This window comes from Corylus avellana, chromosome 4 (genome assembly GCF_965113065.1).
Source record: "Corylus avellana chromosome 4, dhCorAvel1.hap1.2, whole genome shotgun sequence".
NCBI lineage: Eukaryota > Viridiplantae > Streptophyta > Magnoliopsida > Fagales > Betulaceae > Corylus > Corylus avellana.
Genome location: NC_142493.1, coordinates 3,746,975 through 3,859,199, shown reverse-complemented (window position 1 = coordinate 3,859,199; position 112,225 = coordinate 3,746,975). Strand labels below are relative to the sequence as shown.

General features: G+C 35.9%; 13 protein-coding genes and 1 long non-coding RNA gene across 19 annotated transcripts; 8 read left to right on the top strand and 6 right to left on the bottom strand.

The window, feature by feature from the left end:
- The first annotated feature begins 351 nt into the window (after positions 1-351).
- Positions 352-3,262, top strand: LOC132177472 (uncharacterized protein At2g23090). The gene is made up of 3 exons (XM_059589809.2): positions 352-539; positions 714-754; positions 2,988-3,262. The coding sequence occupies exons 1-3, from the start codon at positions 464-466 to the stop codon at positions 3,105-3,107; spliced, it is 237 nt and encodes a 78-aa protein (XP_059445792.1). The 5' UTR covers positions 352-463; the 3' UTR covers positions 3,108-3,262.
- Positions 3,263-6,127: 2,865 nt separating this feature from the next.
- Positions 6,128-8,357, top strand: LOC132178597 (leucine-rich repeat protein 2). The gene is made up of 7 exons (XM_059591054.2): positions 6,128-6,491; positions 6,737-6,869; positions 7,021-7,092; positions 7,364-7,507; positions 7,616-7,687; positions 7,774-7,845; positions 8,126-8,357. The coding sequence occupies exons 1-7, from the start codon at positions 6,413-6,415 to the stop codon at positions 8,190-8,192; spliced, it is 639 nt and encodes a 212-aa protein (XP_059447037.1). The 5' UTR covers positions 6,128-6,412; the 3' UTR covers positions 8,193-8,357.
- A 14,784-nt stretch (positions 8,358-23,141) lies between these two features.
- On the top strand, positions 23,142-26,810 carry LOC132178247 (Peroxisomal membrane 22 kDa (Mpv17/PMP22) family protein). The gene is made up of 4 exons (XM_059590696.2): positions 23,142-23,568; positions 25,081-25,309; positions 26,144-26,268; positions 26,463-26,810. Exons 1-4 carry the CDS (start codon positions 23,239-23,241, stop codon positions 26,562-26,564), a joined length of 786 nt encoding a protein of 261 aa, XP_059446679.2. The 5' UTR covers positions 23,142-23,238; the 3' UTR covers positions 26,565-26,810.
- Positions 26,811-28,000: 1,190 nt separating this feature from the next.
- LOC132178615 (uncharacterized) lies at positions 28,001-30,280 on the bottom strand. 2 transcript variants are annotated; one of them, XM_059591077.2, is made up of 2 exons: positions 30,068-30,280; positions 28,001-29,722 (listed from the first exon to the last, which is right to left on the bottom strand). In XM_059591077.2, exon 2 carries the CDS (start codon positions 29,582-29,584, stop codon positions 28,508-28,510), a length of 1,077 nt encoding a protein of 358 aa, XP_059447060.2. In that variant the 5' UTR covers positions 29,585-29,722; positions 30,068-30,280; the 3' UTR covers positions 28,001-28,507. The 2 variants fall into 2 exon arrangements, with proteins under 2 accessions (XP_059447060.2, XP_059447061.2); XM_059591078.2 differs by having other exon boundaries at positions 28,001-29,610.
- A 2,234-nt stretch (positions 30,281-32,514) lies between these two features.
- On the bottom strand, positions 32,515-36,075 carry PUT5 (Amino acid permease family protein). The gene is made up of 2 exons (XM_059592663.2): positions 34,594-36,075; positions 32,515-33,252 (listed from the first exon to the last, which is right to left on the bottom strand). The coding sequence occupies exons 1-2, from the start codon at positions 35,565-35,567 to the stop codon at positions 32,706-32,708; spliced, it is 1,521 nt and encodes a 506-aa protein (XP_059448646.2). The 5' UTR covers positions 35,568-36,075; the 3' UTR covers positions 32,515-32,705.
- Positions 36,076-38,109: 2,034 nt separating this feature from the next.
- On the top strand, positions 38,110-44,702 carry ERV1 (Erv1/Alr family protein). Its single transcript, XM_059591560.2, has 6 exons — positions 38,110-38,363; positions 39,188-39,265; positions 40,001-40,048; positions 41,682-41,746; positions 43,494-43,571; positions 44,324-44,702. Exons 1-6 carry the CDS (start codon positions 38,154-38,156, stop codon positions 44,442-44,444), a joined length of 600 nt encoding a protein of 199 aa, XP_059447543.1. The 5' UTR covers positions 38,110-38,153; the 3' UTR covers positions 44,445-44,702.
- A 1,305-nt stretch (positions 44,703-46,007) lies between these two features.
- Positions 46,008-46,744, top strand: LOC132179388 (large ribosomal subunit protein eL38z/eL38y). Its single transcript, XM_059592111.2, has 3 exons — positions 46,008-46,081; positions 46,198-46,381; positions 46,538-46,744. The coding sequence occupies exons 1-3, from the start codon at positions 46,079-46,081 to the stop codon at positions 46,558-46,560; spliced, it is 210 nt and encodes a 69-aa protein (XP_059448094.1). The 5' UTR covers positions 46,008-46,078; the 3' UTR covers positions 46,561-46,744.
- Positions 46,745-47,456: 712 nt separating this feature from the next.
- LOC132176914 (uncharacterized) lies at positions 47,457-51,832 on the bottom strand. The gene is made up of 3 exons (XR_009439683.2): positions 51,748-51,832; positions 48,284-48,466; positions 47,457-47,651 (listed from the first exon to the last, which is right to left on the bottom strand). It is a non-coding gene; the product is annotated as an uncharacterized LOC132176914 (long non-coding RNA).
- LOC132176913 (protein TRIGALACTOSYLDIACYLGLYCEROL 2, chloroplastic-like) lies at positions 50,689-52,528 on the top strand. Its single transcript, XM_059589073.2, has 4 exons — positions 50,689-51,223; positions 51,723-52,168; positions 52,248-52,338; positions 52,436-52,528. The coding sequence occupies exons 1-4, from the start codon at positions 50,780-50,782 to the stop codon at positions 52,526-52,528; spliced, it is 1,074 nt and encodes a 357-aa protein (XP_059445056.2). The 5' UTR covers positions 50,689-50,779.
- On the bottom strand, positions 52,154-55,001 carry LOC132176912 (histone deacetylase-like protein). Of its 2 annotated transcripts, none has more exons than XM_059589071.2 (4): positions 54,915-55,001; positions 54,684-54,817; positions 53,696-53,821; positions 52,154-52,475 (listed from the first exon to the last, which is right to left on the bottom strand). In XM_059589071.2, exons 1-4 carry the CDS (start codon positions 54,960-54,962, stop codon positions 52,397-52,399), a joined length of 387 nt encoding a protein of 128 aa, XP_059445054.2. In that variant the 5' UTR covers positions 54,963-55,001; the 3' UTR covers positions 52,154-52,396. The 2 variants fall into 2 exon arrangements, with proteins under 2 accessions (XP_059445054.2, XP_059445053.2); XM_059589070.2 differs by lacking the exon at positions 52,154-52,475 and adding an exon at positions 53,228-53,565.
- Positions 55,002-55,978: 977 nt separating this feature from the next.
- On the top strand, positions 55,979-57,214 carry LOC148586157 (small ribosomal subunit protein uS14z/uS14y/uS14x). Its single transcript, XM_088515897.1, has 3 exons — positions 55,979-56,127; positions 56,784-56,883; positions 56,992-57,214. Exons 1-3 carry the CDS (start codon positions 56,066-56,068, stop codon positions 56,998-57,000), a joined length of 171 nt encoding a protein of 56 aa, XP_088372023.1. The 5' UTR covers positions 55,979-56,065; the 3' UTR covers positions 57,001-57,214.
- Positions 57,215-67,992: 10,778 nt separating this feature from the next.
- On the top strand, positions 67,993-81,362 carry QWRF2 (QWRF motif protein (DUF566)). Its single transcript, XM_059591582.2, has 6 exons — positions 67,993-69,892; positions 71,423-71,542; positions 77,070-77,186; positions 77,297-77,386; positions 80,341-80,448; positions 80,972-81,362. Exons 1-6 carry the CDS (start codon positions 68,354-68,356, stop codon positions 81,050-81,052), a joined length of 2,055 nt encoding a protein of 684 aa, XP_059447565.1. The 5' UTR covers positions 67,993-68,353; the 3' UTR covers positions 81,053-81,362.
- A 3,833-nt stretch (positions 81,363-85,195) lies between these two features.
- LOC132179491 (LOB domain-containing protein 38-like) lies at positions 85,196-86,208 on the bottom strand. Its single transcript, XM_059592225.2, has 2 exons — positions 85,965-86,208; positions 85,196-85,869 (listed from the first exon to the last, which is right to left on the bottom strand). The coding sequence occupies exons 1-2, from the start codon at positions 86,146-86,148 to the stop codon at positions 85,457-85,459; spliced, it is 597 nt and encodes a 198-aa protein (XP_059448208.2). The 5' UTR covers positions 86,149-86,208; the 3' UTR covers positions 85,196-85,456.
- Positions 86,209-91,913: 5,705 nt separating this feature from the next.
- On the bottom strand, positions 91,914-98,696 carry NPY2 (Phototropic-responsive NPH3 family protein). Of its 4 annotated transcripts, none has more exons than XM_059591394.2 (5): positions 98,478-98,696; positions 96,764-97,563; positions 95,000-95,069; positions 92,830-94,008; positions 91,914-92,607 (listed from the first exon to the last, which is right to left on the bottom strand). In XM_059591394.2, exons 2-5 carry the CDS (start codon positions 96,823-96,825, stop codon positions 92,041-92,043), a joined length of 1,878 nt encoding a protein of 625 aa, XP_059447377.1. In that variant the 5' UTR covers positions 96,826-97,563; positions 98,478-98,696; the 3' UTR covers positions 91,914-92,040. The 4 variants fall into 4 exon arrangements, with proteins under 4 accessions (XP_059447377.1, XP_059447378.1, XP_088372089.1 ...); XM_059591395.2 differs by having other exon boundaries at positions 98,555-98,696; XM_088515963.1 differs by lacking the exon at positions 98,478-98,696 and adding an exon at positions 98,091-98,389.
- Positions 98,697-112,225: the final 13,529 nt, after the last annotated feature.

Genomic DNA, 112,225 nt, shown 5'->3' with positions numbered 1-112,225 from the left:
AATGCGGCACAGGAAATATAGAGAGATTAGATTTATTTAATTTGATTGTGTTGAAGCTTAAAAATGACGTGGAAAAGCTTATTTGTTATTTTTAAAAACATAAACAAAAAAGAATACGTGTCTTATTTTTATTGGATGTGATGTGACAATGTAACGATTTCTGTTAAGCCATTTAACGAAAAATGAGTTCAGTGAGTAAAATGTTATTTTGACCTACCCTAAGGACCAATAAATTATTTTTTAAATCACATGAAGTGATTTATAAATTAGGCCAACCGACCAATTTTACATTTATCCATAGTTATTATTTACCTTCTTACTAGCACCTACCCACCCACCCACCTTGGTTCTGTTCTCCCTTCTAGGCTCTTCTTTTCTGTAATTCACTCTCAAGAATATAGATCAAAAGCCTCATACGTAAAGAAGGGTTCTTTTGCTGCTTTCTCTTCCATTCAGATCAGCCATGGGAGGAGGCAATGGTCAGAAGGCCAAGATGGCACGTGAGAAGAACCTGGAGAAGCAAAAAGCCGCCGGCAAGGGTATTCTTCTATTTCTTCCTCTCTCGCTATTTCTCTCACTTTATTCGTGGGTTTCCTTCTTTCTTAAAGAAAAATAAAAAAAGCATAATTTTTTTTTTCCTTTTTTTTTCTTTAAAATCTTAGCCTCCTTTGATCTGTGCTGGGTTATCTTGATTTTCAACTGTTGCTTTGCAGGAAGCCAACTTGACTCTAACAAGAAGGCCATGACCATCCAGGTAGTCTCTTTGCATGTTTTGGGCTTCGATTTCTTATTCTTTTTCCCTATTCATCAAAAAAAAAAAAAAATCTTAATTCTTTTTTCCTGGTATTTATTATTTTAGTTTTTTTTTTTTTTTTTCTTTGGATCTGTTATATTAGTTATGTGACTTGTGGGTACTTTGACTTAATCTACCAAAAAGCAAAGGTTTTAGCAATATTCATTTTTATTTACCCGATTATAATTGGAGGAAATAGAAATACTCGTTTGCATCTAGATCGAAGTGTTTATGTGTTTGTGTTCTATGATCTATGATCGTGTTTAGTCTTTTGGGTCGGTAAAATGTTGGTTCTTTTTAGATTGTAAATAAACGTGTGTGAGGCTCTGTACTGTTTATTTGCCAATGATGTTAGGGTGGGGGGGTTGAAAATTAGTTTGCTATGGTTTGGTATTGGTAAAATTAAATATATGAAAGACAATCTAAAGTTAATGGAATTTGTTTCTGCTGGAGGGTCTAAACGATCTCAACGGTTTCATTGCACTGTACTGTCTTTACACTTTTTCTCTTCTATTTAATATGTAAGTTTGATAGTTTGTTTGCTAGTAATCACTCATCTTTAGGCTTTGATTGAGGAAATTTAGCCTTATCAACTTTACAAGTAAATGGTGTCTGTCTTCTTTGAGTCATTTAATCATCACTTTGGTGATGATTTTGATTTGGATATTCTTCAATGATGATATTGTCATTCGATTTATTTGTATTTCGTCATGCTATTTGGCTTGTATGATAGTTCTTTTTTTTTTTCTTTTTTTTTTTTTAATATGATCAATCTTAGGAGATGCTATATGTGCTTTATTGTGTTTCATGAAAGATGTGATTTCAGTGTATTCTTTAATACTATAATTTTTGCTTGGGTACTTACTAGAGAGAAAGACTAAGGAGCCTTTTTGAATACCATGGAATAAGGTCGGATCCTTTTTCACACTATTTCCGTGTGACTTAGTCTCTTTTAAAACAATTTCTTTACATATCTAAAATGGAAAGAGAAAAAAGTTTGATCCCTTTTATAGGAATCCCTTTGTCTAGGCTCAAGCATGGGTGAGGTTTCATCTTGCCAAAAGGCCAGAGGCATAGCTGAGAATCCAGGCAATATATGGCCTTTTAGCCTTTAGGCAATGATGATCGTAGCCTATGGTCTCCATTGGGCTGAGAGCCTCATGAACAGTGCATTGGACCCATTTCCACTGGCATGTTGTTATTATATCACAGGCAAGCTTTGCTATGCATGATGCAGTGTCAGCTGACATGGCACATATTTGATCCCATCATCTGGGGTTGTATAGCTTTAGTCTCGGTTACTGCTCACATGAAGGAACCTCTGTACATAAAAATAGATATAGCATATTTTGTGCTAATGGATCCATATGCCCCGCACTTGTGCACACACATCTGTTTGGGCTCACTCTCATTAGTAGTCTTAGGTCTGGTAGCCAAATGTTGATCTTTAGGGGATTTTAGGTTAGGTGATGTTCAGGTGTGCAATATGATAAATTTAATAGAATTGGTAAACGCACCCCCCCCCCCCTCCCCCCCCCCCTTAAAAAAAAAAAAAAAAACCTTTTCCCCATCCGTCTGTGTATGTGTGTGTGATGCAACATGACGTGCTTGTTTAACGGCAAGCTTATGAAATAGAACCTAGACCTAGACAAGAAGAAGCATTTGAACAATAAATTGAAATGGGGTTATTGAATTATGCAATATGAAATGTGGATGTTAATTGTGTTCAGTAAAACATAAAATTTGTTGAAGGTGCACTTGCATGTCAGTGCTGCAAATGAGTCTGATCTCAGATACTACCTGTCAATCCTTAATAAACGTGAAGGTGATAGTGTCGTATCTATATGAGTAGGGGGAAATGTAGGATTTTGAATCTTCATTCCTAATTTCACCTTTTGTTTCAAGTTTTGGAACTGCATTGGCATATGAGCTATCTGGGACTCATTTTTTGTTGCACATGACGACCATATTCTTTCATACAGAATTTCTGTAGTTTGAGGTTTGAGTTTCGGATTTCGGCATTCTTGAGTTCTTGTTGGATCCTTTGTCATTGTAGTTATTTTATATTCAAAAATTGAAATATGTTAGAGACAATTCATATCTTAACCTATGCACAAAGTTTGTGACTTGATTTTTGTTGCTGTCATCACCGGTGGTGTTGCCATGGGCGGATCGTGTGTACTACTAAATGCAGTGCAAGGTTTGCATGCAGACATTCATATGTACCACATCAGAGGTGAAGTGCAGGGAACACGCGGAAGCAAAGCACCCAAAGGCTGATCTTTTTACTTGTTTCCCACATCTTAAAAAATGACAATTAAACTGCAGATTCAGACTGTTTGTTGAATATTATCACTATTATGTATTTTGCTGCTCTGTGACCAACTTCTTCATTGAAGAAGCTAATATGTTCCAGATGACTTTGGCAATAAATTCTGCTAAGAAAATGATATTTAGCATCTGACTTTATGATTGAAGGCTGAAGCAAATTGTTGGTATTGTCAAGAAGTTTCCTTCAGATTTCTTAATGGTCTGAGTTATTTGATATATCTGATTCTCAGCAATAATGTTATACTAAATGATCCATAAGTTCTTGGCGTGATATCAAAATATCACTCAGAAAAATGACGGGAGAAGAAAAAAGTTTACAAATTCGAATTTGAGCAAGATCAAAATACGTGAATCACCCCAAAACCAGTAAAAGCTCCTCCTCCTTCCCTCTTCTTTTCCCTCCCTTTCTCCTCATTTTCTTTCCCTTTCTGTTCTTTTCTTTCCTTTTCTTTTTATCTCCAACTTGAAAGTCAAATACACCGTGCCTTCATTCTCTGCCACCCCTTTGTGCACGTCTAACGCTGCCATGGTGCACATGTGCTGCATGTGCCGCCACTATCACTAATATTTGGCTCATGCGTTTTTCTCAGTAGATCTCCATAGATGATACTGTCTTTTTGTCTTTGGAGTATGTCTGCCAAGCCTACTTCCTCGGGTACCTTCCTCACCGGACATTGCGGTGAAGCTACTCTTTGACGGCTTCTGGTTTGCCGGTACCTGTGCTCGTCTTTTGTGGTTGTCAACAGTGACAGAACTACATAAGGACCCACAATGGTCATGGCCCCTTCCCTTCCTCCGAAAACTACTATAGTTATAGTTAATGTGCCAAAAAAATTATGTTTGGCCCCTGGCACAAAATTAACTTAAGTCTTTAGCCCCATAAATAACTAAAAAAAATGAAGTATCCATATGATCAGTTTTCTATTTCTCAGCTCAAAGATCGTCATATAGTTTTTCTCAATCTAAATGATCTAAGGGTTTGTTTTTTTGGTGAGGTTGCAATTTTCCAGATAAAGCATGATTATGTTGACGATATGTTTATATTTTCTTAACAATGACTAGATACTAATTTTATTTTCTATTCATTAATTTAATCTTAAATCTTAATATATTTTTAATTAATGTTTTGGCCCTCCTCGATAAAAGTTTATGGTTTCGTCCCTGATTATCAAGTTTGCTTATTGCTGCAGTAGGTGTTGATTTATACAAATTTACCACTGGATTGCCTCTACAAATCTCATTTTAGACTGTCTCTTTCTTGGCTAGTGGGCCAAGCCATTTATTTGGCCAATTTTTTTGAGTAGATTTTATGTTTTCGTTGAAGCATGTCAAATATTCAAATTATTTTTATTAATTGTCTACGTGGAATTTATCATGACTAGTTTACCACTAAATAATTAAATTTATAGATCGATTATTTTTTTGTTATTTTAATTAGTTAGTAATTGACATGCATATGCTCATGAGTTATGCATATTTGTAAGATGGATGTTTGTCGATATGTTTTGATATATGTTTTGTTTTTGTCTTAAAAAGTGTTCTCATGTGATATACATGTGAAAAATATTTTTATTTTTTTATAAATTTTTTGTGTTCGAATTATTTGTTTTGAGAAATATTAAACAAACTGAGAGCCATTGCACGCCAAGCATTTTTCTTATTATAAATGATTATATGAAGAACTTGTGGGGATAAATCCATTTTCTATCGTTGAATTAAAAAAAGAAAAATTCAAAGAAAGAAAGAAATGGGTTGCCTCCATGTCCAATCTAATTATGGTCGCCGCCAATGTTGAGGTCAAACTTTGAATATTCTTCACAAAAGATTTCCATATTACAATTAACTAATACATGTGATGTGGATTCTTGCACTTTACCTAAAATGCCCCCCACTCCCACGCTGCCTTTCTTTGACAATTACTACAAATAATTTTGCACACATCTTTCTTCATCACTTTCATCTTTCTTCCTCTTGTGCTTAGTGGAATCAAAATCATGTGGAATTCACCCCAATTTTGCCTACAAATTTGTGTTAATAGAATTAATGGCTTATTCTCACCAACAGTATCACCTTATAATCAAAAGTCTATATATATATATATATATATATATATATATATATATACAAAGCAAAATGTTACAGTGTTTAATTAAACATGTGATACAACATATATCACATAACTCCTTTAATAAATAAATCATGTTGAGTTGACACAAATACAATTTATTTTGACATTGCAGATAAAGCAGTGTCATATGAATTTGATCTCTTAAATACTCGTGTCCGGCTAACTCCATCTTTTTTCATCTAGCCCCTTTTATACCAAACTTTAACTTTCTATTATTAAGAAGGGGAAACTTTAGTTTAGCCTCTTGAACTTTCATGCGATTTAATAAACTCTCTCAAAACTTTTAAATCTTTTAATTTTGACCCCTGAACTTTCAATTGCTCTCAATGTGGACCCTTCTATCAATTTTAGCCGTTAAAAATATCAAAAAAGATCAGAATATCCCTGATTTTAAAAAATAAAAAATAAAAAAAGTTTTGGAATTAAGGGTAAAGTTGAAATTTTATACAAAAGTCAGGGGTATAAACGTCATGTAATGTTTAAAATCTGACGGATGGGTTTACATTTAGAGCAATTGAAAGTTCAGAGATCCAAAGTGAGAGATTTAAAAGTTTGAGAAGTTTATCAAATCGCATGAAAGTTTAAAGGGCTAAACTAAAATTTTTTATTTATTTTATTTTATAAAATTTGTGAGCAATTCTAAGAAATAATTCAATCCGCTAAAAAAAAAAAAAGGCCTTAAAAGAACAAAAGAATTGTTGGAATCCCCTTTTCCCTCTCTTTTATTGGTCATATTTATTAAAAAAAGGTTGAAGAAAAAAGAAATCATTGCGGTTGGTAAAATACACTCATTTCCAAAGAACTTTCCCATGAAAGAGTAGTCCTAACAACAAGCAAAAGGTTTCCAGTTTCCAGTTTGCAGTCCAGCGGTTCCCCAAAAAAAGTCGTAGCAGTTTTCCACATGTGGGCCGGGGTAGCCCACGCCCACGCCAACGCGGCAGCGTGCTACTCACTCACGACCGACGCGTGACTTTCGCCTCCACTTCTTCCTATTGGCCTGCACTGCACCCTCTGAAACACAAACATCATATGCATTTGACTTGACTCCCCACAAACTCAAAGAAAGCACTTCACAAACACAAACAAAAACAAGAACACATATTTTGTTTCTTCACAAGCATTCCCACAAACACATAACCCTCTCTCTTTCTGTGTCTGAAATGGCTCCTCTTCCCCTTTTCTCTCTCCTTTTTACCTTTCTTCTCTCTCTCACGCCCACCTTCTCAACCAACTCTGAAGGTGCTTTTAATCCCCTTTTAACACTTTTTTCTTCCTTTTTAGGGTTTTAAGCTTCCTTCTTGATTCCTGTTTGGTTGCTTGGAAACCCCAGGAAAAAAATAGAAGAAAAATCCTTTGAAATCTTCAGCTGGGTTTCCCAGTTGAAATCTATGCTGAGCTTCAAATTTCAATTTTTCTATTATTTTTTCTTGGGTTGTGTTTCATAGTTTGATTTTTATTAACCCTTTCTGTTGCTTTTGGTTCAGGAAATGCTTTGCATGCTTTGAGAAGCAGGCTTTCTGACCCCACCAACGTGTTGCAGAGCTGGGACCCAACGCTGGTTAATCCCTGCACCTGGTTTCATGTCACCTGTGACTCCAACAATCATGTGATTCGCCTGTAAGATTCCCTCTTTTTAACTTAATATTGAGTTCTACAAATTATTTATTTACATGTTTTTGGGGGTCTTTATTTCTTTTCTTGTGATTTTTCTTGATTTAATGTTTTGTGCTTCATGCCTGCAATTAATTTCGTTTGCTTTGAATTTCAGGGATTTGGGCAATTCTAATATCTCTGGGAGTTTAGGTTCTGAACTTGGCGAGCTCAAGCATCTGCAGTACTTGTATTGCTCTTTAATTTCTCTCATAGTTTACACAATTTGTTTTAAATTTTCCGTTTCTGCTGTGTTTGGTCACTGAGAAAAACTAAGAAAAACAGAAGAAATTCATTTTTTTTTTAGAAATTCTGGTTCCAACTTCACTGATTAGTTTAAGATTGTTGGAATCAGATTAGCAAAAAGAACATATTTAGAATATCATACCAATTTTTCCTTGGCTTAATATAATTATGAAGTGATTGACTAATTGGGTGTGAAATTCTTTAATGGGTTGCAGGGAGCTTTATAGGAATGACATAACAGGGAAAATCCCAAAAGAGCTGGGTAATTTGAAAAACCTTGTTAGCATGGATTTGTATGAAAACAGATTTGAAGGAGAAATCCCAAAATCTTTGGCCAAATTGAAGTCAATCAGATTTCTGTAAGTATTATTAGTATCTTCTCATTGACTAGATGGAAGATTTTGAACTTCCCCAATTTACATTTGGTGTGGAATTTTGCATTTGATGTGGTCCAATCTATGATGCAGACGGCTAAACAACAACAAGCTAACAGGATCAATCCCAAGGGAACTCACCCGCCTTTCTAACCTCAAAGTTTTGTAAGTTTGATTCTGGAGAAAGATTGAAGAAAATAGTTTATTTTCATTCTTGAAGATTTGTTTCTGATTGTATTGTAAACTTGCAGTGATGTCTCGAACAATGACCTCTGTGGAACAATTCCGGTCGACGGTCCTTTCGCGACCTTCCCAATGGAAAGGTACCTGCCATCACTCCCTTTCTTTGGCCCTGTCAGTTATATTTACCAAATTTGGAACCAATTATAGACTTTGCAAAAGAAATTTGAAAATTTTATGCATCCCAACAATCTCTACTTTCTTTTGCTGTCATTTGAAGTTTTACCAGTTTTACTCAACAGAAGATCATGCAAGAAATATTACTGGCAAAAGCATGTCATAGTCCAGAATCTAAAGTTGGATACACATTAATCTTCTGTGAATGATTCTTTTAACTGTGTTTGCCTCCTGGTATTGTTACAGTTTTGAGCACAACAGACTCAGCGGCCCGGAGCTGCAAGGACTGGTGCCGTATGACTTCGGATGCTGAAGCAAGCTAGCACTCGCGATCCTCTGAAGAACGTAATTCTAGAACTTTATTGTATTATGAAGTAGCTGCATACAATGCTTTACTATATCATGTATTTGAGAACGGCACACAGTTAATGTGTTGGTTGAAGAGTAATGAAAGCAAGCAAATAAGATGATTGTGCAATTGAAAGACTCAACAGAAACACAAGGAACAATCTTCTTCTGAGGCATTAGAAAATAAACATGATTTTCTCAGGCATGGGTCTTTGGTTTCTAACATAGATGAAAAGAGCAATGATTAAGAGTTTGTTTGAGATTGTATTTGAAAAATAAAGTTTTTAAGTCAAAAAATGATTTTTGGCAAAAGCTTCATTTTTAAGCTTTTGCTAAAAGTGTGTTTTTTTTATCATTTTTAGGTTTTTTGGATCCTTAAAAGCACTTTTAATTTTTTTACTAAATAAGTATATATATTTTTTTTAAATAGACTTTTTGAGTGTTAAAAGTACTTTTATACCCTTCAAACGTAATTTCAAACAAGTCTTAGCTATTTTTGTAGCTATGATCAAGCAGGTTTTGATGAAGAAACTGAAATTAGTGGCAGCTAGGTTGCCTTTTTTCTTGTGATTCTTTACTGTCTTTGATCCTTTTTGCTGAAGTAGGAATGGAGATGTGGCTTGCCTGAGCACCTAATGATGTGCCCAATCCTCTATTATGCTTCTGAGCCATAAAGTTGCCATTTTGCTAAAACACCATCTAACCCAATTGCTGCCAGAGCAGCAATATTTGCTTTTGTGCGTTCCAGATCATCTTCCACCCTTATAGCCCATTATAGCCATGTCAAAACAACACTAATAGCTAGTATAATTTATTCTAACTAGATTCCTTAACAGTTCTTTCAGAAATTGGATTGCCTCTATATATTTCTGACCAGATTGAAACTAACGTGCTTCCTTGATAAGCATCAACATAAATAAACGTAAGATATGTCTCTCTCTCTCTCTCTCTCTCTCTCTCTCTCTCTATATATATATATATATATATATATGAATTAAAATGAGCTGGTTGGATCATAATGCCCATATTTTTCTCACTTCTATGAATTTGCAAAGCTTTACTTCTTCAGTCTGTTCCTTCTCCCAATCCTCATCGAGTTTCAAATTCATCACTGAGATCTGATGCTGAATATCTGGAGTAACAACAGTCTGGTGCTTTGTCTTTTCAAAATCAATCCTCTACAGAAGATGGAGTGAGAATCAAGTAAGAAACATCATACTTCCTATCAATCCCTGCATTCTTGCCTCCACTGCCTGAAGATTCAATTTCAAAGAAACTCAGCAGACATGACAGCTTGAGGAGCAACAAACTATAAAAGCTAAGAGTCACACCAATGACAAGAAACACTCCACGTCTTTGCTTACTCTTTCAAGTCCACATTTGGAAACTGTCAGACAGTAAAAACAAACTCTTTCTTCTCAAAATTCAAGAGTTATCTCGAGGAGAGAATAGCAAGGTTTTTACTGATTCGTGCCAATTTTTTTCTGCAGAAGAGGCAACTTCTGCAAAATCAGCTTATTCTCTTCTTTTAATTGTGCAACCTTTCTTGGTGTTTTTACGCCTTGACTTTCCACCTTGCTTTGAGAAAACTGCTGCTTTTCCTCTTCCTGATTGAAATCAGCTTGATTTAGCTAATGGCTATTGAACTTCCTGGAACAAAGATTGATTTCTTGTAAATAAACAGCTAGAAACTGAAGTTACATAATCACATATAAAACTGGACTTTAAGTAAGGTGTACATAAGAGAAAAATATAGAAGAATGATTACTAAAGGAGAAAATACATTTGCATACAAATCTTTCGGAATGCTTCATAAGTAAAAAGATTCTCCGAAAAATAAATAATAGATAAATAGAGTTTCTTGGTGTCATTCTCTTTCTTGTCAGAAAAAAGGAAACATTCATCGCCCCCATGAGTATCTTTATAGACCACACATTCTATGTAAGTTACTCATTCTTCCAATGTGGGACTGAAGCATTAAAAATTTACAATCAGTCCTAGCCATTCTGATAGACACGAACCAAGTAGCAAATGAATTAAGCCCTATTGATTCGACCAACTCCTCTAAACCAATGATGCTCATAAGTCGTAATCGTACCAGTATTTCACAACGATAAACGGCTTAGCAACATCGATTGCAATAACTAAACAAAGTATATATTCAAAAATCACAAATTCTTTTGCATGTATAATGAATTTAACAATGCAACATTCAAAAATATCAGAGGGTTGTGGAACTACGAATTGTGCAAATGAACAAGGTCATGGAAATTATCGACCTTGGTTTCTTGGAGTTGGAGGAGTTACTTGATTTGAAATTTTGAATGCTTCAATCACAGAAAATTAGGGCAAAAGAAGGTTCATGGGACAAAGAGTTTTTTCTGAATTGCGCCCCTGAAATTCAAAATGCGTTGTGGCCCCAACTAGATGACGAATGGGATTGTGGCTATCACAGTAAAGTGCGTGAGGGAGTGGGTAGCGCGTGAGGAAATCAAAGGTCTCTTCTCTGATTTATTTATTTTATGATGGGTTACATGGGTTATTTTTATGTGGAATTAAAATCATACGAGCTACGTTCAGGCGATCGGAATCAGAATATCAAGTTGACTGAATGGGGAAGGGTGAGTTTAAGTACGGTTATCATGGGAGTCACAAGATTGGTATGGTTACTCAAGATGATGAATGAGTTGGTGCTGGAAGCAATGGGGAAAGATGCATGCAGAGATCATCGAATGGGCGATTCAGTCATGTTTTTGCAGAAAAGGATGAACAAGTATGGGAAATTCATGGAGATAACTAAATATGGATGTGGAGGGAGACTCAGTTTCGTTGTAATACCGGAGGGGTGCAAAGGTCAGGGTTGGAAGCATTATATCTCGCAAATTGGGCGGCTTTTGAAACATCTGAATCACGTGAGGGATGCAAATGTGACGAAGATTGTTACGCTAGTACAGACACGAGTAGTGGTTCTTGGGCGGACGTTTCCCAATGTGGTGGAAGGGAAGAAACCGTTAGTCCAGACGAGTGGGGTGCATAAGGTGAAGCCACCGGTGAAGGTACAACCTGGGGGATCGTATGTAAAGGAGGTGGTAGGTTCGCTAGATTTCATGGCCGACGATGGAACCAAAGCAGCCGGTGAGGGGACTTCAAAACTTGCTATGGAAGGTGCACAGTCCACGGCGATCATGTCCGGGGATCATGCCATGCAACAAATGAAGATTCTGGAGCCTCAATCTAAGGAAGATTTTATGCGTGGTTTAAAGGAGATTTTTATTTCCTTTCAAAAGGAAATAGCCAGCTATTTGTATAAGTTGGAGATGGGCTAGGGGAATAAGGGGAAGGAGGATGGGCCAGGCCACTTTCAGCCCAATCAAATGATGGACCTAGTTGATCGTGTGGATTTTATAAGTGAGAAGGGTGGGGCTATAAGTCAAGTGGGCCCAGTAAAGAAGCATGATACAATTCTTCGGATCCAGGAGGGGTCTAGTGATAGTGGGCCTTCTTACAGGTAGTCAATCAAATATTACAAGAAAACATATTATCGAAGGAAGCTCGAGACAGGGGCAAGATGGCGAGTGAAGCAGAGGGTGCAACTTGACCAACTGGTGACTGAGAAATCACTGGAGACCAACCGGAGCAGTGAGCTGGGGATTTTCCCAAGGGCAGATAGATTGATTGAGCCAATCAAAGCCGCACATGCCATGGGAAACGACAATAGGAAAGTTCTGGTGAATACAGAGCGGGTGCGCCTTGGCCAACCGGTGACTGATAAATCATAAGAGACCAACCAGAGAAGTGTGCCGAAGATTTTCCCAGGGGCAGATAGATCGATTGAGCAAGACAAAGCTGCACATGCCATGGGAAACGACGATAGGGAAGTTTCGATGGGTACAGAGCGGGTACGTCTTGGCCAGTCAGGGACTGAGAAATCACCGAAGGCCAATCGGAGCTGTGCACCAGAGTTTTTCCCAGGGGCAAACAGATCAACTAAGCTAGACAAAGCCGCACATGCCATGGGAAACGACGATAGGGAAGTTTCGATGAGTACTAACCTTCTGGTAGGTAGCTCGGAGGTGGCTTTGGTGACAAATATGGGTGGGTTCAGCATAGAAGGGGTCGAAACAGAGCAAGAAAAAGCTGCACAGGTCGGAGAAGTGGTTCTGACTAGGTTGGTCATAGAAGATTCAGTCAAAGCCGTACAGGCCACTGGGAAAACGCAGAAGCACAAGAATGGAGATCCGTGGACTATAGAGATCGCTAATGGTAGATCGGAGATGGAGGAAAAGTTAGGATTAGGCCGAATAGAGACAGAGTTGGACGACAAGCAGTTTGGGCAAGAAATTGCGAGGAAGGTTGCGCAGGGGAGCAATGCACCAAACTGGGCACTGACGGCAATTGGGGTAGGGGTTGTTCTGTGATGCAACCAGGCAGTGAGGATAAGAGGGAAAAGCTGACAAGGGTAGCTCTGGAGCCTACAAGACGTTGGTGGACCCCAATGGACAGTGAGCCAATTTTTTTTTATCACGGTCAGTGTTTTTCGCTAAAGGGGAAAACATCCGGCAAGATGATGAAATGGATGCAAACAGGGGGAGCTTTTGTGTGACAAGGCAGCAAACAGATGATGTGTGTGTCCCTAGTATGAAATTAATACATTTTGAAGATGCAAAAGTGGTGGATTGTGAGCTTTTGGTAGTACAAATGGGGGACATGATGAGGGGCGAGGAGTTGAATAAGAAAAAGGCTTGTGAATGGGTCATGGAAAGAGTGAAAGGTTTTTGCCATGTTGTCGGATTGTCACTTGAAGGGCATGAGGAAGAGATGATGGCGATGTTTAAAGCTATTGAAGTTGATCGAAAGAACAAAACAAGTCCTCATGTGGTTGACATAGTAGTGGAACCTACAACAACAAGTTCCAAAGGTAAACGAGAGTTACAACGTTTGTTATATTCTATTAATTATGATAAAAAGAAAGGAATTGCAACCAAGGTCAATGGAAAAGGGCGGGGCTCAACAGTGGTTTAATGAAGCCGAAAATTTTATCTTGGAATGTAAGGGGGTTGAACTTGGAAGAAAAATGAATGAAGATTAAGGGTCTCATAGGGGAATGGAAAGCAGATATTGCGTGCTTACAAGAGACTAAATTGCAACATGTAATTAGGGAGATAGCCAGGAGCATGTGGGGTTGTGCACATATGGATTGGTGCTATTTAGGGTCTCAAGGAGCTTCCAAAGGTATTTTGCTTATGTGGGATAAAAGGGTGGTGAAAAAGTTGGAGGTTTGTGTGGGGGGTTATATCATTGCATGTTCTTTTCAAAGTGTTAGTGATAACTTCGAATGGGCTTTCGCAGGTGTGTATAGTCCCAATGATGATAATGATTGGCAACTATTGTGAGATGAATTGGTGGGCATCATGAGTTTGTGGGAAGTGTCTTAGTGCATTGGTGGAGACTTTAACGCCATTAGATATCCAAATGAAACAGTAGGTGCTGCTAGGTCTTCTAGTCTTATGGGGGAATTCTCTAGCTTCATTTTTTATCAAGGCCTAATGGACATCCCTTTGGTGGGTGGACAATATACTTGGTCAAATAATCATTGCTGGTCTAGGCTTGACATATTTCTTTTATCTCCTAGATAGGAAGAAAGATTTCCTGATGTGGTTCAGAGACAACTACCTTGTCTATTGTCGGATCACTCTCCTATTTTGCTTGACTGTGGAGAAAGGAAGAGAAGATGAGGATACTTCAAGTTTGAGAATATGTTGTCGAAATTTGAGGGGTTTGTGGATCAGGTGAAAACCTGGTGGCAATTGTATTAATTTAATAGGAGTCCCAGCTATGTGCTATCATACAAATTGAAAGCTTTGAAAGGTGACTTGCGACGATGGAATAATGAAGTATTTAGGCATGTCGGTAAACGGAAGAAGGTGTTATTGGATGGTATAAGGGAGCTTGACATCTGTGAGGAAGGTCGAGGGTTGAACGAGGAGGAAAGGAGGCGCAAAGATGAGTTATCTTCGGAGTTGGAGAGATTGTTATTGTGTGAGGAGATAAGTAGGCGTCAAAAATCTCGGGCTCTATGGTTAAGGGAGGGAGACAAGAATACCAAATTCTTTCACAGAGTGGCAAAATCAAACAAGAGAAACAATGTCATTGAGTCTTTAATTATCGATGGGTCTTTGTCGTCGGAAGCCGCTGATATCAAGGCGCACATTGTTCAGTTCTATACACAATTGTTCACTGAAAGTTGTAGTCAGAGGCCTATACCAGATGGTTTATCGTTTCAATCTATTGGAAGTAAGGAATGTTTGTGGTTAGAAAGGAATTTTGAAGAAAGTGAGGTGCTAGAGGTGGTAAAGGAGTTATAAGGAGACAAATCCTAGGCCCCAATGGTTTCTCATTGGGTTTTGTGCAAACATGTTGGGAAGTAATTAAAGAATATGTAATGGCTATTTTCAGAGATTTCCACAACAATGGGAGGTTTCAAAAAAGTCTTAATGCAACATTTATAACACTTATTCCAAAAAAAGCAGGGGCGGAGGAGTTAGGACTTTCGACCTATTCGTTTGGTGGGCATTGTGTATAAATTGATTTCCAAAGTGCTAGCAAATCAACTGAAAAATGTGTTAGAGAAGATAATATCAAAGTCTCAAAATGCGTATATCAAGGGGAGACAGATTCTAGATTCGGTTCTGATAGCTAATGAATATATTGATGGCCGGCTTAGATCTAGTGAACCCGGTTTGTTATGCAAATTGGACTTAGAGATGGCGTATGATCAAGTGAATTGGGAGTTTTTGCTATTCATATTGCAATGAAGTGGGTTTGGGGAGAAATCGAAGAATTGGATAGCGTTCTATATTTTCACAGTTCAATATTCAGTTTTGATTAATGGAGGGGAAAATTACACTTTACCCCCCCAAAGTTTGGGGTCATTTTCAATTCGACCTCTTATGTTTCAATTTTTTCAATCCACCCCCCAAACTTGCCAAACTTTTGCAATTCGGCCATTCCGTTAGTTAAAGTTGCTTTGACTGACGGAACAGTGATCACGTGCGATGCACATGATCACTTCTAGCCTGTTTCTACCCAAAATGCCCCCCCTGAGGCACTTCTCGAGAAAATCTCGTATCGGTGAAGATGCTTGTAAAAATGGAGGTGTTCCTAGCGGCCAAGGAAGTCACGTGGATGGGTTTGGTAGAACTGCATGTGAAGTAGATGGCCTAATTCTTGGTGGTGGTGAAGAAATTCAAAATGCGTATGGTGAGGGTCTTGATGATGGTAAAGCTGTTCAGCTTTGGAACAGTGGAAATGGTTATCCGAACAGTAACGGTCAAGGAATTCAGGCGGGTGGTTCAATCGAGAGTGCTTTTAAAAATGATTGTCTAGGTTTTGATAGTGAAGGATTTCAAGACTTCTTTAGTAAAGTTAATGATCAAAACTGTAATACCCCGAAATTTATACCTAGAATAAAGGTGATCTTAATATCAAGGATAAGAAGGATTTGCAATTTTATTAAGAGTTAGGTGAATAGAGTTAATGTGAAAGATGATGGAAAATTGCTAGTTATAATTTTAGTGGGTTATTGAAAGAAAAGTCACATTGTTTTGGACTCCGAAAATTCAATGAGTGACCTTAAATAAAACTGTTTTAAGTTCTTATAGAATGATGAGAAATGAAGATTTTAAAAGTGATTTCATGATTTTTGGATGCCTGTAGAAGGAGTTATGATTTTTAGAAGATGCAAGTATCAAAACAGGAATTTCAGTCAAACAGAGGCACCGAATTTCGTGGGACTTTTGAGGTACCAAAAAGTTATGGGTTACTATGATTTTTGGATATGTTGTGCATCTTTGAATGAGGAAAATTTCAAGCCAAAGTTTGTGTCATTTGGAGTTAAATTGAAAGAGTTATGATTTTTCCAAATTTAATAGGTCAAGCTGCAGAATAGTTGAAATACCTGTGATTTGGGAAATTAATTGGATGGGTTAATAATATCTGTAAGCCACGATTTTTTTGGTGTATGTTAGTCAAAAGGTTTAGGTTTATTGAGGATTAATTGTAGATTTTTTATGATCAGTTTTAATGTAAATGCTTGAGGAGTTTGTTTGACAAGTCATCAAAGCTCAAGATGACACATGCCTTACATGATAAGTTGCATGGAGACCAACTTTAGTTACTTTGTTGACACCTATAGCTACAGGTGTTATACAGCATGTCTGTATCGTTTCCTTGGTTGACACTTAAAGTAACATGTGCTTCTATGGCTTTCTTGGTGGACACTTGGTGGACACTTGTCTTGTGGTTAAGAAGGAATTGGATGCATGTGGGACAAACATGTGGCAAGCTCTCAAGGGAAAATGTCCCACATACGGTGGGTATCTAAGGAGAGCAAACCCTCTCAATTGCTCACAGCTCAAGTGAGCGTGAGATGAGGGAGAGAACCGGAAGAAGAGAAGAAAGAAAGAGGAAGAAAAGAAAGGAAAGAGAGGAGAAAGAGAAAAGAAAAGAGAGGAAAGAGAGAAGAAAGAAAGAGGAAGAAGAGAAAGAAAGAGGAGGAAGAAGGAAAATAAAATAAAATAAAAAATATGAGAATTCTCTAAGGTAATATTTTCATATCTTTTATAGTATTTTTAGTATGTAGCTAAATTCTTAATATTAAGTTGATGCTTATTGGGTTTAGATGCTAGTACGTCTTATGATAATTAGAGTAATTGTTGTAAATGTTTCTAAGCTTTTGATATTGGGAGTAAGTTACTAAATTAAATGACTTAGGAAGATAGCGATATTATGGCTAGATAGACTTCTTAAGCTGTTAATTGTAGTCGGATGATTTTAAAGTAATAAGAATGTTATAACCTTGGTATTTTAGTGTAAAACAATTGGTTAAATTAAGGCCTTAGTGGAGTTGATTATTAGAATTCTATGTGAGGCATATAAATCAAGCATGGTAGGGTTGATGTCACTATAATGTTTTTGGCTAAGGATAGACGATGGTAGGATAAAGATTAGAGTTAAGATCCTTAACATCTAAAGTGATGCATGATTGAGACTTGAAAACGAATTAATGACTAAGGTAATTTTTACCTCCGTTGTAGGAATTGTGAGTTGGATGCAGATTCAAAATAAGGGCATGCAATGCCAGGTAAGGGGACACAACACCAAAAAACCCAACAAATTTTTATTATAAATCTTTTGAAAAATGTTGGGGATTTTATGAAGAATCCACTTACATGATTTTCAATTGCACTTCCTTCCATATTTTAATGACAAGTTTTATTTATTCATATGTCATTGTTTAAGAATTTTGATACAGTTACCATATTTCATGATTTATACATGACTGCAATTATGAATGAAAATAGTTCTCAAAGTTCATGGCACGGATGAGTTTACAGATCATATAAAATGTTATATGTGCATTCATGGCACAGTTTACAGTTACAGATGAGTTTACAGATCATATGAAATGTTATATGTGCATTCATGATTAAAAATGTTTAACCCGAGACACGATTATAGTGACGATCGGTACCATATAGGGTAGCATGGCAAGCACACCGAAGGACGGTTACGAGAAGGTGTGTGCTACCGGCCAGGTGGCCTTCACCTAGGGAAGTTCCCAACCTGGTAGCTCTCCCCTGTGACGACAGGATGAGCATATAGGTCCTTCGGGACACGCCAACGTGCGCTGCTCACGGTAAAATTGTGGCGTCGGGTCAAAGGGTAAAACAATAATTTTAAAAGAAAAGCAAAATGAAGTGTTTGCATATCTCATAACTTACTTGCGATTCTTGTATTAATTGTCAATTACTCATTTTGCAACTATCATGCTTATTTTGTTAATTATGTTATTCTGCCTAAATTGTTATTGTGCATAACTGAGATTCTGACATAGAAATATGTATAGCATGTTTTATAGTATCTTGGTTTTGTGGCTACTTACTGAGTTGTCGAACTCACCCCTTCTCCCTATACATCTTTTTCAGATGGCTCTATATGTATATCGTAATATTGAAGACATGGGTACCAGTGGGCCTCTTAGTTGTTAAAAAAAATCCTATCGCTGCTTTATGGTCTAGCAGGAGCAGTAGCAGTAGAAGTGTCTGGGACTTCAATCTATAGACGGCTTGGGCTAAGCATAGACGGTGTAATTTTATTGCTTATTGAATACTAGCACATTATGTGTTTGTGATTTTATAAATGAAAAAATTGCAGTACTCTGGTAACGTTATGATCTTATATTAGGAGAATTATTTTTTATTTTGTTTAAATATGAATATGTTACAATTGCTCCCAATCGCTCTACCTCTAGAACTTAGGGCGTTACAAAAACCTTGTTGATGTAAGAATTCAAGCCCTTTCTGGTGAAGGTAGTGTTGGAAATAGTGGTATGAGTTTTGGTGGCGAAGGCATCCAATTTTGGTTCGGGGAAGTTGCGCAAACAAATCTTGATGGTAAAGGAGTCCAGGGTCATTTTGGTGATAATATTAATGTATGTGGAAATGGAGGCAAAACTCTTGGAGTTGAAGCTATTCAATGTGAGTCTGGTGAACAAAAGGCTGGTGAACATATCCTTTGTTGCAGGTGTAAAGGCTGGTGGGGGCATTTTGGGGAAGAAAGCTACAAAAGTGATCACGTGAGGTGCACGTGATCACTGTTCCGTTAGTCAAAGCGGTTTTGACTGACAGAATGGCCGAATTGCAAGACTTTGGCAAATTTGGGGTGGTGAATTGCAAAAATTGAAACATTAGAGGTCGAATTAAAAAAGCCCCAAACTTGGGGGGGGGGGGGGTAAAGTGTAATTTTTCCTAAATGGAGAACCCTCAGGTTTTTTTAGTAGCTCTCGGGGTATAAGACAAGGGGATCCACTATCTCTTTTTCTGTTTGTTATTGTGATAGAGGCGCTAAGTAGAATGATGCAGGCTACTAAAGCTAGTGGTCTTGTGGCTGGTTTTTCAGTGGGATCAAGGAACAATCCTGGTCTCAGTGTCTCACATTTGCTGTTTGCTGATGACACATTGATTCTTTGTGGGGCCGATGAGGAACATCTAAAAAATCTGCGGTGTCTTTTTCTGTGTTTTGAAGCGGTCTCGGGGATAAAAATTAACTTGTCAAAGTCTGAGATTGTTCCAATTGGTGAGGTAGAGGATATTGATAGGCTGGCTAACATTTTTGGGTGTAGGGTGGCAGGATTACCTATGAAGTATTTAGGTCTTCCTTTGGGGGCGCCTTATAGGTCTACCACCATTTGGAATGATATTATTGAGAAGATGGGAAGGAAATTGGTAGGTTGGAAGAAAATGTATCTATAACACTTATCAAAAGTACTTTGTCCAACCTCCATACGTATTTCTTGTCTTTATTTCCTATTCTTGTGAGTGTGGCGAATAGATTGGAGAAGCTACAAAGAGACTTCCTGTGGGGTGGTCTAAATGAGGAGCACAAGTTCCATCTAGTGAATGGGCTCAAATTTGTTCTCCCATGCAAGATGGTGGTTTAGGAATTCGAAACTTGCGCACTTTCAATCTCGCTTTATTGGGTAAATGATTATGGCAATATGTAACGGAAAGGGAAACGTATTGGAGGTTGGTAGTAGAAGTTAAGTATGGGTGTATGAACGGTTGATAGTGTACCAAGGTGGTGGAGGTCCCTTATGGAGTTGGGGTGTGGAAACATATTTGGAGAGGGTGGGACATTTTCTCGAAATTTATTACCTTTGGAGTAGGAGATGGCTCCCACATTAAATTTTGGCACCATATTTGGTGTGGGGATCAATCCTTAAAGGAAGCATTTCCTGCATTATTTCGAATTGCGAGTAATAAAGAGGCATGGGTTAGGGATCATATGCAACTGGTCAATGGTGTTATACAGTGTAATGTTCCTTTTTCACGGGTGATACAGGATTGGAGGTAGAGGGGCCTTTTTTGGGAAGTTATATGCTTTCCGTAATCACATGGGGTGTCGGATTGCATGCGGTGGACTCCTTCTAAACGGCATATCTTTGAGGTCAGGTCTTTTTTCCGTAAGCTCTCTTCATTGGGGACATCCTTTTTTCCCGTGGAGGAGTATATGGAAAGTAAAAGTTCCATTGAGAGTTAGTTTCTTTGTGTGGACGACGACTTTTGGAAAGATTTTGACCTTGGATAATTTGCATAAAAGAGGTATCATTATGGTGGGATAGTGTTGTATGTGCAAGCACAGTGGCGAGTCTGTAAACCATCTTCTCCTTTAATGTGAAGTGGCCCGAGCTTTATGGAGTCTGGTTTTCTCTCTTTTTGTTGTTACTTGGGTCATGCCTAGAGGAGCGGTAGATTTGTTAGCTTGTTGGCGCGATCAGCAAGACAATATTTCAGCTAAGAAGGTGTGGCGAATTGCACCATTGTGCGTCATGTGGATTATTTGGCGAGAGCGAAATGGAAGATGTTTTGAAGATCAAGAAAGGTTAGTGGAAGAGCTCAAAAAGTTGTTTATTCAAACTCTATTCCATTAGGCCGACGCTTTTAGTGTGCTTCAATTTTCTACTGTCTCAATTTTTATCTTTATGTTCTTCTTTCTGCCTTTAGTGGGGCCATTTTTTGTATACTTCCTGTGTACTAGGGTTGCTCCTCTATGCGCTTTTCAATGAATCACTTATTTATAAAAAATAAAAAAAATAAAAAAAATTCAAAATGCTTTGGGCTCCCATATACATATATATATATAGGGACGATATTTGTATACGGTGTATGGTCTTTGTTAAGGGTCTGTTTGGCGCGCGGGTTTGATTTGACTCGGTCTTGGATTAGGATTGCCTTGTTATTAAGCTAACCATGTTTTATTCCAAAACAAGTTAAGAATTTATTTGTTTGGATGCATCATTAGAGGTGATCAAGTCTTTCTTGCTTATTTTAGCATGCCATTAGTCAAGTAGATCTATTGAGAATTTCGTTCATTTGATTTTGAATAGAGATTTTTAGCAATTTTATTATTTCAATTGCTAACAATATAGATAGTAAATATAAGAGAGCTCTTATAAAGTATGCACGTTTGAACAAATGATCGTGCAACTCAAAACTTTTCCAGACATATGGACTCATGTGAACAGTCTCATATTTGCTAACTGAATTATTAACATTTCAAACAACAAATTAATGGAGATTCAAATCTTCCGACTTTTGCGTTGAAACCTTTAATTTTCTATTGTGTTCATGTATGGTTCATGAGTCGTGTTAAGTTTTGTTGGACTTTGAAGAAAAATAGATTGGGTTAGTGAGAAAGAGCACTACTATTTGTCTTTCTAATGTCATTCTCCTATCTATCATTAAATTTGTAGGACTCTCACACAATCATCCACGTGGATTCTACAAATTTAATAACCGGAAAAAAAATGATAGGCTAATGACATTTATATTTCTCTAAGAAGAATTTTAGAAAACGATGAAACTAAAATATAAAGTTGAAATTAAAAAATGTGAAAATCAGTGCAAATACTAGTTTCCATTTAGGGAAAATGTAATTTCATGATAACTCTAACATATTGTGTATAAATTAATAATTGTATGGAGTATACGGACCCAATTGAAATAACATTTTCTCTCCTACCATTTAGGTATTTAGAGTCACGAAACATGTAGAAAAAGTGCACGTGGCGTGAAAAGGAAGGTCCTGCCAAACACGTGTAAAGAATGCGACGCTGGAGCTGAACTCTTGGGCAATATTTGATGTCATTGGCCCATTGGGCATGGGGAGGCAACTCGCCAAGCCGGCCAAGGACTTTCAAAAATGGACGCCACGTACGAGACGCTACGTGTACTCGTACTCGCTGCATTACCAAAAATAAAATACTCGCTTGCTGCTGCTTCCACGTGTTTCCTTCTTTTTCTTTTACTTATCATTTTTCATTTCCTCTACATGAGTATAATATGGAATAAGATCCGCCGACGGCAGTATATCCATCTTTCTGTTCATAAGCCTTTTTTCTAGGTCAGATTAATAGAAAAATGTTTGAAATACTATAGCTTTTACTCCAACGTCACTACAACAATTTACATTTTATTAAAAAAGTATGTGTTCCTTTACATTTTAGTAGTTACTAGCTAGTGAGATAAATGTCATGTGAATTTTTACGATAATTTTTTAAATATGGTAAAAGCCATGTAGACTGACAATCCACATTTTAATAACTAATGTGTGGATTATCACGTCCATTTGTAAATGATTTGTAATAAATTTTGTAATACACTTAAAATCAATAATTAATTAATTTTTAGTTTAAGTTCAATGATAATCTACATTTTAGGCCTCGTTTGGTTCGCAAAATGTCTAGTCCATTGAAAAATGAATAACTACTATTAGGAATAGAAAAATGTGAAATAAAATAGCTATTTATATTCCTTAGTTTAGTAACAACACAAATGCAAAAATTTGAATCGAATCAAAATTACGAACAAACCATATATATATATATTGCAAACTTATATTAAGAAAAAAAAAAACCTAAAATAAAATTGGTGGCCGTGAAAAAAAAATAAAAAATAAAAATCATATGAGTATTTTTGAAAAATGTATTACATTCTTTAAGCATTGGCTAAGCCACTCATTTTAGTTACACTAATCATGTGTGTATGGGATTAGTAGTCTAATGGAAATAAACTATTCCCAAGAATAGTACGTAACCAAACAAAAAAATAACTATATTATAGGATTTACTATTTTTTTCTAAGAATTTATTCTGCGAACCAAACGAAACCTTAGTAATGTATCGTTAACGTGATAAGCGCTACATGTATAGTAAAAATTGTTTAGTTAATATATATATATTAACTAAAAGCAAAAACCACCAAAATTTTCAAGAGTGGGAGAGCGAGTAGCATGTCCATTTCATACTCTCGAGGAACACTTTAACAAATTTCCCACCATTACCAAGCGCGTATGTGTATGAACAACTCATGCTTCTCCCATGAATTCCTTTCCTCTTAAAACCCCCCGAACTCTCTCGCAAAAACCCCACTCCGCGCCATTGACCCACCAAAATGAGTGCCGCTTTCCGGAGAAACGCTAGCATTCCCCGCCTGTTACAGAGGCACCCGACCACCCACATCGCCGACCCGATCCGGGCTCCGATCTTGCGCACCAAAACGGCGCCGTGCAGAGCATATTTCCGGCTACCCGATATCATAAGGAAAGTGCGAGAGTACGAGATCTCGCCGTCTTTGTTTTCGTCGCCTTTCTCTTCTTCGACGTCGTCGTTTTCGAAGGTCGGGTTCGTGGGGTGGTACTTGGGGATGGTGAAGACCTGGCCGGTTTTGACGAAGAGTGTAACCTCGGGGCTTATTTACGCAGCCGCTGACCTCTCCTCTCAGGTAGTTAACGGAAATACCGTGGGTATTTTTTTTTTGTTCTGTTTGTTTTGGGAAGTTTAGTATCTGTTTGCTTGTTGAGAAAATGGAAGGAAAATGAAAGAAAATACTTTTCGGTCAGTTTGTTGGCGTGACTGGAAAATGTGTTGAAGGGGAAAGCATGTTGGTCAGAGTGTTTCTTGTAATTTCACGTTATAGAAAATGTGGGATTTGAGCATCAGAATGAACCTTAAAGAGTGTTTATTTTATTTTATTGAGATTGTTTTCGTTTCTTGAATGGATTATTCGCCAAGGAGGTCAAAGCCTTGAAAATTGCAAAGATTTGAACTTGACTAGCCAAATATCTGTTCCTTTGGGCAATTCGTGTTTCTACCATACCTAAATTCTGAGAATTTGAGTCGTAAATTCTTAATTTCTCTCATTTTTCTCACCTTGGAGCACTGCTGCTTCTGGTTCTTTGTATTTGTCGCCTGATTTTCACTTGTGAAATGAAAGGAAAAAAGGGTAGAAGTAATGTGTGGATTGTGTAATGTCAGTTGGGTTTCTTTGCATGAAACTTTTAAGCACCTGGAGATGTTTTATATACAACTTCTATTCTGATTTTTTACTAGAGAAATTTTCTAAGGTTCTGATCTAGCAAACTTGGAGGCAGGTTCTCTATCATAGGGGATGCGCTGATCTTTAACTATTTTATGCATACATACTATACAAATACACACACACACACATACATTATTTATATTTTAATACCCTAGCAGCTTGCTTTGTTTCTCCATGTGGATCTCCTTGGCAGTTGTAGGTTGGTTCCAAATATCTCTTTCTTAATAATGTAAATAGCATGCATGTTTTGCTGGCATCTAAGTGAATTTGGGTTATTAGGTTTAGGTCTCTGCCATCTCTGTCTTTGTGTCTCTGTCTATCTCTCGTCAAGATCGACCTTGGAAAACTGTTGTCTAGCTCTTGGCCATTAGCTCTGAGCATCAAGCTTCTCTTTTCAGCAGGTCTTATGAAAAATTTTAAATTTTTGTTTGTTTGGTTTTTTTCTTTAGTTAGAATTGTGGTTTTTTTGAGTTGATTGTCTTTCAATTTTGTCAAGCTTTGTCAAGCTTTGGCATTCCTGCTTCTCTTGACCAGTATCATCTTGCTTTAAGTAAAATGCAAAATAGGCTCTATTGCTATACAGCCAATATTAATTAGATATTGCTGGTTGAAATGAATTCCTATCTCGGCTGTTTCAAGCTTCTATTTCTTTTCCATTATCTTTACTTAAATGTTTCTTGGGTGAATTTATTTTCTTTATATGTTTGATTCATCCATTTGTTCACATAATGTAGTATCATCTCTTTTAGTCCGAATTGGTGAGTGCTCGTATGTATTTGTACCAGGTCTATTATATGTGTGCGTATACTTGGTTGAGTGTCTATTATGTGGAGTTAAATGATTTTATGAGTCTTTTTTTTTTTTTTTTTACTTCTATTACCCTTATATGGTGTTTTCCTATCAACTTTTCTTTAGACGATTGCACTGCCATCTTCAGAATCTTATGATTTTGTAAGGACATTACGCATGGCTGGATATGGGATGCTAATTTTAGGACCATCGCTGCATTTTTGGTTCAATTTCGTGTCAAAGCTCTTTCCAAAGCGAGATCTATTCTCAACATTGAAGAAAATGGTCATGGGGCAGACATTATATGGACCTGCAATGACTGTTGTTTTCTTCTCTACAAATGCGTTTTTACAAGGTATACTTGATTCTTTACTTACTAAAATTTTTCCGATGAATATTGCTTTTCATAATTGTATGTGCACTATTCTCATGATTTCCATCGTATTACCTCATTGTTTATATGGCTTTATGTTCCAAAGTTGATATAAACTATCTGATTAGCAAAGAACAAAAATCAGTTGAACTCAAGACCCACTCCTCGGAGTATGGGGAGATTTCTCTTGGCAATAGAGGTCAGGGGTCAATTTTTTGTCCGAAGATTAAAAAATGTTGGATGATATGATTATAATTTTTTAATAGACATGTCATTCAACTTATAATACATATTCTGAAGCATGAGATTGGATATGCAACTAGACTAGTCAATGAATTGGTGATAAATAATTTTCTTTTAAATGATGATTGGGTGTGTTATATCAGTGTGATATGAATTTATGCTATATACACATGGATTAGTGGCGTCCTTCAAACCTCTGTGAACCTTGAAGATTTGACTTATTTATCAGCAATGGAAATGGTTAAACTAATTTTGATGAAGTTTTAATATGAGTGAAACTTGATTAGATGAAGTTGATGGTGGAAATATCAAGTTTAGTTATGTGGAATTTTGATGTTTGGGTTAAAACTTTTGAGACTGCAATGTATTCTGTTTGTAATAAGACTTTTTACATATAAGTTTGTCTTATTCAAGAAAATTCTTCACTCCTGAGATAAAGACCTATCATTTTTTGGACTAACAGTTGATATTGTGCCCAAAATTTTCATGTATCAACATCATATGCTTTTTTTTTATTTTTTTTATTTAAGAGCATGAAGTGTCTTAAGTGGTTTCTGGGATGACCAAACGCAGGTGAAAACACGACAGAGGTTGCTGCCCGACTAAAGCGAGACTTGCTGCCTACAATGATCAATGGCATCATGTATTGGCCCATATGTGATTTTATCACATTCAGATTCACCCCCGTCCATTTACAAGTACGTGTTTCTTTTCCATTTCTTCTTTTTTCTTTTCCCCCTTGTGTGTGTTTGCCTGTATGTCTGCCTACAACATCAATGGCCTCACCTAGGTTAGATTTGCTGACTTCTAATCTGATCATTGCACATGTGATACTATCACATACATCTGATTATTAACTTGTGAATGTGGTCCTTGGTGTTTTAATTGACAGCCATTGGTGAGCAATTCGTTTTCGTATCTGTGGACCGTCTATATGACATACATGGCAAGCCTAGAGAAAGCAAGCCCAAATCCTAGCAGATTGACTCAATAGTGTCGATTCATTTTTTGCATCCAAAGATACAGTTCTTACTTTTGACTGCACAGCCTTTAGGTAGAGGTTGGAAACTGGTAAACCAAACTGTCTGGGTGAAGCAGAATATAAGCTTCCACTCCACTTATCAATGAAATTGCGGCAACCATGTTTGGTTCACGTTTTGTAGTACTTTTAAATCATTTATAAAGGAATGATGTAATAATATATTCTTTTACAGACTTTGAAGATAATATCATTTCGTTATATCCCTTGTTTGTAAGTATTCTATCAAAGATCTTAAGAAATGAAATGTGGAATCAATGATGCGTATCTTAGTGAAAGAAGGTGTTCAGAAAAAACAAAAAAGAAAAGCAATTCTGTGAATTTTCCTTGCTTTCTTTGTGAAGATCTCATCTGTGAGACTAGAAAATATTGTTTGCAAAGCTCGTCTGGACAAGGTTCGCAAACGAATGATTCTGCTTCCAAAATTTATCAGCAGATTTGCTCGGACGAACCTCGTTCGGACGGAATTGCAACCAAGTAAATCTACCTTCTATTCTCATATTGGGATTGTGCTACATCATACACAATAATGGAAAACCAATAGAATTTATATGAACATTGCCAACAGAAGAGAAAATTGGCAAATATTTGACAAGCATGACTGGCTTATTATAATCTATAAACTGTTGTCGAACATGACATTAAGTGTGATATTTATGCGCGCAGGAGCCACTCTGCCCTTTTAATCACACAAAAAACACAATTATCCATAAGAGGCTGTATTTTTTTATTTTTTTATTTTGGGTTTGTATAACACTAAGTTTCAAACTTGAAATTAGTATTAACATTTACTTGAAGTGAAGATGTGTTATTGTCCAAAGTAATGGGGACACAAATTTCTTCTAAATTGGGTTGAAGGAATTTTGTGCAATCCAGTTTAGAAGAAAACACCGTTCCAAAATGATTTTTTTAAAAAAAAGAAAAATTGAATACTCTGTTGCACATACAATGCCCCCTCCCGTACACGTGTTTCCTCACTATTTCCAATGCTAAAATGGTCTATAATCAATCCTGCATTAGTTCTCCAATTTTAGATCCCATGCAAGGAGTCAATTATGAAAAAAAAAAAAATCAATCAGATGAAAAACTAAAATTAAAAAGAGATTTCTGTTTTAGGTGTGGTTTAATCGATGAAATATTTGTCAAAGGTGAAAAATAGGGAACCCCATCTCAATCACAGCACTGGTTTTCTGAATAAGAATATTACTGATTTTACTTGTATGTCAATCCACCAAGTTCCTTTCTGGTAGATATCAAACTTATTTATCACACTGACTCATCAGCCTAAATTATTATACAACATTAGTGAAAGGTGCATCACCAAATAGGCAAATACAGAATCTGTAGAAATGTAACTCACAAGGGTGGGTCATGGGATGAGCATACAGATGTGATTACAAGGGAGGAATGATATATTTGAATCAGATACTGTCCATAAAAAAACTGATTCCAGATTAAGTTCTTAACTTAGTAAAAACTTTAACGGTAAACTGAAATTACAGTGACCATTCTGAACAAAATAATGCTTTCTTAAATGCTTAACTTGGTACATCAACAAAAGAGATATCGATTGAAAAATGGTGTTACACTTCAAAAGTGAGACTCTTAATTGTGTCTAGAAGTTAACATTAAATGTATGAACAACCCCTCCCCTACAATCATTAATGCCTATATCTAAGTGTAACCTAACCAACTTGATTCAAAACTTCCCATAAAAATCCAGAACTTATTCGTTTTGGTGTGCCTGTAAAATTCCATAACAGTCTAGACCAACATCATATAAGACTATAATCAACTCAAAATACTGAATCTTCAAAAGAATATGGATATGAACTCATGTCCATGATCTCATCCACTGCTGAATTTCTAATCCATGTGCTAAGATAAGAAGGCTTTGTTCATTCTTCATAATCACGCAAACAAATCTTCTCACGCTGTATTGCCCAATCCGGTCCAAGTATTTGGGGATTCAATTCCATAGCGACACGAAAATCAAACATGGAAATGTTAGTAGATCTTGCTGCTCTTTGTGCGTATCTACCAGACAACATCTGACCAATACCAGGTCGGAATTGATGGCTCAGTGGTTTAAAGTGATCATTTCCACACCTTGACCCAGCTAAACCCATACAGGGCTCAATCAATCTCTTCAAGTACACATCCAATGCATTATTCAACAGGTTAACACAGTCCACTGAGACACTGATGCCCTCCTCCATCTCCAACTTCCTCACCAGACGACTTCTTAAAGATCTTGTATCAGGTAGCTCACCACTGTTCTGACAGGTCTCTGGATGATAATCACTGGATACGGATACATTCGAAAGAGATTTACGAGCCCCAGTCAAATTCATGCATATACCAAGTGGAGCTGTTACAGGGCTTCTACTTTGAACACCTGGGCTTCCTGCCATTTGCTCAACCTCTTCGCCATCTTCAACAGATACAACTTCAACTGGGGGTCTGCTATCAAGAGAAACCAACTCTGTTGCACTTTGCTGCTCTTCTGCCTTAGAAACCAATTCGTCACACACAACACTTTCGGGTTTCCCGTGTGGCCCCAAAGGACTTGGGCGGTCCCTAAACTTGCGATCCCTACTACCCGGAGACCTTCCCTTGCGAGGGGAAGGAGGAAAGGCATCCCCATAAAGTGAATGGAGACTATTTCTCTGAAATCCATTTGAAATCTTAACATTAAGAGTATTTTCCACTTTCCTATTACCTTTCAATGGTGGAACTTTGGCTACGCAAGCATTCTTGATAATCGCTTTTATAAGCTGGTTGTGAAGAGGGATATTTTCTCTCCCAATAATCCGAATGCAGAACTTATCAAACTGACATTTGCTAATCTTGCAACTGAATAACCTTCTAAGCTGATCAAAGTATTTCTTAGCCCTCTCAGGCCCAATCTTTCTGGAAACCAGAGCTTTAAGCTCTAAAGTGTTGATTCGAGAATGGTTTTCATTGGGCGACATTTTCACACCCAAAATTCCTCACAGCCCTAAAACACAAATTCTCATCAAAATCTTGAATTCTCCAGCAAAACCCAGGTGATAAAACACACGATCTTCAATTTGAAACCCAAAACCCTAATTCCCCAACGATGTTTCTATCTGTATATTGACCAAAAACGCGTAAGAAAACAACCAAAACACATATTTTTATTAAATTTCTAAAACAAAAAACGAAAAAAAATAAAATAAGAAATTGGGATGTCCTACGGATCAAAAATCACAAACTAAATATCGCTTACAACAAGAAATTACCCAAACAATCAAATTATTACGTAACTCAATTATCTGAAAAACAAAGTAAGAGATACGGAAAGCGAAACAAAAAAATGATATATTTTAGCAGCAATTTTCAGAACCGAAAGAACCCCATTTGAGACTTCAACGAGTATCGAAAACCCAACAACCGAATTGAGCATTGAAACAAGGTAGAGTGAGATCACGCACCTAAATTGGGACGACGCCGAGGTTGAATTGGGTATGGAATTTGATTTCTCTTTTTTCTTTCGCTCCAATAAGCAATAGTTTCTTTCCTGGTGATCGATGTTTTGTCTGGGAGAGACCAAACAGGGATTAAGATTCAAGGGCTTATTGGCCTTTTCGAAGTTCGAATACGGAATACTCTTCCTGTTACAAAACACACACGTCTCTTGAGCTTGATATTTGTGAACTCTGTAAGGGCCCGTTTGTTTGGGACAGTTTTATCTGACAGGAGTTTGAGGAATTTCTTTTTAAGTTTTTACCACATTATTAAGGTGACGTGTGTTCAAATGAAAAGTTTGTAATAAATCTCTAATTCAACCGCTAAAATAATAATAATATTAATAATAAATATTTTTTTTTTAATTTTTAATCCTTGAGTCAATCGTAAGCCATTCCGTTACATTTTCTTCAAAATGTAAAAATGAATTTTTAGTCCTTGAGTCATAAGCTATTCCGTTACATTTTTTTCAAAATGTCTAACAATTGTCATTCAATCTCAAAACTCATAGTTTGTTCGGTCAACTTTTTTTCACATCACTTTAAAATATTAATTTATTTAAAAAATCAATTCTAAAAAATAACAATGAAGGGGTGGCCAGCGGTGAAGTTGCCACCCCTGGCCACCTCCAAACTTAGCCAACCCAAGAGGTTAGGGTTAGAGGACCATATCACACAACAATAGGTCTTAAAGGTACACATGCTAAGAAAGCTCAAGACCATGCCCAAGACCAATAGATGGATGCACCTCGATCTCTATGGTATGTATGTACCACAAGCGGTTCCCTATATGGCCTAAGGCTTCAGGCATTCTCCTATATATCCCTTACTACCACGCCCAACGCATTCTCTTACATTTTCTACTAATTTTACACCCCCTCTTTCAATTTGAGCTTTATTGATAGAGTCAAGATTTGATTCTAAGATCTTTGGTTCTGATACCATGCTAAATTTTCTCTTTTAATAGATTCAATTTTAAGACATTTGACTCTAATATCATGTTAAATTACCAGTTATCTCGAAAACTTAAACTAATAGAAATATGTAATTTTAATCATTTAATCATTACTTTAACAATGAATCCTATATATACTGTAAGCATTATGTCCACTCCGGTTGATCTCTAGTGATCAATGTTTTACAATGCCATGAGCCCCCCTCCCCAAATAAATATCCTAATTCTATCATTCGTTAAACTAGACAGAAAGAAATTCTTACAATTCCGTTTGAAAGAAAACTTTATCCATTTAATTACAACTTCTTTTAATTGTGTTGGGCTTTCTTTTTCTTTTTTCTTATCTTTTTAAGGGAACACAAATATGTTATGAAATTCGGTTATAAATGTTTTGAAAAATGATATTGTAAATCCATTGTGAATGGTCACTTCAATGAGGTTTTTTTTTTTTTTTTTTTTTTTTTTTTTTGAATAGGGTTGCTAAAGAGTTTGGATCTGTTTGAGATTGTCTTGATCAACTTTAAGCTACAATTCAGCTTAAAAATTCATGTTTGAAATTCAGGTTGTTTCCCTTAACAAATGATTTCTCTTTCAATAACCAAAGGAAAATATTACCACTATGGGCCTCCAACCTGCATGAGAATAAAACTCAAATTTCCCTTCAATATGCAGTTGAAGAATTAATCTAGTGTTGTGAATGTGAATGTCCAAACATCATTAAGTCATTGGTTTTTTAGACTTTTGAGTTAAAATAGTGTCTCGATATCTTATATCAAGGATACAAGCATTTTGTTACATCTAATGGGATACATAGTGATTACATATACAACATTAAATATATGAAATTTAATTTGAACCATAAAATAAAATTCTCTCTATTTTACTACAAGCAAAGAGGATCCTAACGAAGATCTTACTTAGATTTATCTCAATAACAATAAAAAAAAAAATGGAAAACTTTACTTTAGACCCTTAAAATACCACGAGTTTTGAGAAGACCTCCCAAATTTTAAAAACTCTCAATTTACCTCCCTGAACTTTCAATTTGATTCAATTGACACCCTTCTGTTAGATTCAGCCGTTAACCCCTAACGAAAATGATTAAAAAGACCAAATTACCCTTCAATTTTTGTTTGATTTTTTAATTTGAAATTAAGGATAAATTTGAAATTTTATAAAAAAAAAAACAAGGGTATAAAAGACATTTTATCACTTCTAACGTTTAAAATCTAGCAAAATGGTACATTGCATCAAATTGAAAATTTAGGGAGTGAAATTGAGAGTTTATGAAATTTGACAAAATTTTCTCAAAATGCGTAGTAGTTCGTTCAAGGGTCTTAAGTGAAGGGTTTTTTTTTAAAAAAAAAAAAATAAATAAATAAAAAATAAAAAATAAAAAAATAAAACAACAACATATTTTAACCAACCTTAATCTTTATAAGATAGTTATATATACAATTAAACTTTTTGCCTCAAAAAAAAAAAATCTAATTTAAACAACTTATCTTGTTATTTCGCTTCCTTTCAACACAAACTTAATTTTACAAGACAGAAAATTTTCAATTTCAGGTACATATTGTTGAGTATAAAAGAAAAATGGTGCCCCAACAAAAAGAGCATGCTACCTATCCCAATAGTAAAGAAGTCCCCTTACTCCGATTTCAAGTCTTCTTCTTCTTCCAACAACATTTCAGAAGATTTTTGTCTTGTAGATGAGGAGCTCGAAAGAAGACCAACAATGGCCTCATCCTGAACTTCTTGATGCTGCTGTGACACACCTGAAAGGCCTTCCACAGGTGTGTTATTGGGAGGCAAAGGAGGTTGTTCTGCATCAAATCGTGCCCATTTCCTATTCTTTGCATGAAGTAAAGTAGGATAAAGTAAACCCCCAGTGACTATTACTGCACCACTAACTATGAATGTCTTCACAGAAGCCAAGCACATAACAAGAACAAGCATCAATGAAGGAGGCAAGCAAAGCATCATCACCCCAAATGTTTGCAATGGAACTCTATAAGGTCTATGAAGATCTGGCTTCTTTATTCTCAGTTTTATAAAAGCAGCAAACTCTAGAAGCATTCCTATAGCATATAAGAAGTTGAGAAATTCCAAGATTTCCTGAAAACTCATCCATGACAAGAAGACAACTCCAGTGGCAGAGCACAAAATGCTGATGGTTGGTGTCCCATACCTCGATCTGCAAGGAAATTTTGGAGATGATTGTCACACCAAAGTGTTTTCTTTCTTTTCATCCAAACTTTATTCAAATTCATGTAACAGCCAATTATTTTGGAGATTGGAAGCAAAATATTGAAGAAGACTTGAATAAGATTCCCACTGGAAAATTATGTCAGGGATAATAATGTAAATTCTTTGGTAATGTCTCATCAAGTAATTTGTAATTTGAATAGTGCTTAAAAGAAGCATGAATCATATGGGCCCCATTTGATAACAGGTTTTACCTTCAACACTCTTCACTTTTTCCTTCAACACTATTCATCTTACTTTTTCACTTTTTCAATACTCTTATTTTTTACATCACATCAATTACTTTTTATTACTATTCAAATAAAAAAATCACTACCAAACAAATTTTTTTCATTTTTCCATACCAAACATTCTTACTTCTACACTTTTTTTTTTTTTTTTTTTTTTTTTTTTTTTTAATTCTTACTTTTTTTTTTTACATCAATCAATTTTTGCTATAGTATCGAATCAAAACCTTCTATCAAACACACCCATGGTTATTGGGGATTTTGGCCCATGTCGGCCCCTTTTTGGATTTTGGCCCAAGTTGGCCCTGCATTCACCAACCAGCCACTTGTCGCTGTCGTTTGCCGCCCGCCAGCCTATGTTCCTCTAGCAGTGTTCATCGTGAATCTTCACCATCGCCCTTGGCCCGTTTCCCGGCCTCCACCGCTTGTTACTGATTTTAAACTCAAGGTTTAGAATCTACCACCTTGAGTTTGAAGGGTTGTTAGAATATACGGAAAATACTCAAGGTTTCAGAATCTACCACCTTGAGTTTGAAGGGATGTTAGAATATACGAAAAATATACAATATTTTCCTTATATTCCGTATTTAGTTGATATCAAATATTCTCTATTTAAAGGATTGGGATTTAATTACCCTATTTGTATTTACTCGTTACCTTATAAATAGAAACATTTGTATTGTAGACAAATTAAGTTAATTAGTACTATGTAGTCCTTGGGGGCTATTCAGGTAGTGAATGTAAGTGTCTAACACAGAACCACCCGTAAGTTCTGTGTTCTTTCTCTCTGTTATTTCCGCCTCATCACTATTTCAACAAGGGAGAATAAGTCCATTTTGAATACTGAAATAGTATTATGTTGAAAAGGGCAGGAGATGAGCACCATACTGTTAGTTTCTTCCTCAGAAGTAATTTAATAGGCAATGAGAGGTCATTTCCAAAAAGTTGCTTCCAAAATCTTAAACTACAAATAAAAAAGGGAAATAGAAAAGTGTCTCAAAGAAATAAATCAGTAAGGAAGCAAACCAGGCAAAATGACTGACCTTGAAGCAAATATAGCTGGAAGCATTCCCATCTCACTCATCCCAAGAAGCTGAAAGGCATCAGCACTCATTTCTGCTTCAAACAAACCCATGTTAGACATTGCAGCAGCTGCTTGAATCCACCACTTAAGCCAATAGCCACCTATCAACATCCCAACTTCTGCAAAATAGCCATCACTCCACATGCCAGGTGCAGAATTTGTAGCACCTGTTCCTGCAAGTAGTGGAATCAAATATGATGAAACCACCAAAACCACAGCCCCAAAAAGCGCCTTTGGAAATGTCTTGCTCGGATTTTCAACCTCACCCGCAAGAGTACTTGCCTTATCCCAATAATTCAAATTCCAAAACATACTATTGAAGTATCCCCTCCAATCCACCTTTTTGAAATCAACAACTAGCCACTGCTTAGGCCTTATTCGGGGAATCGAAAGAATACCCATCACCAGAAATGGGAAAAGTGAGAAAGCTGCAAGGGTAACTGCAGAAAACCCAACAATATGCAGGCCTCGATAATTCAAATAAGTCAATGAAAATGTAATTCCTAATAGAGCTGGTATTCGTGCAGCCAAATGGTTGAAGATTGGAAACGAATGCTTCAAGTAATCAAGGAACAAAACTGGGTAAAGAGCATTGTCCATAACCCCACTAAACCATTTCCAGAACCCTTCCTGGAATCCCCAGAAAGGCCCAAAAGCAGATGATATCCAAATAACATATCCACCATTTTCAGGGAAGCTTGTGGCAAGCTCAGCTGTCACTAAAGCTTCAGGAATGCTCCAAACTAAAGGGAATATCAAGAAACCAAGCAAAGACAAAAGAGGGCCTCCTCCAGCCCTGACTGAATCCTCCACTCCAAAAGGACCCCCAGAAACCTCATAGAAAATTAGAGCTATAAGAGGCAGTAGTGTTAATTTTGGACTTTTTTTCACAGTAGTACTCTTTTCATCACTTACCATTCCCTCTTCACCCATCCACAGACAAGAGAGAGATGGAAAGATCAAAACTTTGAACTACAACTAGTTTATAGGATTTAGTCAGCTAGGATATGCTTTAAATATCAGATCTTTTTCTGGGTTATGAAGCAAAAACCCATCAACCTAAATCTAATATGAAGCAGTAGATTCAGAAACTACCTGTTTTGAGGGATTACACAAGTGGGTATAGCCTGAAATCATAGAGAGAGATTTGATATGTCTTTAACTGAAAGACTCATGCTTGGTTTCTATCTGATTCTTCGCCACAACATCTCTCTCTCTCTCTCTTATCCTACTCCTTTCAGAATGTGGAATACTGGGACAAAAGCATTTGGCTCCGCACAGAAATGTGAGATCCATTGGGATCACATTGAGAAGAAAAATCAATCCCTTGACTTATGGGTTTTGCGTTATTGAACGCGCTGTCAGATGCACGTGGGAATAGATGGAGCCTCCGAAGGAATAGGCGAAAAGCCATTTTCATGGGTTGCGTGACAGATTCGCACGTTGAAAATGAGCCAATTGGAAATTTGCAGTTGCCAGTTAGAACCTAAAAAAAGTGGTCAGCCACACGATCATGATGATGTTCTTCTAGAAACCTTTTCAACTCTTCCTGTGTCCTGTTTTATTATTATTATTATTATTATTATTATTTGGGAATGAACCATGCTGAATGTTCATGCTATCTAAAAATTTAGTCCATTTTTATTTGATTTTTATTTAGTTTTAAATCATTAATTACATATAGATGAATCATCAATATTATTTTACAAACTTATTTGCCTTGTGATTATTATTATTATTTTTTCAAAATAATTATAAAATTCTTACAATAGCTTAATACTAGCTACTAGATAGAGCTCGAATTGGAACTTATAATTTAATATTAATTAATATTTTTTATTATTTTGTAAGTTAGGGGTATATTTCATGTATATAAATATATTATATTTATCAACCAACAAGAAAATAGCACAACTTTTTTTATTTTAAAAGTGAAATCTCATTCCTTTAAAAGCGTCAAAGGTTACAACTTTTAACCTTAATAATATTAGGGGAAACTTCACTAAGGCCCCCTGAACTTTCGGCCATTTTTGCAGACCCCCCCTGAACTTCAAAAACTCTCATTTTGGACCCTTAAACTTCTATTTTCTCTCACTTTGGACCCTTTTAACATTAAACTACGTCGTTTTGGATGTTTTATACCCATTTTACCCTTCCCCAAAACTACGTCGTTTTGTGTCCTAAAATTACAACACCTACCCAGCCCAAAACGACGTCGTTTTATGCATTAATTTTTTTTATTTTTTATTTTTTAAAAAAGAAAAGCAAAATAAATAAATTAAAAAAAAAAAGAAAAAAAGAAAAAGAAATCGGGGGTGGCTCCAGCCGATCTGGGGGTGGTTCGACCACCCCCATGGCCAAGGGGGTGGTTCGGCCACCCCCGTGGCCCAAAAAAGAAAAAAAAGAAAAGGGGATCGGGGTGCTTTGGGGGTGGCCGGACCACCCCCAAGGGGCTGGGGTGGTTTCGGCCACCCCATACCGGCCGTATGAGGTGGCCGAAACCACCCCCAGCCCCTTGGGGGTGGTCCGGCCACCCCCACGATCCCCCCCCCCCCCCCCCCCCCCCCCGCGTTTTTTTTTTTGGGCCTTTTGGGGGTGGCCGGACCACCCCCATGGCCAAGGGGGTGGTCCGGCCACCCCCAGACCAGCCAGGGGTGGCTGAGCGACCCCCTTGGCCAAAAATGGGGTGGTCCGGCCACCCCATTTTGGCCAAGCCACCCCCCCGATTTCTTTTTCTTTTTTTTTTTTCTTTTTTTTTTAAATTATTTTTTTTAATTTATTTTTTTAATATTAATGACCAAAACGACGTCGTTTTGGGTTGGGTGGTGATGTAGTTCTAAAGCTCAAAACGATGTAGTTTTGGAGTAAAAACGACGTAGTTTTGTTTAAGTCCAAAACGGCGTAGTTTTAGTCGAGGGTAAAATGGGTATAAAAAGTTAAAAGGGTCCAAAGTGAGAGAAAATAGAAGTTTAAGGGTCCAAAATGAGAGTTTTTGAAGTTCAGGGGGTATGCAAAAACGGCCGAAAGTTCAGGGGGCCTTAGTGAAGTTTCCCCATAATATTATGAATACACATTTGGAACCGCTTTCCACCTTGGGAGAACAGTCCGTTGTTCTCTTGCCTTCTTATTCTTATCTTTTTGTACCACAGTATAATAATTCTTAACAACCTCCTTCGCAAGTTTTACAAGTTGTGCAAATTGTAAAAAAATTCCCCCAAATACTATTATATTTCTACGTAACCATATTCTACGAGCAAAGGTGGAAAATGGCATGACTTAAAAGCAAGTAAACTATATATGTAAAATATTAAAATGCATTTTGTTTACTCTATATTTTGTTTTATTTAAACTGAAAAAGTATTTTACAGCAATAATAATTTATAAAAAAAACAGAAACTATGTTAGGAATGTAGGAGTAAATAAAATATATCATAAACATATATTTTGGGACGTTAATTTGCCGTTATTTTAGAGAAACAAATGTAAAGCTATTTGCCGCTCTCTCTTTCACTTTCTAGAATGTCTGAAAATCCATTGCAGGCTCTCTTCCAAACCTTTGAGAAAGTGTCAAGCTCCGTTCAAACCCATCTCTTCAATCTCATAGGCCAACCTCACCACCCATCACCCACAAGAAAAAAGCCTCTCTTGTCTCTCCCTTCCCCATCCAGAGTAAACCCATCAAGCACTGACTATGCTACCCCTCTCCAACCCAATGACATTCTCAACAAGGTACCCATTTGTCCTCTCGTCCTCCATGACAACTTATTCACATTGTATCTGTATTTGTATTCCATATTTCTGTGTGTTTCTTTTTTAATTGTTTGTTTTTATATGCCATTGAGTAGAAGCTTAGTAACTGTTTGACAAAAGTCCGAAGTGAATAGTGCACTCCGATTTTTGTATGGTATTGCATGGAGGTCTTTATCTTCTAATTGCAAAAGAACTTTCACTTTAGTATTGCTGTGTTCTATCTTTTACTTATTTGGTGTGTCTTAAAATTGTGAAGATTGGGTATTGTTTTATGTGTTGTAAGTGCGCTGATATTAATGGGTTTCTTGGTCTTCATTGGGTTCTCTAAGCCAATGATATCTGTTATTTTAGAAATTTTCAGCTGGGGACGCGGTTAGTGGTGAATACCTGTCGTAATAGTGTCCTTGTTTTGAGCAATATAAGTGGTTTATGTGTCCATTGCATGCCAGTCTGGTGCCAAGTGTTGAATTGATCCATTTAAATTGCACGGAAGGATTTTTTTCTGCCCTTGTTTTTCTCATCAACCTAACACTGCCTATTTAAATGGGTGACAAAAGAGGGATTTGCATTTAGGGTTTTAACTGAAGTCACCATGTGTGTATAGAAGGTGATCCAGTGAGGTCCACCAGTTTTTTCGTTTCTTTCCTTTCCTAAAAATTTAAAAAAGAAATGTGGTTACTTATTCATAAGTTGTGTTTCCACTACCTAGTTTTGGATTAATTACCAACTCATTGAATCATAATTTTCATAGCAATTTATGTGAAAAATTGCATTATGACTCAAAATTATTCCCTTCTCTTTAGGGAAAATCTGCTTCACCTATAACTAAAGAAGAGCTTGGAACGGCCACTTGGACTTTTCTTCACACCCTTGCTGCTCAGGTTTTCTCATTTCCATTGCTTTGATGGTTTTGTATCCCCTTCTTCCTGCCCTGGTTGATTATGCACTTATACTATTTGAATTCACAACTCTAATACATGTTTTTCATTTTTTGCTACTTATTTTTTTATGTTGGTTAACATGACCTGTTGGATGAAAAATGAATCTTCTTTGGATGAGAGAAGCAAAAATCTATGTCAATTTATCATCTCTTTTTCTTATTTTGTTTTATGCAACAATGTATTGAATGTTAATCTTTGATCTGTTGAGTCTTTTCTACAGTAACTTGTTTATATCACCTGAAACCTTTCCTAGACGTGTTTCTTAAACGCCAGTATTTTTTTTATTACATAGAGCATGGTTGTCCTCTAGCTCCTTTATAAGATATCTCTGCCTGTATTTCATAACACTCTCAGAGTAATTTTTTCTCATAAGATTCCTAATTTTTCTCCCCCATAGACTCCTAGAAGCATTCCCCTGATGCATTCTACTTTCATTCTTGGGCCACTGTAGCAAAGAATTGTCTAAGGATTTGTTCAGTTCCAGATTGAGGCTTAAAAAAAAAAAGGAAAGAGAATAATAGGAAAGAAAGTAAAGTATATATGAAGTTCAAAACAGAGCTTCAACCTTCTTATGCAGTTAAACCACGACATAAATATTTTTTTGTTACTAATGTAACCTGCTCTTGATCATTGAAAGTACACTGCATTATTGAAAGACCTTTTTGATCTTCTCAGTATCCAGATAATCCAACAAGGCAACAGAAGAGGGATGTAAAAGAATTGGTATGCTAGTCTATCTCTCTGTGTGTGGTCTCTTTTCATATTTGCATCCATTTGTCACAGTTGGCTATTTATTTTGATAATGAAAGTCACCTATTATTTCTCTTCAAACCCATTTTTACTGTTCATTTTTAACTTTCAACTTCACGGTTAATGATGGGAAGATAAGTTGGAAGTAACTTTTACTATAATGACAAATCAGAAGTGGTGCTAGGTAACAATGTTGATGAGAATTTAATGGACTTTCTTGGAGGATTTCAGGCAAAGCAATATTCATAAGGAATATTTATTTTAATGATAAAGGTATAGGGACATGATATGTGAACTAAACAGTTACTCAAGTCATTAGTGTGGTTTAAGTAGGATCAGTTGGCTTAAACTGAATGTCATAGAGGTCATGAAAAAGACTGATCCATTTTTTTGATACACTAAATTAATCAAATATACTAAATATCGCTATTGCTGTGCTGAAATTGATGATAACAGTTCATTTTGTAGATCAGTTGGTCTAAGAAAGGTATCAGTTATGATGGTAGTATTAGTTTTGGTAGTGAGAAGATGATAATTGATATGATGCTGGGACGAAGTGTCTGGAAAGAATTATTGCTCATTTATGAAGCTCAATTTTGTTGTCTATTAATTAATGTACTCCAAAAGGCAGAGCCACAGCTCGAGCAGCTTTAAGAGTAGAGGCTATAACCCCAAGGGGTTGGCCCAAGTGGTGAAGGCCTTGGTCTTGAGGGTTTGTTTCCTTCAAGGTTCACGGTTCAACACCTCATGGGTGCAAACAATTCCTTGGGGCTACACCCCCTGGTGAAAAGCCAGCGATTTAACTAGTTCTGTGTAAGAAAACTTCTGAGGGTACGGTGTACAGGATTGGGGTTTACTCTACAGGGATGGGTCCGAAGGGCCCTGCCTTGGAGAGGTTCCCCGACATAAAAAAAAAAAAAAAGAGTATGAAAATTTAACCTAACCCTGTATCATTGGCTTAACCTAACCCTGTATCAGCCTTCGGCCACTGGCCTTGATGTTGATCTCTAATTTTTTTAAGCTTCATTTGTTTTGAAAGTGATTACTTATCAAAAATTTGTTTTGAAAGTGATTTCACATTCACTTATGAAAATTTATACACTAAGATTCTTGTTCCTTGACCACAAAAAGTTCAGTGCAGTGTGGATGTTTCGGGTTGTTTCATGATGTGCTGTATTCATAATATCAGTATGCTTAATTGGAAAAGCACGCTAGATTATCTAGTACCGGTAAATTTTATCTCTAGTAGAAACGTAGATGCCTACAGAGAGTGAAGCAACACCTAAATTTGGACCTCTTGAGTGGCTGTATTAAATATGATTAACTAACTACAAACCCACTTTGAAAGATTGTTTTATCTTTCATAAAGAAAAAAATGTTTTTCATACACTAACTCTAAAAAGTTCATTATGTCACTCTTTCTGAATTGAAAATACGATCACAATCTTTTTAGCTCAGAAAGTTATAGCCCTATTTTTTTTTGGCAATGACTGTTTATACTTGAAACCTGTATACACATGGAGTGAGAACAGCTGGATATTACCATCGTACCAATTGCCCTTATTAGCTATTGTGAGCAACTAACAGGATTGCTTTCATCTTGCAGATGGCAATATTGTCTCGAATGTACCCTTGCAAGGAGTGTGCAGATCACTTTAAAGAAGTTCTGAGGTATATTATTCTCTTCTTCAGATATTCATAAAAAATTATTCTCCTCATCAGACCCTGCACCTGTGATTAATTTTGGATTACGAATCTCTGGGTTTTTTTTTAATTGTATTATTTTTAGTTAAACTCATGACTGATGTATACCTGATTCATATTCAATTATTAGTATGTTCATAGTCATCAATTCATCTTTCCTACCTTGCCAATCCTTTCTGGTGCCGAGACTGCATATCGTCAAACTGCTATTGCTTGTCAACAGGAGCTTCTATCTTTCTGTTGGCAGCTATTATATAATTTGGTCTACCACCATGCTTAATCTGAGGCATCTGCTGTAGACTAACTGAAATAAGTTTAATGAGGCGCTTTGGGTGGCCCATAAAAGGGATGTTGCTCCTTTATGTTCCCCGTAGTGTATTGGGATACAATGGAGTTGCAACATTGCAAAGAAGAATGGAGTTATATCTAGGGTGATAATCAAGAGACACATCCTTGCACCTGTCATTTGTCCAAATCTTGAAGTAATCCTCTGTTAATGGGTATGTATGTTTATAGATATATAAATGCTATGCAAAAGATAAATGATATAATTTAATTATAATGTCATTCATGCTTACGGTGCTTCATGGGCCAAAATCACTCTCCTTCGGAGTGATCTCTTTGACTATGCCCTTGTTGGCTTTGTTATCCATTTCCAGCCTCATGTAGGACCAGTGACCTAGGTATTTTGGGAAAGAGCAAACAATGGGAATCAAGGTCAATCACGTGGAAATCAGCACCTTCTCTCCTTGGTTGTGGTGGGAGCAAGACTCAAGGATATTTGATTTGGTTAGGTGAGAGTGATTTGAATGTTATTTCCTTGTTTAGCCAGCCTAAAGCGCTATAAGTGTGATTCTACGACCTCTAGATCCTCATGCTTATTTTGAATTATTAATAAAAAAAATTCAGAATTTCTCTCTTCACCTAATGGATTCAAGATTGTTCCTAGTGGATTCTAGGGCCCCTGTTGGATTCTAAGGTAATTATTGGTTGTAGAAGTTGACTACCATCCCTTTCCACTGCTTCAGTCCTGTGTCACAGCCTATGTGGAAGTTGTCCATTTTATGGAGAAAAAACAAGGAAAATAGAGAGGGAGAGACAGATGATCGGCATGTCTCCCATTTCCTTTTTGGATCAAAGATTTTGGGACCACTTTGAGACCAATTGGAATGCAATTTAGTCTGCATGCTGCTTAAATTGAAATAAACTTTTTTTTTTAGTACTTAAATGAGCCATTCCTTAGCTATAATATTACAGTTTGTATTTTATGAAGAGAGGTAATCTCAAATTTGCTCATCATCTTTTATTTTGTTTCCCACTTTATGGATAGCTCCACTGTGTGTTAAGGGGTTTTGTGCTTTTTAATTCTATACACAGAGGGACTCACACATCATCCTTCATGTGTGGTTGCCATATTTACATAATTCCTAACACAAACTCACAGAGTAAGGGCATCATAATGAGATCCTAATTTTAAAACAACAAAACAAAAAATGGGGGATATGGCGAAATTGGTAGACTCTATGGACTTAATTGGATTGAGCCTGGGTATGGAAACCTACCAAGTGACAACTTTCAATTTCAGAAGAAACCTGGAATTAAAAATGGGCAATCCTGAGCCAAATCTTGTTTTCCAAAAAATCCCTTTGTGATGGAGATGCTACGTTTATATAATATCTAACTTGTGGGCGCATCTTTGGTTCATTTTTGACAGAGCAAATCCTGTACAGGCTGGATCTCATGCTGAGTTCTCCCAATGGCTATGTCATGTGCATAATGTTGTTAACAGAAGGTAACTTTTCAAATTTAAAGTCAAGTATCTACTCCCACCACTTCCATTATTTGTCAGCAAACTGCTCATAGTTTGACAGTGTCAGTGGGCCTCCTTGAATAATTGCAGTCCTTGACAGGGATGTGGATCAGTTGGAACTAGTACAACGTTGGTCAGATTAGTTGACTGAAGAGTCTTTCTCTGATGCTTATATTACTCCAAATAGCACATATATTGATAGGTTGGAAGTGGAAATCTAGAGCCAGTTAGTTTGTTCTTAGAACTTGGATGCCCCATTTACATGTTCTATAGAATATGATGGATGTATTTATCATCTGGAATGAGTTAATCTTAAAAAGTTGGAAGTCTCATAATAAATGCAATAGAATCAATTGGAGTTTACAAAATGACATGGTTTCCTTTTTTTTTTTCAATGATGATTGCGTTATATATGTACACACAAGCACACACATAAATACTCTACAAAATACAAATGGGACCATTTCTTATTCCATGGACAACCAAGTTGGCATATTGTTAAAATTAGATGACCAGTCATTCCAAGTTGCCTGGCATGCAACAGATCGTGATATGTTTTCAGATGACCCATAATGGGTCTGAAGGATCACTATGGAATTTGCTGGTTGTTTGACCAGTTCACCTGTCCTTGTCATCTGTTAGATACTATTTGACCTAAGCTTGGAAAACCTTAATTTAACTATCTTGGTATTCTTCTTAATCTTGTTAATGCTAATATAAGGGTGTTACTGCAGCCTTGGCAAACTTATATTCCCATGCGAACGAGTTGATGCAAGGTGGGGCAAGCTGGAGTGTGAGCAGCGTGCATGCGATCTTCTTGGAAATATTACAGAATTTGGGGATGAAACACGTTAAGAAGTGTAGTTATCAATTGCACTAGCATATAACTATTCTTTTAAATAGAATTTTCAATTGGTTTTTTATTTTTATTTTAATATATATTATTAATGATGTTTTTCCTAACTTAGCAAAGGGGGAAAATGATACTATCTACATGTTTAACATATTTGATATTTGTAATTATCAGGTATCGTGTTGATGACATATATTCGGTTGGAGATCACAATTTATATAGCGGAGCATATTAACTCGAATATCTCCTTCTTCCTTCCATTGGAAGAATCAATTGTTTATATATATATAGCTCTCTGGAAGCATTAACTCCTTTGATTTTTCGGGCCTTAATGCATGCACCATTTGGTTGATGCATTTAAATTATCCATTCTTTATAAATTAAATGAGTAGTTATACTCATCACACATATTTATCACATTCATTTCACACCAGTTAATGTGACATGTTTTAAGTAGCTTTTTTTTTTTTAGGTGACTAATATGGGAAGCCATTTAAATCACGTAACCTTAGTCAATCTGAAATAAGTGTAATAAATGGGTATAAAGAGTTGTACCACTCAAATTAAATACACGAAAGACAATCAAATTAAAATATGAAAAACAATCTAAAGTTAATGAACTTTGTGATACAAACTAATATTGACTTCCTGTTGATATTCCCACAGTGAAAGGAACTACATTTTCTTTCCTTTTTTGTCTACAGCGACTCCACTAGGAGGATTATCCAGGCCAAATCCCCTTTCAACCCAAATACATGGGAAGCACTAGCTTCTCTGTTTGTAGATCGAATGGAATTTTTCTAAGCACCAACAATTTCATTATAGAGGGCGAGTCTCTCAATGTCATTCGACCCTCACAAAGGGAAGGATCCCTAATAATGTCTCCCGGTGTTAGAAAAGAGTCATGCAAACAAAAAATCTCCTTAACAAGGGCCTTTGTTTTGGGTAAAAAATGACAGATCAATTAACATCCGGGAGGATCTATCGATCCCAAACCCCGGATTGAAATATAGCTCCTATTATTTCTAACACCATCCTTGCTTCCTCTTAAAAGGTTAAAAAAATTTATGAAAGTGCAAACATTTACGTTCACAATACAACAAAATAGTCTGCCTCCGCATCTTTTTCTTGTAGTATTTCCATATCCTTCCCTTTTGCCTATCTATTTGGTTTGATGACCCCTCCCCAATTGTTTGCACTCGTCTTACTTACAAAAGAAACATCATTTTTTTTTTTAATAAGTGCCTCATTAGAAAGCGTAAAGACACAACTCAAGTACACAGAAACAGTCTAAAACCATTAATCTTATAGATGACAATAGACCGACAGCAAGACAAGACCAATTTAACCAGGCCCAACAGCCTATGTACAATCTAGTAATGCTAAACGTCTTATTTGTATTCCCTCAAAATTAATATAACTTTTAAAATTACTATTAAATTTTAATCCAATAAAATCTACCACAAATCTAATTATAAGTTCAAGAAACACAAGCTCTCCAAAACCCATTGAAAAAGCCCATGGGCCATTTGGGTTTAAAACCCAGATAACCCACTTTATATATCCTCGTCTTCGCTAGGGTTTTGGGTCTCCCCGCCACACTGAAAGAACTCTCCTTTTCTCCATCAACGACAACATGGTACTCTCGATCTCTCTCTTTTTACTCGGCATTGTCTGGTTTTTCGCTTTCTTCTTCTTCTTCTTTTGTTGTCGTGTTTTGGGTTTTTCTTGTTTTGACAAGAGTTTCTGTCACAGCCTAAGCAAATCCACGAGATCAAAGATTTCATTGTCACCGCAAGAAGGAAAGATGCGCGGTCTGTGAGAATCAAGAAGAGCAAAGGAGTCGTCAAGTTCAAGGTCCGTTGCTCCAAGTACCTCTACACCCTCTGCGTCTTTGACGAAGAGAAGGCTAACAAGTTGAAGCAATCTCTCCCTCCTGGTCAGTATCAAAATATAATAAATAAATAAAAATGCTTTTTTTATTGTTTTTTTTTTTTGGCTGAGATCCATCTTTTTCGTGTTTTGTTCCAATGGGGGTGGTGCGTTTGTTCTTGTTGACAATTAGATGGGGTTTTCCTGGCTTTCATGTTTGCAGGTTTGAACGTGCAAGAGCTGTGAAAATTGTCAAGTGATTACTAGGAGAAAAAGGAAGAGGTTTTTGCTTTATTTTATGGCCCTTTCACATTGATTCAATTACTTTGATTTGTAATGGATCTGAAGTAGTAGCAGAGCAGGATATGACCCTTTAAACGCTTTTTGAAATTGGAATTTTGGGTTAATTATTGCAGTTTTCTTTTCGACAGATTTTGGTTATTTTGTCTGTTAAATTTCTGAATGGTTGAATTGGATTCTTGAGCCATTTGATTCTTCTTCTTCGCTTCAACTTGTTTTAAATTGTTTGCAACTATGAGTTGTGTGATGCTTCCTGGCTTGAAATTTGAAATACAGTGATGGATCAGCAGCAGACGTGCCTTTTTATATATACATTTGGCATGTTGTTGATGCCTGTCGCATGACAAATTAGCTATGTATCATACATCAAGGAGGGGTCTAAGGTTTTCCTTAATTGCACCAATGCCCACATATGAGGAATGGAGCCGGAAATGAGTTCAAAAACGAAAATATGAGGTCTTAACTCTTTAGTAGAGTAATTCTAAAAGTCACCCTTATATCATTCTTGTGTAACTTTAAGAATAAGGTGGTTTTTAAAATCATCATTTGATTAAAATTCAATAGTAATCAATCATAAGGCGGATGGTTATTTTAGGCGCTATATCATTTTACAAGAGTAACTTCTAGTACTACTCATTTAAGCTTAGGTGATGGTTTTACACTAGCCGAGTTCTATCAATGCCCCCAATAGTGGGGGCATATTATAAAATGATGAACATGGGTCCCAATAACCAAATCACTTAAATCTCCGAGATCTAAACAAGCATAACAAAATATTTGACATAGTCCTTGTCAACCCACATATAGCTCAATAACATAGAAAACTCCAAAATAACACACTCTTGGGGTTGGGTCGATCATGCCCACAACATTCAAACACAAAATCAAGTAAAAGTGTCTCTACAACAATATTCTTATAACTTAAGAGATACATAGATAAAGCAAGTCATAAAACTAGGAGTTCTTATCCATGTATACAATCCAACTATTCAAGTTTGTGCTCACCAACCGACGGCGCCATCTTAGTCACCCTTAAACTACAATACAAAGTTACAAACTCAAGAAGTGAGACAGTCTTGGTGCATATAAATTCAATAACAAGGGAATGGGCAACAAGTAGTTAATGTAAACCACCATTTGTTGCTATTTACACCCTCTTTTAGATTGTAAAAAGCATTAAAATGGATGGAAAGTTCATCACAAGATGGGCGCGCACAAAATTTTAACTTGGAATGCTCAAATTATCCTTTTGTTAAAAAGAAAAAGAAAACGAAAGAAAGCAAAATAGATAACGGTGAGAGAAGGGTAATTTAGGTGTTTTAAGTCAAATCACATTTGCAACATTTCATCCACTTCAATACAATACAAAGTAGGTAAATTGCAATGAAATGGTGGTATGAGAGAGCTAAGTACCATAAATGATAATTTGGTCATTTGAAAAAAATAAAATAGGTGTCAGTTTATGGAGATTAAATAAAATTTTGTAAAGAAAAAAAAAATTTGAGAATGAACCTTCTATCGTTATCCTGAAAATGTAATAAAATGTTGAAAGTATTTTTTTACAATATAAAATAATTTATTCACAAATATTGTAGAACGATCTCTTCTTCGTAATTGTATGTATTCATGCATGTGAAGTGAGAAGTGGAGAAGTACTTGGAAACCTTACCAAACTTGGAGCTCGACGATTCTAGAGATAGATATTCAGGGCTTCTTCTTATTCTTTTCATAGCAGCCTACAATACAGTCTGCATGATCACTTCCAAAATTCAATGCCCCGATACAAGAACTATAGCACTTTATTTTAAGAACTTCAAGGCTGATGGGATAGTCTTTAGGATGCATTGGGTCCCTAAAAATGCATTCAAGAAGCTTTTTAGCAACACAAAACTCCCCACCAATTGTTTCCCCACACTTTTTAACTGCCCTAAGCTCACAACAACGACATATATGATTTATACCCTTATTATCAAGTTCGAAAGGATGAAGGTTCTTTGGCAATAAAGTGGAAGCAGAAGACAAAAGGGTAGGGTCATTAGCATGCACTTCTAGTATTATGAGGATAATCTTCATCATCACCAACATAAGTGTTATCGTATACTTGCTAGTCATCATATTTCTCCCACTCTAGAAATTATCCTTTTTGAACATCAAATTTATAAGCTATTTATTGGGATTAAGTCCTTGAATCACCATCACAATTGAATAGCTTGAGACCCTTAAAATACAAACTTTTTATTCAAAAAGAGAATTTTTTTTTTTTTTTTTTTAATAAGAATTGTAGCTTTTGAAAATCTGAAAATGTCCTAGTAAAATAACTCTTGGTCCAAGTAATGTATTTGGTTAGGAGCATGAGGTTTTATAATATTTTTTATGCAATTAACTTGTGACTCTTGGCAAAAGTCAACTATATTAAAAAAATTACGTAAACAAGTGAAGATGTATCATCATCCAAGCTCAAGGAAATTAAATAAAATATAAAAGAAGAGGTATCATTCAATATTCATAACATATTAGATCAAAGCTTCCATTTAAATAGTATTTAAAAGAAAATATTGGATTTTTTTTTTTTAAAAAAAAAAAAAAAAAAAAAAAAAAAAAACTAGTAAATATGCAGTATTGGAGTGCCTAGAGGGCAAAACAGCATACTATTCATTTATGCATAGGCATTATAAATAGTGAAAGTTACAAATGCAAGTGACTTGTTCAAATGTCGCATCTATAATAAAAAAGAAACAAACAAATAAATAATTACAATATGAGGAGACATTTAAAAAAATGAATCTAAATGACTCCTTGTAAAGACAAAAGTTTGTGGAACAAGAAAGCTACAACTAAGCTAGTCATGCAAAATAAAATTTATTATTTTTACATAAACTTTCGAAGTACCTTAGTAACCTCTATTCATTTGAAATTCCAAAGATCATGATCATAGTATATAATTCATAATATTTTTTGAAATAAAAGTGGCGACCTATTTTTCAACTGTATTTTCCTAAAACCCTAAACAACGGGAAATATTTTTCCATTGACAGAAAATTCTTCTTTAATTTTAGGAAAATGGTTTACGGTTTTCAAAACCGTAAACTATTTTCCGACTTTGAGCATTTCATTCTTGAATCGACGAATCATGCCAAGACCCGCCTAGGACCTCGCAGGGACTTGACCGGAACCCGTTCGGGACCTGCCTAGGACTTTATCGGGACTTGACCGGGACACATTCGAGACTTTATTGGGACCCGCACAGGACCCGACCAGACCTGCCCGGGACTCGCTCAGGACCTGGCCTGGACTCACCCGGGACCTGCCTGGGACTTGGGACCTACCCAAGACCTGATTGAACCTGCATGGGACTTGCCCGGGTGGGGCTTGGGTTGGTCCGAGCAGGTCCAGGGCAAGTCCAGGGTGGGTCCTGACCAGGTCCGATCAGGTCCTGGTCAAGTCCCAGTGAGGTCTCGGTCAAGTTCCAGGCAGCTCCCGGCGAGGTCCCAGGCGGGTATTTTTATATTTTATTTTTAAATTATTTTATATTAGTATTTTTATGTTGTGAATATAAGAAATATTTGTGATTTTCCATGCGCGCTAAATGTCGGAAAATGTTTTCATCGTAAAATATTTTCCTGTAAAAAGATTTTCCTAAAGATATTTTACGGCGGAAATATTTTACTTCGAAACAAAGAGAGCCTTAGTTTTTATGTTATTCGAAATAATGTTCTTAAAATTAAAAATTAAAAAATAAAATAAAATAAAAAAAAGGAAGAGAAAGAAAGAAACGTCTTGTTCTTCACTTTCCCATGTCAGAAACTTCAGCGTCACGTGAGAAATTTCTCAGATTCGTTAACTCCTAACTGAAGGCAAATGTGAGAAATCTTGCCGAGCAATTCATGCATCTTTCTTTTCCTTTTTAAAAGAAAACCAAATTGATTATATGTTATTCATTTATTTGTTTTTGTTAAGCAAATTGCATGTAAGTTAACTAAGTAGGGAGGAGGAACAAAATTTACACCATAAGACTATAAAATTTCCTTCAAATTATAGCAACTTTGCACCTCTAGAGACTCATAAAACCCACTTTTATTTGCCCTTTTGATATACCCCATTGGAGCTCTTGCCATTGTTGATAGGCTATTGGTGCAAAGATTTTCCATCTGGGTTTGAGTGCAAAATGGTTGGAAATCCGATGGCCCAAGTGTTTTCATCGTCACTTACTACTTTCCCTTGTACTTCTTCAAATTGCTTGCCTACTTTTCCATTGAAATCAAGAAGGAAACCTGCCCGGGTAAGAGCTGCATCCGCTGACGCAGAAAGAAAGAACAATATTTGGAGTCAAACATTGCGGCCATTGAGGGATTTTGGGTTCGGTCGGAGGAGCATTTGGGAGGGTGGGGTTGGGTTGTTTCTTGTTTCCGGCACCGTTCTGTTAGCGGTCGGTTTGTCTCGGTTGAGGGGGTTCCAGATGCGGTCTAAATTTAGGAAATATTTGGCTGTGTTTGAGTTTGCTCAGGCTTGTGGTATTTGCAGGGGAACGCCTGTGAGGATCAGAGGAGTGACCGTTGGCAATGTTATCCGCATTAATCCTTCATTGACAGGCATTGATGCAGTTGTGGAGGTGAGCTTGATGCCATCATCTTTGTGTACCTAATTTTGTTCTATGTTTCTATTTGACAACATCTCCGACAATTTTGTCACTCGAATTGTTAGCAATTTGAACAGCAAATATGAGAAAACTCTTACAAGGTTACTTAGTTAGGAGTGACAATTCGTGTTCGCCTGTCGAGTTTAGATTGTGTCGATATATGTGTATAAGATTATATAGTTCAATTATAATCCGACCTATTTTATTAAACCGGACATGTCAATTCTAATCCGACCAATTTAATTAAACGGATCAGACTTTTCAATCTTACCCGTTTAATTTCGTGTCGGGTTTGTGGGTTATGTCAAAAATTGCTGGCCCTATACCCACCCCAAGAATGTCTCGGGCAAACCGGCCTTCATACTATGACAAGTGAGCTCTCACATTTTTTATCCGTATTACCAACAATCGAGCCAAAAAAAAAAAAACTAATGGGGATCTGTTTCAATCAAGGAAGAATTCTTGGTTGTAGGTGGAAGATGAAAAAATGATCATACCTCGAAACTCAGTTATCGAGGTGAACCAGTCGGGTCTTCTGATGGAAACTTTGATCGATATCACACCGGTGGATCCAATTCCAACGCCTTCAGTGGGACCGCTGGAGCCAGAATGTGTTGAAGAAGGTGTAATTGTGTGCGATGGGCAAAAGATGAAGGGAAATCAAGGGGTGAGTTTGGATGCAATGGTGGCGATATTCACCCGCCTGGGACGTGAAGTGGAGGGCATTGGTGTTGCACAGGCCTTCTCACTGGCTCAACGAGTTTCCTCAGTGATTGAAGAGGCAAAGCCATTGCTGGCAAAGATCAAAGCACTGGCTGAAGATGTTCAACCTTTACTGGCTGAAGCTCATGATGGTGGTGTGCTAAGGGAAGTTGAGAAATTAACCAGAAGCCTCACTGAAGCCTCTGAGGAATTGAGGTGAATTTTCCAACCCTTTTTTCTTTCTTTTTTCTCATTGTGAGGTTTTTGTATCTCTCTCTTATTTTTTATGATGCAGAAGGGTCCATTCATCTATCATGACCCCTGAGAACACAGAACTCATCCAGAAATCCATTCAAACTCTGGTTTTGGCATTGAAGAACGTTGAGGTGAGATGCTAAGCTGATTACAAGTCATGAGCTGTCTTTCTTTTCTTTTTCTTTTTTCTCAATTTGTCTCCTCTTTTGCATCCTCCCACCATTGCAGAATATAAGCTCTGATATTCAGGGATTCACGGGCGATGAGGCTGCAAGGAAGAATTTGAAATCACTTGTCAAGTCCCTCAGCAGGCTATTGTGAAAAGGTGGAAACATAATAGGAGGATAATTGGATGGTTAACAAGCCTCCTCCCTTATCAATGAAGGAAAATGCTTGAGGTGTTACAATTTTTACCACATTCTTCTTATAAACTCACATAATCACATTTTATGCAAATGAGTGTCACATGAATTATCATGTGAATTTGTAAACGTAATAAGTGTTTTGAAGATTACCATGTTAAAGAATAGTAAACGTTGTACCCCTAAGAGCACTAGACATCACTAATTTTCTTTTTCCCAGTTGACAAAGCTGTCAAAGCATATAACAATAGAAATTGTTTTTTTTTTCTTCTCAATTTGTCTCCTCTTTTTGGTTGCACTTGTATTGAAGGGCTTTGATGCTAGAGGTACATGTTGCATTCCTTTTACTGGGGGGTTATCTTCAAATCCAATTCTAATGTCACTTGATGATACCCATGGTTAATTAAGAGCAAAGATAACATGTAAAAGCCACATTATATGGCCAAAAGCATAGACACCATCCTCAGTTGCTCTTATAACATCAGTGGAGAAATTTTCTTTAATCCCTCCGCTTAAACTAATATTTGTCTTTAGATCACGTGATTCTTATATGCATTTTTAAAAATGCATATAAAAATCATGTGCTCTAAAAATATATGTTAGTTTAATAGACTGGATTGAAATAATTTCTTCCAACCAAATTTGGATAAAAACTTCCTTGACATAAAAGAAGACACAGATTTTAAGCTTTATAATCAATTCACTTAATAGTTAATCCAGCTTGCTACATATTTGGTCTACAGTCGGTTAAAACTGCACTCCCCTCCTTTGCACCAAAGCAAACCTCAAAGTCTAAAATGAAAAAACTTCAACTGCATGACCACAAACCCTCCAACCCTCAGCTTGATTATCACAAATTTTATACATTAAACCGTCCGAAACGGCGGCGCCTCACCAAATTTCAGTATGTAGGCTGTCTCATAAACAGGCCGCAGTTGCAGAATCACTTGAGCATCTAAATATGCATCACAGGAGAAACACCAAACCGACAGATCACTGTTTCCCAAAGTAAACACCACATAAGCATTGAGCAAAGACAACTTCGTAATGCATTGCCGAGAAAGTTAAATGTAATAATCAAAGAAGACCCAGTTTGAAGAAAACAATTGCTAATACATAATAATACCTGTAGCTGAGTGCCAGACAATGATTCGACTGCTGATAATGCTCGAGCATATGCTTGTTAGCAAAACGGCTGCAGAGCACGTCCTTGCAGCATAAACATAACCAATTCTCATCCGGGTGTTGGCACCTTTGCACATGTCAATGATTTCACACATGAGCAGATAAATTCAATGTCTTTTATAAGTAAAGGAAATTAATTAGCCGTGCAATGGGGGCAACCCACGTACACAAGAAGTATAAAAAGAAACACGGGATAAAAGGGTAGCAAAGTTCCGCTCAAATAAGGTTTTGAAGAGACATGTCTGTATATCCGTGCTTGTTCTCTCTTGATTATATACTTCAATAACTTAATTATCATGTTAAAGTATTAATTAAATGTTAAAATTCACTATTTTCTATCCGTTTATGATTTTAAGATAAATGATAATTTAACTTGGTATCGTAATAGATGTTTTGAATTTGACCCACAATCCCACATTTTACCCTATTTTAGTTAAATATTCCAAGCTTCATTTGTTAACATATTATCTTAACACTTTTCTTATTGTAAGTGGGACTAAACCAGTGATGCACCATGCACGCTTATTAAATGTAACAAAATAAAATCTAGATCGGGCAGGAAAACGGAGAAGATTCTATTCCACCAGCAATATTTTTCTTTTAAAAAAAAAAAAAGTAGAACTCAAAACCACCATGATAAATTACTGAATAATCTAAAAACATAACAAAAACTAAAGAATTTAATCATCTAATTATTAATTTGCCAGATAAAAAATTCATATATGATTCGCTCAAAATAGAAAAGCTCTAAAAACCTTCATTAAAGATATCTTTAGAATTGATAGCATTTAAGGACTAATAAGATGGAATATAGAGATACGTTTTGAGTGTGAGTGCCAAAATCAATAGCGTTCAGTAACAACAACACAAATGAGTGTAAATTTTGGTAAGATTAGAAGGTGAAATGGAGCATGGATCTAAGAAGCAACCTGTGGCAAGGAGTATCGGGGGTGGGGATGTGAGCGAGATCCGACAACAGGGAAGCCAGATGATCGCACCGAGTCCGAGCCTCAACCCAACCCGACTCCGCCCCGGATAAAAACAACAAGTCTTCCTCTTCTTTCTGAATCAATCATTAAAAAACTCCCATTAGAACCCTAACCTAACAAACAAATACTCAAAAGAGAAGAAGAAGAATAAGAGCCGTCCGATTGATTTACCGGTGGAGCAGAGGAAGAAGACGAAGACGGAGCAGCTTCACTCGCCATTGAAAGAGGGACGGTCAATAGGACTAGACTTTTGATTAGACTAAAACTGTTCGACTAAATAGTGTTTGGCTGAAAACGACATCGTTAAGAATATTTAACTCACCATAAATTTATGAAAAAAATTCATATTTAATTACTATTTTTTTGTTTTTTATTTCAATTTAATCTTTTAAGTTTTTAATTTCAAAAATTAAATTTTAAATAGGCATTTTTATCACTTTATTGTCACTATAAAAATACAATATCATATGATTTTGAGAAAGAGATTTGAAGATGTCAATTGACCGTATATCAAGCTCCGACTGGCCACTTCATTTTCTTTTTTGTAATCTTTCTATGTGGATTACCTTTTCAAATCGATTAAAATGATTATTTAGTAGCATAACGGAAAGTCACTTTAATTCTTAAGTCAATGATAGACTTCGAGAAAGAAAGTAAACAAAAAACACAAGTATTTGGCAAGAATAAAGTGAGCATACCCACAATAATTTGAGTATGTCACCCCTACCCTCTTAACTTATGCTTCCGTCAATTTTTTTGTTTAATGAAATGCTAGTAATCGTAGTGGCGGGGGTTCATATGACATCTATCCGGCAAGTGTGTCTTGTTGCTAATAAGCCTCCTTTAAGGTCATGTCAAAGATGTACCAATTAAGCAACCAGACAATGCCTACTTCAAAAGAAGTTTATTATATGGTACCCAAAGATCTATGATTTTTTTTTTTTTTTTTTTTTCACACCGGAGATATTTCTAAAATGTAATTTGTTATTATATATATATATATATATATATAGAAGCAAAGTTGTGTGAATTACTCTTTAGGAATAAGTGATTCAAGATTTCACTGATTTATGGGGAAAAAAGAGAGTATAATTTATCCAAATACTAAGTGGGCTGGATACTGGGCTTGATTTGGGTGAACCTGCCCCGAACTATTTCCGACCCGACTAAGCACTTGAGCGAAGCTAGGGTTTTGGAGTCTGTCCTGTATAAATACCAACTTTCCTTCACTTTCTCGTCATAGAGCTGTGATTTCTTGGGTTTTGGGTTGACCTCTTGCGCTGCTCGGTTCTCTGCGATCTCGCGAAAGCAGCGAAGAAATCATGGGGCATTCGAACGTGTGGAATTCTCACCCTAAGAGCTACGGCCCTGGCTCCCGCGCCTGGTACGTGACATCGATTTTCTCCCTTAGCTGTTTGGTTCCCGAGAAAATTTTAGTCAAAAGTCGTTTGTTATTTGGTTTGTCGCTGTAATGATTGTTTCTTTTTTCTGTTTAATCTTATCTTGCTGGGTTAATTGTTGTTCGGATCTTGTGCCAAATACTCATATTATTGCGTTTAGACTTTGCTTAAACATCATGATTTTTCGTTCATCGTGCTTGTTTATCTGTTTAATTAGTAGGTTAATTTCTCTGTTTAAAAAAAGAATTTGATCGTGCTTGTTTATGAGCAAATTGGAAGATAAGGTTTTGAACAAAATAATGTTGAAAACATTACGTTAAAGGAAAATGCGGGCTTAAAAGTGAAAGACCATGAAGAGGAAATCATTGCATTATAGTATATGGAATAGATTTGTGGCCATGAGTAGATATATAAGCAAGTGACCATTTTTCGTTTCTCTTGGAAGATTTAATTGCTTGGAATTGTTGGAAGTGCAACGATTTCAAAAATATTTCAGGCAGGGTATTGTGTTGTGGACTGAGGTTTTAGAGTTCATGCCTTGTAGTAGCGATTTTGTACATGGTTTGAGGACTTGCACATTTGGGAAAAGTAACGAAGTTATTGATTTGGGATTTTGTGTTGTGCTTCTTTTGTTTGGCAGTCGTGTGTGCGGGAATCCCCATGGGCTGATTCGGAAGTATGGCCTCATGTGTTGCAGACAATGCTTCCGTAGCAACGCCAAGGAAATTGGCTTCATCAAGGTAATGATCTTTCTTCCGTGGATAATTATGCTTTATTGAGTGATCTGGTTTGAATTGGTTTTTTTAATCTGATCTCATTTTGGCAATTTTTTTCCTTCTTTCTTGCAGTACCGCTAAAGGTTGTAATCATCTGTGCCACAAAGCACTCTTTTCGGCTCCAGTGGCTGCCATTGTGTTCTCTGTGATGCCAACGAAAGTAGTTGTTTTAAGTTTCAAGGAACTTTTGATTTTCTGTTGTAGTTAATCTAATGTTAAACTTGAGTTGATTGTGGGTTTATGAACATTTTTGCATTACATTATCGAAGCTATATTAAAACTCATTATCTTCTAATTGCTGCTGCCATTACTAGCTTTTAGATATGGTGATATTACTTGTTGAGATTCTATTCTATTTCTCAAGTTAATGAGACTGAATCTTTGAAACTGACAACTAGTTCTCCCCAATGGCATTGTAGTAGAGAAGCTATAAATTCTATTCTTTTGCAAAACCCTATTTAGTTGCATCGTTAGAGTCTGTGCCTCTGGTTATTCCCCCTCTGTTGTATCTTCATTTCTCACTTCCTAGACACCATCTTCATTCTTCATTTGGAAGTCATTGATAGATCCTAGTCTGATTGACTTGGACTCCTTGATTCTGATGTTGGATCAGAAATTACCTTCTGTCAAAGGCGGTCTTCAATGTTTCGAAGAGGTTCTCTGCAAGCTGACTCCCATGATTGTTGACAAAGATGAAGGTTAGTGAAATTCTGGCCGGTGGTTGTTGCTGTTGGCCGTGGCAGCCTTCATGTTCCCAACCCAATGTTATGGGTTTTCCCTGCCGTTCATTTTGCTCTTGCATTCTCCCATTTACAGTCAAGATTGTACCACATCGGTTAGATTTACTGTTGGGGTCCAAGTAAACCGGCTCATTTTATTTCAATCTCCCTCAACTCGATTTTACTTCCTTTCTCTTCTTCCACACCTAACTCCCAACTACTATAGTAGCTGCCACAACTAGTACTAACTTTTCATCATATACAAATTTCGGACTTTCTTCTGCAACCCTAAAACTTAATTTTAGGTATTTCTCCTCCAAGGTGTTTTTTTCAGAGAAGGGTTCAACACCAAACATCAAGAGAAGCAACAAGAAAGAAATACAGTGCACTTCAGGACTTAAACCAACCTTGGATTTGTGTCATTTTGGTCTGTGAAATTGATGGACGAGAAGAGTCTTGTGGGTTGGTTTGTGGTACGGCTCATTGGATCTGTAGGTTATATATTGGAATAAACTATCTCAGCCTTTGAATTTGCTTTCCTGGTGATGGTGTAGATGAATTCAATCCGGTCTACACAAAATCTTGAGCGGATCTAGATCTAATTCAGTTTTGGGGTGGGGCCTTAGTTTTCTCATCCTTCCATGGTTAAAATTTATGTGGTGATAATAACAAACAAGCGCACAAGCACACACCCAATGCTCAGAATTAGACTAATTCTTTTGATATAGAAAGTAATGGAAAAAGGTTAAAAAAATAATAATAATAATAAAGGCCAATATTAGTTATGAAAGTTGGTATAAGAGAATTAGGGGTATTATAATTTTTACTACGAGTTTCTTGTGAACACTTATCAAGTTATAATTATGCCATTTTGTAAGTTTACTTGGCACTTACCACGTTAACTACTAAACAATTTTTTTTAAAAAAAATGTTACACATACTCTTATTATCACATTCTCAAATGCATATTCCTTAAAATTGTGTTAAAAACCAATATTGGATTTTGAATCTAATAGTGATTTGCGAGTGTGATCATTTCTCAACAATTAAATTTGATGGAGTAATGATATACATCAATCCATTATTCTTTCACATTAAAGTTGATGTGGTGTGATCTCTAAAGTATTTATTGCATGAGGATTGTTTTTTTTTTTTTTTTTGGACATGTCCTCACAAAGAGAGGGGAAAGAGAAATTCGAATTAAGTGACATCTGCTTTATGAGACGTAGTCTTCAACTGATTGAACTACCTATTAGGAATGAGAATTGAATTTTTGGTTGGGAGGATCACACCCCATCAGCTTGGATGGATGGGAGTATTATGTATAATGGGGTGATTAATAGAATTACTCAATTTTATTGTGGTCAACAGGGAGTGCCACGTCAGCTTATAAGGAGATTATAATAAAAAAATTGTAGTGCCTCAAACATTTTGTTTAAAATAAAATAGAAAATCTTGATACTACCTTGCATTTACACCTAAATCTCACACTAGAAAGTTTTTCTTTAATTTTATTTTTCTTAAGGATGAGTAACACCTAAAAGGTCTTACAAACAATATAATATGACACTTGGCAACGGCGTATTGCTTAAGGTTGACTACTTGATAGTCTTACTAATAAGAAATTAGTGTCAACTACTGTTGATTATAATAATCATATAATTAACAACTTTTTTTTTTTTAAAAAAAAAAAACTAAGTCATGCTTAAGTGCTTAATTAACATTTAACTAGTCTAAAATCTTGAACAATGCAAGTGGTCGCTAGGGTGGGTTTGCCAAGCGACAAAAAGAAAAAAGTGTCAATAATTGTTGGGTTCCAATGTTTGATTCGCAAGCAAAGTGGTCTAGTCTAGACATGACTCAATGAACTGCTTCTACGGAGAGAAGTAACGTTGTTGTAACTTAAGGAACAAACGATGTAATTTGTACTCCTTTATCACATTTCCAGTACTACTAAATGCTTTGTTGGACTCACTACTCTTATCTTATTTGAGCTCATATATATATATATATATATATTGTCGTTGGAAATACTATAACTTTTACTATAAATTTCTTAAATTGATATGATGAACGACGTGACATTTATTACGCCAATCATTAAAATGTAAATATCGTATGGTAGTTTACGTAGAACTAATTTCCATAAAATATATATAGATTGTATGGTGAATTCATAAAGGGATTGTAGTCAATGTTGTAATACCCCGTTCATTTTCCTTTATGTTGGGAGTTATATATTGGGCAACTCAGATCTCAAGCTGTTGTTTAAAACCTAACGAAAATCTAGCATCTATTCTTTGGTTACAATAGTAGTAGAGGAACATATTATTAACTTCTTTTTTTTTTTTTTTTTTAATGACAAGGAATCTATGTAGGGTCACTTCATGTACTCACTATTGTTGGTTAAACCTTGGACACGTACAAAGCGCTTCATCCACATGGATTGGATAAGATTCTAGCTTCATTGACTGGCATGACCCCAAAGAATTGTTTGCATCCAAAAAAATTCGAACGTTAGACCTAATAAAAATGACATTAAAACTAACTGGTTTACCACTTGAACCAAACCTTTAAGGTTTGTAATAATAACTTTTGCAAAGCACAGGCAGCCTTAGCTTTGCTTGGAATATGTTTATATACTCTTCTTCACTCTAGAATTTTTGTGGGCCATCACTTGTGAACATAGCTGAATATTCTGCAACTTTTCTTTGGAACCATTCAGATGACCATTTTACACCTAGACACCTAGTGGCTTGCGTTAAATGGTGTTCAAATCCTGAGCTTCTTTTCCTAATAATTTTGTCTTCAAGTTAAAGTCTACATTTTGGTGGCTTGCCATAGTGTTTTAAACCTGATCAGTTGTTAAACCAAAGAAATTTTACAAGAAAAACAACGATCCAACATCATCTCTAAAACCCTAAAAGTCGTTGACCAAATGGTTGCGTTTGTTCCATCGACTTTTAGAGTCGTCGTGGATATTTACTTTTAGCGACGCCAACAAAGGTCGTCGCTGAAAATCGATGAAAGTTTCTCACGAGAACCGATCTGCCGTCGCAGATATCATCTTTTCAGCGACGACACTGGTAGTTATTGCGGTTATTATAAGTATGAAACAGTTAGAAATATGATTCTGCAGAACCAAAATTCTCTTGGCCTTTGCTTTAGACATGAAAATGAAAGGCTTATAATGAGTCAGTGTCAGCTGATATGATGCAGCCTAACAAATCAAACAACTGGCGTGCCCAGAAAACAAGCTTACATCTTCACTGACAGAGAAAATTGTCTACAAATAAGGAAAGCATATTTCACCAACCTTCTTGACTAAATTTTTCTCCTCATTTTTAAGGCATTTAATTTCTTCTAGGTTTCTTCTTAAACAAACAAATAAACAATCTCTTCTCTGGATCATTCAAGTAAAATTCTTGTAGCCTTATTACTGCCCCCATTGCAGCAATTTTACCTTTAATCAATTTTTTTTTTTTTTTCTGTGGGAAATAATATGTGGCATCTAGATCTTGTCTATGTTATGTGTCAATTATTGGGAAGGATGTTTGGCCCAGTGACACAGGCATGGCATTTGAAAAAAATGGTTGTACCATAAATGAGTGACAAGTATATACTATTTTCCATTTGATTGGTTGCTGACATATTCAGTTCAACCAAATATCTATAACACATAAATTCAAAAAAAAAAAAAACAAATATTATACATATATATTTTATTCTGTTTCTTGTCAATCATTGTAAAATGATCTTTTATTAAGATCCCTTGCAAGTTAATATGTTAGTGTATATATGTATATAATTAATCGTTTATTAACGTGTTTCTCTGTTTCAGATATCTCTCGGCACACTCTCTTCTATAGTTCGAAAAATTCAATACTTGACTCGAACGACTTAGCTCGGCTCGATTACGGCGCTAATTGGTACACAAATAAATATCTAATGTGGGGATGAAGTGGAAAGGAGAAGCAATGTATAAGAAATGCTAGAGGGTGCAGACAAAATCATTTATCCTAAGCTTATAACCATGCGCAAAGCAACTAACTATTGCCGAATAAACAAACATCACTTAGTGGTTGTGTTACTTTTAAACCAATTATTCTATGGAGTGTAGCTTAAGTCACATGTGGCTTCAAAAATTCCAAAGCCAACATCATTTCATAATATAACTAAACATTATTATTTTACATATTTTTGCTCCCCTCGTGTTCAAAAATAGTAGGTGATCGAATTTGTAAGGTGACTCAACTTGGATGGGGTTTCTCAACAGCTCCATGAATGTCGGTCAGTAGTATAATCATTAATTTTGATTGGTTAAAGTAAAGTTATTATAATTCTGGATATTGTAATTATTATTTAGGTCTAAACAATTAAAAGTGCTAATTAAGCTCTATGATTGTGTCATCGTGTGTGGATAACATATGTTGGGGTTATCCCACATCGGTTGTGGAAGGGGTTGGTAGTTAGTTTATAAGTGTGAGGGAAAGCCTCACCTCTTAAACTAGTTTTTGGGGGTTGAGAAAGATCCAAGACCACCCAACACTGATATCAGAACCCAGGTTTACCAACAAGTCTCGGTCCAACAGTCCACAAGAAAAACGGATTGTCGTTATTCCGACTCAGGGGGAGATTGGTGTGTGTGATGCATTTTTTTCTTTTCTTTTGTCCCTAAGCTTGTGTTTGATGCATCTCATAAAGGAAATTTTTTTAACTAAATGACAAAAATTTCCTCAAAACCAATCTAAAGAAAATATCCTCAAACCCATTTAAAATAGTGCCAAATGTCTATTAACATTTTTGTCCTATAGTAAATATAGACATATAGTAAACTGATTTATGTCTTTAGAGTGGTACTCATATCATGTAGGATGCTTTTTTTCTTTTTTCCTATTTACGAATAAGATCAATTTGGCTAAATAATCATCACCTTTTTATATGGATAAATGTTAAATATTAAATCCACATTTTATTGGACTGATCATGTGGCAGTTCCTATCATCTCTATTTTTTTTTTTTTTAACAAATATTGATTCAGGAGCTAATAGGTGATCAAATTTGTAAGGTGACTCAACTTGGATGGGGTTTCTCAACAGCTTCATGAATGTCGGTTAGTAATATAATCATTAATTTTGATTGGTTAAAGTAAAGTTATTATAATTCTGGATATTATAATTATTATTTAGGTCTAAACAATTAAAAGTGCTAATTAAGCTCTATGATTGTGTCATCGTGTGTAGATAACATATGTTGGGGTTATTCCATATCGGTTATGAAAATAGCTAGTGGTCAGTTTATAAGTGTGAGGGAAAGCCTCACCTCTTGAACTAGTTTTTGGGCGTTGAGAAAGGTCCAAGACCATTCAACACTAATATTAGAGCCTAGGTTTACCAACAAATCTTGGTCCAATAGTCCACGAGAAAAATGGATTGTCGATGTTCCGACTCAGGGGGAGATTGGTGTGTGTGATACATTTTTTTTCTTTTCTTTTGTCCCTAAGCTTGTGTTTGATGCATCTCATAGTAGCAAATGTCTATAAACATTTTTGTCCTATAGTAAATATAGGTATGTCTTTAGAGCGGTACTCATATCATGTAGGATGCTTTTTTCTTTTTTTTTTCCTATTTACGAATAAGATCAATTCGGCTAAATAATCATTACCTTTTTGTATGGATAAATGTTAAATATTAAATCCACATTTTATTGGACTGTTCATGTGGCAGTGCCTATCAACCTTTTTTTTTTTTTTTTTAACAAATATTGATTCAGGAGCTAATAGGTGATCAAATTTGTAAGGTGACTCAACTTGGATGGGGTTTCTCAACAGCTTCATGAATGTCGGTTAGTAATATAATCATTAATTTTGTTTGGTTAAAGTAAAGTTATTATGATTCTGGATCTTGTAATTATTATTTAGGTCTAAACAATTAAAAGTGTTAATTAAGCTCTATGATTGTGTCATTGTGTGTGGATAACATATGTTGGAGTTATCCCACATCGATTGTGAATGGGGCTGGTGGTCAGTTTATAAGTGTGAGGGAAAGTTTTACCTCTTTAACTAGTTTTTGGGAGTTGAGAAAGGACCAAGACCACCCAACACTGGTATCATAGCTCAAGTTTACCAACAAGTCTTGGTCCAACAGTTCACAGGAGAAATGGGTTGTCGCTGTTCTGAATCAAGGGGAGATTGGTGTGTGTGATGCATTTTTTTTTTGTTTTTCTTTTACCCCTAAGCTTGTGTTTGATGCATCTCATAAAGGAAAATTTTTGAACTAAAGGACAAAAATTTTCTTCAAATCAGTCTGAAGAAAATATCCTCCAACCCATTTAAAATAGTGCCAAGTGTCTATAAACATTTTTGTTTGATAGTAAATATAGTAAATTGATGTATGTCTCTAGAGCGGTACTCATATCATGTAGGATCCTTTTTCTTTTTTCTTTTTTCCGAATAAAATCAATTCAGCTAAATAATCATAACCTTTTTGTATGCATAAATGTTAAATATTAAATCCACATTTTATTGGACTGATATGCCAATGCCTATCATTTTTTTTTTTTTTAACAAATATTGGTACTTTAGTCCAATAAAATAAATGTATAGTATGTAGCATTACTCTTTTGCGTGATATCTCCAATTTTCTTTCAACTAAGTTTATTAAATTAACATTTTTCCTTAAAAAAATATATCCGATTAATATACTGAATTTGGGAAATTTTATCCAACTTAATTTACAAGAAAAACTTTACCCCATTCAAAGTTAATAAAAGATATACTATTAGATTCATAATTCAATCAATGTAGTTTTGTCAATACCTTTTTTCTTGTCCATGCTTTGGATGTCTTAAAACAATGGATGAAATATTAACTTATTACACATTATAAAACAAAACAATTTTGTCCATATTACGTTGGGATATCCAAAAGTATGTTTTGTTTAATCATTGGTTTTCTCACTAGGCATAGACAAGTATTAAGGAAAAAACTTTATGGGAGGGAAATGGAATGGATTAATTTTGTTTGAATATAAGGATTAGAATAATCTAACACTAACATGCCTCTTTTATTTTATTTTTTGGGCTTTTATTTTAGTATTATTCAGAGCAGTCTATTTGCAACAAAGACCTACCCATCACCTATCTATAATACTAGACCTTCACCCTCTCCCACTTCTGGACAAACTGATCACTACCATTCAACAATGTTAGAGATGGGACTCCAATGATTTTTAAAAAGAAAATATCTGGCATAATAACAAGAGTAATACTATATACCGCACAAATATTTATACCATTAGCTTTGTTGTTGAGGTGCCCGCTTTTTTTTGTTGTTGATCCATTGTAACACGCTTTCTCTTATTTGAATAAAAAAATAAAAAAAATAAAAAACTATTTACACCATTATCCCATTATATTGACATAGTATTGCCAACCTAACAATGCTAATATAAAGATGAATTGATAATGTCATGTCAGCATAGTAGGATGGTGATATGATATATAGTACGAGAAATGTTACATATATTCATAAGTTCACACTCGTTAACATGACAATAAAAATTATCATTGAATTTTATATTTATCCTAATAATAATAATCAAAGCCCTGTACATGAACAACAAAGATAAGTGAAATCAGGATATTTTTTTATTTATCCCAAAAAACAAAAGAAAATGACAATGAATGGGACAGATAATTGGTGAAAGCTTGTGATGAGAAGTTAATAAAAATAATAGTTTAATGGGGTTTCCATAAAAGAAATGGAAAGTCCACACTCCACAGGACTTTGGCTGAAGATTGTCAACGAAGTTCCATGTGGACAAGGTTGAGAGGCTGTGAGAGAGACTGCAAAGGCCAAAAAAAAGTTAGAGCAGTGTTTTCATGAAGAAAAACTGCGTTGAAAGCAAAGGGATTCAGTACATTGATTGATGGAGACCTGAAAGAGATAGGGCATCTTAATTAATTATTAATAATTTAATTAATTAAATAATGGGATTATACAGCTTGGCTTGGCTTGCAAAAAATCATTTTTAATTTAAATTAAATTTGGTTAAGGTTGTCGCAAGTCATTGATCCCATCAACCACCATTTTGCTTAAGAGCTCTTTTCAAGTAGGTTTGCTCATTCATGTCCGATCTCCCTCTAACATCCCATAACTGTATTATTTTTATTTTTATTTTTCTAATCAAAGGGAGAAAGGATTATATAAGGGGTCTCTCCGACTCTAAATCCGAAGGGGGGAGAGAAAATGAGAACAAGCGGGAATGCTTCTAAACACATTGTGAAAAGCAGTTCCATTTATTAATCGAGTGTGCTCTCGAGTTAGCAGATCTTGAGACAACCCCATAACTGTATTTAGATGCTAATCAATTACTCTCACTAATTTATTTACCAAAAAATAAAAGACCCCTCACTCTTATTTTTTCAATTGGTTAAAGAAATTCAGAATTTTTTTTCTTCTAAAAAATAAATAAATAAAAATATGCCAATTTAATTAAAATTCACATGTATATGCACTTCCATAACATCGATGACCTAGAGTGCTGGTATTTAATGTGGTTTTTTTTTTTTTTTTTAGTGTATTGATTGAGTAACAACAGGGCAAATTGGAAGTTCTTGACAGCTCTCCCTACGACCAAATGAACAGGAGACAAGATGTCAATTGAAACAGCCAACTCTTTTATTGTTTTGTTGGATTTCAGTAAACTTAATTTCAGATTCATTTTATGGATCGAAGATTAAAATGAATCCGAACCATCTCATTCTCTTACACATGAATATATATATTAATTGTTGGATTTACAAAATTTCAGTAAAAAATTCCAATTGATACATGTAACAGATTTCTAGTTATGAAAAGCAATTACTGAGTAAATGCTTTTGTAAACTAGATTGAAAAGTGGAAAAGCAATTTGGGTAATCAAGGTTAATGAATATCTACCATGAAAATTTCTAGTCACTCATACAATTTTATCGACGGCGAATTCAGTGCTAATGTGGCATTATTACGTTAACTAATAAATAAAATTTCACACATCTAGGTTGGTCGTGATCACTTTTAGAGCTTTTGAAGGTAGTCACAACTATCCCCGTGCGAGATCTGGTCTAGTGTACTTAATAGAATAATTATAGTGACTAACTTGTTAATCATGCATTTTTAATTATTCTACCAATTTGTTGTAGCCGGCCCTAGAGAGAGAACCTCAGACCTCTCTCTAATTTTTCCTCTCCGGTAAGTTCCTTTAGGGAGGAGGGACGGAACCCCCCTCCCTATCCCCCTTCCCTCCCCGCTCCCACCCTTCTTATGCTTTTATGCACTTGTTTTTTCTGTTTTGTATCCTGTTTTGGTCCCCATCACCGATTTTAGCAGTAGCCACGCCACCCCCTCCACCTTGTCAACTAGTTGTCTCATCCGATCGTCAACTTGGAGGTTTTAGATTTGGTCTGATCTAAGTTAGATATGTTCCTTACGGGCTTGCTAGGCCAACGACGCGCCTCTCTCCCACCTTCTCCAGCCTCTCTGCCACCTGTCGCCGCCCTCCTCGTTGCAACACTACCACCACGCGCTAGTGCGTGGTCTACACGTGCCGACGTGGGAGCTTCACTCTCATGCGCATGCTCCACATGTGCGGTTGTTGCTTCACCTCCACCGATGTTGTTGTCTACAAGTTTTATGTTTTATGTTTTTTTTTTTTTTTTTTTTTTTTGTATTTTAATTTGTTTTTTACAGTTTCTTTGTAACTTGTTTGAATAAGTATTGTCCAGACCCTTGGGTTATGGATGTGAACAGTTTCCTGGCTTTTAAGTTAAGGAGGATAAGTTTTGGCACTGGGTTTTCTGCTCGAATATGAGTTACCTATGCATTGAGTTAAGTCTGTCTAGAACATATCTATTGTTACAACTGAAGATTAGTCATGGATTAGCGGATATTGATGTTATAGATAGGTCTTGAATGTCAGATTGTTATGTGTATATTTATGACTTGTAACTTCAACTATGATTTTTTAAGAGCTTTTGCTATGTGATGTATCATTCATCAATTAATGAGATTGGAATGATTTCCTTTAAATATATATATATATATATATATATATATATATAACTCAACCAATTTTGAATTGTCATCAACATAATTTTGAAAGTACAAACCCAACTAGTTTTACATTAATGGAAAAATCCTTATAATTAGGAAATTATTTTTGAAAAAGTTTTTTTATTTTTTTAATATATTTTTGAAAAAGGTTTTATAATTAGGAAATCATAAAAAATAAAAAAGAAAAAAAGAAAAAAAGTGAGCTTAATTTGTTGAAACCAAATTAGATTAACGTAACGTCCCTCCAAAGATTCACGAAGACCCAAACGCAAACCCAAAAAGCACAAACCTGGCTCCGACCACTCCCAAATCTCACCCTCACCCCTCACCTACTCTCTCTCTCGCTCTCTCTCAAAACCCAGAAGATATCACACTGCTGCAGTGCTTCTTCGTCGTCTTCTTCTTGTTCCAGTGGTTGGTCCCTCTCCAGAAATGCTGAATCCTCCGCAAACCCATTTCTCCATTTGTGTTTCTTCCAAATTCCTTGATCTGCAGCCATGAGAACCACTGAGGTTTGGGTTTCGGGTTGAGACCAAAACCCTTTCTTTTGAGAGGCAATGTGAGAGTGAGAGTGAGAGTGAGAGTGAGAGAGAGAGAGAAAAATTCCCAGAATAGTCCTATAATGGTGGCTGCTATTTCTGAAGCAGCTGCTTCTACAAACCCCAAGACCACTTCCCAACAACAAACGCATCTCCAAAGACCCCCTCTGCTACCTTCGGAGAAAGACAATGGCCACAACAATGGCCTTGGAAATCAGCCCAGAAGGCCCAGAGGCAGACAGGTCTCTTCCAGGTACATGTCTCCCTCTACTTCTACTTCTACTTCTACTTCTACTTCCACAACAACAACCACAACCACAACCACCACTTCTTCTTCGTCTTCGAGTTCTAGGAGATTCGCATCTCCTTTGCTGTCCCGTCCGAACAATTCCACACATTTATCGGCCACGTTAAGCACTTCCACGGCCACAAAACGGTCCCAATCGGTGGACCGGAGGCGACCCACTACGCCTCGGCCGATGCCGGCGATGCCTGACTCGAAACACGCCAATGGCGCCGAAGTATCGGCGGCTACGAAGCTCTTGGTCACTTCCACTCGGAGTTTATCGGTGTCGTTTCAGGGTGAGGCGTTTTCGCTTCCGATTAGCAAGACGAAGGCTCAAACGCCGAGCTTGAGCAATGCGAGGAAGGGTACGCCGGAGCGGCGGAGGGGGACCCCGGTTAGAGGAGGAGATCAGGCGGAGAACTCTAGGCCAGTGGAGCAGCATCGGTGGCCTGGTAGAACCCGGCAACTTGATTCGACAAATTCAGGTTCGAATAATCCGTTGTTGTCGAGGAGTTTGGATTGTGGGAATGGTGGTGCTGTTGATAGGAAGATAGTTGGAATGGGATCTGGGAAGCTCGTTCGAGCATTGCATAGTTCGATGATGATTGGTGACGGTAGGAGGGCCTCGTTTGATGGGAGGGTGAGCTTGGATTTGGGCAACGCTGCTGAGTTGTTGAAAGGTGGTCAGCAAAACCCAGATGCGAATTCAGTGAATGAGTCTTCTGTGCCTTCTGATCTCACTGCATCTGATACAGATAGTGTGTCCTCTGGTAGCACTTCAGGAGTGCAAGATTGTGGTGGGATTGTTGCCAAGGGAAGAGGTGGGGGGCCTCGAGGGATTGCTGTGTCGGCTAGGTTCTGGCAAGAGACAAATAGTCGGTTGCGCCGCCTGCAGGATCCAGGGTCGCCACTATCCACGAGCCCCGGGTCGAGAATGGCTGTGCCGGCAAAGTTAGTTCAGTCGAAAAAGTATGCTAGTGATGGGCCATTGTCTTCTCCACGAACAATGTCTTCGCCTATTAGGGGAGCCATGCGGCCCGCATCGCCAAGTAAGCTTTGGACATCTTCAGCTTCCTCTCCTTCGAGAGGGGTTTCTCCTTCGAGAGGGATTTCTAGTCCATCTCGGGTCAGGAATTCTGTTACTGGCTCATTGAGTAGTAATTCAAGTACGCCTTCGATTCTCAGTTTCTCTGTTGATATTCGGAGAGGGAAGATGGGGGAGGATCGCATTCTTGATGCACACTTGTTGAGGCTTCTGTATAACCGCTACTTGCAATGGCGGTTTGTTAATGCAAGGGCAGATGTTACCTTCTTGGTGCAGACACTGAGTGCTGAGGTATGGCTATTAGGCTGTACATTGCATTGTTTTCAATATATTTATTTTGGTATCTTTGCTACATTGCATTGTTTTCAATATATTGATTTTGGTATCTTCTCCTTATTCTTCTAATTCTATTAATGTTAGTATGGACATGATTTCCTTTACTCAGAAAGTGTCATCTTGAACGCTCTTCTTCATTACAGTAGCACATCTAAAGCAACAATTACAATGCTTCACTGTGCTAAATTTTGTCCATTGAATGAATTGAATGGTTAGTCTGAAAGCTTAGTAGCACCTAAATGTGTTTGTTCTTTCCTGGTGAATTCCACTAGTTTTATCTTAATGAGCACTGCAGTGTCTTTGGTCAATTTAATTTGAATTTGGCATTTACATAATTCATTTATGGCCTTTAACATCAAACGCTGGTTTGAGAAATTGGGAAGTTTCAGATTCACTATATAGAATTATGATTTGAAAAGAATGATAACATACTGAGAGCTGCATATCATTTGACAGAAATGGATCAGGTAAATGTTCATAATACAAAAGGTATGTAGCTGTTTATATGAGAATTTTAGACTGGAAAGATTAGGGAAGAAGGATCTTAAGCAATTTGCAATGCTACTTTTAGGATGTACAAGTCTTTAAAGTGATTTGGAGACTTGACTAATTGCCAGAGATAGAGCTTGGCCTAAATGATGTTGAAGGATGCTGCATGGTCATTTGGAAGGGTGTTATGAATGTTATTAACGTTTTTTATTTAAGCCATCATTTTTGTGGAGGACTTAATTGCACCTTTTAAATGTCTTGAACTTCCGGGAGTGAAAATGGAAAATTTTGAATTTCTCAGTTTTGTGGGTGTTTAGATGGTTTATCACATTCTGAAAAAGATTGGGTATCATGAATGTTAATGCACGAGTATTCTAAGTGCTTTTAGTGGTTTAAGGAAAGTAGGAAAGAATTTAGTTTGGCCTTGGAAAAACATCTATTCTATATTATAACGTTCCACATTGCCTGGGTGTAGAAAATATGATGTGTTTGTATGGAATATGCTCTCTCTAAATGGTATGAGGCATTTTGGGGTAAACCCAATAATAAAACTGTGCAGGATTGGCCCAAAGTGTGCACAAGCCCATGAGGATGGCCAATGAGGATGCTGGGTCCCAAGAGATTATAACGTCCCACATTGCCTGGGTGTAGAAAAGATGATGTATGGCAATTGTAAGATGTTTTATGTTGTCTTCAGTCAGTAGCATAACTTTTATGCGTTTCAAATGAAACAAAACAAAATTTCATTCATTTGAAATTTCTGGAGTTTTTAGTTGTTGCAGTGATTTCAACAAATGCATTAATACTTTCTGTTTGGCTTTGCATTTTCTTGACAATTTTGACTTGTTTAAACCATGCTAGGCCATTGTTTTTAATTTTAGAACTTGCTGTCACTTCCCAGTTAAAACATTTGTCCATGGTGCCACCGCGGGCTGCATATTATGTAATGAAATATTTAGTCCACTGGTCTTATCAGAATGTTATTCTTTGCATCAGAAAAATCTGTGGAATGCATGGGTAACAATCTCAGAATTACGGCACACTGTCACACTTAAAAGAATCAAGTTGCTATTGCTGAGGCAAAAATTGAAGCTAACTTCCATCCTCAGGGGACAAGTAAGATTCAGAGCTTTACTATATTGAAATCAGTTCTATGTTTATTATGTACTTGGTTATTAAATACCCAGTGACTTTGGATATGGGACATACTTGGAAAAACTATCTAGTTGTCCACGTATTTAAGCTGTAGAGGAAAGCTGATCAATCATCCGCATCTATTGTCACTTGGAAAAACTATCTCGTTGTCCACTTATTTAAACTGTAGAGGAAAGCGGATCAATCATCTACATCTATTGTCACTATTGATGTAGAAACATTCAGAGAGCTATGCATTTCTGTCAATTTTTTTGTGGAGACGTTCATGGAAGTGAAAGAAATTAGTGGTTTCTTTCTTCTTATTAGCACTGTTATTTGGTTAAACTTGGACAAGTGCCTTAACATATCGTGAAACAGGAAGCTCATAAAAATATGATTTCAATAACTCAAACTTAAAATTGTCTGCTGCTAGTGGAACACAGATAAAAGATAGAACTTTGTTACAAATGCCTACCCCCACCCATCAAGGTTTGATATTATATGATAATTTGACCTGGGTTCAGGGTGGGAGCAGGTTTAACGTGTCCCCACGTAGATCATCTTTAATGCTCTGCCTCTATTCTATATTTACAAAAATTAATTATTCTATCCCGTGTTTTAAGGCCCGTTACTTTTAGATCACTTCTCACCTCCTCACTTGTGTGGGGCAGCCTCTCATCCTCTCTTTCTGAGATCTGAAGGAGGCAAGAACTACAGGAACACTGATGGAACAAGCAACAATCATAACTACCTTAGGCAATGCCCTTTCTTGACCCTTTGAATTGTACATTGTAACATCTAGGGGAATGTTTCTATACTCCCGGTGTACTTGATTTTTCTCCTTTTTTCTTAATAAGGTGAACAGCAACAAGACAGACAAACAACATAAATATTGCCATATTGGCATTTTAGATCTTCAATTCCACTCCCTAGGCCAAATCATACTGTTGCTAGGCCACTAGAAGGTTTACCAACATCAGGTTATTTCCTGTCATTAAGGAGCAGTCAAGCATCATTTGGTGCTTTCCACCTGGCTGTTGCAACTCTTTATTTACTCTGCATTCAGGCTTTTTGACATGCAACAAAAGAAATCATGTTGGAAAGAAATGCGCATCTTCTCTCTCTCTCTCTCTCAAATGATTGGGCATTTGTGCATCTCCCAAGCTCCAATTTTCAGAACTCAAGTAACCAAAAGTTCTACACTTCTGCATCTCCATCTCTCTCTCTCTTGGCCATAAGACTGGCCATTTGTGCATATCCGAAGCTACAGTTTTCAGAATTCAAGCTACCAACCATAAGATAAGCCAATGAGCTTTAGTTCAAGTGGAACCTCCTCTTGTAAGAACACTGTATAGGATGAGGTCGTGGGTTCAAGACCCACATATAACTTACCAATCAAAAGCATTGAGAAGTTTATAATTTGATACTAAAAGCAGAGCCAGAACCATTTGAAATTTGCTAATTACAATCATTCTAGGTGCTGTAGAGCTTGCTACAAGTTGGGTTGGTTAGGAAGATGATCTTAGTTTTGTTAGTATTTGGGATAATACGTTGCAAACTCTTTTTTTTTTTGATAAGTAAAGTTGTATAAATCAAAAGCATAGAGGGGCGCAACCCTAATACACATGGAGTATACAAGAGAGTAACTAAGAAGAAGAAAAAGAAGAAGAGAACATAAAAAAAAAATCAGGGAAGTTGATCACTAAGGGCGCTAGCCAGCCAGCAGTCTAAGTGAAAAGGGTGTACAAGAAGAAGTGAATAAGGTCCTCAATGTTCCTAGATGAGTCCTCAAAACATCTAGCATTTCTCTCATTCCAGATGCTCCGCATGAGGCAAAGAGGAACCATCTTCCACACAACAGCACTACGGGATTTGCCACCCGCCCACCTAGTAGCATACAACTCCTTGACGCTACCAGGCATAACCCAACACAAGCCGAACCGAGTGAAAATGGCATTCCACAAGATTCGCACAACCCCACAATGAAGAAAGAGATGATCAATTGACTCCTCATTTGATTGACACATGCAACAACGGTTTATCACAACAATACCTCTCTTCCGAAAATTATCCAAGGTTAGAGACTTCCCAAGCGCAAAAAGGCCACTCTCGAAGGAACCTTGGTGCGCCAAATACTTTTCTAAGGGAAATGGATGAATTCTTTAGAGGCAAGGACCCTATAAAAAGATCTTACCTCGAATTTTCCTTTGCGTGAAGAGATCCACCACATCCTATCCTCCCCTTCCCCACGCATCGTATACGAGTACAAGAGCGTGTAAAAAGAGGCCAAGACCTCCACTTCCCAATCATGAACCCTGCGAATGAAGGTAACATTCTATTGTACAGAACCATTTAAACACTCCCTATTATCTGCAATAGACGCATCCTTATTGGTGGCGATATTAAAAAGTCTAGGAAAAGCAGCCTTGAGAGGCATGTCACCGCACCAGATATCCTCCCAAAACCTGATATTGGACCCAAGACCAGGGTCAAATCTAATATGGCATTGGAACAATCTCCACCCCCTATAAATGAGCTTCCATAACCCCACCCCATGCGATCCACTGGGTTCCCTAGAACACCAACCACCCCAAACCGCACCATACTTTGCCACCAGGATCTTTCTCCACCACACCTCTTTCTCATGAGCAAATCTCCACAACCATTTCCCCAACAGAGCTTGATTTATCAAACGCAAATTCTGGATTCCTAAACCTCCCTTAGAGATTGGAGAACAGACCTTGTTCCAACTGACCAGATGGAACTTAAACTCTTCATTAATTCCACCCCATAAGAAATCATGTTGAATCTTCTCAATACGCTTTGCCACGGATGCAGGGATAGGAAACAGAGACAAAAAATAAGTGGGAAGCTTGGATAAGGTGCTCTTGATGAGAGTAATCCTCCCCTCCTTGGACAAATACAAACGTTTCCATGGGGCCAGTCTTCTAGCATATTTCTCCAACATGTCCTCCAAAATGGCCTTGACCTTGAACGGGCCCCCAACGGGAGACCTAAATACTTCAAAGGCATAGAAGCTGTTCCACATCCCAGAATTCCAGCCAGATTGCCCGCATTATCCATACTACCGACAAGGACCAAGACAGATTTAGCTAGATTCACCTTTAACCCAGAAACAGCTTCAAAGCAAACAAGTAAGGCGCAAATGGCCCCGTTTGCCAACAGCGCGGAACGGCACTGTAGCTGGAACGGTACTGTTCCAGCTACAGTACCATTTTGATATGTGCAGCAAAAAGTGTACTTTTCAATATTAATTTTAAATTTTAAATTTTAATTTTTTTTTTTTTTTTTTAAAAAAGCAAAATATTAAAAAAAAATTAAAAAAAATAAAAGAAAAAAGGAGGAGAAAGATCGGGGTGGTTCCAGCCACCCCTGGCCGATCTGGGGGTGGTCAAACCACCCCCATGGCCAAGGGGGTGGTCCGGCCACCCCCTTGGCCAAAACAAAACAAAGAAAGGGATCGGGTGCATTTGGGGGTGGCCGGACCACCCCCAAATGCACCCGATCCCCCACCGCCCCATTTTTTTTTTTTTTGTGGCCTTTTGGGGGTGGCCGGACCACCCCCTTGGCCACGAACCACCCCCAAATCGGCCAAGGGGTGGCTCCAGCCACCCGGCCAAGGGGTGGCTAGAACCACCCCGATCTTTCTCCTCCTTTTTTTTTTTTTTTTTAATATTTTGCTTTAAAAAAAAAAAATTAATATTGAAAAGTACACTTTTTGCTGCACATATCAGAATGGTCCTGTAGCTGAAACAGTACCGTTCCAGCTACAGTGCTGTTCCGCGCTGTTGGCAAACGGGGCCAATATTTCTTACTTGATTAGGATCTGCTCTACAAAAAACCAGAGTGTCATCAACAAAGAGAAGGTGAGAAACAATACCCGATCCGATTCTCTAACTCCCACAAAGAAACCAGAGATGAGTCCCCTGTTTATCGAGGCATTGATTATCCTACTAAATGCCTCCATGACCATTACAAATAAGACGAGAGAGAGAGGGTCTTCTTGCCTCACTCCACGCGAGCTATCAAAGAAACCGGAAGAAGATCCATTGATCAAAACTGAGAATCGCACAGACGGGATGCAATGTTCAATCTAGGAACACCATTTCTCTCCAAACCCGCACTTTCTCAGTAAGTAGAGCAGAAACTTTCAATTCATATGATCATAGGCCTTTTTCATATCCAATTTGCACAACAAGCCGGGTTCCCCTGATCTGATTCGACTATCCAAACATTTATTGGCGATGAGAACTGAGTCCAAGATTTGCCTACCTTTAACAAAAGCATTATGGGGTTTAGAGATGACCCTATCCATCACTCTCTTCTTTCTATTGGCTAAGACCTTGGCAACAATCTTATATGTCCCGCCTACAAGGCTAATCGGACGAAAATCCTTTATTTCATAAGCTCCATGTGTCTTCGGAATAAGAGAGATAAACGTAGCATTAAGGCTTTTTTCAAATTTACCTCGATCAAGGAACTCCGCAAAGACCGCCATAATGTCCACCTTAATCACATTCCAGCAATCTTGGAAAAAAGCCATAGAAAAGCCATCCGGGCCTGGAGCCCTGTCCCTATTCATACTTTTCACCGTTTCCCACACCTCCCTTTCCTCGAAAGAAGCTTCCAACCTAGAGGCCTCACCAACATTCAACATATCAAAATCAAGGTCATCCAACCTTGGTCTCCAATTGAGACTCTCTATGAAAAGAGACTCGTAAAAACGGGTAACATGGTTACTAATGACCTCTTGATCTGAAGTAGTAGAGCCATCCACTGTCAAAGACTCAATAGAATTATGTCTACTATTAGCATTAGCAATCCGATGGAAAAATTTCGTACATTTATCTCCCTCTTTCAACCATCCTAGATTTTTGCCTCCAGCTAATTTCCTCTTGTAGGAGAGAAATCTCCCACTCTCTAGCTAGCAACCTCTTCCTCCCTCTCTCTCTCTCTCTCTCTCTCTATATATATATATATATATATATATATATATTCCAATCTGTTGACATAATAGAATGTATGCAGAAGTCGCATGAACTTGTTTTGTTGATTTCTTCATTCTGCCTAACAACGGCTGTTATTCGTCAGTAGTAGTGGTGATAATAATAGCTTAACTCTACTTAAACTATTTCCAGAAGGGAAAGATTTTTATCCAAGTTTTCTGTGATACATCTTCCAGGGAGGCATATCTTACTTGTTTACTGAAGATGAAAGAAAACCAATGTAAAATATGAAACTCGGACACTCATTTGGATGATTGAATAATGGTTTCTAAATTTCTAGAACTTATTTGTTATATGTTGGGAATCATTGCTTAAGGAAGTACTAGATTATTGTTTTTTTTTTTAATAAGTAATGGAGGAAGTAGTAGTACTGGATTATTACATAGACAAAGCCAAAAGTATCATGGGTTTGATAGCTGTGTTTGTTTTATTCTAATATCTTCTTCATCATAAATGAAGTTTGTTGTACTTGGTGAATGTAGATAAATTATTTAGAAGAATGGGCCCTTTTGGATAGAGACCACTCCAGTTCTTTGCAAGGAGCAACTGAAGCTTTGAGGGCCAGTACTCTTCGTCTTCCAATTGTTGGAAAAGCAGTAGTAAGTACTATATCCTTTTGTCTTAATTTTTGTAGACAATTATCAGTTTATCGAAGGCTCAAACATTGGTGTTGTTGAGATTGCTAAGGATCTTTGCTTTATGTTATCAGGCTGATATTCAAAATCTCAAAGATGCTGTGGGTTCAGCAGTTGATGTGATGCAGGCAATGGCATCCTCAATGTGCTCGCTTCTGTCCAAGGTAATCTCATTCTTTGTCTTCTGAATTTGTTTTTCCATTAAAGCAATAGGCTCAGTTAATGGCATTATACTTGCAAACATTCTGAGACAAATGGCTACTGTTAGAAGGAATTCATCTAACTTGTGTCCTAGCTGTTATAATGTTATGAGTAACAAACTCCACCCTTATTAGTGCTTAGTGTTCTAATTTTTTTACACGACCAGTCTCAAACCAGAGAAAGAAAGGGCTTTGGCATAAGTTGATGACCAGCATAAAACTTGGTCACAATGTATGAATATGAATATATGAGTTCGAAAGTGCAAGGTGGAGTCACCTTCCCTGAATGTGTACCCAGAAACCAGCATGGTAGTCATAATGTATACAAAGTCATGTGAAACTGCAATACTCCAGAGATTTTTTATTTTATTTCAAGCCATTCAACTTATTCCATGTATATTCTTTTCTTCATTTTTTTAAAAGCAACAAGTTATTGTGCAAAACCTTTCAGAATAAAGTGACCCTCAGCTGCCTTGTCGTTTTAGGTATTAGCATCCCATGCTTAACCCAATCAGAGTTTTTTCCAGAAAGACTCTATACCTCTTAAGCAATATCCAATGCCTGTGAAGCTTAGCATATTTGATGTGGTTGGGATATAAATTATTAAGAAGAAAATTGAAGAATTATGGACATGATTGAATTTTTATAAAGTCGGAGATGTGGCCTAAAATTGTTAATAACATTGATAACTAAAATCAATGAACGAATTGTTTCATATTTGCTTTAAACAACTTTGCTTCCTCAAGACCTTTTTACTTTAATATTCTAAATGAAAGTCAAACTTTCGTTATTGTGACCATGGAGGGTTCATGAATCACTAAAGCATATATCATGAAAGCTACAAGTACTAAACTTATTGGCAGCTCATATCATCTTAAAAGTTGTAGAAGGAACTCAATGTACAACAATCACTTGGGCTATGTTTGTTACAACTTTCAAAACAAAACACATTTCTCAAAACATTTAACAAAGATTCACTTTTCAAAACACAAAACACTTATTCAAAAACAAAACACAAAATACTTTTAATAAAACAATACACAACATACTTTTTAGAAAACTTTTCACACCTTCCTATAAGAATATTTTGAGAAAACAAGTGCTTATTTTGTAGGGATGGAGGCTGACTTATTATTACTAAAAAAAAAAAGAAAGAGGCGGCCGTGCAGCGACTCCAACAAGACAAAGGTGACCGTGTGGCCACCTCAGCAGGACAGAGGTGGCCACATGGCCACCCCCTTTGCTAAGGGTGGCCACGCGACCACCTTTCTATTATTATAATTTTTTGGGGAAAATTTGGTTTAGCTCCTTTAACTATCACCACATTATCATTTACATGTCCAAACTTTATAAAGTGGAATCGGGGCACCATAAACTACTATAGCATGTCAAATGAGACACTTATGCATTTTTCTACCCAAAAATACCCTTAAAGTTATTAAAAAAAAAAATACAATTTTAAAAAAAAAATTAAAGGAAATATTATTAAAAAAGCCACCCCCTTTTGTTTAATTTTTTAATAATTTTAATTTTTTCAAATAGTAAATTTTTAATAACTTCGAGGGCATTTTAAGGAGAAAAATGACAAAGTGTCTAATTTAACACACGGTGGTAGTTCTAGGGGCCCCAATGTCACTTTTAAAGCTTGGAGGTGTAAATGAAAATATGGTCATAGTTTAGAGGGTAAAGTATATTTTTCTCTAATTTTTTTATATACGTAAAAAAATCAGGCTCTACACCTGAAAAAGAAAAAGCATGTGTTGTCTCAAAATAAACATGTTTAGTGTTTGTTTCTTTGAAAACACAACTTTTCAAAAGGTTTGACAAAAAATTTTCTTCTGTGGACCCGACATAAAACATTTTCAAATGTGAATCGCGCCAAAAACTCTTCACTTCTCTAACCTTCTGTCACCTCAAAAAGGATTTCAAATCAAAATGCAAAAAACGTTTTTCATACATTTAACAAACATAGCCAGTTTTCTGTCCTTGTTATTTATTGACTCTAGTGTATTGTCATATATAATTACAGAATATATGTAGCTGTACTCGGTAAATTTTTTCTTCTTGCCCATTATATGTTGTGGTTGTAACTTGTTTAAAAATAACTTTTGATAAGGCTTGTGAAACCCAACCTGCAAATTTCTGAATTTTGACTTTATTTCATTTCAATATATTTTTGTTCTTTTTTTATTGTTGGAGCAAAATATATTGATTGAAACCAGGATCCTAGCTAGACCGGGAGTTATTCTTTGGTTCTTTTACTCTCTTTTTTATGATCATAGCAAGATATATAGATTGAAACCAAGATCATAACTAGACTACGAGAATCGACAACATTGGAAGACATCATTGCTCCCTCAATTTGTAAGGGTGACTATTTGCCTCTAGTGCTGAATCATATATCTTCCAATTTATCTCACTGAAATATGGGTATGCTGCAATTCCTTCTCCCTTAATGTGTCTTCATAAGTTTGCTACATGTCAATCCAGTACCAAAATGTTATTTACATTTCACTCCTCACTAACCTTTGTTGTCCCTAAATGTTTGATCAAGTTTCATAGTATAGCTTTTTAAGTTTATGCGCACAGACAATAGCTTGAGTCAGTTGGAATTCTTCCAAAATATTGTTCCTCAAACCTGGACCTAAAAGCACCTACTGCAAAACATGTTTTGCTTGTGTGGCTTCCATTGTCAAAAGCTGTCAAGGACTTGGTTTTTAGTTCTTTGCTACAGTTCTCCACCTTAACGGTGGGAAATAGACTTTCAAATCTTATCGCAGTCTTGGCTAAATACTGAAAAACTGGATATTGAAGAAATGCTTATTTCAAATAGGTTGGCTGAAAAGCCAGTTGCATATGCTTTCCTTCACCTCTTCTTGGCAAATCTAATGACATATTTAAAACCATGTCATTCACAGGTGGAGGAAATGAACTCCTTGGTGACCGAACTCATGAATGTGACTGCAAAAGAAAAGGTTTTGCTTGAACAATCCAAAGATTTTTTGTCCACTTTGGCAGCCATGAAGGTAAATTTAATTTTTGAGGAAACTCACTTACCTCATTGAACTCTCACACAATTTTCAATATCCTCCCTAAACTTAAAAATTTGTAACATTCCAGCTCCTTTCAATTACCCCTACTATTTAATTTTTTCATTAACTTAAATGGCTAGTGTGTAAAATGTCCGTTCTAACCCCATAAATTTTTTAGAAAAAAAAAATTGAAAAGAAAGTAGAAAAATTGAAAAAAAGGACAATCCACAGCGTGGCCGTGGTTCATCTTTTTCACTTTTTTTTTATTTTTATTATTATTATTTTTTTATAAAGGGGTTTGGTCATTTTTGTTTCTTACTTTAGGATTTAACGGAAAAACCAAATGAAGGGGGTAATTGAAAGGGGCTGAAAGATTTGAACTCCACATTGCAGATTTTTAAGTTTAGAAAAAAAAAAAATTGAAGATTAGGGGGGTAAATGCAGTTTTTCCTAATTATTTTGTGTAGTACTTCTCATTTTATAATCTTATCAAATACTTGTGAAAATCTTGTAACAGGTCAAGGACTGTAGCTTGAGAACACATTTAATACAACTTAACCGTGTACCAACTACCGGCAGCCTGACAACACGAGTGTAGAAACTGATGTTATCTGACAATTCACTCTTTGATGCTAACATTACACCAATCTTTTCTTTTCCTACTGGGTGGAGGCGGCGGCATTGGCTTCTCATTTGGCTTTTTGGAAACCTAGTTGGGTCTTCTCTGCCATCTATCTCTGTGTATCTCTTTTTGTATCTGAAGATTACAGAAAAATTGATTCTTACTAATTAGAGCTGTGTACACAAGCACTCATCTACCTTCAGCCAAAAAGGAAATGTATATGTATATATGTGATGTTCTTCTCATCAGTGTTCAATAGTCCATCGCCATATTCTTCATTTTGTCTTCTGAATTTGCTCTTCTGTTGGATAAATGCAGTTGTTCAGGGATACAGCTACAGCCAAATGTTTAAATATTACATACCTGATTATTGAGGATTCAGATAGGTATTGGTTCCAAATAAATTGCAAATAAAAATAGTATGGACAGAATAACTTGGCCTTGAGTTCTCCAAGATTGCTGGATATGTTTCCCATTGGGTGTTGTCTGGCACGGATACTAAAAGTTAAGTCAATATTAGGGCTGTGCAGGTTTCCAGTCTTCCGACCACCAACCTGCAGGTGTCGGCTTCCAATGGCAGGTGGACGGTGGAGGTAGGGCGGCTGGAATTTCCTTTTGGTTTCAGATGAAAGGTGGAGGCGGGGATGGAGGTTCATTTTGGTTTCCGACAAAATTTTGACCCGCCCGACGTAGGGAAATTGTGGGTGATTTTTCTATTACATTTCTGTCGAATATATATATATATATACAAAGTTTCAGAAATTCATTATCGGAAGCTGTGGGTTCTCCATTTTGTTGAACTTATTATGGTGAATAATCATTTGCTCTTATGATGATTCATATTGAAGAATGAGAAGAGCCTGGCAGTAACATCCAAGCAAAATACAGACAAAATCCAAAGGAATCTTCACCACAGGAAGTCAAACTAGGGATTTCCGCCCAGTGTTGGCTTTGGATGTACTCAGCTCTGCATGTCCATTCTTTTTTGTTTTTTTGTAAGATGGCGAAAGATTTTACCAATCAGTTCTAAAGGGGTAGGGCCGGCGCGATGAGGGAGAAAACTTTATAAAACTCTTTGGATAAAGTCCACTCCAAACGACAATCTACCATCTAAATTATTAATTGCGACAATTTATTCTCTAAACTATCAAAACAATGATAATGTACCCTCAATTTTAATAAAATGACAAAATTACCCTTACTAAAACAAAAATAAAAATACTAAAATTTATTTATTTATTTTCAAAATTTTAAGGGTATTTTTGTCTTATTAAAGATTTTATAGAGGTAATTTCGTCATTTTGCTAACATTGGGAGGTACATTGTTATTGTTTTGGTAGTTTGAGAGTAAATTGTCGTAATTGATAATTTGGGGAATAGATTGTCATTGGAGTGGTAATTTGAGGGGGTTAAGTGGACTTTACTCAAACTCTTATGAACTTTCACTCGTTTTGAATTTTTGATATTACTTTCAAAGGATATCAAATTTTTAATTACTTATTTTCATCAAGATTTTTCGTTAAATTTAGTCAAAAATTTTGAAATATAAAGATTTTTTAAAAAAAAAACTTATGAAAAATAGACATTTATATTTATTAAAAGGTTTTAAAAAAGAGACAAATACATTGAATTTAAAACGGACACCCACAATAAATTCGGAATTAATTATCTCACATAAAAAAATAAAAAATAAAAAAAAAGATTTGTAGAAGACGAGAAGCCAGACAATTTTGACGAGTTTGACTGGTTTGGTTAGCGACAGGTCACGTTAGAGCTCCGGCGCATGCGGAGGTAAGTACTAAAGGAACCCACCACTAACATGCGGTGCTGGGAACATTGAACCCTCGAAGAAAACACAAAAACATTTACCACGTGCCGACAAACAAAATCCTTTTCTTTAGCCGCCTAAACACAAGTTGTCGGTTCGGTTGTAATTGCAATTGTATGATATATTTTAAATAAATTCATGAAAAATATTAAAAAAATCATTCATGTTTTTAATGCGCTTATAATTAAGAGAGAATGTGCTTTAATTAAAGGACAAATCGCAATTTTATCAAACACCTGCCTCCGTTTTGAAATCGTTATTTTTCAAACTCCGGCCACGTTTTGAAAAGATGAATGATTCACGTCAATATGTTCATCATTTCATCCTACAAATTCAATATATTAATTATTATATTTGTCACGTGGACTCATGTAGACCTTACACAAATTTAATGGTGGATTCATTCGTTCACTATGAAAATAGTTAACAATAGAATAAATTCTATCATTTTTGTTTTGAAAATTTCTAAATCAAACGGATGCTAAATAAAAAAAAAAGGTCTAACAGAAGGATTAGATAGCTAGAAAATCCTTTAAATTTCTCAGATAATTTTCCAGTAGGGTTTTCAAAATCTTAGTAGTTGTTTTTGGTTAAATAATTCAGATTTTATTATCTCAACATTATATTTATTTTTCTCTTGTATCTCATTCAATGACATGCAATTTTAAGAATTTCATGCATGATTTATTTTATTTATTTATTTATTTATTTTAATTTATATATTTTCCCTTTAATTATATGCATCAGTTGTGACAGCAGTACTCAACAAAGAGAGTTGACCCCCCTACTCAAAACAAGGCCAGAAAATCAACAAAAATCAAATAAAGAGAAAAGGCCAAACCCTAGTGGTGAAAATTATGTGGAGATCAGCAAAAGAAAAAAGGCAATGGAGTTTGATTTCATGAGAGGTCCATTATTCACCATTGCGATGCGGCGATGGACTTTATATAATTATTGCTATTAGATTACCAATTTGCAACAAAATTAAAAAAAAAAAAAAAATTAGAAAAAAAAAGGTGTCACATTGACCCCACTCTCCAATCCTAAGATTATGCTTTGGAAGCCCAATATTGCTACCATTCTTCTTCGTGTTCTCTTGATCTTATGTGGATATTGTTTTCTAAAAAAACAAAAGTAAAAAAAAAAAAAAAAAAAAAAAAACCTTACCCTATCGGACCGGTCTCTCATATTATTTTTAGAAAATAACAACTACATAGAACACCCAGAAGAACTGTGGCATTTCTCTCTCTCTCTCTCTCTATATATATATATATAAAGAATAAAGAAATGGATAACTAAAATAGAGGGTGTGACGTAGGTACTTTTGAAAAATTAGATAGTTAAAAAAAATAATAATAATAAAACAAAAAAAGCTAATATATTATTATTTATTCTAAAAATTTAAGGCCATAAAAAATGATAAACGGAATTATTTAAATTTATATTCTATGGGATTTTGCAAGCGATGTTGTTTTTCCTTGTGTTTCTTCTTTTTATATGCTAGATATTTGATGGCTCTTTTATTTATTTATTTATTTATTTATTTGAGTGCATGCCCCTTTAAAGCACTCAAAGGCCAAATTAGCAGTATTCCATTCTGGTGTGTGCGCGCACCTATTCTATCTTGTTGTAATGTACATGAAAGTGTCTCATCCTATTCCTATGGAACATCTTCGATTCTAATTTAGTCTATTACTTCTAGGATACCACCTTAGCTAACCAATTTCAAGATTAATTATATATTTAAAATGAATAGTCTTGACCTTTGAACTTTGGGAATTAATCAATTAATTAATTAATTAATTAGCCTACCCAACTTGAATAACTTAATTATTTATATCATATCATATCATATGTACAACCAATGAAGGTACACAAAGATGCTTCATCCAGAAGGCAACTTGTGATTGCACCTGACCTCAATCCATATTATACCTTAATCTAATAAACAACTATTTTTCAAATGGGATTTAATTTTCATTTCAATTAAAATTGAGACGATCCTTATCCCTTGAAAACTACATCTAGTTAACCGTTATCTATCACAAAAACTAATTTTCAAATGTGATCAATCTTCATTTCACTTGAAATGAAGAGGATCCTGATCCTGATCTCAATCCCAATCCCTCATAAACTGCAATCTATAATCGTATATGCATCCCCTTTTCTAATCAAAACGAGTTTACAAATGAGATTTTCGTTTCACTTGAAAATGGAGAGGATCCCAATCGATCATCGTAAACTAAATATCTTCCCCACTGCAATCTATCATAACAAGTTGAAGTACTCAAATTAAAGAAAGAAGCTGACATTTTCTTTCTTTTCTTTTTTCATTATCCATTAACAACTTATGATCATAATCTCTCTCCTTGGGACAAAAAAAAAGAAAAAAAGAAGAAGTGAGAAATCTGTGCCTAAATCCCGAAACTTGCCGGACCTTGATACAAGGAAAGTCCAATTAATCATGCACAAAGACTATAATCCTGTTAGCTAAACCTAATTAGAGAGAGAGAGAGAGAAGAAATGCATAGAAAAAGAAAATACATTTGCTCTCAAGAAAGGAATAATTTCAGAGTAGTCTTTCTTCCACCAGTACCAGAAGAATAATGACTTCCCAACGTCATCGTTTCAGACTCCTCCGACGGCGTCGTTTCTCTTGCAGTACTACTAGTACTCCTCCTCCTCTTCCTTATTCCACCACCCACTTCTTCCATTCTCGTAATATTCAATCTGGGTGTTAAGCAAAGATCAAGATCCACTGGACTAACACACAATTGCTGGTCATGATCACCATGATGAATATCTGACGTCTTCTCCGCCACGTTACAAACTTCGCCGCCACCGAGAACCGTCTCCACCGCCGCCTGGCACACGTGCCAGTTCCCCGTCCGGAGCAGCCCCACCACTCCGTTCACCGGATTCACCGTCCTTCCGACCGCTTCATATAACAAAGACTGAAACAAAGCTGGCCAGGAAAAGCAACACAATGATCAAACACTACGCAGTAACGTGTTAACCGACTCCTATACGCCTGTCATACGATCATAATTAAATTTTTACCAGGTCGTTGGCGCTCGGGGACGTTGGAGATGAAGGACATGAGGCAGGCTCGGCCGAAGAACTTGGCGACGAAGACTGTGGCGTGGACTTGGGCTTGGGGGCTCTCTATCCATTGCAGGCATTGTCGAAGCATGCAGTTGTCGCTGCAACCTTTTCGAAGAATCCGGCACCCATTGCAACTCATCTTGGGCTCATTCACGACAGAGAGAGAGAGAGACAGAGAGAGAGGTGAGGTGTAGGTAGAAGAGAGGCGTGGCTTTGAGAAGGGTATATAATGTGAGAGCGCATGTGGAGTAAGTGGGTAATTATTGGGGGATTTGTTAACCATGGTTAGTTTAGGTGTAGTTAGGATTTTTCTAATTTTCCAATGGGTGCAATTTATATAGCCACCAACTAACATGAATTATCACTCCTTTTTCGATTTTAAAATTGTCCACTATCTCTTCCTTTCGGATCAGGAGTGAGAATAATCCTATCTGATAAATTTTTTTCCTTATTTAATCCTCTCTAATATATAATGTGAGCACATGTGAAGTAAGTGGGTAATTATTGGAGGATTTATTAACCATGGTTAGTTTAGGTGTAGTTAGGATTTTTCTAATTTTCCAATGGGTGTAATTTATATAGCCACCGACTAACATGAATTTTCCACTCCTTTTTCGATTTTAAAATTGTCCAGTCTCTCTTCCTTTCGGATCAAGAGTGAGAATAATCCTCTCTGGTAAACTTTTTTCCTTATTTAATTAGAAAAAAAAATAACATCAATTTTATACGAACTCATTAAGGGTTTAATTGGTTAATTATCATATGTCTCTTGAGCATGTGAAAAGCACGCAACCATTTTTTTTTTTTTTTTTTGACATGGCCGCACAAGAGGGGGGAGAGAGATTCGAATTAGTGACATTCGCTTCATTAGGCGTGATCTTAGCCGATTAAGCTACCTCTTGAAGACAAAAGCATGCAATAATTTTATAAACTGGTTTAAAGCAAATTCTTTTTACCTAGTTTGAAGAAAAATTTTGTTCCAAGTACAGCCAGAGAACTTATCAAAAACTCACAAGGGTGAAACCTCAAATTACCAACATCTAGTGAGTAGCTCAAGAAGCTAAAAAAAAATGTTTCGATATAAAATGTTTTCTGAACAAAAAAGTTTTTTTTTTTTTTTTTTTTGGTATTTGGTAGATCAAAAATTATAGTCAAACCAAAAACATTTTCGGTCTACCATGAAAACTTTTTAAATTTTTCGTAAAATTGTTTCTATTTTTTTAAAACAATAAACAATTTTTCAAATTTAAGTTTCTCCTTATTGATCGTCGGACCACTATTTGAACGTTGCCGGCCCTTTTCAAACGTAAGAAAGTATTTTATGTCAAAACCAAAGGAAATGAGAGTAAAATGGATTAATAAATAAAGAATTGGAGCTTGTAAATTTTCCATTTAGTTAAGACCCTTGGTCTTAATTGTAAGATATACCAGCTGTTTAACTAAACTTTTACGATTGATCTTTAAAACAGTTTTTTCAGTTAGTGTAGATTATATATATTTTTTTTAAAAAAAAATAAATTATATTGAATATCACATATAGAATCTGAGTATTTTCTAGAATTTAGTGAGGGAATGGGAATATATATATATATATATATATATATAAAATAAATGTGACTCAGCCCATGGTTTTAGTTAACTATGGTTAAGTTGGTGGGGGGCAAGGGACGGGCAGGGTTCCAAAGAAGTGGGTGATGACTGATGAGAGCGGCTCCGTTTCTCCGCAAATGGTGATCGTTTCTCCACCGTCGATTCTCTCATACATGAATATCTACAACCAGATTCTCATGGCTTTGTAGTTGATTTGTACTTGGTCCGAAGGTTTAGGACGACAAGGTTTAATTTGTTGGTTTTTTCATTTTTTTTCTCTCCTTTTAAATAAACAAAAAATTAACGTACAATTTAAAATACAAAACACTCAAATTTATTCACTTTTATATCATATTAAAATATTTTAAAAAATATATATACTTTAAAAAGCATTAACAAACGAAGCTCAATATTCTAAGAGCCGTGATGAATACTCTTCCACCATTGTGGTATTTCATAAAGTCATTAGGGTTTCAACGTCTCACTATTGGAGCAAATAAAAGTATGGGTCGGCCTGGCATTATTGTCTAATTTGCTATAAATTAAATGTGCATGCCTTCTTTTGGGTTCTCCTATAGGTTCAACCATCATTTGGGCTACAGATTCTCCCATTAGTGAATATAATTAAGAAGGAAAAAAAAAAAGATTAGGGAAAAAACAAAAGCTTATTATATATATAGATTGTCTTTGATTATACACAAGTGTGGATCTGACAGTAGCTCAAACGTTTGGACCAATGGGGAGAACCAATCATCAAAGCATTTCCTTAAAGCTAATTAATGCTAATTAATTGTATATACATTCTTTAGGCCATATTAAATTGTGGGCATAAACCTACTTTTTTTCTTATACTTCTTCTTCTTCATTTTTTTAATTGGGAGGTTGGAATGGTGCAACAGTGTAAATTTCAATGGAAATACAGAGTTTTTCTCTAAACTGGGTTAAAAAAATTTATTCTAATTTAATTTATTAATAGAGTCTCACATGCATTTGAGAATCAAAATGTATTTTTAAAAATGCATGTGGGGCTCTATTAAAAATGCTACATTTTGAATACATGTCAGTTTGAGACGTTTGAGGAAATTTCTCCAACTGAGTTTGAAGAAAAACTCTGTCCCAATAAAATACTCATCCAAGCACCAATTAATTAGTACATGCTCAATACTTTGTTTTCAATTAGTCTTGGGAAATGTTAATTAAAAAAAAGAAAAAAGATTTGGGTAAAGAATTAATTAACTTTAGAGTAAGTGGGTACACATAATTACAATGTGTAAAAAAATAGGAAAAATTTTATAAAAAAAAAAGAAAAAAGAAGTGGTTGTGAGTGAGTGGCGTGAGAGTTGAGATGACGAAGATGATAAGGCGAAGTGATCGAAGTTACAGTGGCGACTCGGGTACGTACGTGTCATGTCTATCCGATATGGACCACTATTTGCATCCCACAAACTATTTAATTGTTTTTTTTTTAAATAAAAAAATTAAAAATTAATTAATTAATTAATTGTTTATTTAGTTTGTGGAGAATGGGATTCTGATTCATCATCACCATCGGATTTTACTTTCACACACCTCATTTCTTTTGGCTTCATTCCAACCATGTTTTCTTTACTCTCACTTTTACCATCAATCTCAATTTGTCATATCTTCCCGTAATTTAATGGTCTCAAGAAAATTTTTAAGTAGTCAGATAAGCACTGAGATGAAAATTCAACTCTCGTAATAAGAATTTTCAAACTTGATTAGTATCAGTTGTTTTGGGTCTCACTGAATCCTGCTGTGACTAGGTAAAATAATGGCTCAATCAAACTTAAGAGAGCGAGGAAATTTTTGTCCATTTTTGTTTTCTCTTTTCAAAATAAAATAATAATAACAAACATCTCAAAAATAGAAAATGTTTAAAAATACTTTTATTTTTATACCATATTTAAAAAAAAAAAAAGAAAAAAAAAGAAAAAAAAAAGAAGCAATTATAGTTTGGGTGTGTAAAAAAGAATTAATGATTCGGTCCTGTTTAGGATGATGTGAAATTGGCATATATTGCATGGAGTTATGGATGGGGCCTCCCCAGTAAGTTGCTTTGGCCGTACACAGTAAGCTGGAGAGGGACTTTTTTGGCGTTTTCCCTCTTTTCTTTCTTTGCAACACAAACACTACTTTTCAAGTGTCTCTTCCATGTATCATAAAGACAAATTAATGTTACTTTACCAACAAAAAAGAAAAATGACAATTGATGTTTGGTAATCTCACTAATTATTGTGCCCTATCACCTTAATTTTTTTTTTTTTTTTTTTTTTGTTAAGATGCTTTATATATATATATATATATATATAAGTCGATAAAGATATTTTACTTTATTATAGGACTTTAAGCTTTTACTATATAATTTCTTGCAAACTAACATGATAGTTCACCTACCACTTATTATATAATGTCAGCATCTAACGTCTAGACTGTCATGTTGCACTTATTATATTTACAAACTGATACGACAATCTATGCAGTGTTGTCACCAACCGCCATTGAAATGTGAAGTGCCATGGAACACTCATTTCCAAAAATTATGAATGCCCATATAAATTTATAAGAAAATTATAATAAAAAATTGTAGCACCCTAAATATTTTTTTATATGATTGCTTTTAAATTTTTTTTTAAAAAAGAAAAAAAAAAAAAAGAAAAAGAAAAAGAAAAGAAGAAGTAGAAGAAGAAGGGAAAAGGGTTTTCCTCATTCTTTTTTATGGCATGGGGAATCTTGCTCCTAACTACTTCACGCGTGAAGCCATCTTACTTCCTATCAAACTTTTGTTGGGACTTCAGTATTTGTTGGTTGTGACTGTAAAGTAGTCTTGCCTCCTGTCCTTTGTAATAAACGTTCAACATATATATATCAATATATATTTTTTGGATTAATAACATTATATATATATTCTGCAGCTAACAGCAGTTGAATAATTTGACATGAACAATGTGCTTGTGTACAAAACAACAACCTATCAATTTTATTTAATTCTAATTAGCATAGTGACCTTTGCTTAGATTAATAATATACATAAGCTTAACCCGCTGCCGCATTCATTATGCGGCTTAATGACATGAAATCTCTAATTTTTTGTTGATTTAAGTCAAAAAGAGAAAATCACCCACGACCATACACAAAACTTGGGTATGTGGAGAAAAGGGTGCCAGAGAAAAGCCGACTCTCGTGACGATGATTTTAAAGATTATTTAGGTCTATTAGATGTGCAATTTTGTTTGTTTCGATGCAAGCCGGATTAATTAACTGTAATTTCAATGTTTATGTATACCTCTTAGGTTATCCAAATGACAAGACACTGTTTAGTGTTTGGTTTAACATCAGCTTAGAGAAAAATAATAGATAAATCTAACAGCTTGACTAGTGACATTTTCTTTTTGTGTTCCCTTTTGATGATAACTGCCAGCAGTAATGCTGATTAATATAGGTAATAAGAAATTTAGAATCTTTAAGATTCCAACAGCCGTCCCATTTTTTTTTTAAAAAAAAAATTTCAGATACCATTTTCTGGGTTTTAAATATATTTATCTGACCAAACAATATCTCTTGGACTTGGAGTTACTTTAAAATATTTATATATGAAACCACATCTTCTGGAACTTTTCTCACTTGCATCCTGCAAAATATAGTTACTAAAAAAAGAGAAAAGAAAATCATTTCCTGTTTGGTCTTAACAAAAATGAGGCTACCTATATTTTGCAGGATGCAAGTGGAGGATTACAATGATGGGCCTGTTCAGTTTTGTGAACCCTAGGGCCCAGAGATTTCTAAATTTGAGAAAGGGGGAAGGGAAATAGAAGATATCTCTCATAGCCCTTTTGTTCTTGTAATATATATATATATATATACACTGATTTTACCTTTCAATATAGATGGGCATGGATATCTTCTTTTTTTTTCTTTTTTATGGATCCAGGCTTCTTTGAATTGTAGCCATTTATTTTTGTATTGATCCACATTACTGATTTTACTGGGTTTGCAAGCCTTCTTCAAAAATACTCTCTATTAGTATACAGAAGCAAGAATGCCAATGTCAATGACATAAATGAATATATATATATAAGATGTAACCAAGTGCTCATGTAGCTCAAAGAGATGAATGCCCCTGCCATGTGAGGGGAAATAACCTGTTAAGACTGATGGGCAGACACCATATATGATGGCAAGAGCTCTACCTCTTTGGGCATTTGTCTTATATACAATTACCCTTCCTTTTTTATTCCCTCAAGTGGTAAGTTTCTCAGTAACTGTAAAATTCTCAGCAAAATCAACTCTAAACACTTCATCCAAAAACTATATGCACTTCATTTTTGCTAAATTAAACGATAAGCACTACTTTTGAAGTTGCTATTGTCATTAAGAAGGCAAAAAGACCAAAAAGAACCCACCAACACTAATTCTGTCATTTCTAAGATACTGAATGTCTCCTATTTCTGGAAGGTGTTGATTTAACTTCTTCAGGGTTTGCAGAACCAAGACTATCAGATGAATCTGAGCCACTATTCTCACCTTGTCCCCCTTTGCTAGACCAAAGCTTTGAAAAGATCTTCTTTGACTTAAGCAGCCCTTTCATTTTGCTAATGGCAGCTTTGTCTACGTTACTTTTACCATCTCCATTTCTCTCATTACCTCCAACTCCATTGCCCAACCTTAAAGCAGCTAGCTCCCCCTTTAGGGCCTTGAGCTCCTCAGCCGTGGCTACCGCATCCCATTCTTCCTCGGTGTTAGTTGTTGCTGACCTTGAGCTCCCATGAGAGCCACCATTTAGATCCTTAATGCCTTTGGGTAGGTCAGGCGTGCTGCTGCCAGATGATGCAGCAGCCCTAACCTGCTCGAAAAAGAGCACCTGCACAACTACACGCAATGGGAGTCTCTCATTTTGCACGGCATGCATGCATGCATCAACTGATAGCTTCTTGCAGTCCATCAGCTTGCATATCCTTTTCCTCTCACTTTTGCTGATCCCCGGGTGCTCCTGCATCAAGACAGAGAAGAATGCAATTCTATTTAGATATTACCTCGCAAAATCACGCAGATTAAGCTTAAATGCAACAGCAGTAAGAATTGTGAGCACTTTAATAAATAACGAAATTTCTAGCATCAAGCCCGACTACAACAGAATGTAAAGCATGTTTTACACCATGGAGTTTGCAACTTAATGCATATGCACCATAAAAATCATTTGAGAAACTCTTACCTTCAGATACATGTCAATGGCGCGATAAAGCCCGTCATGAGCAGGCCTAGAGATACCAGACACCATCTCAGCAAGATCAACAAAATTCGATAAGGGTAGATTGGGATCCTTGGAAATTTCAGCAAGGTATCCATCTATCAGTTTTGCCACCATCAGCTTCGAAGCATCTGATAAAATCCCTGGCCTTCTTGTCTCCAGAAGCTCATGGCTTTTTTCTAGTGATTCAATCTCAGCATTCTGATCTTGCATTAGGAACTCTTGTACTATTTTCTGTACTGTACTAACTTCATACATTGCAGTGTCGTCTTCTGGTGCTCGTATCAAAAGATCATGTACAGAAGCCTCCTCCAGTTGCTGTCCTATTCTCCTCACCAGCCCGCCCTTAGCCATCTCTCCCGAGTCCAGATAAATGGAAGCTTTCAACAACTTGAGCAAGAAACTACAAGAGACACTGCCTTTCTCTGCAGGCAACAACCACACTATAGAATCTACTATTGACCGATGCTTTACCATATCTCCAGACTGAATCATACCCTTACTGAATCCAGGCAACCTTCTATAAGCATACGCCTTCAACGCTTCTCCAATCACATCATTAGAAACTATCCCTTTGTTTTTAATATTCATTAGAACACGCTTATATAGATCATTTTCAAGCTCGCACAAATCCTCAACCCACCAGTCGTTTGGCACCAGACGATTTCTGAGACCATTGCAGTTCAGATCATTCCCATTTTCCTCTGGGAGTTTCTTCCGGTTATAGGTATAGGACCAGTCAACCTTGGAAACATCAACACAGGCCTTGGTAGCTATAGATTCAATGCAATTGCTGACCACCTTCAAGTCCTCAGATAATGGTAACAGAAACTTCGTAGTCTGAAGGGCAATGATTGAGTCTTTCCAGCTGCGGAAAATACTAGAGCTAAGAAAGACATCAATCTTGTAAATGAGGTTCCCTCTCTCCATGGTCTCATGCATTTCTAGGTACTCAGCTGCACATCGAGCCGCAACAACATTATAAGCATTGAGGGTGACTGTCATGCCATAACAAAACTTGGCACATATCTCAAAGGCAGCAGGACCACCAGGAATGTCAGAAATGTGAACTTCATCCGTGTTCTCTTCATTAGTGGTTGCAACCAACTTCTGCAGGCGGGCACTCTTTGACAGCAGAGGAAACTGCACCAGATATTTCAGATTTGGTATCAAAACATATAGATATTCACACAACATATTGACATGCATTGTCATGAATGCAAATGAGCAGATTTGAACCAAGTTTGCCCAACTCTGCTTGATTTCATCATTGAGATTGCAAAGTAGATCCCAAAATTGGGCTCGTTCCTACTAGAGATAGTACTAAAAGTTAAAGCTAGTGCCAACCAATGCCTCTTAACATATTATTTCATTGCGTGTCTTGATAACCATATCCATCATTTCCTTATTAGTCCCTTTTTATTATTATTATAATCAATTAAGTTATAAGGTAGTCATTGGCGACATGGATTTTATTATCATTTTTGTGACATCCTAAAATGTTAGTCTCGCATTGGGTGGCTGAAATGACGGAGGTATTTTATGTGTGCTAAGTCCTATATTGATTCCTTGCTAAGTGGTATTTGGCTTTACAATTAATACCAAAGCGCTCCAATTATAACTCAAACTAATCCTTTTGGAATAGTGGCGCAGATATGGCCAACGTTTTTCTTGAGTCGTGACCTTTCTAATAATCTCCATCTAGAAATAAATTATATATACAGTATTTTCAATAAACAAACAAGCTGAGTACATAGCTTGGAGTTAAAAGGACTGCTCCATGAGCATGTCAGAACTGAGAGTTTGCAAGCTGAGCTAGATTAAATCATTGTCACATTATATTTTCGAATTAGTTAAGTACCTTTTTGTACATAAGCAACCAAGCATGCACGTTGTCTAGAGAAGGAAAGGGAAAAGACTTAAAAGATAATAATAACAGAAGCAGCCACAGCAGATAATTTCATAAGGATCAGCCAATCTAAATATTAAATAGCTTAAATAAGATAGGTAAGTAGTTAGGATGCCTTCTATGCATCTTGAAGTCCTACATAGCAGCTCAGTAAAAAAAATCCTACATAGCTAAAACGAATTATCTTCATTACATACAAAAGTACTCGATTAAAGAATATTGTACCTTATGAAGATAGAAATTTACATCCCCTACAATAAGAACAATGTCTGTTGGCAAGTCACTTGACACATACCTGCACATTGATACGTTCAATCGTAAAGTTACAGAGAATGCTGTAAATACATAAAAAGAAATGTCAAATATAAGCAAGCTATCGTTATAAGCAATGAAGAATATCTGAAATCATAGACAATCCTTTTTAGACCATCTTTATCTGTTCCCTACACGTAAAACTTCACTAAAAAGCTAGATGATAATAACTTAATTTAAAATTCTATACAGTTCTATGTAAAATTACTCTCCAGGTCTAGTTCTTGCCAAGCATGTCGTTGCTTTAAAATCGAATATGTAATAAACCATGTTAGTCGATCAATGAATAGATAAGCTACTAGAATATTTTCGTCTATTTACCATCCTTGAACTGTTTGAAAGTCAAATACCCTTATTCAATTTCAATTTAAGACATTCTACCACATGTGCACCTCTTAAATGACCAGGCAACTGGACAGCCATTAAACTAATAGAGCTGGAATCTACTCCACCAGAGGTAACATTCCAAAACAGACCCAATACCAAGATATTGCAAGTCATTAATCATAAAGGGATTGGAACTCAGAGTGAAACTTCAAATACCTGCAAATAAGAGATATTGCTAAGCAAGTGTAGTTTCAAATACACCAAGCTTCAAGTTACCTTCATGCTAGTTTTATAAATGTCCCTAGTTTAGCCTTAAACTTACATATATGGTCTCTATTAAAAGAATATGAGGGTTTACAAGCACAAGTGTCACAATTTCGCCACAACATTCCCGAATAGGGAACAAATTCAATGACACTATCATTGCTCAAGTTGGATAACTGTTTTCTGTGACTTCTGATACCTTGATACCTACGCTCAGATATGTACTCAACTTTTCCCCACAATTTTCCATGACTTTTAATACCTTTTTCATCTAGGATCAGATATGTACTCAACTTTTGGTTAATCGACACATTCAAAGTTTGGAACAGATGTAATTATTAAGCTTTGAGGGAATTATAACTGAATAACTTCTTATTCACTCAATCAATACAACCATCATTTTTTTTTTTTTAAAATCCCATCACATTCTATAGCCAAATAATGACAGCTACTACAAAAAACAATACTACAGTACGCGCACCCAACAATCAGAAATGCTTAACATTTATGAGGCACTCTTAAGAAAATTTACAAATTTAAAAAACAGAAGCAATTTTCTTATTTCCTGACATTGTTAGAACTACGAAAACAGAGCACTTCCTCTCAAAACTGAAATGCCAACAGAGAAATAAATCATCTAAGGTCAATATCAAACCTAGCAAAAAAAGTAAAAATTTAAGGCAACAAAATGGGCAAAGCTCAAATAGAAAGATGATGAACTATGAGAACTTTCAAACCCACCAAAATATATTTTAAAAAAGGTCCTATTTTTTGAGCAATGAAGTCGTTAGCAGGCACCAAAGGGAGCTGGAAATAGACCTTAAGCCATTCTTTAGCTTTGCAGAGAGAATCAAATACATGATATCTGAAAATATAACTCAAAATTCAAACTGCTTCGTAAAAGTGCTACAGTAAGGATCAATCAAAACGACGAACATACGACAGAAGAGAGGCAAATCTAATACAAAAGAGGCGGCAAAGAGAATTTTAATGAACAGAGAAACTATTGAAAGAGCCGAAGTCATCAGCACCAGGCTTGAACTGGAATGCATCAAAAAAAAAAAAAGAGACTGTAAATGATCTCACCTGACATTGTTCCCATCAGTCTGAAAGGAATCTGGCTTCGATCCAAGTTTCATGAACTTCATCTTTGAAAGCAAAAAGATCAGCTTCAGCCCTTATAACTTCAAACCAACCTTCTCCAACACTCAACCGATTAGTGATAGACACAACCGCACATCCTCAGTGAACATTCATAAACCCCCCAATCGAGGAAATCTCCCCAGAAATGGAAAGAAAAAAGCCCCAAGTGTGGGGACCAGAATTTCTGAATGCAACCAAGTTCCTGATCTCCAAGAAAGAAAGGAAGGATCTCAAAGAGGGGAAGGATATATGCTTGTGGGGGTATGAGAGCGAATCTTTGACAGCAACCGAGGCAAAGAGTCTGAGTAAGAGAGAGAAAGAGATAAAGGGAAACACAAGATGGGGTTGTGCAATTTTTTAAGAAAAGGTTCTCTTGAATGCCAAGAGAGCCAAAGAAGAGGGTGTTTCCTTGGTCGGCGGCAAAGCCCACGGAGCCCGGGCGCACCTAGTCAGCCCAGGAGACATAGCCAACAGAGTCCTAAGACTAAAATAATTCTCAAACCAGTGACACCACAAGCACAAATCTGACTCCACCGCACTCCCCCCACTATATCTTTTCTCTTCCTGATCACTTTGTTCCTTTGTTTTCCATTTTTTTAAGGATTCACACCACCAAGGCCTCTTGTGGACTTTAAAGCTTCAAGTTCCAAACCCAACGTATACAAATAAATAAATAAATAAACAAAGAAGAAAAATATCAACTTTATATATGATTTTTTCAACCGTTGAAGTTTGAAAAAAACCTGAAACAGAAAACAGCATCTCGGTATCAGTTGAAGAAACCACCAAAACGGTAGACAACAAGCATCTCTCTTTATTTTGCACAGTATCGGAATAAATTAGAGAGAGATCACAAACATAGAAGTTAATTTATAGTAATGAACAACTAAACATCAACTACCAACAACAAAATCACCACAAGATTTTAACTGAAATCTGAGGAATCTATCAGAATATATCACAGAAATCTAGTAAAATATTGAAAGCTGAAGATCATGTTTATGTTGTATAATGTTGAGACTCTAGAACCCCACATGAAGAAATATGCCCAATATCAAGTTGGAAACATAAAGACAAAGGCCCAAAAGCCACTCTCCGTGTAAACCCCAACAGAACCCAAGACCCGTACTTCAAATCTACAAAGCTGTATAGAGTAATAACAAGTTACAAGAAATAATGTGAAATTAAGAGAAACCCACTTCAAGTTTGAGGTGGTATATCAGCAAAACCAAACCAAGAACTTTAAAACCATATCAAAGAAGAAGCAAACCTCACAAAACAAACAAGAGACAGAAAAAATCATAGAAAATCTTGCACCAGCATTCCAATCTTTTTGCGTCAAGAATCAGAAAGATTTCAGTGGAACAGTGACACTGCCATTAAGACTACTCACATGAGAACTTTAACTCTGGAGGACTCAACTCACCACCACAAAAAAAAAAACAGAACCAAAAGCTAAAGAAACAACCCAAAAGCACCCATCAGAAAATGAGCTGGTTCTCACAGTCTTTGCGTCAAAAACCTCAAGTACTACCACAGAGGCCACCCAAACAAGACATATTATAGTAAAAGCCAAGCTGTTACGAAATGTTTTTATCAGTCTCGTTAGTACCAACACTAGTACTTTCTCAAACCACAATATTTTCCCTTTACTCACCCACTTTTCTTTTCTCTATGATTTCCCTGAGAAAGTTGGATGATGTTCATTCAATTTTTGGGGGCATTAACACTAACCATTACACTTGCTCAGTCATGCACGCCACACTGACACTCCAGCTTTCTTGTTGTTACCCCCATAATCCGGACTCCCTCATTAAATGACCCTTCACTTGCTTCCTTATTAACTCCATTATTACCCACATCTCTCTCTCTCTCTCTCTTGTACTATCTTATTCTTCTACATCAAGGTTGTGCCAGTAGCACCAGAAAACTTAAAAAGAGTGATGATCAAACAGTACCATACAAACAAATACGTGAGCTTTTACCATGTCACACTTCAATTGGCTACAACTTCAAAATGTCTAAAAGGGTTTATTTCCTTTCTTATATTTTAATAAAAAAATTCTTAGCAATTTTTATGAAATATTATGGAACTTATTGGTCAGGGATAATTTCATTTTAGATTCTGAATATTTGAAAAGCTCTCAAATTTTAAAATTTTTCAATTTGGACCCTTGAACTTTCAATTGCAATTAATTTGAATTCTTTCGTCAGATTTTAAACGTTAAAAGTGAGACAATAACATTCATATTCCTGATTTTTGTATAAAATTTCAAATTTACCCTTAATTCCATTTTTTTTTTTAAAAAAAAAAAAGTTAAAAAAAAAATCAAAGATATCTTGATCTTTTTAGGAGTAAATCAAAGACGTTAACGGCTAAATCTGATAGAGATGTTCAAATTGACTGCAATTGAAAGTTTATGGGTTCAAATTGAGAGGTTTTAAAGTTTTGAGCTTCTCAAATCATGTGGTAATTTAGGGGTTTAAAGTGAAATTACCTCTATTGGTTATTTATTACTAGTTAATGTCCATAGCATCATTTGGAGAATGCAGTGGATATGTTTATTTATATATTTTGAAGAGTTTTTTTTTTTTTTTTAGTTTTAGTTTAAAAATGTGTTTTAAAACATGAAGCAATCTTATATATATATATATATATATATATATATATAAAAGATTTCTTCTTGTTTTGAATTGTTTGTTAATACGTTTATCTTTAAAAAAAAAAAAAAAATGCAGTGCGAACAAATGTCTACTTTCTAACGTGACAGTACACCTTATAAAAAATATAAATTTTAAAATATTTTTTGTAATCTTGGAGGCTAGAGGCCCCAGACTCACCCATGATTATAGTAGTATGTGAAGCACATAAATAGAATGTTACAAATTTGGTGTGGGTGTATGACATTTGATTAAGATCTCCTAATAATTTCTTTTAGTGCATATGTATAGTTGTACGGGCATTACCCTAATCAAAATGATCAAATAATTATACATAGTGTGTTTTTGAAGTATCTAGATTGTCTGAACTGTTATCAAATAGGATAAAATTTTAATGAGACTCACTTATCTGAATAAGTGAGCGAACAATTCAACATTTACTTAGACAGACAGAACTCATATTAACTCTTTTACACTTATTATCTAAACGCTTAGTAATTCCAACAACAAAATTACAAAAATTGAGCATATATCTTAGTTCTAAAAGTGGTCATTCCTACTTATTGCATCTAGAAGCAAAGGTTGGGATAAAATCAATGTAAAATGTGGAGGGAAAATGATTGCAATTAGGTAGGTTATAGGTATAAGCCAATTCCAGTTTCAATAATTTAGGTTCTTGAGCTTGACCCACTTAACCAAGCTCTTTAACTTTTTCACAAATTGCATGCTTTGTCCATAGCGTAACCAAGCTTTTTACATGATCAGAGAGAGAGAGAGAGAGAGAGAGAGAGACGCAGTAGCCACTATTCACTAGTCACACCACCTTATCTTTGCTTCACAGTTCACTGGTTCTCAGCATTCTGTCATGCCCCCACGATCCCCCTCTCATACATACAATGATACAAACACTTTAAGAAAACAAAAACAAAAACAAAAACAAACACAAACAAACACAAACACAAACACAAATAGAGGTTGATCCCTACCTTATGACATTCGGGTAGGGAACGAGAGAGGAATGCATGGACCGGAGTACTGATTGGACAAGTCTTTCAAACAACTTAAAGTGCGGGATTCATCTACCCAGCATAGACCAAGTCATATAACTGACATACAACTCACATGACATGATTATAAAAATTAGCTATTGATTTTTCTTTTTTACAAAGTTGTTGATTCAAAGATTGATCAAATTATATGATAATTGTATAACAATCTACTAAATAATATGATTCAAACACAAAATACGCATTTAGATAATGAAAAAGCAAACTCATAAATGTAATTTTTGCATATATTAACTAAAGATGACTGTTACACATCATTATTTTAATCATCTCTTTTTGTAAATTCGATGGATTTACCATTAAATTTGTGAACTCATATGAGTTTCACACAAGTTGAATGATGAATTCACACATATACACAATATAAAAGTTTTAGAGCGTCGGCTCAAGATGCTCTGACGACCCACTGCCGGTCACCACACTTTTTGGTCAAAAAAGTATCTTAACTCACAATCATAGTGCTGACTGTATCTCTGAAAATAACCCATGAACTTGTATGTATATATATCTATCTGAATCAAAGAAATTATATCCACACCATTCCTTATGATGAAATTGAAAGACAAAAGAGGGTGTTAGATTGAATGAGCACCAAGTGATTACGTGGTGGGAGGGTTTGCCGATAAGATTTGGTCAACGAGTTACCTGTCATGCAGGCTGCTCAAAACTTCAAAGGTCCTACATGCCTAATCTTATTAGACATTTGGATAGCAAAAGACCACAACCCTAGCGTGTGGAAAAGGACCCCCCTACATCCACTTTGACCTTTTCTTTTCTAGACTACACACGTCCTCTTTGACCCACCACATGCCTTGGCTACAATAATATTATTATGTTTCATATATATATATATACTTTCTCGCATTTGCCAACACCTATATTTTGAGGAGAATCAATATTATAAGCCATGCAAGGGAGAGCATGGATAAATACTTATACCTTCCTAATAATTCATGATAATGACGATGATGATGCAGTTGATTGCATGATTCAATTCGGTCGAGAAAGGGTAGTCGTAGACTAATCAGAGGTTATCGGTAAAGAGACTTTCTAATGCTTAATTTAGTAAATTAAGAGAACAGTATGACACTCAAAACATGAACAAAAAATTTCTCGAATTCAATCTGGGTATAAGGTTTTTATTTGAAATGTTGATATGAGAGCATTCACTTATGGGTGCGCTTGAAATCACAAGCGTAATGCTGACACGATAAATTTAACTATCTAGGTTTCTGTTTTTTTAATGGTCAAGCCCTATTGTTTGTTTTTTGTTATATTACTTTGTATTGGCGTTTGTAGTCCGATCATAACTTGCGGTTCGAGCTGTGTCATCTTCATTTGAATTCTAAGCTTTTCAGTTCGTTTTTTCAATGAAACCGGCCGAACTGGACTAGGCGTATATATAAATAACTATATATTGTACTTAAAGTTAGCAATCACTATTACTTTGCCTTCTTGCCCTGATCAGTGCATACGTACTAACTAGAAGAAGATAAAAGAAAGAAAGAAGAGAATAGTACACATTCTTGTTTGATTAGATCTAACACAATGCACATGGCCGCCACTGCCATGCTCAGAAGTAACTTAGAACCTATATGGGATTTTGCTTGAAAACCCAAGTAAAAATAAAAAATAAAAATAAAATAAAACTGATGGCCAATCATGGCAACCATTGGTCTTGATGGTCTACATTACATGAACCAATGAATATATAGCAGAGCACGGCATGCGTCAAAGTAGAAGATTGTTTGTGGATGCATCATGCTCATACATGATACATTGGTTCCTTTTATGCAGAAGAAGAAAAAGAAATAATAGAACATGGTCAGGACCACAGCATTATCTTAAGCATCTTTCCCATGTTTCCCGTTGCTCTTCCCATAAGAAAATAAACGAATACATCGACACATGGGGTTTTAAAAAAAGGGAGAAAGAGTACAAATACTCACAAACTTAGCTACATTTAGATCTGTGCTTAAATCTGTGTTGTGGTCCTTCTCATTCAAAAGGGTAAACAAAGTTTTTAGCTAAGAGAGCGTTTGGAATTGCAATCTTTTACATTACAAAAAGTGATATATCGTTTGAGAATGTGATTTCAAATGCTTAACCATGTTTTTAAAGGCCAAACTTCTGAACGAGCATTTTTTTTGGATTAGTTAGAATTTAGTTAGTTAAATTGTGTAGATATTCCATAAATATTAAGAGCATGTTTGAGATTGTGTTTGAGAAATAGAGTTTTTAAATCAAAAAACATTTTTTTGACAAAAGCTTCATTTTTAAGCTTTTATCAAAAGTGCATTTTTACCATTTTTAAGCTTTTTGGACCCTTAAAATCACATTCAAATTTTTACCAAACGGGCACCTTTTTTTTTCAAACAAACTTTTTGAGTGTTAAACGCACTTTTAGACATCTCAAACGCACACCCAAACATGCCTTAGGGATTGCGTTTGATAAATAAAGTTTTTAAGTCAAAAATCACTTTTTGGCAAAAGTTTCATTTTTAAGTTTTTGCCTAAAGTGCGTTTTTGACAATTTTTAGGCTTTTTAGATTCTTAAAAGCGCTTTCAATTTTTGTTTACTAGACGGGTACTTTTTTTTTCTTTTCAAACGGACTTTTTTAGTGTTAAATGCATTTTTAAGCCTCTCAAACAAGCCCTAAGTCTCCCATTTAATATATACTTGGTGAAATCGAATTATATGAAATTATAGTCTGTTTGGGTAATAGGATAAAGTTTTCTTTCAAAATGGGTCAAAGGAAATTCATCAAATTTAATTTATTAAACTAGCATTTTATCTTAGATCGCTCATACGTCAATTTATAGTTTGAGTTAAAAGAAATTCTTCTAACCTAATTTGTAGAGAAAAGCTTTGTATCATGACACTTTAGTTTTAATTTCTATGATCACAAATCTTGTGGCAGCAATGCATGAACATGACGAGTATAATCACACCAAATATTGGGTATGTGGAAATAGAAATTAACTTGGGCTCTTTTCAGGCCGAAAGTTCTTTGAATATGATTAGGATAGGGAGTATATGGTCATGATGAGAAGTGGGGACAACAAGGAAAAATTGAAGAAAAAAAAAATTGAGTTTCAAAATGGAGATTTCAAAGAGATAACATCCAAATATGGGAGAGTGAGATCCAAGCTCAAACTTGTCTGGGAGAATATTCTAAGCATAGGTAATAAGAAAGAACCATTGATGCCTATGTAGCTTTTGTGTGCAGCCCAATAATGTGACGCCTATATAGTGCCCAAACAGGGTCTTAGCGTATGGCTTTTACTTTATGCTTTTGTCAGAGTGCATGTACACATAATGGGAAAAGATGATTAGGGCTTCTTTTAGGACAACCATGAAAAAACCTAACAGTTGGTGTGTTAGTGTAGCCCATTATAGTGATGTTTAGATAGATTAGTGGCACCAAAGTTTGTGGCCCAAGTGCTTTCTTTTTGCGTCTTATCAATTGCTTTGTACACCATAGGGTTATGATATGATTTTTAGCCTTTCTAGCCTAAACATAATCTCTCTCTCTCTCTCTCTCTCTCTCTTTGAGTTTTGAAGGATGATGGGGAGGGAAAATTGGAAGCAACAAATCCAATGGGTATTTGAGGTCATGATGGAGGTGAAAGTGAGGAGGTAGTGAAGAGCTCGCGAAAAGTTCAAGTGATGGTTGAGATGATTCAAAGCAGAGGCCACGGTGGTTGACGGTGGCAATGATGATAATGGCAATAACCATTATGATGATCGGCGGCTACTGGTTAGGCATAGAGGAAGAAGAAGAATTAAGGGAGCTAGTTACAAAAAATATACATATTTCTTCAAACTACAATTTTATTGTTTTTTCATAATTGAAATAGGCAAACAGGAGAGAACAATTATAGCTATTTTATTTAGATATGACCATAGTAGCACTTATCCGCTAAGAGCCACACAATAGAGATCTAGATGGTGAAAACTGTATGTGCTTCCTCAAATCCGACTGAGTCATAAAGCATGTTTGAAATCGTGTTTGAAAAATATAATTTTTAAGTCAAAAAACACTTTTTGGCAAAAGCTTAATTTTTAAGTTTTTGCAAAAAGTGCGTTTTGACTATTTTTAAGTTTTTTTTACCCTTAAAAGCGCTTTCAATTTTATTTACTAAACGAGTATTTTTTTTTTTTTTTTCAAACAGACTTTTTGAGTATTAAACACATTTTTAGGCATTTCAAACGCACATCTAAACATGCCCATAGTTTGACCCAACCCCACTAGGACTTCAATGAGAACCAAGGTAGTCTACACTAATTAGGGATGTAAATTTTCATTGCGGGATTTGAACTCATACCCTAACGTGTACTTAATTACTTTGGAGATTTTTTTTTGGTTAATCGAACCACTTAATGTTCCCCAAAATTACCAATTGACAATGAGAACTGGTAGGGAGTCAAACAAATGAACATAAAAAAATTTTCAAACTAATGTGACAGACCGTGAGTAACAGACAAAGGAGAGAGAATTGCATTTTTTTCTTTAATTTGAAAACTCTTGTCACGTCAGTTTAAAAATTTTTCTGGGTTCATTTATTTAATTAACTCCCTAATACTTCTCATTGACAATATCACATTACCTCAATGAAATATTGATGTAATATATAGCATTACTTGTTAGAGGGAATGGAAAGAAATTAAACCTAGTGAGCCAATGAGAGTTGGATGATCTTCCAGGATCCTCAATTTCCTTAGGAATATGGACAGTATCCTCTATTCCATATAAAACTGGTACTTCTCGTAGCCTGTCGGTTGATTAAAAAAAGAAAAAAACAAAAAAGTAGATCTTAAACCATCAATCTTTTTCTATGTAATTTGCTTAATTTCGTCATTGGAGTTAAAAGTTCCACGCCAATCAAGACTCCTTCATTCAGAGAAGAAACATTGTCTTCGTGGCATGATTATCATACTTAAAATAAATTATAAATAAATAAATAAAAACTTTTTTATTCAAATATTTGATTGTATTGTACGACAATAAAGAAAGAGAAAATGCGAATTAAAAAATTGATGAAAAATGTTTCAATTAATTGTTGATTGCACCATCGATCGTTGTCTGCCGTTTATCTTTTTTTTAAAAAAAATAATAATAATAATAAAGAAAGAAAGAAACTCAATAAGTTATGAATCAACTTGCTTATTTTGCAAGTAGATTTCATAAATAATTAATTAATTAATAAGACTATTTTCTCTTAACAAAAAAACTATAGAGATGGTTAAAAAATGATTGAAAATAAATAAATTCTTTTATTTTTCAAATTTAATAGTAATTTTAAAAATTATGTTACTTTTGGAGATAAAAAGGAGACAAAAGTACCGTTACTACTTCTCAAATGTTATTTCCTCTTTCTCTTTACTACAATTAAAGTTGCTCGTCGAGAGGAGGAGGAAGCAGATCTGCTTCCTCCTCTTCCCCTCCCCCTCTACTCCCCTCTCCTATCCTCCTCATTCCCTTATGGTTTTTTTCTTATTTTTTGTTTCTTGCTCTTTTAGGTATTCTTCGACCAGATCAATAACTTCAAACTCTTCCAATGTGCTATGCCACTCATCTCCTCTTTGAGATCGGTGGGATTCTAAATCTAGGTCTTCAAACTTAAATTTATTCTCCTCAACCGATTTTCGCTCCGCCACGCGCCAACGCCGGCTGCTGCGCAACTGCTTATCGTGTCCTTATCTTGAGATCGGTGGGTTTTAGTGTATATCGTCTCCTTCACCTCGACAGCTGTTGCTGTTTGCTGGTTATTTGTTTTTGTTTTTGTTTTTGAATTAGAGTTTTCTTCTTCTAGATCTGCCTTTATGAGTGATCTATGGGGTGATGAGGATTAGATCGGTGTGAGAGATTTTCTCTCACGGTCAGAAAATTAAAGGTTGAAAAATATAGCTACTTATGTCTTAGATCTAGTCTGCTTAATAGCAAATCTATCCATTAACCGCAGTTGTACATAGGTTAGCGAAAAAATTGAAGTCATAGATAGTACGTAATTGTAAGATCTATATTGTATCTATGACATTGTAACTTCATAGCTTTAGGCTATGATTTTTCAAAGCCTTTATGTTCTATGATATAATAGCTTTATACTGTGAATCTTATTATCAACGAAATTACAAAGATTCCCCATTAAAAAAAAAAAAAAAAAACCCTTGCTTAACTTGTAAGAGCTGCAATGTACTGAGTTTCTGTCAACATGATTAATCAAAAAAACAGACGAAATGATCCAATTGAAATCTTGTCAAGTTTTGCCAACAAAATTAATTGAGTGGTAATCAGTAGTTTTCGGATGAAATGATATGTCTTGGGTGAACTCGTTGATTCATTTCACTCGATTGCATGAGTTCATTGTCAATAAAATAAAATTAAAAAATCAAGCAAACACTATACCTTTTGGATCATTCAAAATATGCCCCAAATCGATAAAATATATATATATGACATCAACGTGACGAAAAGCATGAATTTGTTCTCCTTTAAGAGACTTCTAGAGAGCTTTGCCTCTCTTTTCTTCATTGTGATTTTCTCCGTCCACAAACTGCCTTAACCGTCTCGTCTGCGGGGAAAGGAGAGCACCGCTTCCTTCCTCTTCTTCCCTCATCATATATATATTTTTTTTTCAAATTTTTTTTAATATAATTTAGAAGTTAGATTTATTATGTTCTCCTACCCTTCACCGCCCACGCACTATCCTCCGCCGATTCAGTTGATGGTTGCAACCACCGGTTCAGTTGATAGTTACAACCCTTGTGCGTGCACATCACATGTCGTCGAGGCGCACATGTGTTGCATGTGTCATTGCCTCCGTAGCTTCATTTTTGGCCACGGGTCACATCCATCCTCTTTATTTCTCCTCGTACTATCTTTTTCATTTATAAAGACTCCCAAATCTAATTTCAAATACCTCCTTCTTCGAACACCACGGTAATATTCCTTTTCAACGACTTTGGTTTTGTTTAAATAAACGACTGAAATTTATAAATTTAAAAATCTCAAATTTAAAGGGAATTATAGGGAATCTCAATCCCTCTACTTGTGCTTCACTCCCTATTGTCGAGTTCAAACCTCCATTTTAAGGGGTCTCTTTTTCAGCTAGTGGACCAAAAATCTATTGGGCTGAATCATTCATATGGCCCATTCCAATAAAACTTTGGTCTTTTTATACACCCCATTGATTGTACCGGGGTTGTTGTTGGGCTGACCCACCCAACTTTTGTGGTTTTAATATTCTTCCCATTTTCTTCTCCCATTGTATTTGCTTAGGAAAAAAAAAACTTCTGGACTTTTGGCGTAGAAGTGACAGTGTATATCACTGGACCCAAGTGTAACAAAGTTGGTATGTAGCAACCTTTCAATTTTGAAAAATTGGAAATATTGCCCAATGAATAAAATGGAAGTTTTTTTTTAAGGTGATAGTAAATGGGAACTTTTGGTACTGTTTTCAAATTAAATGATTAAATTTATCATTTCTTATCAAATTTTGAAATTAATAATGATTTAATACAATATTAGAACAATGATCTTAAACTTTTAAACTTTGGAATTTGAGTTTACATGTAAAGAAAAGTATTCAAATAGTAATTAAATGATTAAATTCAGTATTCCTATACAACCCTTTCTCCATAATAAGCAAGATATTTCTAAAAGGCATGTTTGATGAATCATAAAGAAAAAGCTTATCTTGGTGTATTTAAGGTCCACTAACAAATAAAGTAAGGCCAAATTGCTTCAAATCCAAACACCACCAACCATTAATTATTATCCTCTTAACACATATTCTTGCCTCTTTTTTAAAAAAATATTTGTTGTCTGAAAATGTGTTCTCTTAAAAGTAATTGTGGGCGTTTTATTTTTATTATTATTTTAAATAAGGGTTATTATCTTTTTCCCCATAAATTACAACATATTGTCACTTTGTCCGCATGAACTAATAACTTTACTGCCCCAACCCCATCAAACTATTATTTTGTGCTCAAAACTCTCATTCCGTTAATCAAAGGCGTTAATTCAAACGGTCGAAGTGACAATGCGTTATAGTTTATGGGGACAAAGTAACAATGCGTTGTAGTTCATAGGGACAAAGTGACAATGCGTTATAATTCATAGGGGCAAAGTGACGGATTGACCGCCTGAGTTAACGTATTTGACTGATGGAATGAGAGTTTTGGGCACAAAATGGTAGTTTGATGGGGTCAGGCAATAGAGTTGTCAATTCATGGGGACAAAATGACAATGCGTTGTAGTTGATAAGAAAAAAGATAATTACTCCTAAAAAAAAAAAAAAAAAAAAAGTAGAAGAAGAAGAAGTCATTGCCTGAAAAATGGTTATCCAACAGCCTACCAAACAAGAATGGCAAGGAAAACTAGATAGTTATTAAATAAATAAATATGGGAAAAAGCAGAGAAGCTACGTTGGAGTTGAAGGGTTGAAAAAATCAGCTGTCCACATTGGAATGCTAAATGCTTTATTAGTTAGTTGCCAGATAAATGGGGATTATATATATTAATTCTTGCTCACCAAAAAAAGTCAACTAGTCACTCTTATTGAACACGTTGAATCTTGATTAATCATTGACCATTGACCTCATCTCTTTCTTTTTATTGGTGAGAACTCTACACATCTCCACAGGATGCAAGCACTCTGCCGTGTCTACCGCTCTGCCTTTCGTTTTACACCAACAACTAAAGAAAAAATAAAAACAAGCACTTACGTTGCTTGATCTCGTCCACACACAAAAGTATTTGGTCATTCCAACAAAGATTAAAGAGAAAAAGAAGATTCGAATCAATTTTTTACACTAATGAACAAAATTCTAGTTGTTGATATAGTGACCGCGCACTAAATATTCGGCTTAAGAGCGTTGTAAGAAAGATAGAGAGAGTCGGAGAGGCTCACTGGGAAACTAGTGAAGACCATATTCGACATTTAAGTCAATTAAAAAAAGGCAAAGATAGAGTGTGAGATATTTTCTCCCACTTACTACTCGCTGTGATGGGTCGAAGTAGTTGAAGTGTGATTCTGCATCGTGCCAAGGGAATTTAGAAGAGTTGGACTGAATGAGTGTACATGGTCCGTCATGACAAAGGGGTGGTGGTATGCTTTGCCATCCAACATGGGCCAGTTTGATTCGAGCCCAATCTCGTCGGCATCTAAAGATCCGACGTGCCTAAATTAATCCATAATTGATTAAGGAGTGGGCATCGTAGTGGCCCAACTCTAGAAGGATCACCGGTCGCTAGGTAACCGAGTACTACACTAATAAATAGTAAATTACATAAAATTTGAAAATACTTTTTTTTTTTTTTTTTAATTTGCATTACCAAACAAAGTATCTAATTAATTTGGTGACATGGAATTAGACCACCCAAAAGAAATAATTGTAGTGACGTACTGGAAAACGATTGGACGATATTGCTTAAAGAGACAAACTAATAAATAATTATTACAAGATTTAGTTCTAAGTAAAAGAAAATGCCAATATATATACATTAATTAATGTAATTAATGATGTACACACATAGGTCATGTAAGTTTGAAGTGTTTTTTCTTCCACGTTTCTCATTCCTTTCTACAATATCCTTCCTTCATTTTCTAATATTTTTCTAATTAAATGATATTATTAATGCTTTTTAAATGATTTTAATTAAATTCGTCATTTTAGTCGGAGTTCTGAGTTTGAACGTCCACTCTATAATTAGCTTAAAATATTAATTTAATTATTTAAAGTTTACCCCACTCTAAAAGTTGTTTTCACTACTATGGCCAAACAAGTTGCATCTACGCATCCATTTTTTGCCTCCCACACGCAAAGAACACCTAAAGATGTGGCTAATTGTAGTCCTCTTTCTTTGTTGCTTTACAGCATCTCCCAACTGTTAAAACTGTCCAAGCAAAAAAAATCTTATTATCAAGCTTTGTCACTCTTTGGAATATCTTCTTCTTTAACTTGTAACGTCTGTTCATTAAATTGGGTCGGAGAAAATCTCTTAAATTGATCAGTCGGTCAAACTTACATATATTCTTAATTACTGTGTGTAATTCTGAAAAAATTTCTATCAAGATATCGATTTAAATAAAAGGAAATTTTTCCAGCCTAATCTGATCGGGAAAATGTTTGAACACATCCACATGCTTACCTGTACAGTGGAATTAAAGTATAGATTGACAGGTGAGTCCAGAAAGGACATTCCCCACACTCTTGTTTCACTAGTGAATGCCAAGGGAAGAACATTAATCATGAATGGCTGTCAAGGCCGCGTTTGGAGGAATAATGGGCTTTAAAGACACGGCACGCATCTCATTCGGCTTCAACCAATTGCTTTTACAGACTGGACTGTGTCAACTCGAGCACGAGAGGGGCCCTTTCGTCATTTACGCGGTCATGACCTAAGAACGTTTCGTGTAAACTACACGGTGTATAGGGGGGTATTATTTGGGGAAAACTATCTAATTAGTTTTTTTTTTTTTTTTTTTTCTTAATAGAAAACAAATATCTTTGAATGTTGCTTTCTGGTGAAGGAACCATATGAGACCCAATAGTTTCCAAGAAGTACGGTAGGCATGTATACCCAAATTTCTTTATATTTGCTTTGCTTTTTTTAACTAAGTTCAATTATTCATTTGCTTATGTTGTTTATAGGAAAATGCTAATCATACTCCAAAAAGAAAAAAAAAAAAGAATTTGCCTAGCCTCTAAAGGGCAGTCGGTTGCCTTAGTCAAACATTCGCTAAAAGTCGCATGGTTAGGGGTGACAATTTGTGTTTGAGTGTCGGGTTTAAGTCGTGTCAAAGCATGGGTATAAAATTATATAGATCAATCATAATTTGACCAATTTAATTAAACGGTTTAGGCCCTTCAACCCCAATTCACTAATTTTGTGTTAATTGGGTTCATGTCAAGTTCGCGAATTATGTCAATAATTGTTAACCCTTATATCACGTGTCAAGTTCAAACCATATTGAGGAATGGATATACAACTATATAGATTAACTTTAACCTTATCTATTTAATTAAACGAATTAAACTCATTAATCATATTAATAATTGTTAACCTTTAGTCGCACTACTCTCGACATCCAATCTAATAGTTGCAGCCACCGGATCAGATGTTTCTAACCACCCCGCGTATCAGTTAGAGTGGCACGGAACGGGTGAAAGTGTGTAAATATTTATTTTCTTTCTTGAATGCTGAGGTCAGCGCATAAGTGCCTAAAATGGTAATATGACGGGCATTGTTTGATTATATGGAGGGTGAGTTGGAATTAGAGAATGGTCTGGCATCAAAAGAGAAAGAGAGGGTATAATGATTGTGAACATGTGCATTAAAGGCATGAACCACATGGGAGGCCAGTTAGTGGTTCGAACCCATCACCCTAACATGGCCTGGTTCGTGTTTGATAAGACTCAAAAGACACAGAGACCAGACCACCACCGCCGCCACCGCGAGAGCCCCTGGTTTTGCCTGCTCTTCACGCGGCAACGCACCCTACTGAGTCACTCACCTTGACTTCATCCAACTACACTCCAGTCCGTAGGTCGGTCGGTCAGCTCTAATGCCAGTTGCCACGTTGACACGGCCAGAATTACACAATATATAGCGTGTTCCAAAATTCAACCATTTCAATTTTCAAGCCGACAAATTAACAAATAAATAAA

What these genes read in the sequence shown, in the direction of transcription:
- LOC132177472 (XM_059589809.2), top strand. Translation starts at nt 464, where the DNA reads ATGGGAGGAGGCAATGGTCAGAAGGCCAAGATGGCACGTGAGAAGAAC. An exon ending in GCAAAAAGCCGCCGGCAAGG is followed by an intron (nt 540 to 713) that starts GTATTCTTCTAT and finishes GTTGCTTTGCAG; the next exon opens with GAAGCCAACTTGACTCTAAC. An exon ending in AGAAGGCCATGACCATCCAG is followed by an intron (nt 755 to 2,987) that starts GTAGTCTCTTTG and finishes TACTAAATGCAG; the next exon opens with TGCAAGGTTTGCATGCAGAC.
- LOC132178597 (XM_059591054.2), top strand. Translation starts at nt 6,413, where the DNA reads ATGGCTCCTCTTCCCCTTTTCTCTCTCCTTTTTACCTTTCTTCTCTCT. An exon ending in CTTCTCAACCAACTCTGAAG is followed by an intron (nt 6,492 to 6,736) that starts GTGCTTTTAATC and finishes CTTTTGGTTCAG; the next exon opens with GAAATGCTTTGCATGCTTTG. An exon ending in CTTTCTAACCTCAAAGTTTT is followed by an intron (nt 7,688 to 7,773) that starts GTAAGTTTGATT and finishes GTAAACTTGCAG; the next exon opens with TGATGTCTCGAACAATGACC.
- LOC132178247 (XM_059590696.2), top strand. Translation starts at nt 23,239, where the DNA reads ATGAGTGCCGCTTTCCGGAGAAACGCTAGCATTCCCCGCCTGTTACAG. An exon ending in CCGCTGACCTCTCCTCTCAG is followed by an intron (nt 23,569 to 25,080) that starts GTAGTTAACGGA and finishes ACTTTTCTTTAG; the next exon opens with ACGATTGCACTGCCATCTTC. An exon ending in TACAAATGCGTTTTTACAAG is followed by an intron (nt 25,310 to 26,143) that starts GTATACTTGATT and finishes GACCAAACGCAG; the next exon opens with GTGAAAACACGACAGAGGTT.
- LOC132178615 (XM_059591077.2), bottom strand. Translation starts at nt 29,584, where the DNA reads ATGTCGCCCAATGAAAACCATTCTCGAATCAACACTTTAGAGCTTAAA.
- PUT5 (XM_059592663.2), bottom strand. Translation starts at nt 35,567, where the DNA reads ATGGGTGAAGAGGGAATGGTAAGTGATGAAAAGAGTACTACTGTGAAA. An exon ending in CCAGCTATATTTGCTTCAAG is followed by an intron (nt 33,253 to 34,593) that starts GTCAGTCATTTT and finishes ATTTCCTTGCAG; the next exon opens with ATCGAGGTATGGGACACCAA.
- ERV1 (XM_059591560.2), top strand. Translation starts at nt 38,154, where the DNA reads ATGTCTGAAAATCCATTGCAGGCTCTCTTCCAAACCTTTGAGAAAGTG. An exon ending in CCAATGACATTCTCAACAAG is followed by an intron (nt 38,364 to 39,187) that starts GTACCCATTTGT and finishes CCTTCTCTTTAG; the next exon opens with GGAAAATCTGCTTCACCTAT. An exon ending in CATAATGTTGTTAACAGAAG is followed by an intron (nt 43,572 to 44,323) that starts GTAACTTTTCAA and finishes GTGTTACTGCAG; the next exon opens with CCTTGGCAAACTTATATTCC.
- LOC132179388 (XM_059592111.2), top strand. An exon ending in GAAGCAATCTCTCCCTCCTG is followed by an intron (nt 46,382 to 46,537) that starts GTCAGTATCAAA and finishes TCATGTTTGCAG; the next exon opens with GTTTGAACGTGCAAGAGCTG.
- LOC132176913 (XM_059589073.2), top strand. Translation starts at nt 50,780, where the DNA reads ATGGTTGGAAATCCGATGGCCCAAGTGTTTTCATCGTCACTTACTACT. An exon ending in GCATTGATGCAGTTGTGGAG is followed by an intron (nt 51,224 to 51,722) that starts GTGAGCTTGATG and finishes TCTTGGTTGTAG; the next exon opens with GTGGAAGATGAAAAAATGAT. An exon ending in TGGCATTGAAGAACGTTGAG is followed by an intron (nt 52,339 to 52,435) that starts GTGAGATGCTAA and finishes CCACCATTGCAG; the next exon opens with AATATAAGCTCTGATATTCA.
- LOC132176912 (XM_059589070.2), bottom strand. Translation starts at nt 54,962, where the DNA reads ATGGCGAGTGAAGCTGCTCCGTCTTCGTCTTCTTCCTCTGCTCCACCG. An exon ending in CTTCTTCCTCTGCTCCACCG is followed by an intron (nt 54,818 to 54,914) that starts GTAAATCAATCG and finishes TGATTGATTCAG; the next exon opens with AAAGAAGAGGAAGACTTGTT. An exon ending in CCCGATACTCCTTGCCACAG is followed by an intron (nt 53,822 to 54,683) that starts GTTGCTTCTTAG and finishes ACATGTGCAAAG; the next exon opens with GTGCCAACACCCGGATGAGA.
- LOC148586157 (XM_088515897.1), top strand. Translation starts at nt 56,066, where the DNA reads ATGGGGCATTCGAACGTGTGGAATTCTCACCCTAAGAGCTACGGCCCT. An exon ending in GGCCCTGGCTCCCGCGCCTG is followed by an intron (nt 56,128 to 56,783) that starts GTACGTGACATC and finishes TTTGTTTGGCAG; the next exon opens with TCGTGTGTGCGGGAATCCCC.
- QWRF2 (XM_059591582.2), top strand. Translation starts at nt 68,354, where the DNA reads ATGGTGGCTGCTATTTCTGAAGCAGCTGCTTCTACAAACCCCAAGACC. An exon ending in CTTCCATCCTCAGGGGACAA is followed by an intron (nt 71,543 to 77,069) that starts GTAAGATTCAGA and finishes TGGTGAATGTAG; the next exon opens with ATAAATTATTTAGAAGAATG. An exon ending in TGTGCTCGCTTCTGTCCAAG is followed by an intron (nt 77,387 to 80,340) that starts GTAATCTCATTC and finishes TGTCATTCACAG; the next exon opens with GTGGAGGAAATGAACTCCTT.
- LOC132179491 (XM_059592225.2), bottom strand. Translation starts at nt 86,148, where the DNA reads ATGAGTTGCAATGGGTGCCGGATTCTTCGAAAAGGTTGCAGCGACAAC. An exon ending in CCCCGAGCGCCAACGACCTG is followed by an intron (nt 85,870 to 85,964) that starts GTAAAAATTTAA and finishes TTTCCTGGCCAG; the next exon opens with CTTTGTTTCAGTCTTTGTTA.
- NPY2 (XM_059591394.2), bottom strand. Translation starts at nt 96,825, where the DNA reads ATGAAGTTCATGAAACTTGGATCGAAGCCAGATTCCTTTCAGACTGAT. An exon ending in TAAATTTCTATCTTCATAAG is followed by an intron (nt 94,009 to 94,999) that starts GTACAATATTCT and finishes TATCTGGTGCAG; the next exon opens with TTTCCTCTGCTGTCAAAGAG. An exon ending in CCATTGACATGTATCTGAAG is followed by an intron (nt 92,608 to 92,829) that starts GTAAGAGTTTCT and finishes GTCTTGATGCAG; the next exon opens with GAGCACCCGGGGATCAGCAA.